Source organism: Nomascus leucogenys, chromosome 12 (assembly GCF_006542625.1).
Source record: "Nomascus leucogenys isolate Asia chromosome 12, Asia_NLE_v1, whole genome shotgun sequence".
Classification (NCBI taxonomy): domain Eukaryota; kingdom Metazoa; phylum Chordata; class Mammalia; order Primates; family Hylobatidae; genus Nomascus; species Nomascus leucogenys.
The window spans coordinates 64,725,059-64,869,237 of record NC_044392.1 but is presented as its reverse complement, the minus strand read 5'-3'; the positions used below and the strand labels follow the sequence as shown (position 1 = coordinate 64,869,237).

The window sequence follows — 144,179 nt, the reverse complement described above, 5'->3', positions numbered from 1 at the left end:
TGTGCCAGTTTTCAAAGGGAATGCTTCCAGTTTTTGCCCATTCAGTATGATATTGGCTATGGGTTTATCATAAATAGCTCTTATTATTTTGAGATACATCCCATCAATACCTAATTTGTTGAGAGTTTTTAGCATGAAGGGCTGTTGAATTTTGTCAAAGGCCTTTTCTGCATCTATTGAGATAATCATGTGGTTTTTGTCTTTGGTTCTGTTTATATGCTGGATTATGTTTATTGATTTGTGTATGTTGAACCAGCCTTGCATCCCAGGGATGAAGCCCATTCGGTCATGGTGGATAAGCTTTTTGATGTGCTGCTGGATTTGGTTTGCAAGTATTTTATTAAGGATTTTTGCATCAATGTTCATCAAGGATATTGGTGTAAAATTCTCTTTTTTTGTTGTGTCTCTGTCAGGCTTTGGTATCAAGATGATGCTGGCCTCATAAAATGAGATAGGGATGATTCCCTCTTTTTATATTGATTGGAATAGTTTCAGAAGGAATGGTACCAGCTCCTCCTTGTACCCCGGTAGAATTTGGCTGTGAATCTGTCTGGTCCTGGACTTTTTGTTGTTGGTAGGCTATTAATTATTGCCTCAATTTCAGAGCCTGTTAGTGGTCTATTCAGGGATTCAACTTCTTCCTGGTTTAGTCTTGGGAGGGTGTATCTGTCCAGGAATTTATCCATTTCTTCTAGATTTTCTAGTTTATTTGCATAGAGGTGTTTATAGTATTCTCTGATGGTAGTTTGTATTTCTGTGGGATCAGTGGTGATATCCCCTTTATCATTTTTTTTGTCTATTTGATTCTTCTCTCTTTTCTTATTAGTCTTGCTAGCAGTCTATCAATTTTGTTGATCTTTTAAAAAAAAAACCAGCTCCTGGATTCATTGATTTTTTGAAGGGTTTTTTGTGCCTCTATCTCCTTCAGTTCTGCTCTGATCTTAGTTATTTCTTGTCTTCTGCTAGCTTTTGAATTTGTTTCCTCTTGCTTCTCTAGTTCTTTTAATTGTGATGTTAGGGTGTTAATTTTAGATCTTTCCTGCTTTCTCTTGTGGGTATTTAGTGCTATAAATTTCCCTCTACACACTGCTTTAAATGTGTGCCAGAGATTCTGGTATATTTTGTCTTTGTTCTTATTGGTTTCAAAGAACATCTTTATTTTTGCCTTCATTTCATTATGTACCCAGTAGTCATTCAGGAGCAGGTTGTTCAGTTTCCATGTAGTTGAGCGGTTTTGAGTGAGTTTCTTAATCCCGAGTTCTAGTTTGATTGCACTGTGGTCTGAGAGACAGTTTGTTACAATTTCTGTTCTTTTACATTTGCTGAGGAGTGCTTTACTTCCAACTCTGTGATCAATTTTGGAATAAGTGTGACGTGGTGCTGAGAAGAATGTATATTCTGTTGATTTGGAGTGGAGAGTTCTGTAGATTTCTATTAGGTCCACTTGGTGCAGAGCTGAGTTCAATTCCTGGATATCCTTGTTAACTTTGTGTCTCATTGATCTGTCTAATGTTGACAGTGGGGTGTTAAAGTCTCCCATTATTATTGTGTGGGAGTCTAAGTCTCTTTCTAGGTCTCTAAGGACTTGCTTTATGAATTTGGGTGCTCCTGTATTGGATTCACATATGTTTAGGGTAGTTAGCTCTTCTTGTTGAATTCATCCCTTTACCATTATGTAATGGCCTTCTTTGTCTCTTTTGATATTTGTTGGTTTAAAGTCTGTTTTATCAGAGACTAGGATTGCAAGCCCTGCCTTTTTTGTTTTCTGTTTGCTTGGTAGATCTTCCTCCATCCCTTTATTTTGAGCCTATGTGTGTCTCTGCATGTGAGATGGGTCTCCTGAATACAGCACACTGATGGTTCTTGACTCTTTATCCAATTTGCTAGTCTGTGTCTTCTAATTGGAGCATTTAGCCCATTTACATTTAAGGTTAATATTGTTATGTGCGAATTTGATCCTGTCATTATGATGTTAGCTGGTTATTTTGCTCATTACTTGATGCAGTTTCTTCCTAGCATCGATGGTCTTTACAATTTGGCATGTTTTTGCAGTGGCTGGTACCAGTTGTTCCTTTCCATGTTTAGTGCTTTCTTCAGAAGCTCTTTTAGGGCAGGCCTGGTGGTGACAAAATCTCTCAGCATTTGTTTGTCTGTAAAGTATTTTATTTCTCCTTCACTTATGAAGCTTAGTTTGGCTGGATATGAAATTCTAGGTTGAAAATTTTCTTTAAGAATGTTGAATATTGGCCCCCACTCTCTTCTGGCTTGTAGAGTTTCTGCCAAGAGATCAGCTGTCTGATGGGCTTCCCTTTGTGGGCAACCCAACCTTTCTCTCTGGCTGCCCTTAACATTTTTTCTTTCATTTCAACTTTGGTGAATCTGACAATTATGTGTCTTGCAGTTGCTCTTCTCGAGGAGTATCTTTGTGGCGTTCTGTGTATTTCCTGAATTTGAACATTGGCCTGCCTTGCTAGATTGGGGAAGTTCTCCTGGATAATATCCTTCAGAGTGTTTTCCAACTTGGTTCCACTCTCTGGTCACTTTCAGATACACCAATCAGATGTAGATTTGGTCTTTTCACATAGTCCCATATTTCTTGGAGGCTTTGTTTGTTTCTTTTTACTCTTTTTTCTCTAAACTTCTCTTCTCACTTCATTTCATTCATTTGATCTTCAATCACTGATACTCTTTCTTCTAGTTGATCAAATCGGCTACTTAAGCTTGTGCATTCATCACATAGTTCTCATGCCATGTTTTTCAGCTCCATCAGGTCATTTAAGGACTTCTCTATGTTGACTATTCTAGTTAGCCATTCGTCTAATCTTTTTTCAAGGTTTTTAACTTCTTTGCAATGGGTTCAAACTTCCTCCTTTAGCTCAGAGTAGTTTGATCATTTGAAGCCTTCTTCTCTCAACTCATCAAAGTCATTCTCCGTCCAGCTATGTTCCGTTGCTGGCGAGGAGTTGCGTTCCTTTGGAGTGGGAGAGGCGCTCTGATTTTTAGAATTTTCAGCTTTTCTGCTCTGTTTTTTCCCCATCTTTGTGGTTTTATCTACCTTTAGTCTTTGATGATGGTGATGTACAGATGGAGTTTTGGTGTGGATGTCCTTTCTGTTTGTTAGTTTTCCTTCTAACTGTCAGGACCCTCAGCTGCAGGTCTGTTGGAGTTTGCTGGAGGTCCACTCCAGACCCTGTTTGCCTGGGTGTCAGGAGCGGAGGCTGCCGAACAGTGAATATTGCTGAACAGCAAATGTTGCTGCCTGATCATTCCTCTGGAAGTTTCGTCTCAGAGGGGTACCCGGCCATGTGAGGTGTCAGTCTGCCCCTACTGGGGGGTGCCTCCAAGTTAGGCTACTCGGGTTTCAGGGACCCATTTGATGAGGGGCAGTCTGTCCATTCTCAGATCTCAAACTCTTTGCTGGGAGAACCACTACTCACTTCAAAGCTGTCAGACAGGGACATTTAAGTCTGCAGAGGTTTCTGATGCCTTTTGTGCTGCTACGCCCTGCCCCCAGAGGTGGAGTCTACAAAGGCAGGCAGGCCTTCTTGAGCTGCAGTGGGCTCCACCCAGTTTGAGCTTCCTGGCCACTCTGTTTACCTACTCAAGCCTCAGCAACGGCGGGCACCCCCTCCCCCAGCCTCGCTGCTGCCTTGCAGATTGATCTCAGACTGCTCTGCTAGCAATGAGCAAGGCTTTGTGGGTGTGGGAGCCTCTGAGCCAGGCACGGGATATAATCTCCTGGTGTACCATTTGCTAAGACCGTTGGAAAAGTGCAGTATTAGGGTGAGAGTGACCCAATTTTCCAGGTGCCGTCCGTCACCGCTTCCCTTGGCTAGGAAAGGGTATTCCCTGACCCCTTGTGCTTCCTGGGTGAGGCGATGCCTCGCCCTGCTTCGGCTCACACTTGGTGAGCTGCACCCACTGTCCTGCCCCCACTGTCCGACAAGCCCCATTGAGATGAACCTGGCACCTCAGTTGGGAGTGCAGAAATCACCTGTCTTCTGCGTCGCTCACACTGGGAGCTGTAGACTGGAGCTGTTCCTATTCGGCCATCTTGGAACCACCCCCATATTATTCCTTTTTAAAAATAAAAGCCTTTATTCTTAACTAATTTTTTATTTGATAAATGTTTCAAAAACATGATGTTTTTTAAATTTATGTCTTATTTTTAACTAACAAAAATAATAATATACATTTATGGGGTACAATGTAATATTTTGAAATATGTATAATACACTGTGGTAAAATTAAATCAAGCTAATTAATATATCCATCACCTCATCTAGTAATCTTTTTTTTCTCCTGAGAACATTAAAAATCTACTCTTTTATCAATTGAAATGTATAATACATTAACTATGATCAATATGCTGTGCAATAGATCTCTAAAAGTTATTCCTACTGTCTAACTGGAACTTTGTATCCTTTCATCAACATTTCCCCTTTCCTCCTTCTCCCCCTCTCCACTAGCCCCCACCCATGCCCGCCTCTGTTAACCACCATTCTTGTAAAAAATTGATTGGCTTTAAACACGTGAGTTTATTTCTGAGCTTTTATCCTGTTTCAATAGTTAACATCTTTTTTTTTTTTTTTTGCCAGTACCATTCTGTATTTATTACAACAGCTTTATAATATATTTTGAAATCAAAGAGTGTTACGTCTCCAGCTTTTTTTCCCTCGAGATTACTTTGGCTATTTGGGGTTTTATCATTCTATGCACATTTTAAGATTATTTCTTCTATTTCTGTGACAAATGCCATTGGAATTTTGATAGGGATGATGTTAAATCTGTAGATTGCTTTAGGTAGTATGAACATTGTAACAATATTAATTCTTTCAATCCACAAACATAAAATATCTTTCCATCTATTTGTATCTTTTTCAATGACATCATCAATGTTTTACAGTTTTCAGTGTAGAGGTCTTTCACCTCCTTTATCAAATTTATTCCTAAGCATTTTGTAGCTATCATAATGGGATTGTTTTCTTGATTTCTTTTTCAAATATTTTATTGTTAGTGTATACAAACACTACTAATGTTTGAATGTTGATTTTGTATCCTGCAACTTTACTGAATTCATTTATAAACTTCATTTCTAACTTTTTGTTGGAGCCTTTAGGGTTTTCTATATACAAGGTCATGTCATTAGTAAACAGAGACAATTTCACTTCTTCCTTTCCTATTTGGGCACATTTTCTTTGTCTTGTCTAACAATTCTAGCTAGGTCTTCTAATACTATACATTGAATAGAGTGGGCATTTTTGTCTTGTTCCTGATCTTAGAGAAAAGTCTTCCAACTTTTTACAATTGGAGTGTAATGTAAGATGTGGCCTTATCATATATAGTCTTTATTCTGTTTGGGTATGTTTCTTCTTTTTTCTTCTCAGCATTTATTTTCAGTTCAAGGTGTACATGTGGTTTGTTTGTACATGCAGATTTGTTACATGGGTAAATTGCATTTCATGGGAATTTGGTGTACAGATAATTTTGTCACCCAGGTATTGACATCATACCCAATAGGTAGTTCTTCAGTCCTTACTCTCCTCCCAACCTTCACACTCAAGTAGGACCCAGTGTCTATTGTTCTCTTCTTTTTGCCCATGTGTGCTCAATGTTAAGCTCCCATTTATGAGTTAGAATATGTGATATTCAGTTTTCTGTTCCTGTGTTAACTTGCTTAGGATAATGGCCTCCCACTCCATCCATGTTGCTGCAAAGGACAAGATCTCATTATTTTTTATGACTGTGTAGTATTCCATAGTGTATATGTACCACATTTGCTTTATCCTATCTACAATTCGTGTGCATCTGGGTTGATTCTACATCTTTGCTATTGTGAATAGTGCTATTTAGTAAAGACACATATGTCTTTATGGTAGAATAATTTATATTCCTTTGGGTATATTCCCAGTAATGGGATTGCCGGGTCAAATGGTACTTCTATTTTAAGTTCTTTGAGAAATATCCAGACTACCTTCCACATTGGTTGACCCAATTTACTTTGTCATCAGCAATGTATAAGTATTCCCTTTTCTCTGTATACTTTGCCTGCTATTTTTTGACTTCTAATTAATAGCCATTTTGACTAGTGTGAGATGCTATCTCACTGTGCTTTTGATTTGCATTTCCCTAATGATTCATGATACTGAGCATTTTAAAATATGCTTATTGGCCACATGTATGTCTTCTTGTAAGAAGTGTCTGTCCATGTCCTTTTCTCACTTTTTAAATGAAGTTGTTTGTTTTTGGCTTCTTAAGTTCCTTATACATTCTGGATATTAGACCTTTGTCAGATGCATAGTTTGCAAATATTTTCTCCCATTCTGCAGGTTTTCTGTTTACTCTGTTAATAGTTTCTTTTGCTATGCAGAAGCTCTTTAGTTTAATTAGGTCCCCTTTATCAAATTTTGTTTTTGTTGTAATTGCTTTTGGGCTCTTTATCATGAAGTCTTTGCTAGGGCCTATTTCCAGAATGGTATTTCCTAGTTTTTCTTCTAGGGTTTCTATAGTTTTAGGATTTATATTTATGTCTTTAATCCATCCTGAGTTTATTTTTGTATATGGAGAAAGGTAGGGGAGAGATCCAATACTCTGCATATGGCTAGCCCATTATCCTAGCACCATTTATTGAATAGGAAGTCTGTTCACCACTGCTTGTTATTGTCAGTTTTGTTGAAGATCCAGTGATTGTAAGTGTCTGGCTTTATTTGTAGGTTCTTTGACCTGTTCCATGGGTCTACCTGTCTGTCTTTGTACTAGTGACATGTTATTTTTATTAAGTAGGCTAGCAGTATACTTTTAAAGTTGAGTAATGTGATTCCTCCACCTTTCTTTATTTTCCTTAGGATTGATTTGGCTATTCAGGCTTTTTTTGTTTCCATAAAAATTTCAAATAGTTTTTTTCTAATTCTGTGAAAAACATTGTTGGTAATTTGGTAGGAATAACAATGAATGTATAAGTTGCTTTGGGCAGTATGGCCATTTTAGCAATACAGATTCTTCCTGTTCATGAGCATGGAATGTTTTTCTATTGTGTCATCTCCGACTGCTTTCAACAGTGTTTTGTAATTCTCATTGTAGAGATCTTTCATTTTCCTGGTTAGCTGTATTCCTAAGTATTTTATTTATTTTGTGGCTAGGAAAATAATAATGTGAATAGGATTGCATTCTTGATTTGGATCTCAGCTTGGAAGTTACTGCTGCATAGGAATGCTAATAATTTTTATGCATTGATTTGTATCCTGAAACTTTACTGAAGTTGATTATCAGTATCTGGAGCCTTTGGGCAGAGACAATGGGGATTTTAGGTATAGAATTAAATTTGTGGAGATAGTTTCACATCCTCTCTTCACGTTTGGTTGCCTTTTATTTCCTTCTCTTTACTGGTTGTCTTGGCTAGCACTTCCACTACTATGTTGAATAGGAGTGGTGAGAGTGGTCATACTTATGTTGTTCCGCATCTCAAGGGAAATGCTTCCAGGTTTTGCTTATTCATTATGATACTGACTGTGTGTCTGTCATGAATGGCTCTTATTATTTTGAGGTGTATATCTCCAATGGTTAGTTTGTTAAGGGTTTTTATCCGGAAGGAATGTTGAGTTTTTATTTAAAAACTTTCGCTGTGTCTATTGAGATGATTAGGTGCTTTTTGTTTTTAGTTCCTTTTATGTGATTAGCTAAATTTTTGCTTTGTGTATGTTGAACAAACCTTGCATTCGAGGAATAATACTTAGTTGGTCATGGAAGATTAGCTAATAATGTGCTGCTGGATTTGATTTGCTTATAGTTTATTGAGGATTTTTGTTTCTATGTTCATCAGGGATATTGGCCTGCAGTTTTCCTTTTTATTGCGTCTCTGCCAGGTTTTGGTATCAGAATGATGCTGACCTTATAAAAGAGTTAGAGAGGAGTCCTTCCTCCTTGACTTTTTGCAATAGTTTCAGTAGAATTCATACCAGCTCTTCTTTATACATCTGGTAGAATTCAGCTGTGAATCTCTCTGGTCAGGGATTTTTCTCATTGGTAGGTTTTTTATTGCTGATTCAATTTCGGAACTTGTTATTGTTATGTTCAGGGTTTCAAAGTCTTCCTGGTTCAGTCTTTGGAGTTTGTAAGTTTATATGCAATCAGGAATTTATCCATTTCTTCTAGATTTTCTAGTTTGTGTGCATAGAAGTTTCTATAATAGTCTCTGAGGGTTTTTTTGTATTCTGTATGGTTGATGGTAATGTTTCCTTTGTCATTTCTGATAGTGTTTATTTAGATCCTCTCCCTTTTTTCCTATATTAGTCTAGCAAGTCATCTATTAACCTTATTCATTCATTCAAAGAAAAACCTCTGATTTTCTTGAGATTTTGTGTGGTGATATGGTTTGGCTCTGTGTCCCCACCCAAATCTCATCTCGAATTGTAATCCCCAAAATCCCCATGTGTCAAGGAAGGGACCTAGTAGGAGGTGATTGGATTATGGGGCCAGTTTCCTTCATGCTGTTCTCATGATAGTGAGTTCTCATGAGATCTGATTGTCTTATAAAGGGCTCCTCCCCCTTCATGCTTCTCTGTCTCCTGTCACCTTGTGAAGAAGATGTTGGCTTCCCCTTCTGCCATAATTGTAAGTTTCCTGAGGCCTCCCCAGCCATGTAGAACTGAGTCAACTAACTATCTTTCCTTTATAAATTAGTATCTCATAGAGGTTCTTTGAATTTCCTGAATTTGAGTGTCAACTTCTCTAGTGAGGGGGGATAATTTTTTGTAGGCAACATCCTCAAATATGTTTTCCAAGTTGCTTACTCTCTCTCCTTTTTCATTATGCCAATGAGTCATAGACTCAGCGTCCTTACATAATCCCATATTTATCAGAGGTTTTGTTCATTTAAAAAATTCTTTTATCTTTATTTTGTCTCACTCAGTTAATTCAATGAACAAGGCTTTGAGCTCTGAGATTCCTTTCTCAGCTTGGTCTATTCTGCTCTTAATACTTCTGATTGTTTATGAAATTCTTGTAGGGAGTTTTTCAGCTCTGTCAGATCAGTTTGGTTCCTTCTTAAAATGGCTATTTTGTTTTTAATCTATTAAATCATTTTTACTGCATTCTTTAGATGCTTTAGATTCAGTTTCAACTTTTCCTGAATCTCGATGGTCTTAATTGCAAGGCGGATTTGAATTCTACACTATTTCAGCCATTCCATTCTGGTTGAAAACCATTATTCAGGATCTACTATGATCATATGGAAGTAAGAATACATTCTGGCTTTTAGAGTTGTCAGAGTTCTTGTGCTCGTTCTTTCTCATCTGTGTGCAATAATGTTCCCTTAAGAGTGGTATAATTTGAGTATAGACAGTTGGCTTCATTTTTGCAGGTTTTTGGAGGCCTGGGGCTTTTTTTGTGGCTGAAGTCTTGTCCTTGCTTTCACAGGGGAGTAAATTCATAAAGTATTTTTGGTATTGAAGTTTGGGCTGTGATCCAGTAGATGGTGCTTAGTGCAATGGCCAGTGATAGGCTCTTATTCAGCCATATGAATCCTCTATATTTCCTCGCACTTGCAGCTGTGCTCCCTCTCCGTGCTTTAAGAGTTTGAGCTCCTTTCCACTTAAGTGCTGTTTACAGATCTTCACTTGGCACTCCCAGGGTGCACACCACAGCCCTGGAGAGTTCAGGCTTTTTATTCTCAACTCAGCTTGGAGGCAGCAGGTCCAGGCACCTTGGTAGTGGCAATGGCAGAAGGCCTTTCACTTGTCTCTTGGGGCTCCACCCCAGAGAAACGCAGAGCCATTGCCAGTCAGAATAATCAGCCCAGGGTGGGGTGTCTGCATATCAGGCCCAAGCTGGGAGGCCCTGCCTGGTGAAGGGCAAGGGGGACGGGGGAACATGGGGAAGATAGTATGTCCTCTTCTCCATAGGGCAGCAATGGCATGCTGGAGGTGTGAGTAAAGCACTCAGGCTCTTTGTTCCTTCCCCAGCCTGATGGTGGCAAGGGCATCCACTGCAGCAGCAGCTGCGACAGAGGGGCTGCTAGTTGCCTATGTGAACTCTATCTCAAAGAGACACAAAGCCACTGCCAATGGGAATGTTCAGTCAGGGATAAAATGGCTGTGCTGTGGGCCCAAGGCAGAGGCCCTGCCTGGTAAAGAGTAGGAAGTGGGGGCTTACAGGGTAGAAAGATTGGGTTCCTCTCTTTATGGCAGCTGTGGAGTGCTAGAGGTGCAAGCGAACATCAGAGGCTTTACTCTTTCTCCAGCCTGAGGATAAAAGGGGAAGTACTGCTGCAGCAGCAATGACAGAGATCCTGTGGGTTGTCTCTGGGATTTCTTACACAGAGGAGCAAAGAGCCCCTACTGACTGATCAGGATGGGGCAGGGCAATTGTCCTGTCTGGAGTCCCAGATCAGGAGGTCCTACCCAGTGAGAAGTAGCATGGTCAGGGAACCACATGGAAAACATTCTGATAGCTCTTCCTTAAGGCAGCTGCAGTGTGATATAGGCTGGTGATAGTTCTTTAAAAATGTTTTGGCTGGGTGCGGTGGTTCATGCCTATAATCCCAGCACTTTGGGAGGCCGAGGCGGGTGGATCACCTGAGGTCGGGAATTCAAAACCAGCCTGATCAACATGGTGAAACCCCATCTCTACTGAGAAAAAAAAAAACAAAACAAAATTAGCCAGGCGTGGTGGTGCATATCTGTAATCCCAGCTACTTGGGAGGCTGAGGCAGGAGAATCACTTGAACCCGGGAAGCAGAGGTTGTGGTGAGCCAAGATCATGCCACTGCTCTCCAGCCTGGCCAACAAGGGCAAAACTCCATCTCAAAAAAAAAATTTTTTATATTTAATTTTTGTGGCTATATATATATATATATATACAGACAGAGAGAATGTGTGTGTATATATATGTATATATGTGTATATATACATATATACGTATATATAAATACATATATACACATATACATATATATACACATATATATGTATATATATATATACACACACACACAACACACACACATATATGGGTTACATGAGCTATTTTGATACAGGCATACAATGTATAATAATCACATCACTCACATTCTGTGTTGTCTTTTCAACTTGCTGATCATTTCCTTTGTTTTACAGAAGCTTTTTAACTTGCTGTGATCTCATTTGTTCATTTTTGCTTTAGTTTTCTGTGCTTATGGGGTATTACTCAAAAAATCTTCACTCAATCCAATGTCCTGGGGAGTTTTTCCAATAATTTCTTTTAGTGGCTTCATAGTTTGAAGTGTTAAGATTTAAGGCTTCAATCAATTTTGATTTTTTATTCAAACTTTTTTTTTGGTCTTTTTTCTTTTGGTGGATATCAGGGTCTTCCTATGTTACCCAAGTAGGTCTTGAACTCCTGGGCTCAAGCTATCCTCCCACCTCTGACTACCTAAGTAGTGAAATTACAGGCATGAGAAACCACATTCAGCCTGATTTCTTTATATGGCAAAAAATAAGTGTCCAGTTTCTTTCTTTTACATATAGATATCCAGCTTTCCAAGCACCATTTATTGAAGAGACTGTCCTTTCACTAACACATGTGGCATCATTGTCAACAAATAAAAGTTCACCATAGATTTATTTCTGGGTTCTCTAGTCTGTTTCACAGTTCTATGTGACTGTTTTTATGCTATTGCTATGACGTTTTGATTACTATAACTCTGTAGTATAATTTGAAGTCAGGTAAAGTGATTCCTCAAGTTCTGGGGTATTTTGCTTAGTTTAGCTTTAGCTATTGTGAGTTTTTTGTGGTCCCATATACATTTTAAAACTTTTTTTTTCTATTTTCATGAAGAATGTCACTGGTATTTTTGATAGAAGTGGCATTGAATGTGTAGATTGCTTTGGGTAGTATGAACATTTTAACAATGTTGATTCTTTTAATTCATGAAAATGGAACATCTTTCCATTTTATTGTGTCCTCTTCAATTTCTTTCATCGATGTTTTATACTTTTTATTGTAGAAATCCTTCATTTCTTTGGCTAATCCCAGGTATTTAATTTTATTTACAGCTATTGTAAATCGGATTACTTATATTTTTCAGACTACTCACTATTGGCATATAGAAATGTTACTAATTTTTGTATGTTGATTTTGTAACCTGCAACTAAATTGAATTTAGTTTATCAGTTCTAATAGTGTTTTTGGTGCAGTCTTTAGTTTTTTCCACCCGTAAGATCATATCATCTGAAAACAAGGATAATTTCACTTCTTCTTTTCCATTTTGGATGCCCTTCATTTCTTTCTCTTGTCTGATTGCTCTAGTGAAGACTTCCAGTAATATCAATGTTGTATAACAGTGGTGAAAGTGGGCATTCTGGTGGTGTTCCAGATCTTAGAGAAAAGACTTTCAGTTTCCCCATTCAGCATGATATTAGCTGTGGGTCTGTTGTATATGGTCTTTATGTTCACCAGGAATATTGGCCTGTAGTTTTCTCTTTAAAAAAAAAATTGTGTCTTTGGTTTTGGAAACAGAGTAACAATGACATCATAGAATTAGTTTGGAAGTATTCCCTCCTCCTCTATTTTTCAGAATAGTTTGAGTAGGATTGGTATTAGTTCTTCTTCAAATATATGGAAGAATCCAGCAGTAAAGTCATCGGGTCCTGAGCTTTTCTTTACTGGGAAACTTTTTATTATAGCTTCAATCTCATTACTTGTTAATAATCTGTTCAGGTTTTGAATTTCTTCGTGGTTCAAACCTGGTGCATTGTATGTGTGTAGAAATTTATGCATTTCTTCTAGATTTTCCAATTAATTGCCACATAGTTGCTCATAGTAGCCACTAATGATTCTTTACATTTCTGTGTTATCAGTTGTAATGTCTCCCTTTTCATCTCTGATTTTATTTGGGTCTTGTCCCTTTTTTTCTAAGTTAATTTGTCTAGAGGTTTTTCAATTTTATTTTTTCCAATAGCTAACATTTTTTGTTGATTTTTTGTATAATTTTCCTCATTTCAATTTCATTTATTTCTGCTCTGATCTTTATTATTTCTTTTCTTCTACTAATTTTCACTTTGGTCCTCTCTTGGTTTTCTACTTCCTTAAGGTGCATTGTTTGGTTGTTTATTTGAAGTTTTTAAAAAAATATATAGGCACTTATAGCTATAAAGTTCCACTTAGTACTTCTTTTGCTGTATTCCATAAGTTTTGCTATGTTGTGTTGCATTATCATTTGTTTCAAGAAAGTTTTCAATGTTCTTCTTAATTTCATTGACCCAGGAATACATTGTTTAATTTCTATGTGTCTGTATATTTTCTGAAATGCCTCTTGTTATTTTTAGATTTATTCCACTATTGTCAGAGAAGACGCTTGATACTATTTCAACTTTCTGAATGTTTTGAGACTTGATCTGTGACCTAACATATGTTCAATCCCTGAAAATGACCCCTGTGCTGAGAAAAAAGTCTTCTGCAGCTGTTGAAAAAAATGTTCTGTACCTATATATCACGTCCATTTATTTTATAGTGCAGATTAATTCAGGTGTTTCTTTATTTTCTGTCTGGGTGCTCTAATGCTGAAAGTGAGGTGCTGAAGTCTTCAGCTACTATTTTATTAAGATCTATCTCTCTCTCATGGTCTCTAATAATGTTTGCTCTATATATCTGGGTGCTACAGTGTTGAGTGCATATATTTAGAACTGTTATATTCTCTTGCTGAATTGATCCCTTTATCATTACAGAATAACCCTGTCTCCTTTTATAGTTTTTGTCTTGAAATCTATTATTTCTACAAATACACAAAAAACTCTAATAACACAATAAAAAAACCTGTTTAAAAAATGGACGAAAGACCTGAAGAAGCAGCACATCAGAGAAAGTACACATAGTAGAAAAACCATCTGAAAAGATGCTTGACATCATGTGTCTTTAGGAAATGACAAATTAAAATGATGAGATTCCACTACTACTACACAACTATTAGAATAACCAAATCCAAAAATACTGACATCAAATACTGTGAGAATGTGGACCAACAAGAACTCCCATTCACTGTCGGTGGAAATGGAAAATGGTAGAGCCAATTTGGAAGACAGTTTAGCAGTTTCTTATAAAACTGAACACACTTTGACCATAACATTCAGCAATTGTGCTACTTGGTTTTTACCTAAAGGACTTGAAAACCATGTGCACATAAAAGCATCCACATGTATGTTTATAGCTGTTTTATTTATAATTGACAAATTTTGAAGGGTAACATGATGTCCTTCAGTAGATAAACGGGTGAACTCTAGTACATCCACACAATGAAATATTATTCATTTCTAAAGAGAGATGAGGAAGCAAGTCATGACATGAATAACCTTAAAAGCATATTACTAAGTGAGAGAACCTGATCTGAAAAGGCTACATACTGTATGATTCCAAATATAGGACATTCTGGAAAAGGCAAAATTATGGAGACAGTAAAAAATTGAGTGGTTGCCATGGTTTAGAGGAGAGGGAGAAATGAATAGACAGAGCAGATAATATTTAGGGCTGAAAAAGTATTCTCTATGTCAAGGGTCCCCAACCCACAGGCCACAAACTGGTACTGGTCCATGGCCTGTTAGGAACCAGGCCACAGGGCAAGGGGTGAGCTGCTGGGGAGTGAGCATTACTGTCTGAGCTCCACGCCCTGTCAGATCAGTGGTGGCATTAGATTCTCATAGGAGTGTGAATCTTATTGTGAACTGTGCATGTAAGGGATCTACACTGCGAGCTCCTAATGAAAATCTAATGCCTGATGATCAGAGATGGAACAGTTTCATCCTGAAACCATACCCCACCCTAGTCCGTGGAAAAATTGTCTTACAAAAAACCAGTCCCTGGTGCCAAAATGGTTAAGAACTGCTGCTCTATGGTACTATAATGATAGATACATGTCATGCATTTGTCAAACCCCACCGAATAAATACCAAGAGTGAAACCTAATGTAAACTATTGACTTTGGGTAATAAAGACGTGTCAGTGTAGGTTCATCAATTTTAACATAGGTATCATTCTGGTTAGAGGTGTTGATAAATAGTGGGGCAAGCTCTAAAGGTGTGAGGACAGGGAGTATATGGGAAATATCTGTACTTACTATTAATTTTGTTGTGAACCTATAACCACTCTAAGACATAAAATCTATTATTTTTTAAAAGCCAGTTAACAAGTGTTGGTGGGCACATGGAGATAACAGAACATTCACACACCACAGAATGTAAAACGGCCTAGCTGACTTGGAAAACAGTCTTACATTTCATCAAATAATTAATATAAGTTTACCATATGATCTAGTAGTCTCTCTCTTAGGTAAATACTTCAGAAAAATGAAAATGTATATCCACATAGAAACTTACACACAAATGTTTATAGTACTACTATTCATTATATCTAAAAAGTAGAAATAACCCACATGTCCCTGACGTGATGAATACATTTAAAAAAAAGTGGTATAACTTATAACCATGCAATTAATTATTCAGCCATAAAAAGGAAAGAAGTACTGATGCATACTACAGCATGGATAAACTTTGAAATATTACGCTAACGAAAAGAAGCCATTCAGAAAACACCATACACTATATGAATAAACTCATACAAAAGTCCAGAATAAATAAATCTAAAGACACAGAAAGTAAATTAATGGTTACATAAGGCTGAAGTGGAGGTAAAGGAAATGAGATGTAATTGTTAAAAGATACAGAATTACTTCCTCAGGCAATAAGGTGTTCTAAAATTGTAATTCCTCACATACTATCTCCAATATACATTTCATAATTACAAGACAGCCAGGTGTGGTGGCTCACATCTGTAATCCCAGCACTTTGGTAGGCCTAGGCGGGTGGATCACAAGGTCAGGAGTTCGAGACCAGCCTGGCCAACATAGTGAAACCCCCATCTCTATTAAAAATACAAAAAATTAGCCAGGCATGGTGGCAGGTGCCTGTAATCCCAGCTAATCGGGAGGCTGAGGCAGGAGAATAGCTTGAACCTGGGAGGCAGAGGTGCAGTGAGCCAAGATCGCACCATTGCACTCAAGCCCAGGCAAAAGTGTGAGACTCTGTCTCAAAAAAAAAGAAATTACAAGACATTCTGAGAAAGAAGACAATGTTACTAATAGTTCAGAAAAAAAAGACAATATAAACAGATACACAGTTGATAAAAATGTTGAAAACAGGAACGATAAAATAAATATTATAAACATAGTAAGAGAATAAGAGATGGATAACATGGATGAAATATGTAAAGACTGAATCAAGGTAAAGCTTAGACATATTAATTAATGTATTATGTCTACCTAAAATATTTAAAAGCAAGCTGTATCCTGAACATTTGGGCACATGTCAGGACCTCCTGAGGGTGTGTTACAGGTGAGACCTTAACCTTGCCAAAATAAACTTTCTAAATTGAATGAGACCTGTGTCAGATATTTTGGGCTCACATAATAAAGGTACACTTCAGACTGCGTAATTTATAAAGAAAATAGGTTTATTTGGCTCATGGTTCTGCAGGCTGTACAAGCCCATCTCACGTGCAAAGATGCAGATAGGCTCAAAATAAAGGGATAGAGGAAGACCTACCAAGCAAAGGGAAAGCAAAAACAAGCAGGCATTGCAATCCTAGTCTCTGATAAAACAGACTTTAAACCAACAAAGATCAAAAGAGACAAAGAAGGCCATTACATAATGGTAAAGGTATGAATTCAACGAGAAGAGCTAACTATCCTAAATATATATGCACCCAATACAGGAGCATCCAGATTCATAAAGCAAGTCCTTAGAGACCTACAAAGAGACTTAGACTCCCACACAATAATAATAGGAGACTTTAACACCCCACTATCAATACTAGACAGATCAAAGAGACAGAAATTTAACAAGGATATCCAGGACCTGAACTCAGCTCTGCAACAAGCAGACCTAATAGACATCTACAGAACTCTCCACCCCATATCAACAGAATGTACATTCTTCTCAGCACCACATCGCACTTATTCTATAATTGACCACATAATTGGAAGTAATGCAGTCCTCAGCAAATGTAAAAGAGCAGAAATCACAACAAACTGTCTCTCAGACCACAGTGCAATCAAATTAGAACTCAGGATTAAGAAACTCACTCAAAACTGCAGAACTACATGGAAACTGAACAACTTGCTCCTGAATGACTACTGGGTAAATAACGAAATGAAGGTAGAAATAAACATGTTCTTTGAAACCAGTAAGAACAAAGACACAACATACCAGAATCTCTGGAATACATTTTAACACTGCTTTAAAAGCAGTGTGTAGATGGCAATTTATAGCATTAAATACCCACAAGAGAAAGCAGGAAAGATCTAAAATCAACACCCTAACATCACAATTAAAAGAACTAGAGATGCAAGAGCAAACAAATTCAAAAGCTAGCAGAAGGCAATAAATAACTAAGGTCAGAGCAGAACTGAAAGACACAGAGACACAAAAAGCCCTTCAAAAAAATCAATGAATCCAGGAGCTGGTTTTTTTGAAAAGATCAACAAAATTGATAGACTGCTAGCAAGACTAATAAAGAAGAAAAAAAGAGAAGAATCAAATAGATGCAATAAAAAATGATAAAGGGGATATCACCACTGATCCCACAGAAATACAAACTACCATCAGAGAATACTATAAACACCTCTACACAAATAAACTAGAAAATCTAGAAGAAATGGATAAATTCCTGGACACATAACACTCTCCCAAGACTAAACCAGGAAGAAGTTGAATCTATGAATAGACCAATAACAGGCTCTGAAATTGAGGCAATAATTAATAGCCTAATAACCACAAAAAGTCCAGGACCAGATGGATTCACAGCCAAATTCTACCAGAGGTACAAAGACGAGCTGGTACCATTCCTTCTGAAATTATTCCAATCAATAGAAAAAGAGGGAATCATCTCTAACTCATTTATGAAGCCAACATCATCCTGATACCACAGCCTGGCAGAGACACAACAAAAAAAGAAAATTTTACACCAATATGCCTGATAAACATTGGTGCGAAAATCCTCAACAAAATACGGGCAAACCAAATCTAGCAGCACATCAAAAAGCTTATCCACCACGATCAAGTTGGCTTTATCCCTGGGATGCAAGGCTGGTTCAACATACGAAAATCAATAAATGTAATCCATCACATAAACAAAACCAATGACAAAAACGACATGATTATCTCAATAGACACAGAAAAGACCTTCCACAAAATTCAACAGCCCTTCATGCTAAAAACTCTCAATAAACTAGGTATTGATGGAATGTATCTCAAAATAATAACAGCTACTTATGACAAACCCACAGCCAATATCATACTGAATGGGCAAAAACTGGAAGCATTCCCTTTGAAAACTGGCACAAGACAAGGATGCCTTCTCTCACCACTCCTATTCAACATAGTGTTGGAAGTTGTGGCCAGGGCAATCAGGCAAGAGAAAGAAATAAAGGGTATTCAATTAGGGAATGAGGAAGTCAAATTGTCCCTGTTTGCAGATGACATGATTGTATATTTAGAAAACCCCATCATCTCAGCCCAAAATCTCCTTAAGCTGATAAGCAAATTCAGCAAAGTCTCAGGATACAAAATCAATGTGCAAAAATCACAAGTGTTCCTATACACCATTAACAGACAAACAGAGACCCAAATCATGAGTGAACTCGCATTCACAGTTGCTACAAAGAGAATAAAATACCTAGGAATCCAACTTACAAGGAATGTGAAGGACCCCCTCAAGGAGAACTACAAACCACTGCTCAGTGAAATACAAGAGGCTACAAACAAATGAAAGAATATTCCATGCTCCTGGATAGGAAGAATCAATATTGTGAAAATGGCCATACTGCCCAAAGTAATTTATAGATTCAATGCCATCTCCATCAAGCTACAAATGACTTTCTTCATAGAATTGGAAAAAACTACTTTAAAGTTCATACGGATCCAAAAAAGAGCCTGCATCACCAAGACAATCCTAAGCAAAAAGAACAAAGCTGGAAGCATCATGCTACCTGACTTCAAACTATACTAAAAGGCTATAGTAACCAAAACAGCATGGTACTGGTACCAAAACAGAGATATAGACGAATGGAACAGAACAGAGGCCTCAAAATAACACCACACACCTACAACCATCTGATCTTTGACAAACGTGACAAAAACAAGAAATGGAGAAGGGATTCCCTATTTAATAAATGGTGCTGGGAAAACTGGCTAGCCATATGTAGAAAGCTGAAACTGGATCCCTTCCTTACACCTTATACAAAAATGAATTCAAGATGGATTAAAGACTTAAATGTTAGACCTAAAACCATGAAAACCCTAGAAGAAAACCTAGGCAATACCATTCAGGACACAGGCATGTACAAGGACTTCATGACTAAAACACCAAAAGCAATGGCAACAAAAGCCAAAATTGACAAATGGGATCTAATTAAACTAAAGAGCTTCTGCATGGCAAAAGAAACTATCATCAGAGTGAACAGGCAACCTACAGAATGGGAAAAAATTTTTGCAATCTACCCATCTGACAAAGGGCTAATGCCCAGAATCTACAAAGAACTCAAACAAATTTACAAGAGGAAAACAAACAACCCCCACAAAAAGTGGGCAAAGGATATGAACAGACACTTCTCCAAACAAGACATCTATGCAGCAAACAGACACGTGAAAAAATGCTCATCATCACTGGTCATCAGAGAAATGCAAATCAAAACCACAGTGCAATACCATCTCACACCAGTTAGAATGGCAATCATTAAAAAGTCAGGAAACAACAGATGCTAGAGAAGATGTGGAGAAATTGAATGTTTTACACTGTTGGTGGGAGCGTAAATTGGTTCAACCATTTTGGAAGACAGTGTGGCGATTCCTCAAAGATCTAGAACTAGAATTACCATTTGACCTAGCAATCCCATTACTGGGTATATACCCGAAGGATTATAAATAATGCTACTATAAAGACACATGCACATGTATGTTTATTGCAGTGCTACTCAAAATAGCAAAGACTTTTAACCAACCCAAATGTGCATCGATGATAGGCTGGATTAAGAAAACATGGCACATATACACCATGGAATACTATGCAGCCATAAAAAAGGATGAGTTCATATCCTTTGCAGGGACATGGATGAAACTGGAAACCATCATTCTCAGCAAACCAAACACTGCATGTTGTCACTCATAGGTGGGAATTGAACAATGAGATCACTTGGATACAGGGCGGGGAACATCACACACCGGGGCCTTTCAGGGGCTGGGGGGCTGGGGGTGGGATAGCATTAGAAGAAATACCTAATGTAAATGATGAGTTGATGCTGCAGCAAATCAACATGGCACATGTATACCTATGTATCAAACCTGCATTTTGTGCACATGTACCCTAGAACTTAAAGTATGATTAACAACAAAAAAAAGAAAGGTGAAGGGGGAGCAGGCATGTCACATGTCAAGTGAGGGAGTAAGAGAGTTGAGAGGAAGGGCAAGTCTGCTTTTTACTTTTATTTATTTATTTTTTGAGACAGAGTCTCACTCTGTCACCCAGGCTGGAGTGCAGTGGCGCAATCTCGGCTCAGTGCAACCTCTGCCTCCTGGGTTCAAGCAATTCTCCTGCCTCAGCCTCCTGAGTAGCTGGGACTACAGGCAGGTGCCACCATGCCTGGCTAATTTTTTGTATTTTTTTTTTAGTAGAGATGGGGTTTCACCATGTTAGGCAGGATGGTCTGGATCTCCTGACCTCATGATCTGCTTGCCTTGGCCTCCCAAAGTGCTGGGATTACAGGTGTGAGCAACTATGCCCTACCGGGCAATACTCTTTTTAACAATCAGATCTTGTGGTAACTAATAGAGTGAGAACTCACAGATTACCACAAGGATGGAACCAAGGCATTCATGAGGGATCCACCCCCATGACCAAAACATCTCTCACTAGCTCCCACCTCCAACAATGGTGATTAAATTTCAACATGAGATTTGGAAGGGTCAAACATCCAAACTGTATCATTCCACCCCTGGCCTCCCCAAATCTCATGCCCTATTCACACTGCAAATTCACCCTGGGGGACTATTCTCAATAGTCCCCTGGTTTTAACTCATCCCAGCATCAACTCCAAAGTCCAAAGTCCAGTCTTATCTGAGACTCAAGGCAAGTTACTTCCACTTATGAGTCTGTAAAGTCAAAAACCAGTTATTTCAGTTATTTACTTCCAAGATACAATGGTAGTACAGGCATTGGGTAAACATTCCCATTCCAAAAGAGAGAAATTGGCCAAATAAAACTAGCAATAGGCCCCACAGAAGTCCCAAACCCAGCAGGGCAGACACTAAACCTTAAAGCTCTAATAAAATCCTTGACTCTATGTCCCAAATCAAGAGCACTCTGGTGCAAGGTGTGAGTTCCCAAAGCCTTGGGCAGCTCTGCCCCTGTGGCTTTACAGGGTGCAGCCCTTGTAGCTGCTGTCACCACAGGGTTGGAGTTGAGTGCCTTTAGCTTTTCCAGGCTCAGGATGCAAGCTGCCAGTGCTGGATCATTCTCAGGTCTAAAGGGCAGTGATCCTCTTCCCACAGCTTCACTAGGCAGTGCCCTGGTGGGTACTCTGTGTGCTGACTCCTTGGGGAAATGGAAATGTGGAATTGGAGCCCCCACACAGAGAAGCTGTGTAGAAACACAGTAGAGGCTCTCTTGCAGCAGGCTTCTGCCTGGGCATCCAGACTTTCCAATACATCCTCTGAAATCTAGGTGGAAGCTGCCAAGACTCCACCACTCTTGCGCATGCTTGCATTCTGCACCCCTGCAGATACCACCACATGGAAGCTGCCAAAGCATAAAATGTGTGCCCTCTGATGCAGCAGCCCAAGCTGTATCTGGGGCTGTATAGCTATCACTGGAGCTGGAGTGGCCTGGATTCAAGGAGCAGTGCCCTGAGGCTGCGCAGGGCAGCAGGGCGCTAGGCCTGGCCCCTGAAACTGTTCTTTTTTCATAGGCCTCTGGGCCTATGAAAGGAGCTGCCTGAAAGACTTCTGAAATGCCTTCAAGGCCCTTTTCCCACTGTCTTGAATGTTAGAATGTGGGTCCCTTTTAGTCATGCAAATCTCTCTAGTGAGTTCTTGCTCTGCAGCCACTTAGATTCTGAAAATACTCTTTCCTTCTCTAACACACAGCCGGACTGCAAACTTTCCAAATTTTTATGCTCTGCTTCCCTTTCAATTATAAGTTCCAACTTTAAATCATTCCTTCAGTCCCAGATCTGATCATAGGCTGTTGGAAGCAGCCACACTACTTCTTGCATGCTTCACGGCTTAGACATTTTTTCTGCCAGGTACCGTTGGTCATCACTCTTAAGTTCAATCTTCCACAAATTACTACAGCATGGACATAATGCCGCCAAGTTCTTGGCTAATGGGTAACAACAGTGACCTTCATTTCAGTTCCCAGTAAGTTCTTAATTTCCATCTGAGACCTCATCAGCATGGCCTTCACTTTCCATATTTCTATTAGCATTCTAGTTACATTTAACCAGTCTCTAAGAAATTCTAGACTTTCTCTCATTTTCCTGTCTTCTTCTGAGCCCTCCAAACTCTTCCAACCTCTGTCCATTACCCAGATCCAAAGCAGTTTCCACATTTTCAGGTATCTTTATAATAATGTCCCATGCTTTGGGACCAATTTTCCACATAAGTCCATTTTGGACTGCCAGGAAGAAACACCCAAGACTGGGTAATTTATAAAGAGGTATATTTGGCTCACAGTTCAGTAGGCTATACAAGTGCAGCACCAGCAACTGCTTCCTGTCAGGACCTCAAAAAGCTTCCACTAATGGTAGATGGTGATGGAAAAACACACATTTTACAGGGCAAGAGAGGGAGTAACAGGGTGAAGAAATGGTGCCAGGCTCTTTTTAACAATCAGATCCTCCACTACCACAACAATGGCACAAATCCATGCACAAGGGATCTTCCCCCATGGCCCAACACTTCCCACAAGGCCCCACCTCCACCACTGGGGAAGGTTATGATTCTACTTATATTACATTCTTGAAATGGCAAAGGACATGGAGGAAAAAAATAGTGTTTTCAAGTATGAATTTTATTGCATTTATGAAACAAGTTGTTCAAATATTCCATACTTTTTTGTCCACTTGACATATCATTAACTAATATTGAATCTATGTAAAGCAGCTCACTTTTCCAATCTGTTGTTCCATCTCAGGCAAGTGATGTTAAAAGTTTTGCTTATGTCCCATCTACTCAATAGAGTCCCTTTGTGTGAGACAAACCTTATGATCAGTTCATGACCAGAATCAGTGAATAACCCCCAGGGTACAAAATGGCAATTACAAGGTCACCCTCTTTCTGGAATTCCAATTGTTTCAAAATCCATTGTCTTGACAACTTTCCAATTTATTTAAAAACATAATTTTTGAAATTTTTATTTTTTAAGTTGTTGATGTGGGATCATTGGGCTCCCATGGTCTAAAAGATTATACTCAGAAGTGTAAGTTTATGATCTATGACACTGACATTTTTAAGAAATGGTGCCTGTTGTTTTGCAAAATATACCAAATTAAGAATTTTTCTGTTATCTCATGGCCATTTAACTTTTTTCTCTAACTTCAATATTTTTGGTAAAGTGAAATTTGGTATAGAGTGGTGGGAGAAACTATAGAAAAAGGAGCAGGCCTTCTGAAAGGTCAGAAGGCTCTGCATAGCTTTGGGGGAGAATAGCTGAAGGAAGCTGTTTTCTGACCCTGAGGCAGAGGGCAAGGAGTAGGTACAAGGGAGTGTAGGGGAATTTATCCTGATCAAGCTTGTTTACTTATAGTGACCAGGAAATGACCTGTGTGTGACATTTCCTGAAAGGGGAACAATAAACGTTAATTACCTGCAGGTTGTGTTGGCTTCAGGTTTTTGGCATTGTGCCTGCACTGAATAAAAGCAAACAGTGCCAGCTTCTCAGGGCTGCATTTTGACCACTTGAGCCATGCAGTCCCCTAGCTGCTTTTACACTGCATATCTGTGTCTGAGTACTCCTTTTAGTCTTTTTGATGTCACTGTTTAGGGCTATGAACTTTCCTCTTAGCACCACCTTTGCTGCATCCCAGAGGTTTTGACAGATTGTGTCATTACTGTTGTTCAGTTTGAAGAATTTTTTAATTTCCATCTTGATTTTTTCACCCAATGCTCATTCAGGAGCAGGTTATTTAATTTCCATGTATTTGCACGGTTTTGAAGCTTCCTTTTGGAGTTGATTTCCAGTTTTATTTCACTGTGGTCTGAGAGAGTGCTTGATATAATTTAAATTGTCTTAAATTTATTGAGACTCATTTTATGATCTACCATATGGTCTATCTTGAAGAAAGTTCCATGTGCTGTTGAATAGAATGTGTATTCTGTGGTTGTTGGATGAAATGTTCTGTATATATCTGTTTAGTCCATTTGTTCCAAGGTATAGTTTAAATCCATTTTTTCTTTATTGACTTTCTGTCTTAATGACCTGTCTAGTGCTGTCAGTGTTCCTATTATTGTTTTATAAATTGGGGAGTTCCACTGTCAGGTGCATATGTTTAGGATTGTGGTGTTTTCCTGTTGGACAAGGTCTTTTACCATTATATAATGTCCCTTTTTGTCTCTTTTAACTGCTGTTGCTTTAAAGTTTGCTTTGTCTAATAGAAGAATAGCTACCCCTGCTCACTTTTGGTGTCATTTTGCATGAAATGCTTTTTTCCATCCCTTTACTTTATGTGAGTCCTATCTGTTAGGTGAGTCTCCTGAAGGCAGCAGATAGTTGGTTGGTGAGTTCTTATCCATTCTGCAGTTCTGTACCTTTTAAATGGAGCATTTAGGCCATTTACATTCAATGTTAGTATTGAGATGTAAGGTACCATTGCATTCATTGTGCTATTTGTTGCCTGTGTACTTTGGTTTTTTTGTTTCTTGTTTTTGCTTTTTAACTTGTACTTTTGTTTTATAGGTCCCATGTGATTTATGCTTTAAAGAGGTGGTTCTGCTTTGATGAGTTTCCAGGATTTGTTTCAAGATTTAGTGCTCCTTTTAGCAGTTTTTGTAGTGGTGGCTTTGTAGTGGTGAGTTCTCTCAGCATTTGATTGTATGAAAAAGACTGTATCTTTCCTTCTTATATGATGCTTACTTTCGCTGGATACAAAATTCTTGGCTGATAATTGTTTTGTTTGAGGAGGCTGAAGGTAGAGCTCCAATCCCTTCTTGCTTGTAGGGTTTCTGCTTAGAAAACTGCTGTTAATCTGATAGGTTTTCCTTTATAAGTTACCTGGTGCGTCTGTCTCACAGCTCTTAAGATTCTTTCCTTCATCTTAACTTTGGACAATCTGATGACAATGTGCCTAGGTGGTGATTTTCCCAGGTGTTCTTTGTGTTTCTTATATTTAAATGTCTAGGTCTCTAGCAAGGTCAAGGATGGTTTCCTTGATTATTCCCCCAAATATGTTTTCCAAGCTTTTAGAATTCTCTCCTTCCTAAGGAACACTGATTATTCTTAGGTTTGCTTACTTAACATAATCCCAGACTTTTTGGAGGCTTTGTTCATTCATAATTTCTTTTTCTTCTTTGTCTTTGTTGAATTGGGTTAATTCGAAGACCTTGTCTTCAAGCTCTGAATTTATTTCTTCTACTTGTTCAATTGTATTGCTGAGACTTTCCAGAGCATTTTGCATTGCTATAAGTGTGTCCAATGTTTCCTGAATTTTTTATTATTCTTTAAGCTATTTCCTGGAATATTTCTCCATTCATCTCTTGTATCATTTTTTTAGACTCCCTTGCATTGGGCTCCGCCTTTCTCTGGTGCCTGGTCAGCTTAATAACCTCCTGAATTCTTTTTCAGGTAAATCATGGATTTATTCTTGGTTTGGATCAATTGCTGGCAAACTAGTGTGATTTTTGGGGGGTGTTAAAGAGGCTTGTTTTGTCATATTACCAGAGTTGGTTTTCTGGTTCCTTCTCATTTGGGTAGGCTGTCAGAGAGAAGGCCCAGGACTGAAGGCTGTTGTTCAGATTCTTTTGTCCCACAAGATGTTCCCGTGATGTAGCACTCTTCCCCTTTTCCTATGGATGTGGCTTCCTGTGAGCAGTACAGTGATTGTTGTCTCTTTTCTGGCTCTAGCCACCCAGCAAGTCTACCCAGCTCTGGGCTGGTACTAGGGGTTGTCCGCACAGAGTCCTGTGATGTGAACCATCTATGGATCGCTCAGCCATGGATACCAATGCCTGTTCCAGTGGAGGTGGCAGGGAGTGCAATGGACTCCATGAAGGTTCTTAGCTTGGTGGTTTAATGCTTTTTGTGCTGGTTGGCCTCCTGCCAGGAGGTGGTGCTTTCCAGAGAGCATCAGCTGTGGTAGTATGGAGAGGAACCCATGGTGGGTGGGGCCCTAGAACTCCCAAGGTTATATGACCTTTGTCTCCAGCTACCAAGGTAAGCAGGGGAGGACCATCAAGTTGGGGCAGGGTTAGGCGTGTCTGAGCTCAGACTCTCCTTAGGTGGGTCTTGTTGCAGCTGCTGTGGGGGATGGCAGTGAGGTTCCCAGGTCAATGGAGTTGTTTCCTAGGAGAATTATGGCTGCCTCTGCTGAGTCATCTAGCTTGTCAGGGAAGTGGGGGAAGACCAGCAGTCACAGGCCTCACCCAGCTTCCATGCAAACCAAAGGGCCAATCTCACTCCCACCATGCACCCCCTAACAGCCCCGAGTCTGTTACCAGGTGATAGGCAAGCCAGGCTTGAGAACTTGCTCCAGGCTACCTGCCTCCCAGTTGCAAAAGGGCTTGGTTCTTCCCCTGCCTGTGGAGTCTGCACACTGGATTCACACCCTCCCACTGAGTTCTGGCCAGGAAACTTCTCAAGCCATTCAAATTATTACAAAGTTCAGCTGGAAATTGCCTTCTCCCTGTGGAGCTTATCTCCACCACCTTGCCCCACTCCTCTGGGCACCCTCCTGATGGATTCCTGTGGTGCCAGGTAGGACTGGCCTTCTTGGGAACCTGGCAAGCTCCCAGGGCCTTTCTGCTGCTTCCTCTACCCCTGTATTTCGCTCAGCTCTCTAAGTTGACTCACCCCCAGGTTAAGGTAGGAAACTTCTGCAAACAGACCTTCACTTTCTCCAGTGGGGGTGTGTGTTCAGAAGAGGAGACTCTCCCTTTCCCACTTCCACAGTTGGGGCACTCACAAGATCTGGAGTATCTTATGGGTCTTGCAGGTGCAGTCTGCTTCCTTCAGAGGGTCTGTGGGTCCTCTCAGGATTGCTGGTTCATTGTCGCAGTCAATCTGGCGCTAAAATTCACAATGTGAGCCTCTGCACACTGTTCTGTCCATCCAAGTCAGAACTGCAATCTAGTCCTACCTCCTGTCTGCCACGATGACCTGCCTCTCCCTTGCGATTTTTAGATCCAAAAATGACTTCCTATATATTTGACATACAGATTTAAGTTGGCAATGTCTTCTTTTAGGCCTCTGACTGAATCGCTACTTTCATTACCTTCTACTTTCTACTATTTAAGTTAGGAAATCACTTTTGAGTCTTATTTTCCTCTCTTAATGATAATGTATCTCTTCTTCCATTATTTTAAAGAATTTTTCCTTGACATTGATTTTAGTAATTTTAGTATGCTGTAACTCAGTATGGTTGACTTTCATTGACATTACAACATTTTTTTGAATTTTGGGATTTCTTTCTTTGGTCTTGTATCATTCTTTAGCCAGTATTTCTTTAAGTACTGTTTTACCCTATTCTGTCTCCACCATCCTTCTTCACTCCACTGACAATAATATTTCTCATTATATCCAATGCATCTCTTATAATGCTTCATCTAAAATCATTTTTTGTCTCTCTGCAACTCCACCTAAATATTTTCCCCAACAAATCTTTCAGTTTACTACTACTCTTTCCTCTATGTCTAATGTGTTTTCAAATGGATACACTAGTTTCTTAATTTTAATTGCCAAATTTTACTTCTAGAATATCTATTTGATCCTTTGTACGACCTCAAGTTCTCTGCAAAACGATTTGTCAATCTTGTTATTTCATTTTAACATCCATGTTTATTAATTCCATTATTTGGGTTTCCTTGGGGTATAAAATGGTTTCTTGGGTAAGTCCTGTTTTCCCATATACTCAAGTGGTTGCCAGATATTTTATTATCAGATGTAATGCAAAAACTTATAGATCAACTCTAGATGACTTTATCTTCCACCAGAGATAATTTACTCATACTTCTGTTAGGCAGATGGGCTACAGAAACTAGAAATCCAGGAGTACATTGATTTATTCAAGAAATAATATCTGAAGTTGGAATTCATACTCTATGAAGAAATAATATACATCCACTTCAGCCTTACACTTGTTAGGAGTCCCAGCTGAAAGTTGGGCTTGTTTGCCAAAGTTTCATCTCCTTCCCAATCATTTCAACATTTGTAATTGTACTATGAGTCTCTTGAAAGTGGTGCATGGTTTTGCATCCTCTTAGCATCTGCTTTCAAAACTGGCATTGCCACAAGTTGAGAAAAAAGCCACATCAATGATAGGCTCACTTCTTTGGGCTTCATTAATTTGTAAAGGTTGGCCTCACGATTCACCAGTACCTGTGTAGCTCTTTGATGCCTTCTAAAAGACTTTTATATTTCAACACAAAGCTAATTAAAATAAAACTCACAAAAAAAGCATCTATCATAAGTAGAGTTACATTTTTTTTTACAATACAAAAATGTAAGCACTATCACAATCAAGAAGTAAAAGCAAGCCATAACTCCAAAAATTTCCTTTGCAGTCACTTTCCCCATTCCCAGGCACAAACAGTTTTACCTTGTATAATTACAGATATTTTTGCCTTTTCTAAAATATCATAGGAATGAAATTATATATATAATTTCCAGCTACATTCATTATGTTTTAAAATTTCATCTATGTTTTTAAAATTTCATTTTACTTTTTAATGTTTAATTCTTATGAATACTTTTGATATAAGCATACAATATGTTATAATCAAATTTGGGTGATTAGGATATCCACCACCCAAAACATTTATTTCTTTGTGCTGGGAACATTCCAAATCTTCTCTTACAGTTATTTAAAAATATACAATAAATTATTGCTAACTATTTCATCTTGTTGTGCTATCAAACACTAGAAATTATTCCTTTTAATTGTTCTTTTCTACCCATTAACTGACCTTTCTTCATTCAACCCTCCCCACTACTTCTCCTAGCCTCTGGTAACCACCATTCTATTCACTGCCTCCATGAAATCAGTTGTTTTAGCACCCACATGAGTGAGAACATGCAATATTTGTCTTTCTGTGCCTGGCTTATTTCACTTAACTTATCCTCATCGAGGCTCATCCCTATTGCTGCAAATAAGTTTTTTTTGTTTTGTGTTTTTCTTTTTCCAAGACCAGATCTCACTGTTGTCACACAGGTTAGGGTGAAGTGAGTTAATCATGGCTCACTGCAGCTTCGACCTCCTAGGCTCAAACAATTCTCCCACTTAAGCCTCCCAAATAGCTAGGACTACAAGAACATGCCACCATGCCCGACTAATAATTAACTTTTGGTAGACACAGGATCTCACTGTGTTGCCCAAGTTGGTCCTGAGCTCCTGGGGTCAAGTGATGCTCCCATCTCAGCCTCCCAAAATATTGAGATTACAGGAAAGAGTCACCAAGCCAGACCAATTTCATTCTTTTTAAGGCTGAATAATATCCCATTGTGTATATATACTGCCTTTTCTTTCTTCATTCATCCACTGATGGAACACACAGGTTGATTCTGTATCTTAGCTATTATGAATAGTGCTACAATTAACACAGTGGTGCGGATATCTCTTCGGTATGCTAATTTCCTTTCTTTCAAATATACACCCACCAGTAATATTGTTGGATAGTACAGTAGTTCTATTTTCAGTATTTTGAGGAAGCTTCATAGTATTTTCCATAGTGACTGTACTAATTTACATTTTCAACAGTGCATAAGCATTCCTCTTTCTCCACATTCTTGGCAGCATTTATTTTGTTTCTGATAAAAGCCATTTAACTAGGGTGAGGTGATAGCTTATGGTGGTTTTGATTTGCATGTCAAATCAAATTGATTTTATTTGATTTGATTATAAGTGATGTTGAGCATTCTTCATATATCTGTTGAAAATTTGTGTCTTCTTTTTACAAATGTCTATTGAAATCTTTTGCCTATTTTATATAGAAATATTTGTTTTTTATTGCTATTGAGTCATTTAAAATCCTTATATATTCTGGTTATTAATCCCTTTTTGGATGACTAGTTTTTAAATATTTCCTTCCATTCTGTAGGTTGTCTATTCATGTTGTTTCTTTCTGTGCAGTTTTTTAGCTTGATGTTATCCCATTTTTAAATTTTGGCTTTGGTTGCCTGTCAGGTCTTACTCAAGAAATCTTTGCCCAGACAAATGTTCTGAAACATTTGCCCAGTTTTCTTCTAGTAGTTTCATATCTTATGTTTAAGTACCATCCTTTCCCTAATGTATGGTCTTGGCTTGTTTGTCAAGAGCTGACTGTAAATGTATGAATTTATTTCTGGACTCTCTATTCTATTCTACAGGTTTATGTGTCTGTTTTTGTTTCAGTACTATGCTATTTTGTTCACTATAGCCTTGTAGTATATTTTGAGGTAACATAATGTGATACATCTGACTTTGTTACTTTGTTACATCTGACTTTTGTGACTTTTGTTCACGATTGCTTTGGCTATTCAGGTCTTCTGTGAGTCCGTACAAATTTAAGGATTGTTTTCCCACTATGAAGAATGACACTGGTTTCATTAAATCTGTTGATCACTTTGGTTAGTATAAACATTTTAACAATATTAATTCTTCTAATGCATGAACATGTGATATCCTTCAATTTTTTTGGTATCTGCTTCAATCTCTTTCATCAGTATTTTATAGTTTTCATTGTAAATACTGTTAACTTCCTTGGTTAAATTTATTCTGAAGTATTTAATTTTTTGGAGCTATTATAAATGGGACTGCTTCCTTAGTTTTTAAGATAGTTCTTTATTGAAATATAGAAATGCCATTACATTATTCACTGACATGCATGTTGATTCTGTATCCTGCAACTTTATTGAATTTATCAGTTCTAACAGATTTTTGTCAGAATCTTTATATTTTTCTGAAAATAACATCATCTGTGAATAATGAAAATTTAAGTCCTTTCTTTTTAATTCTGATGTCCTTTCTTTCTTCTCCCTCAATAATTACCCTGGCTAGAATTTCTGGTGTGATATTGAATACAATTGTTAAAAAGTGGGTATCTTGTCTTGTTCCAGATCTTGGAACAAAAGGCTTCCAATTTTTCCGTTTGTCAATATCATGCTGTGAGTTTCTCACACATGGCCTTTACTGTGTTTAAGTATGTTCCTTCTCTAGCCAGTTTGCTGTTTTTATCATGAAGGAATGTAGAATTACATCAAATGTTTTTTTTTTTTTTGGCATCTATTGACATGATCCATGGTTTTTGTCCTTGATAACGTTAATATGATATTGAATTTTATTGACTGGGCCAGGCGTGGTGGCTCACACCTGTAAGCCTAGCACTTTGGGAGGCCGAGGTGGGTGGATCAATTGGAGTCAGGAGTTTGAGACCAGCCTGGCCAACATGGTGAAACCCTGTCTCCACTAAAAATACAAAAATTGGCCAGGCATGGTGGCACATGCCTGTAATCCCAGCTGCTCAGGAGGCTGAGGCAGAATTGCTTGAACCCAGGAGGTGGAGGTTGCAGTGAACCGAGATCATACCACTCCACTCCAGCCTGTTCTTGCTTGTCTAGTTCTTCAAGGTATACCATTAGGTTATTTATTTGGAGTCTTTATTGATTTGGCACTTATTATTATAAATTTCCTTCTAGTACTGTTCTGCTGTATCCTCATACTTTTGGTATGTTGTGTTTCCATCATCATTGGTCTCAACAGATTTTTAAACTTCATTTAAAATTTCTTCACTGACCTATTGGTTGTTAGGAACATGTTTAATTTTGATGTATTTGTATAGTTTCCAACGTTTCTCTTGTTATTGTGTTCTAGTTTTATTCCAGTGTGGTCAGATACTTGATATTTTGATTTTTTAAAAATTTGTTAAGCTTTGTGTCATAACATATAGTTTATTCTGCAGAATTCTGCTTGTGCTGACGAGAATGTGTATTCTGCAGCTATTAGAAAAAATGTTCTAAAAATGTCTGCTAGTTCCATTAGGTCTAGAGTGTAGTTTAATTTTATTGTTTCTTTTTGTCCTAATGACATGTACATTGCTGAAAATGGGACACTGCAGTCACCTTTTATTATATTGCATTCTACCTCTCCGTTTAAACCAATTAATATGTTTTATATGTTTAATTACTCCAATAATGGTTGCATATATATTTACAGTTGCTCATTCCTCTTGCTAAATTGGTCACTTTATCATTACATTGATGTCTCTAATTTTTGGTTTTTGACTTCAGTATTTTGACAAAATACTGAAAATAGAACTACTATACTATCCAACAATATTACTGATGGGTGTATATTTGAAAGAAAGGAAATCAGCACACCGAAGAGATATCCGCACCACTGTGTTAATTGTAGCACCATTCATAATAGCTAAGATATAGAATCAACCCGTGTGTTCCATCAGTGGATGAATGAAGAAAGAAAAGAATTCAAAATTCTGACTTGACTGAGAATTTTGAATTCTCAGTCCAGAAGGTCAAAACCTATTTTATCTAAGTATAGTAGCTACTTCTGAGATTTTTGATTTCCTATTGCATGAAATCTTTTTCAATCCATTCACTTTCAGTCTATGTGTGTCCTTATAGATGCAGTTTCTAGCGGGCAGCATATACCTGGGTCTTTAAAAAAAATTCAGCCACTCCATTTCTTTCAAATGGAGAATTTAGTCCCTTTAGATTCAATTCTAATATTATTAGGAAAAATTTACACCTGCCATTTTGTTGCTTTCTGGTTGTTTTGTAAATCATTTCTTCCTTTCTTACTATCTTTTCTGTGTAAAAGTGATGTTGTCAAGTAGTATATTTTAATTCTTTGGCTTTGATATTAATGTATTATGAGTTTTTGCTTTGTGGTTGTAAGGCTTACAAAAAATATTTTATAATAAGTTACTTTAAATTGATTACACCTTAACTTTGGTCAGTACAAGGAAATACCAAAAAACTCTAAGCTCTAAGTTTATTACCCCTACTTTTAGACTTTTTGTTGTCTCTGTATCTTTTTATATTGCCTATTTCTTAAGCAATATTACTTTTGGTAGGTTTATGTTTTAGTTTTCATGCTAAACTTTCTAGCATCTTATACAGAATTACAGCATTAGAGTGCTCTGAATGTTGCGTGCTTAGATTTACCAGTGAGTTTTCCATCTTCAGATGATTTCTTGTTGCACATTAGAGCCCTTTTCTTTCAGAGTAAAAAAATCTTTAGGTTGTCTTGTAAGATAGGTCTAGTGGTGACAAATTTCTTTCAGCTTCTGTTTGTCTGGGAAAGTCGAGTTCTTTGTGTTTGAAGGATACCTTTGCTGGATACAGTATTCTCAGTGGAAGTTTTTTTGTTGTCCTTCAGCACTTTAAATATGTCTTCCCACTTCCTCCTGATTGATAAGTCTTCTGTTGAGAACTCTGCTTCCAGATGTATAGGAGCTCCCTTATACATTATTTACTTCTTTTCTCTTCCTGCTTTTAGGATCCCCTTTTTTGTCCCTGAAACAGAGTTTAACTATATGCCTTGTGGTATTCTTATTCAGGCTTAATTCTCTTGGTGTTCTCTGATCTTCTTGTATCTGAAGATTCGTATCTTTATCTAGGTTTGGAAAGTTCTCTATTATGTCTGAATAAACTTTCTACCCGAATTGCTTTCTCTATATTCCCTTTAAGACCAATAACTTGAATTTGCTTTTTGATGCTGTTTTCTACGTCTTATAAACATCTTTTTTCTTTTCCATTTTTCTCTCCTCTGTGTATTTTTAAATAGCCTGAGCTCATTAATTTTCTCTTCTGTTTGATCAATTCTGCTGTTGAGATATACAGGCATTTTTCTCATGGTCAATTGAATTTTTAGCTCCAAGATTTGTTTAGTTTTTGATAATTATTTCAAACTTTTTTACAGTTCTCTGAAAGAATCCTTATTTCCTTCTGTTTTATTGTAGTTTACTGAGTTTCCAAAAAAAAACCGTGTATATTGAATTCTTAGTCCGGAAGGTCACATATCTCTGTCACTCTAGGATTGATCACTGGTGCCTCATTTAGTACATTTGGCGAGGCCATATTTTCCTGGATGTCTGTGATGCTTTTGGACATTCCTAAATGTCTGCACATGCACTGCAGATTTATGTATTTATTCTAGTCTTCACAGTCTGACCTTGCTTATAACTCCTTTTTCAGAGGGCTCTCCAAGAGTTCAAAGTGGCTGTTAACTGCAGCCACTTCAGCAGTAGAGGGCACCCTAAACCTAAGTGTGCTGTGACACTTGCAGACTCCTAGCCCTAATGAATTTAGAAATGAGGGAGAACTCCTTGAGTTCCCAGAGAAATCCTTACTCTCTTCTGTCTTTCCTCCAAGCCAAATGAGTCCTTCTCCATGCCTGGCTTCTTGGTGTTGGGGGAGGGTTAATGCAAGCACTGTCAGGGCCACCAAAGCTGATACTGCATAACAACAAAGGTCCAGTCTGCCAGACCAGTACAGTACCTGGGTTTGTGCAAGGCCAACAGCTGCTACTGCCTGATTGCCACTGAATTTTATTCAAAACCCAAGGGTAATTTAGTCAAAGGAAGGTGAAGCATGGAGGGACTTGCGTCCCATCAGGGCAGTAGATTCTCTTCTGGCCTCAGATGAGTGTAGAAGCACCATCCAGCAGTAATGGTATGGAATTAGAAGCTTCAGGATTTCTGCCATTGCTTTATTTTACTGAGGCTGGGCTGTCACTCTCCTTCCCCAAAGCAGGAGTCTCTCTCCTGTGCTGCACTTCCTGGAGTTGGAGGATGGGTGATCCATGTACTCCCATGGTCACTGAAGCTGGTCCCTTGCTGAATCAAGCCAAAGTAAACAGCCTCTGAAAGCAGTACAGCACCAGGGCTTGCTCAAGAACTGCAGTTAACATGGCCTAGCTGTCAGAGAAATTTATCCAGGGCCTCAGGGAACTTTAGTCAGTTGGTGGCAAAGCAGACCAAGTCTTGGGTTCCTGCTACTGGGGTAGTGAATTCTCCTCTAGCCCAGGGCTATTTTAAGTGCTCCCTCCATGGGCATTGGTAGAATTTTGCCTGGTGCCGTTTCATTATTACAAGGCAGCACTGAGTTATTATGCAAAGTTCCACTCATGTCACTCTCCCCCAAGCACATTCTCTCTTCCTGCTATGCTGCCTGAGTCTCGGGAAGCAGTGTTACAGGCAATGTAAGAACATCCTTCCTACCTTCTTCAATGCATTTTTCCTCATTATTACGCTAAAACTATGATCCATCACCTCAATTATTGCTGGTGGGGTACTGGTGACCCCTCACTTGAATTTCTCGGTCTTATGAAGGTGCTTTCTTGCTTGGATAGTTGTTCAGTTTGACATTCCTGCAGGGTGAACAATTGCTAGAGGGTTCTATTTGGCCATCTTTCTCCACCTCACATCCATGTTTTTGCGTGTTATTTCTTTCCTTTTATTGATTAGCATTTGATTCCATGAATATAGCACAATGTATATATCCACTGTTTTTTTCTGGAACACTTATGTCCAGGTTGGGGTTATTATGAATAAGGCTATGAAATTTCAGGTACATGTCTTTGTGTGAATTTCTGTTTTCATTTCTCTTAGGTAAAAATGTATCCTATGGAATTGCAGTTAATTTAGTAATTCTAGATTTATAGTTTTTTTTAAAAAAAAAAACCCTGTCAATTTTTCAGAGTGACTCTATGACTTTACTAACCAGAAATGTATACAAATTCCAATTTCAAGTCATGTTTTTAAAAAAGACGATCAATTGACTATATGCATTTGTCTATTTCAGGACTCTATTGTGCTATTCGTTATTTGTCTATCTATGTTAATACTATATTATCTCTTTTACTGCAACATTATAATACATCTTGAAACCAGGTACAGTAAGTCCTCCACCTGTTTGAAGATTCCTTTGGCTATTCTAAATGCTCTTTGAATTTCCAGATTTTAGAAACAACTTGTCAATTTATTTAATATATACTGTTGGAATTTTGCTTGGGGTTACACTGGATTCATAAGCCACCAAGCAGAAATTGAAAATCCTAACAATATTGAGTCCTCCAATATATTTAGTGACATATCTTTCCATTTATTTAGGTATTGTAAGTTTCTTCTCATCAGTGTTTTGTAACCTGTAGTGTAAAGGTCTTACAGGTCTTACATGTGTGTCACTGAATGGTTCCTAAGTATACGGCTGTTTTATGCTATTGTAAATATGTTATGTTTCATTTTCCAATTATTCATTAATATAGAAATGCATATTATCAATTGTCAAATTACTTTTGTATATCTGTTGATAATAATCACATGGTTTTTCTCATTTTGCTATGTGGTGAATTATATTGCTGGGTTAAGCCTAACATATATACAACCTTTTACATTGCTAAATTATATTTGTTTTTATCTTAAGTATTTTTTGCATCCATATTCACATGAAATACTGATTTTTAAATTTCTTTTATTGTACTATTTTGTTAAGTTTTGTAGTGGAATTGATATGGTTTGGATTTGTGTCCATCCAAATCTCATGTTCAATTGTAATCCCCAGTGTTGGAGGCTGGTCCTGGTGGGAGGTGACTGGTTCACAGTGGTGGATCCTTCATGAATGGTTTAACATCATTCCTTTGGTGCCATTCTTGAGACAGAGTTCTCATGAGATCTGTTCGTTTAAGAGTGTGCAGCACATCCCTTCTCTCTTCCTCCTGCTCCAGCCATGTAACATGTAACTGTTTCCCCTCCACCTTCCACCAGGATTGTAAGTTTCCTGAAGCTTCTCCAGAAGCAGAAGCTGCTATGCTTCCTGTACAGCCTGCAGCATCAGGAGCCAATTAAACCCCTTTTCTTTATAAATTACCCAGTCTCAGTTATTTCTTTATAGCAATGTGAGAATGGATTAATACAGGGGTTATACTGGGCCTCATAAAACAAATTCAAAATTGTTTTGTTTTCTAATGTTTGAAAGAATCTCTGTAGAGTTTAATATTATCTCTAACCTACACATTTGATGTAATTCTCCATTGGAGCAATCAGGAGTTGGTGTTTTCTTTTTGGTAACATTTATGATTACCAATTCACTTTAATAAATATGGAGCTTTTTTCATATTTTGTATTCTGCATCATTTTTGACAAGTGTGTTTCAAAAGGCATTTGTCCATCTAAGTTATTCAATTATTGGCATAAAGTTGTTCATGCACTTATTATCTTTAATGTTAATAGGCTATAATGTCCTTTCTATTCTAAACATTATTAATTTGTGTTTCCTCTTTTTAATTTGATCAGTTTGTTTCCTAGGCTGCTATAACATCATAAACTAGATGGCTTGAAACGAGAGAAATTTATTCTCTCACAGTTGTGTAGACTAGAAGTCTGAAATCAAGCTTCCCTCTCAAGGCTCTAGAGAAGGGGTCTTCTTTGCCTCTTCCTTACTTCTGGTTGCAGGCAATCTTTGGCTTAAAGTTGGCATCACTCCAATGTCTGCCTTTATTTTCACATGGACTTTGTATCTCTGCCAAGGCCTTCTTAAAAGGAAACTAGTCATTGAATTTTGGGATACCCTAACGTAGTATGATTTCGTCATAACTAATTACATCTGCAAAGACCCTATTTTGAAATAAGGTCGCATCTGAAGTTTCAAGTGAACATGAATTTTGGAGGGATATTATTCAGCCCAGTATATGTCTTACCAGGTGTTTATCAATCTTATTTCAAAAAACTCACTTTTGACTGGATTTTGTGTTAATATCCATCAACTTTGAAAAAGTTCTTAGTAAATATCTCTTCAAATATTTGTTCTGTATCATTCTTTCAATCTTCCCTTTCTGAGACTCAATTACAAGGATGGTAAGCCATTTCACTTTCCTTCAAATTTCACACACTCTATAATTTTACTCCCTTTTTCTTTGCTTTTCCATTTGTATATTTTCAATTGCTTTGTCTTTATTTTTTCCTCTGTGTACTCTTAGATCATATTGATTTCTAGATTTCTGTGTTTTGTTGTTGTTTCCGTATTTCTGCTGAAATTCTCTATCTCTTCATGTATGTTTTCCACTTTGTTTTACTAGATCTTTAGGCACTTTTATTGTCATGATCACCCTCTGATAATGCAAACATATGGACAATTTCACTTTGCTTCTATTGACTGATTCCTCTCTGGATCAAACTTTTTTCTTCCTTTGCATGTCTTATAATTTTTAACTGTGTGCTGTATATTTTTTATAAAAGAACAGTAAGTATGAAAAGAAGTAATAGTTAACACCAGAAAACAGCATGCTCCTTTTGTTAGGTTCAGAGGATGACACTGAATTAATCTGATGTACAGTTGAGAGCAGTTGGGCTTTGTTGCAGCTGTAGTTTGATTCACTTCCTCCCTCCTTTCAATTATATATATAAAACTGTATTATATATATATGTGTTTTTTATATATATATATATATACACACACACACACACACACACACACATAAAAGAGACAAGGTCTCACTCTGTTGTCCAGACTGGAGTGCAGTGGTGTGATCACAGCCCTGGGTGAAGTGATCCTCCTGCCTCAGCCTCCCAGGCAGCTGGGTCAACATGCATACACCACCATGTCCTACTAATTTTTAGTATTTTTTTGTAAAGATGCAGGTCTTGCTATTTTGCCCAGGCTGGTCTCTAACTCCTGGCCTCAAGCGATCCTCCTGCCTTGGCTTCCCAAAGCACTGGAATTACAGGTATGAGCCACTGTGACTGGCCATTTCAAATATTTTGAGTGAACAAAGTTTCCTTTTAACAGAAATCTGGATATGAGCCCTGGCGAGATTCTAGCATTTCTGTTTTTTTGTTTTGTTTTGTTTGCTTTTCAGCTAAGCTGCCGGTTATTGAAAGAACAGATTTTTCTTTGCACTAATCACAATAGTATATTTTAGAATTTCTGGGGCATTTTACTTGTAATCTATTGATGTCCGTGGCTTTCTGTGCCTCAGGTGAACTCTCAGTCATATTATCATTCCCTTTGGAGGACACAGTTCTTAGACCATAATGCCTCAGAATGACTTTTCCTTTGTTTCAGGTCCGTTATTTTTCTTAGCTTCCCAATAAATGAGCACACCCTTTCTAAAATCAGCACACTGGTTGTTTAAAACCAAGAAATATTTTCAACACTAGACTTACAAGGGTACTAATAAGCCACTATTTACTGAACTTTCATTTTGCAGCAAGTCTCTACTGGACAATGAAAGATAAAAATTATCTTCCTCTTTCATAAATTCATTGAGCACTTAAAATATATGACATCTTACTATAAAATACAATATAATCTTAGTAACTTGGATGAACGAATATCAAGTTCCTAAATTATATTAGATTTCAGGTTTGATTTTCTAAAATCTTATTAAAAGTAGACTAGTTCAGGGTCCTTCTACCTCGTGATTCCACCTTTTTTTTTTTGAGACGGAGTCTTGCTCTGTCGCCCAGGCTGGAATGCAATGGGACGATAGTTCACTGTAACCTCCGCCTCCCGGGTTCAAGTGATTCTTCCACCTCAGTCTCCTGAGTAGCTGGGATTACAGGCACACGCCACCACGCCTGGCTAATTTTTGTATTTGTAGTACAGACAGGGTTTCACCATGTTGGCCAGACTGGTCTTGAATTCCTGACCTCAGGTGATCTGCCCACCTCACCCTACCAAAGTGCTGGGACTACAGGTGTGAGCCACCGTACCCGGCTGATTCCATCATCTCTTACAAGCTTGTAATCAATATACAGTTGGTACAAAGAAAAAAAACTGGGAGAAAGCATTATGAATTCTCAAAACCTTAATATAAAAATAGAAAATACATCCACTCCACTTTCTAAAATTCAGTTTTGCATCTACATCTAACTGCACATGAGGCTAGGAAATATAGTCTTGCGGTATACCCAGGACAAAAAGGAAACAGATTTTTCACTACCGGTTAACAGTATCTGCCAATTTTGTTAGCTTAAGACCTCTTACTTTAAAAGTTACATAATCAACTCAAAAATGTTGATGGAATTGAAGAGAAATGCCTTATCTGTTCAATCAAGCCACTGTATCTGACAATGGAGGCAAGGTATATTTTGATGGTGAGTATGATTGTCTTCTGTCACTTCAGCATTACAGTTAGGGATGAACACACATTCCAAATTCTCTTATAATCCCTTCACAAGCCTATAGCAGTGTCCCCTTATCAGTAGGGATATATTCCAAGACCTCCAGTGGATTATTTGAAACTACAGATAGTACTAAACCCTCTATATACTGTTTTTCCCTATACATACATATATACCTATGATAAAGTTTAATATATATATATCTCTATGATAAAGTTTAACACATATATTAGCCATAGTAAGACATGAACAACAATAATAAAATAGAACAATTATAATAATATGCCAGCATACTACTCTTGCGCTTTGGGGCATTAAATAAAATATGGGCTACTGGAACACAAGCACTGAGATACTGTAACAGTCCATCTGATAACTGAGATGGCTACAAAGTGACTAATGAATGGGTAGTGTCTACAGCACAGATATGCAGAAAAAAGAGATGATTTACATCCTGGGCAGGAGGGCAACAAGATTTCATCACACTACTCTGAAGAGCCTATAATTTGAAAATCATGAATTATTTATTTCTGAAATTATTATTTTCAGACCATGGTTGACTGCAAATAACTGAAAATGCAGAAAGCTAAGCCACAGATAATGCAAGCCAACTGTATTAACATTTTTAGCCTATGTTATTTCTAAGGGTAAAAGTTAACTAATGGGATTCAAATATTATGAAAGTATTTTTTTGTCTTGAAATTATTTAATATGTTGGTATGTATTGCTAAGCCTCGTGTTCTAGGAATGGACAAAGTCTATGTTTTTCCCTGAGCCACTTTCCCCATACAAATTTTATAATTTTATAAACTTTGACTCTGTCAATTTCCTTCTCCCCATACTATGATGCTTCATAACTTAAATAATAGTTTCCTTGATACGGGCATCAGGACTAAATGACATTTTGCAGGTGTGTTACACTGTGCTTTTCAAAGGCATGATACTTTTTTATGGTTTGTATCCAAATTATTTCTAGCAATGTCAGCATTTAGTCAATCAATGCTTATGGAAATGTCTCCCAGGTTTATTGCTGTTTAATACAGGCATAGTATTTTATTCCCTTTCTGTCTTATTAGTGCAGAAGACTTCAGAAATATTATTTAGTGATTCTTGCATCTAGCAACTAATTTATAATTGAGGTCTCCATCACATAAGCATTATTCCTTGAATTGCTCCAACTGACAGTTTAAATGTTTTCTCCCCACCTTTTCTTCTGGCCAGGGAACCATCTCTTCTAAAAAGATAAAAACCTGATTAATCTTCTTCAAAGATTATTCTGCAAACCAGTTCATCACTGGGCACTTTCCAAATGAGCATTTTTTCTCTTTTTAGTTTCAGCAGGGATCTGTAAACTATTCTTTACCTGTACATATAGAGATCCAAGGAGAAACAATCCAGTCATTTGCATAACCAGAAAAAATGAGAACACTGTTTTTGTAGATGCACGTATCACACTTATTTTGCATGTAGTTTAATTGGATTGCCAATTTTGTTCTTTAGAATTTGGGCTCTACAAAGGTTACATCCTATTAAAAAGGCTCAATATTTACCTGTTCAAGACTACTTTTATATATAATTATAACTGGCCGTAAACGAAAATCTAAGAAGCTCTTGACTACGGTTATGACTTTTCTTTGTTATTAATCATATCTGCTGTTATTCCCAAACTTCTCAATTTACATGAATACTAACCCTTGTTTTATGTAAAATATGACTAAAGTAAATTTACCTACAGGTGCCTCTCTCATTCATTGGTGATTAAAATCTCACACCAGAGACTAAACTTCATGAAACTACTGCAAGCATGTGTATGATAGACCAATTAGCTTAGTATCTGGCATTGTGGCCAGAAAAAAAAAAAATCGTTACCTACAAAATCTCTTGGGCAACACTTAAGCCATGAAAGAGCCCACATGAATCCAGGTCTACTTTCCTTTACAGGTAGATTCCAGAACAACAACAAAAAATGTAAGACTACAAGAAATGATTTAATATGATAAAACTCCCATTTCAAAACCCAGTTCTAAAGGATTTACTGACTAATGCTGATTATTTAGTCATGGAAAATGTCTCTCATAAAAGTGCTCCTAAAAAAACATGATCTACAATAATTTATAAAATGTGAGGGGCTGGGATGTGCAGACTGATTGGTGCACGTCAGGTTGTTTCTCTTAAATAAGGTATAAAAAACTATGATATCATAGTCTTTCAACTTTATTTTCTGCAATAAAAAAGTATAGGCATAGGTGTTTTTAATAGTCTTCTTGATGATACCCTTTAGAATAATCTATCAAATGGCTTCTTTCATGTTTCCTGATTATAAGCATTCATCAATGTTACTGTCAGCCTTGATTAAGTGGTTGAAAATTTCAGAGCAGAATAAGCAACTTCTGTGAACCTTTCCCCAATCCCTGAGAATCATAATTATTACAGAAATATTTTATCCTTTCATCAAATATCTCTGGAAAGTAGCCGTGTTCGTTCATTGTTAATAGGGCAAGGTGCAGTGTCATAGAGGGTTAATCCATGTAAATTGGCTTCCACCCGTAAAGAAATTTTCTGGAACAGAAAAGAAAATTATATATAGAAGTTTGCTCCTTAAAGAGAGATCACTCCTTCAATATGTTCTATAGGCTACCTTGTGATTATGAATGTAAATCAGTTCTAATGGTAGTGAGACAGCTGTTTTACTGTCAAAGGTATCCTCTTTGTACCAATTAAAATCTGGAAAAACCAAGCTTCTCTATTCATAAAGTTCCTTGTTTTTCTTTGGTTTCTACTAAGAATCAGTAAAACTAAATGTTGAGAATGACCTATGTAAAAGTATGCAGAATCGATAACAAATGTTATGTAAGAATTTCTGAAATTTATTTTATAGCCCCATTTTCAAGGCTAAATCTTGCTAGCAATACACTACTTCTTTAAACACAGAAACAATTTACCTGAAAAGTTACATCACATGTTTATGATACCAAATCATAAACAGTTAATTTTCAAAAAGGCTGGAGAGTTGCCTATGGAAAGTTCTCTTAGTCCACCTTCCTGGACTAAGAGAAGGAAGTCTGACTGAATAAATCTAATACTGTGCCTTCTTACCTGAAAATCACGAATGTAAGTCAGGAAAAAACCAAAGAAGGAAAATGACATAGACCATTCTGCTGCGGTAGTGATCATGTGAAGCACATAACCCTGAGTGATGGGAAAAAAAGAATAGTTTTGTGAAATTTCATTTAAATGATCTATATATTATGTTTCAAATAAAAAACACACAATTCTTGTAAAATAATGGAGCTTCTGAAAATCAACCCTTGACTTACCAGGCACATAATATCTCTAGAATTAAAGAGCCAGCATTAGGAAGTCCTCCTAAATGACACTCTATTTGTTTCACTGGGAGCGAATAAAATTTCCACTTAAATAGCTAAGATAGAACAGGATCATTTTTACTCTACAATCGAGAAATTACTATTGCCTTACCCAAAGCCATAAGACTCATAATATGCGACTAAGAAAAGTTTAACAATGCTCAGAATAAACTTAGTAAGTGCTGTGTTTATGATATTAAATAATATATGGGTTACAACTGGGAAAATCTAGTAAATTATTTCATTCATTCATTTTCACAAACACGCCCAATTTGGGGCTAATTCTTAAATAAAACACCACCAAGTGGTTTGTGAAAACAGATGAACTCATTTTATTCTTTAGTGTATGTTCCTCTTCCTCTATTCTCAGAGTCCAAGATGCTATATCTACATTCAGATATCCACTATATTGAAACCTAAATGCAGAGTCCATAATCAATTTCCAGATAACAGAAAGTGGGAGAAGATGTCTTTTCAATTCAGAAAACAAGTATTCAAAACGTAAATGATCTCGGTTGGCTATATTATATACTATACCCACATTTAGGGGAGTCAATTTCTCAGAAAACTCTTTTGCCATCACAATGCTCTTCATATTTTGACAGTATCTACAGATCACAGGTGATAGGAGAATATGGAAGGTTCTACATAAACCCTACCATATCATGAAAATAATTTTAATACAGAACTGATTATTCTACCAGAAGACTTTCATTGTTACTGATGAAATGAAAAACACATCAAGTTCAACCAAAATAACCATCTTTAATATAAAACTAAGTTTTATAGACTGTAAGTTCTTACTTTGTCCTCGGGGTTCCAATGGAGTTTCTGTTCTAAATCAGTCCCAAAATTGCCACTGTGCAAAATTGATGAGCAAGTCAGCACTATAAAAACATAAGTCAAGGAAGAATCTCAGAGAAAATCTCAGAGAACAAAAATCACTTTACAGTCTAAAAGGATTACTCACACATTTATTGCTAAGGTCTAAACCCATTTTCTTAAAGACTTAATGTTACACAGCAGTGGTACTGTAAAACTAAAAATGTGCTGCTCAGAGGGTCACAACAAAATGGTTCTCACAGTCAAACCCCACCTCTTTGTTCAGAAAATTAGCAGTTCTATCATAATCTTTAACTAGATAATGGTTCTCAGAGAGGGCATTTACTCATCCCTCATTTCTCTGAAGTGAGTATTATCAGGCTCAGTATTTTTGTTCCTAGCTCAATTACTGAGGCACTACGTACAATCTGAATTTCATATTTCAAATTCTTTAGTTTAGGATTGTGAACCTAAGAATCTCTCCTACAAAAAAAAAAAAAAAAAAAGAAAGACAAAAAGGCTTCTTACACTGCACCAATAGTGTTTACTTAAATCTTGTCATTCAATTCCTTTCCAAGTGTAGCCACATTGTACAGTGAAGGATACTGCTAAATGCACTTACTCCACACCAGACAACCAACAACAGTCTGATCCAGAAGACTTGTTTGCCATGGATTTTGGGCTGCATTTGGTAGGAAAGTATGGTCTGAACAAACATATATAATGAGCCCATACCAAAGGTAAGCACAGCTCCACTTACATGTGCAGCAAAAAGGGTTGTTTTCTGAGAGATAGAGAGAAGAAATATGTCAATAAAAGAAACTCAAAACACATTGGCAACACAACATTTAAAAGCACAACCCCGAGATTTCAATATGACATTCACTGAGTAGAGAAGTTTGGCCAATTCTACAAACAAATTGCTTTCTGAAGTAATTTTCTCTCATAATACTCAGCATAAACCTGAGGATTATAGTAACACCAAACTATTTCATACACCTCCACTGAAAATATAATAGCAATTATTCATTTATTTTTTTCTTCATTTAATATATTTACTTGGTGCCTATTAGATGCTAGGCACTGTTCTAAATCTTCAGATCCATTAGAGAACAAAACAGGCAAAAATCCAGCTCTGAGTTTAGTAAAGGTACATAAACAATAAATATAAACTTCAGAAATAAGGAAATTCCAGTGTGTCTGATGGTGAAAAGGGTCATAGGAAAAGCATAGTGCAATAAGAAAAGATTAGGATGGACTGCAGTGCTGGGAATAGGGAGTTTCCATTTAAATTCAATGTAACTGTAAATAAAATTTAAAGACTCAAGGAATTAAAACATTCTCCCTTGGCTCTAGCTTGATTGGTTATGTATAGTTACGCTGCCATAAGCCAAGGAACACTAAGGATTACTGGTAATCACCAGAAGCCAGGAACAGATTCTCCCTCTGAGCCTCCAATAAGATAATCAACCCTACCAACACCCTGATTTCAGACTTCTGGCCTCCTGAACTTTGACAGAATAAATTTCTATTCAGTCACCCAGTTGGATATTGTATTATGGCAGCACTAGAAAATTAATACAGATTTCTGCTTACTAAAATTTTACTACTCTCCTTTGATAAATTTCGTATGAAGAAAAAAAATCCTCTAAGTAGGTAGTGAAGACACTTACCATGTAGTTATTTTACTGAACAACATATACAAATTTGTTTTAAAAGAAATTCAATTTTTATTTTTTAAGTTAGATTTTTCGAATACCATCTTATAGCAATTATTAGGCATCTCTTTAAATGCAGGCAACCATAGCAATAAGAGAATTTTTTCCAATCCTCCATAGTCCCTTTAACCTCTCTCAATAAGTTACTAAATAATTAATGAAAGCATGTTTGTCCTAAGTACTAAGCTAGGTGCTGGAGATACAATGGTGAACATTTCTAAACCATTATGCTTATAATTAATAAAGAAATACATCAACTAAAAAATAAAAATAATAAATTTACAACCATGGATATAAAGGGCGTTATGGCCTACCAAACAGAGGAAACAGTATGTGAGAGGAAATTAAATAAGTCTGTCCTATTTAAGGAGCACAAAAAGGCTAGTGATATATACAATGGAGACATTAAGAAGGGGGACAATGCAAAATTAGGCTTGAAAGGTAGACATCAGCCAGATTATACAAGATCTTTGAGTTAGGCAGTTTGGTGGTTTAGCAAATTATTTTTTTCTCTCTTGATTGTATCTCTTTTCACATAATTTTTAAACCTGTAGAACTTTAAGCAAGGACACAGGAAAGCAAAATGAGATGTATATACGTTTCCAAAAGATCACTTTTACTGCAGTATGAAGAAATGATTCAAGGAATGTTAAGAGTGAATGCACAGGAACCATTGAGGAGGCTATGGCAGTAGTTCAGATGAGAGATGATGAAATCTAAACTAGTTGAGAAGAAGACAGTAAGGAGGGAAGTAAAGAGAAATGGAAAGAAGTGAATGTCTTCAAAAAATATTCAAGAAGTAAAACCAGTAAGTCCCGACTCCATTTAAAACACAGTGCTGGCTGGGCACGGTGGCTCAAGCCTGTAATCCCAGCACTTTGGGAGGCCGAGCTGGGCGGATCACGAGGTCAGGAGATCGAGACCATCCTGGCTAACACGGTGAAACCCCGCCTCTACTAAAAATACAAAAAATTAGCCGGGCGTGGTGGCGGGCGCCTGTAATCCCAGCTACTCGGGAGGCTGAGGCAGGAGAATGGCGTGAACCCAGGAGGCGGAGCTTGCAGTGAGCCGAGATCGCGCCACTGCACTCCAGCCTGGGGGACAGAGAAAGACTCCGTCTCAAAAAAAAAAAAAAAAAAAAAAAAACAAACAGCGTGCTAGCGTCTCTTCCAAGCCAATACCTGCAAGGGTAAACCATTTATAGACCTGGTTTTGTAAAATTTTTCCCATATAAATCACCTAGAGTTTGTCTCCATAAAAGAAAAGGGGGAAGTGGAGGAGGAAGCAGTGCACTAACCACTTTAATTAAGTAGTAAACGTTTACTTTGGAAAGGAAGGAGATCCTCATTACTATAGCGGTGAGTAAAAAAAAAAAAAAAAAAAAAGAAAGGAAAGAGAGTTGTTTGATATTTGGGTAATGCTACAAGGCCTGGTTATAAACAGGGCCCAGCAATAAAGCCGTCAGTGAAAGATGAAGAGGGCATCTAAAGTTGCATAAAGAGATGTTAACAAAAGAGAAAAAGTAATTTAATTCAAAATAAATTACACAGCCATAGGTACTCTTGTGGTGAAGGTAAATTAGAATAAAAGCTAAAAGCAAAACAATAAAGAAAGTATATAGGCTACCTTAAGTAATTGAGATAAAGGTGGAAAGGCAGCTTGTGTGGGTGCTATCAAGAACTGCTATTGGAATTTGCTGGGCTGTGTAAACGAATATTGGAGATTCATCTTTACCATAAAAGTGATGAGAAACATTGTTAAATTGACCAAGAGAGAGAATCACCATCCTCACACTGAAATTCTCCAAAACATTTTTTAATAATGAGCTACAGAAACTGATTAGGGAAGGCAGAACTCTATTTGTGGCACAGACAGCTAGCTAGTTGTCCACCCAAATTGTTGTTATCCTTTCATAGTATAAAGTGGCTTCTGGGAACTAATGTCCAGCAAAACTACATTTTCTCCAGGGTCCATTTTTTCTGACCTACGCACACCCGCTGCACCCCCTTATCTAGCAAACATGAATGTCAGTGGAATTACATGAGTTACTGTCAGGTGACAAAAATTATCTCCTTCACCAAACCCAGCTCAGGTTCCTCTGAACTCTCTTGTCAACTAGGTCCTGACTTCTGGATTGCCATGTTCATCTCTGCATTATCCAATTTTAGCAAGAATCTTGTTCAGTTTAGCCGTAATCATCCATTCTCAGTATCTGATCACCATAAATATATCACCTCTACCATCCCTCAAGTGATGTCTAATCACCCTGGCCTGCCTTCACCAAGAATCCTATTAGGTCAGTGCTATGGTTTTGACATTTGACCCCTCCAAATCTCAAGTTGCAATTTGATCCCCAGTGTTGGAAATGGGGCCTAATGGCAGGTGTCTGGGTCACAGGGGTGGATCCCTCATGAATAGATTGATGTGGGGGGTTGGCGGTGGTGAATGAGTTCTCACTCTATTCATTCCTGTGAGAGCTGGTTGTTAAAAAGAGACTAGCACCACCACCCCCTTGCTTCCTCCCTTGCCATGTGAGCTCTGCACACACCAGCTCCTGCTTTGCTTTCCATCATGTGTAAGCTTCTTGAAGTCCTTATCATAACCCGATGCTGGCATCATGCTTCTTGTACAACTTGCAGAACCATGAGCCAAATAAACTCCTTTTCTTATAAATTACCCTGCCTGAAGTATTATTTTATAGCAACACAAAACAAACCAAGGCAGTTTAACCACAATCCCTTCTTAACCCTTACGTTTCCAGCTTAGTAATTTTCCATCCACTAACCACTGCACCCTGCTCCACAGCTATGAATTCCCACTTTTACTTGTATTCAGAGTTGAGCCCAATGTTTCTTTCCTACTGCTCTCTCTGTGGAGAATTGAAAAATATTTGATAAAGGTTGACCACTACTTTAACATTAAGTATTTGACATTATTTTTTCCTGAGAAAAAGCTAGAAGACCTACAGTTCTTCCTTTCATTTCCTCATATACAAGGCAGGACACCTAGGAATGCAGGCAATCAATGAAAACATCCAAACAAGTAGATAAACTAGGTAAATGATTATAAATTGTTAGGCATATTAAAAACAAAACTTTTAAAATCTGTAATTGTGTCACTTCTAATTTATATCAATTTTGTTTCAGTAGTGAGTTGAAGTAATCTCCAACTAAGTAGTAATGAAGACTCTAATAATTGTCCTGTGGATCCTAAAAAAAGTTAAAATAATTTGTATTAGTTCAGACTTTTAAATATGAATTTTTCTAGTTGTGCAAGTAGCTATTTCTAATAGGGTCAGATAATTTAAAGGAAGTGATTTCTATTTTGTTAAGGTAAAGAAATAACAACAGCATGTAACTGAATGCTTCAGGTTTCCCTTTTAATATGTACATTTATGTACTTAAGGAAAATACCTATGCTGGGCTAAAACACAAACCTGGAAGTTTGCCACAATAGAAAGTCCTAAACAACTCAGTACTCCAAGTACAAGGCCAGCCTTGTTTAATTTGATGATAACGTTCTCTTCAGGGCTCAGAGCATGAACTTGCTTATAACGAACATAAATGGTAGCAATGCCTGGGAAAAGATAATCCAAAAAACAACAAAGTAATAAATAACCAAGAAATAAAGTTGCCAATGAAGAGTTCACAAAGGTCACTGCTATCCAGAATCACAGATTTTCCTTTTAAAATTAATCAGAGAGAATAAAAAGAAAAAAAAACCAAAAAACAAAATAGCTGTAGTTTTGTTTTTGCTTTTAAAAGACAGGGTCTCTCTATGTTGCACAGGCTGGACTCCAACTCCTGACCTCAAGGGATCCATTGGCCTCACTCTCCCAGAGAACTGGGACTGTAGGCACATACCTGTGTGCCTGGCTCATGCTGTGGATGTTGGAGAACCTTAAGGTTGTATTATGGAACTACTGATGCCTCCGGTGACTAAGCAAATCATTTGCCTTCCATAGGTCTCATATTTACAAACAGTTATATAAAACACAAAATATTTTTATGATTAGAATCAGAACTAGTTATAGAATATAGATAAAATGGGCGTAGGCAAAAAACCCAAAAGCTTATTTGTGTCACTCTCATATCATTTTATTTCAAATTACAACTAGGCTCAATAAGACACAGTAGACAATTACACAGGGGGAAAAGCCCACCTTACCATATTTATCGGTCAAGAACTAACTAAATCAAATTTTCCACAGCAGAAATATTGCCAGACAATTCAACAGTGTAGAAAGCATTAGAGATCTGCTTGTAGAGACATGTTTCTGAAGAGTTTGGTCATGAAATGAACTTCTTTAAGCTGAATTATCTTCCTGATTTCTATTTTTGTCCCAAGCAAATAATAAATACACAGAAGAATGCAAATATTTAAAACAATCACACTTGATGGAAAAATATTATGTGAGTAAACCATTAATAAAAATTTGGTTCAAAATAAACAGGGATATGAAATACTTCAGTAGCAACTCTATCCCTTTTAGCATTAGAATGTTGCTCAAAAATCAAAACATGCTTCCATCTTTATTCTCAAACATCTAAACTGTTTATCCCAAAGGAATTTAGTTAGGATTAGTTGTGGTCAGCTGCACCCACAACTCTTTGTTCCTTACTGGTTGCTTAAGAAGTCCACTACAGTCCTCAAGGAATATTTGGTTATACTAAACAACTTCCATTTGAATGAATAGCAGAATAATCCTACACATATTTTTTAAAGGTTTATTCCCGTAAGTCAGCATTTCTAGAAAAGTGTTTTTCTTTCAAAAGGGGTATAACTATGATCAATTATTTAGTGATAACATACTCTCAAGTATAACTAGAAAGTAAAACAAGTAACACTCCAGTGTTGAAAGAATAAAATACTGTAGCAATTTGGCTATTAAGTATCATTGTTAAAATCACTTTCATTACTTACATAAAACTGCCGCAATATTTAGCATTGCCCCAAATAAGCATTTTTCTGGAGCTACTGTACCAGTGTCACTGAAAGAAAAAAAGGAAGGTATGTGCATTTCTCACACTAGATAAACACATATATTTCTTCTAAGGGATAAGAATACCAGGAGTTACTTCAAACCTCTTATCTTTTATAAGTCCATGAGTTCAACTCATATCATTTTATACAGAGAACATGACAATTTGAGTTCACAAATATCTGCCTACTTCACCTTTTACTCACATCATTTTAAGATTATTTCTCTTCCACATAGTAGAAATCAATATATATTGATTTTTAAAAAGCTGTCCTTGGTATGTTAAGACTATGTTATTGACCTACCAGCATTCAGGCAGATGGATTTATCTGTCCCACCAGAATATTCCCTAAACACCACAGGCTTTTCACAACTCTGCCTTTTTGCACCTTTTATTGACTATGCCTGTATTCAATTAACACCTATTCACCTACTGATCAATTTTTAAAAGTACTATCAAGCACTTACCATGTGCCAGACACCATTTCAGAAACGGAAACACAGTGATTAAGTAAAACAGACAAAGCCCCTGCCCTCGCAGAGCTTACATTCAAGATAGTTTTGAGTCTCCTCCTCTCTATAACCTTGGATAACTCCTCTAGCAGATAGTGACTCACACAGCATGCTTTCTGAACTTCTATAAACTCACTTACCACACAGCATTGCAATGTATCCACTTGCATGCCTGTCTTTCAGGGCAGTATGCAACGCACCAGGGCAGATTAAAACCCCACCATTTACTTACTGCAGGACCTTAGGTTCATCCTTTTATCTCCCTAAAACTGTTCCCTTCATTTGCAAAATGGAGCTATTCATTCCCTCCCAGCTCATCATATCAGTATAAGGATGAAATGTAATGGTAATGCATGTTAAGTATCTAGCACAGTAGCAGGCTAATGGGAGATATCCATTAAATATTACTTCTTTCCCCTTCTTAAAACTACTACAAAGATTAAAAAGACAATGTCTTTGGCCTTGAATTGACACACTACAGGAAAGAGATAATCAGGGTCTCAACTAAGACAATGCAATGGGGATAAAAAAGAAATAGAAAGTTATAGCTGGTAAGAATCCATAACATTTAGTAAACATTTAGATTAGGGGTGTTAGGAAATGGAAAGTATTAAACATGAATTGTAAGGATTGCTCCTTCTAACTTTCCAATTCCATGAGTCTTTCTCTTAAAAAAAAAAAAAAATTTGCAGTGAAAATAGAGAAACAAAAAATGATGTATTTGTAAAGAAACAATTATAAAATAATAAAATTTATCTTTTACATATAAAAGATTTTGGTACTCTTTGACCATCTTCAGGAGGAGGGAATAAAGGGTTTTTTGTTCGTTCTACTTTTCAAATTTTCCACAATGTATATGTATTATTCTTAGAAAAATCCATAATTTTCATAGCTATACTTCAAATGATACATGTAAATTAACAAAGGCATGCATTTCCAAGATGGTTGGCTAAGAGTGTTCCTTCCTTTGGCTCAGGACAGAATGACACACACTGGCCTACAAATGAAAACAGCCATGCCCATCACCTCTTTATCATAGCACTTCATCTCAGTGGTCACAGCACCACCAAAAAATATCTGACCATCTAACATCAAAATATATGTTATCATTATTCTGTATGTTAAATATTGGCAAAGTTTAAATGTTTTTAGATTAAAAATATACATAGATGTTGTAATATTTCTTCTCTTACCCCAGTGGCTAGTCACTCCCTTGGGCATCCACTACTTGAACCAACTAAGAGAACACCTGAAGCACACATAGCAAAATTGCCTTTGAAGTGAAATTTACATTTGGTTATGTCCACTGAGGCTGTTAACAGCTAAAGCTTTTTTTTCTTTCCTTTTTTTTTTTTGAGACAGAGTCTCGCTCTGTTGCCCAGGCTAACAGCTAAACCTTTTGGATAGGATCTAGGAAATGAAAAGAATTTTGCAGACTTGCTAGTTTAACTTAATCATTTTGCAGATGAAGGAAATGAGCCTACAAGAAATAAAAATAAGTACTAGAGTTTAAATATGTATGTGAGAATGTTGGAGAAAGACCTCAGGGTAATACTAAGTTGATTAGCAGAAAAATTAAAAAGCAGAAGGGGCAGAACAGAAAAGGAAGTGTCTAGGGTGCTTTTTAAAGAAAATCACATGCAGTACCATCAAGGAAGTGAAACTCAGAAAAAGAACTAAGTTGCCTCTTATATTACAGTAGTCCCTTGGTATCTGTGGGGGACTGGTTCCAGGACCTCCATCAGATAACAAAACCTGGGGATGCTCAAGTCTCTTACATAAAATGGTGTAGTATTTGCGTATAACCTATGCACATCTTCCAATATGCTTTAAATCATCTCTAGATTACTTATAATATCTAATACACATCACTTCATTCCTGTGGATTCAATGAAGTACTTGTCACTTGGCAAACTCAAGTTTTGGAACTTGATGGAATTTCTTTCCCCAGAATATTTTCAATCTGTGGTTGATTGGATGTATAGAAGTGGAACCCATGAATATGGAGGGCTGGCTGTATTAAAATTTCTTCAAAACGAAAGCAGACAAGTTCTCAGATGGAGAAAAAAAATACCGTGAGAGACTCTCATGAATCTTAAATATGTACCTTCTGGAGTTACTAAAGAATGGTGTGGCTCCTTAGGCTACAAATTCCACTAGCAGAGTGGTAATTATTTATCAAATTATTTCTCTAATTGGAACCTTAAATTATAAAACATTTTTGGGCTTTGTAAATCTTCCCAAACTGCATCCAATTTGTTGATATCTTTTGTGCCACGCCATACCACTGCGGAAACAACATGTGGACAGTAATGCCCAGATCTTTTCTTGACATTTTTAAAAGATAAATTTAACCTTCCAATTTATCATTCTTTAAAAGATTACTATTTTCTGTGTTGGAAAGGTTATTTTCCTGAAGGTAAACAAATGAATAAATGAAACAACCACGACAGCAACAAAACAAAAAATATTACTCAACAATAGCAACAAAATTTGGCATCTCTGTGAAGAGACAGATGTTTCAAAAGCATCATATAGAGGCTGAATACTTTCAGGGGTGGACCTAACTATATTCCAGGTGAAATCATCTAGATTAAAACACTAGTAGTTGCTTAATCATATTTAATAACAACAATGTTTTAATAATTATGTTTTCTTCATCTCCCTGCCCTATGTAATTTATTTAACTTTTATAGAGAAGTTTAAGCCTCAATAGCTCAGAAACTATTCATATAATTATGATTTCCTCATATCCTTTTTGTGAATGCATAAATTGATGCAACACTTCTAAAGGTATGTTTGGAAATGTCAAATGAAAAATGTAGATGCCCTATTACCTATCTAGCAATCTCACTTCTAGAAATCTACCTCATATCAACATCAGTATGTAAAGTTATATGTAATGAAACCTTCATTATAGCACTGTTTGTAACAGCCAAAAAAAGGCAAGGAAGAATAAGTAAGCAATTTCTGTATCAACATCTCATCACTTTTTATAAACGAAACAAAATTAAAAACCCAAAAAAGTGAGCAAGAACGAGAAAAAAAAGAGAGTTTTGTACATACATGATAACAAGATAAACCAAACTCTGGAAGGAAATCTACCAAACTATGAATTGTCTCTAGGGTATAGAAACTGGAAGGTGTCAGGAAGGGATTTTTGCTTTTCATTTTTATAATCACTCTAGTATTGTTTAAAATTTGTTGTAATAATTACTTATTGCTATTGCAATTTTAAAAAAAGAGGGTTATTATAGCTTCTTGGCTTTTTGGCTAAGATCAAGTGTAAAAAAAGAGGATTATGAACATAGTATATGCAACAGACTACCCATTCTTCATTCGTTGTGAGATTTCAAAAATGTTACCGATGAATTTTGATACTTAATACGTCAAAAATATCTAGGCAGCATAAAGAGTAAGAGCCTAGCCTCTAGAGTTAAACTGTCCAGGTTTAATTCTTGGTTCCAACACTAACTGAGTTATTTGCCCATGAGCAAATAACTTGACCTCCCTGGACCTCATTTCCTTCTCTCTCAAATGAGGATCATAGTTTCTATCTTATCCAGTTGTTGTAAGGATTCAACTATTTAGGACATGAAGAATGCTTAGAAAATTACTTTCTATGAGGCCGGGCACAGTGGCTCATGCCTGTAATTCCAGCACTTTGGGAGGCCAACGTGGGCAGATCACAAGGTCAGAAGTTCAAGACTAGCCTGACCAACATGGTGAAACCCCATCTCTACTAAAAATACAAAAATTAGTCAGGTGTGGTGGTGTGCGCCTGTAACTCCAGTGACTCAGGAGGCTGAGGCAGGAGAATCGCTTGAACCTGGGAGGTGGAAGTTGCAGTGAGCCAAGACTGTGCCACTGCACTCCAGCCTGGGCGATAGAGTGAGATTCCATCTGAAAAAAAAAAAAAAATTTTTAGGCGCAGTGGCTCACGCCTGTTAATTCCAGCACTTTGGGAGGCTGAGGTGGGCGGATCACGAAGTCAGGAGTTCAAGACCAGCCTGACCAACATGGTGAAACCTCATCTCTACTAAAAATGCAAAAGAAAAAAAAAAAAATCAGCTGGGTGTAGTGGTGCATGCCTGTAATCCCAGCTACTCGGCAGGCTGAGGCAGAAGAATCGCTTGAACTCGGGAGGTGGAGGTTGCAGTGAGCTGAGATCGTGCCACTGCACTCCAGCCTGGGTGACAGAGCTAGACTCCATCTCCAAAAAAAAAAAAGAAAATTACTTCATACGCAGTAAGTATATCAAGACATGTTTGTCATTTCCATTATCTTTTCATATTATTATTATTGTTTGTAGCTTTTTTTTTAATTTTAAGGGGCGAATAATTCCAATTCTATATTCTGAAACAACTTAAAATACTTACTTAGAAAACAAGGCACTAAAGAGTCACAGTTCAAGAACCAGTTCACAAACTGAACCTTATTGGGCTGTCTCTACATTTCTCTATCACAAAGAAAAAGCCAAATTCAAGTTCCTTTTTATATTCCCTTTATTGTTGTAATGCCAATGTAAAATCTGATTTTTAAAAGGTTGACATTAAATGTTGGCTTCAATGTTAAAATAAGAATGAGACATAAAGAGTCTCCTATACAAAGAATACATTTCACTTACCTGATATAAGGTAAAGCCGGGTCTATATGGTGGAGTGTTACTGCAGTAATGTATGAAAATATGAAAGCAGCAGACGTCCAAATTACAAGGGCTGAAGGAAGGAAACTGAGGCCTTGCTGAAACCACCACATTTCAAACAGGTTTTCTGAAATAGAAAAAACATATTAGAAAAGATAATTCACAAGTTTCCTCATCCTACTTTAGCCATCCATGCCCACAGCCTTGTACTTACCTCCCCAAACTGTTTCACCTCTGAAATCATCCCTCATGCCATACCCCAACACTCGCTCTCCTTCCCTTTCTTAGCGCAACCAAGATTCACCCACTTGACAGAGCTAGAAACTTGCTTTCTTGTCCCAGCTTCCCATGGAAAGTACCAAGTACTGTTTATACTACCTCCTAAATTTATTTCAAATCTACCCTTTTTCTCCATCTTCACTGTCACTACTTTACCCAAACCACCATCATTTCTTAGTCGATTATTATAACTTCCTAAGGGGTACCTGTGGTATTGTGAAATACATATGTATTTGGTCTTCATCCCATTTCCTGGCAAAAAGCTCTTAAAACGCTTGGAATCTCCAGGGTAATAGGGGTGTCTTCTATATGCTAATAAGGCTTGCAGTCCATATAGTTTTAGGATAGGAGCTGGTCACAGGAAAGACCAAGGCATAATTAGAGGGTTGGACATTCAGTCCTCCATCCCCAATTCCCGGAAGGCAGAGAGAGAGGATGAAAGTTAAGTTGATCATGCCTATGTAATGAGGCATCCATAAAAACCCAAATGGACTGGGTTCAGAGAGCTTCTAGATAGCCAAACATGCGGAGGTTCCTGAAGGATGGCATACCCAGAGAGGGCGCAGAAGCTCCGTGCCCCTTTCCATATCCCTTGCCTTATGCATCTGGTAAATATAAGCATTTCCCTGAGTTCTGTGAGCCACTGTAGCAAATTAATCAAACACAAGGAGGGGGTAGTGAGAACCTTAGTTTATAGCCAGTCAGTTAGAAACATGGGTAAGACAACCCGGGCTTGTGATTGGTGTCAGAAGTTGGGAGGTAGTCTAGTGGGACTGAGCCCTCAACCAGTGCGATCTGATGCTATCTCTAGGTAGATACCATCAGAATTGAATTAGGGGACATCCAATTGGTGTTGGCTGGTGGAGAGAAATCGCCATACTTCTTGATGATCAGAGAAGTATTGTGTTGATTATTGAGTGAGAGAACAGGAAAAACACTTTGGTTGGTTTTTCTTCCTCTTTTTTTTTTTTTTTTTTTTTTTTTTGAGACAAGGCCTCACTCTGTTGCCCAGGCTGGAGTGCAGTGGTGCAATCACAGCTAACAGCAGCTTTGACCTCCCTGGCCCAAGTGATCCTCCCAACTCAGCCTCCCAAGTAGCTGGGACCACAAGTAACGCACCACCATGCCCAGCTAACTTTATTATTTGTAGAGATGAGGTCTCATTATGTTGCCCAGGCTGGTATCAAACTCCTGGACTCAAGAAATCCTCCCACTTCAGCCTCCCAAACTGCTGGAATTACAGGTATGAGCCACCCAGCCCAGCCTAGTTTTTCTATTATTACTCAATCCTCCTCCAGTCTTGACCAAACCAATCTAGACTCCACTCTAAAACCAAAGTAATCCTTCTAATTTCAAAATACCAATCTGATCTCCTTATTCTCCTACAATGGTTTCCCCTATACCCTTAGTCTTTGCTCCTTAACATGGTCCATTAGGTCTTTGCATCGTCTTGTCTTTACTTACCTTTTTTTTTTTTTTTGAGACAGCGTGTCACTGTGACACCCAGGCTGGACTGCAGTGGCACAATCGGATGGCTCGCTGCAACCTCAGCCTGCCAGGTTCAAGTACCAAGCCTCAGCCTCCTGAGTAGCTGGGATTACAGGCATCTGCCACCACGTCCGGCTAATCTTTATATTTTTAGTAGAGACGAGATTTCTCCAGGCTGGTCTCGAATTCCTGACCTCAAGTGATCCACCTGCCTTGGCCTCCCAAAGTGCTGGGATTATAGGTGTGAGCCACCATGCCTGGTCTGTCTTTACTTAACTTTCTATATTCACCTCTGGCCATGCTTGGTTCTCAATTCTTTGCTCTAGCTATCATTATCTCATCATTACAAAAGCAAACACCTAGCATTTACTATGCCTTAGCAGTGTTTACTAAACACCTTAAATACATGAAATAATGTACTTTCCTCAACAGAATTACAGAGGTTAAGACAATTGCCCAAGGTCATAGAGCTGGATGTGGTGGAGATAGGATTCAAACTCAAGCAATTTGATTCTAGTGCCCAATCAACTATGCCACACTGCCAGAGCATATTTCTTTCAGATCTTCAAATGTGTCCTGCTCTCTAGCACACCTTCAGACCTTCATGGTGACTAGAACACTACCTACCCAGTTAACTTTTATGTTTTTCAAGGCTCAATCTTTCCAGCTTCGGCTGAGTGTCCCTGCTTTGTTTTTAACAGCACCCTTTACTTCCCCAACCAGGGCACTCATTACATTTAACTTGCTTGTTTGGTTTTCTCTTCCTCACTAAACTTTAAGTTCTGTGAGAACAGGAAACAACTGTTCCGTTCACTATTATATTTCCAGCTCCTACATTGGGGCGGCAGGAGCGGGGGCGGAGACAGAGGGCCTAAATACACCCATACCCCACATCACCACTTTCTTCCTTGAATTCCAGATTAAGGATGTTGTTAAGTAATAATGAGTCAATAATGTGAATTAAGAAACATTGGTACAAATTCATACTTTTAATTTTTTAAATTTAATTTTTTAAAATATAGCTATACTTTTAAATTAGAATACTCCTGTGCATGTGAGAATAATTTCATGTTTGAAGGAGTATCTTCTCATATTTTTTTGATGACCTAAAGAAATTTAGTGTTTTCCATGAACTTTGTGAATACTTACAGCTTCCTCATCTGAGACTGACTCTCCAAAGAATGAAATCTCAGCCATTTTTGATTGGTATCTGTCATTTACTCTGGCTATCTGATTTGTTGCTAAATATATACATTTGCATTTCATAATCTTCTCTTTTCTCTTATTTTTTCCTTGTCAGTCCTTAACATCCCATCAATATCTTTTTTCTTCATCTATTCAGTTAATCATGACAAGTCCTTGCCAAAATCCTATTGGTGCTTTCCCCAGCATAGGTTTCCAGGACAAGAGCTCTTAATTTACATAATTTTGAATCATTTCTAAGATCTTTAATTTTTTCATTTTTCATCTCTTTAAATGTTAATTTGTTTCTGATCATTCCCATAAGTCCTTAGGAGTCTATGTCAGTTTAGCTGTCCCTTGCAGTTTTTGACTCTGAGCCTATATTGGACAATCTTAAAATCTGGGAGTATTCTAAAAGGCTTAACTAAGAGTGAGTCATTACAGAGAGGATCCTTATTTGTTTTTTCCAGACAGTATGGCACATTACCAACCCGGGCCAACTTTATGTTAATTTCTTGGCTTCTGGTTTTTTAGACCCTGTAGATATGTAAATTTGAACCTTGATTTTTTAATGATGGCCATTCTAACTGGTGTGAGATGGTATCTCACTGTGGTTTTGATTTGCATTTCTCTGATGGCCAGTGATGATGAGCATTTCTTCATGTGTTTTCTGGCTGCATAAATGTCTTCTTTTGAGAAGTGTTTGTTCATGTCCTCTGCCCACTTTTTGATGGGGTTGTTTGTTTTTTTCTTGTAAATTTGTTTGAGTTCATTGTAGATTCTGGATATTATCCCTTTGTCAGATGAACCTTGAATGAGTGATGGCAGACCCTCCAGTTTCAAGTTTTCAGGTGGTATCTTTATTCCCCCACCTGGAGCTGTGATGAAAATGAACAAATTTCTTTGTGATCTCCCTTTGCCAGGAGGGAGGTATTTTTCTGGCCCACCTATGACTGAGTGTGTAGACTTTTGTGGGTCCTGGCTGAATTTGGGGGAAGGTGCTTCTCCAATACCATGAGTTGTACAATTTCAAGTGGAAATACTTAAACTTTATTCTATGAAAACATCACCCCCTGAAACATAGGTACCATTTACACCAACTACCATGGAATGGCACCCATTGGAGCATGTGCCTGGGAGATTACAGGGATATGAATTCTATCTCTCTGCTTTGGGTAGAGAGCAGCCTGTCACCTGTCCCTGATTGTGCTCTACTTCTGCTATCAGCCAAATGCCCCCAAAGGAAACACACTGCTAGTATACTACTCTAGTTTCAGCTTTTTTTTTTTTAACTTTTTAGCCCTAGAGATTTCCCTGTCTTTCATAGAAGACCTGTCATGAATGAGCTAGTGTAATTTATTCAGCATTTAGGTGTATTGGTAAAAGGGATTTTCAAATATTTTGTCCACCTCATTACTAGTAGCAAAACCTCCTCCCCCTTTGTTTTACATGTCTAAATCCTTCCTTTTCTTCAAAAGCTCAAATGCTATCTTCCACAGATAACTTTACCTAAGCCCTTTGTATGTAGAAATAAGCACCCCTTTCTCTGAGAACACTTGATTTTCACATCTTTTAGAGCTCATTATCTTCTACAGTATGAAAATTGAGGACGGTGTCTTTAGGGAATAAGATCCTTCCACTTCTCTACCTAAGCATAGCAGAGGACCTTACCCATAGTAATCACTCAATTATTTGTTGAATGAACAGCCAAAGCAAAAATCCTTTTATTTCCCAAAACTATTCATGATTTTTCTATTTCAGTAAACAACATTACCATTTTTTTCAGGTTATGAGGATTCTAAGACTTCAGAGGAATCTTAGGTTCTCTCTTATAAAGTCCTCACATGCTGTCACAAAGTGATGGCAATTCTATTTCTACAAGTCATTTAAACCATTCTTCTTCCCAGTTCACACTGTAACCATGTGATACTGACTTTCAATTCTCTTGGCCTATCTGCTTTTTCCTTCCCCTTCACCCATTCCACCTGCATTACCTAATTAACATTCCTAAAGTATTCCTCTGCTCAAAACTTTTTTTTTAATAAAATTGTGTGAACTTCAGCAAGCTTCATAACTTCTCTGAACCAGTTTCTCCTTTGAAAAATGGAATAATGTGAGGCCGGGTGCGGTGGCTCAGGCCTATAATCCAGCACTTTGGGAGGCCGAGGCAGGTGGATCACGAGGTCAGGAGTTCTGAGACCAGCCTGGCCAGCATGGTGAAACCCCATCTCTACTAAAAATACAAAAATTAGCCAGGCATGGTGGCATGCGCCTGTAATCCCAGCTACTCAGGAGGCTGAAGTAGGAGAATGGAGGCTGAGGTAGGAGAATTGCTTGACCCTGGGAAGCAGAGGTTGCAATGAGCTGAGATTGTGCCACTGCACTCCAGCCTGGGCAACAGAGCGAGACTCCATCTCAAAACAAAAAACAAAAAAACAAAAAAAAAAAACAAAGAAAAATGGAATAATGTTATCAGCACATATTGTACCATCTGATATAGCAACCACTGCTACATGTAACTATTTAAATTAAAATCTCAATAGATTAAAATTAAATAAAATTTTTAATTCCTCAGTCACACTAGCCACATTTCAAATGCTCAAAAGCCACATGTCACCATCCTGGCCAACACGGTGAAACCCCATTTCTACTAAAAATACAAAAAATTAGCTGGGGGTGGTGGCAGGCGCCTGTAGTCTCAGCTACTTGGGAGGCTGGGGCAGAAGAATCACTTGAACCTGGGAGGTGGAGGTTGCAGTGAGCTAAGATCGTGCCACTGCACTCCAGTAAAAATTTAGAACATTTCCATGATTGGCCGGGCGTGGTGGCTCATGCCTGTAATCCCAGCACTTTGGGAGGCCAAGGCAGGCGGATCACGAAGTCAGGAGATTGAGACCGTCCTGGCTAATACGGTGAAACCCCGTCTCTACTAAAAATACAAAAAATTAGCCGGGCAAGGTGGCGGGTGCCTGTAGTCCCAGCTACTCGGGAGGCTGAGGCAGGAGAATGGCATGAACCCCAGGGGGCGGAGCCGAGATCGTGCTACTGCACTCCAACCTGGGCAACAGTGAGACTCCGTCTCAAAAAAAAAAAAAAAAAAAAAAAAAAGAACATTTCCATGATTGTGGAAAAGTTCTGTTGGACTGCACTGAGTAGTCTTTGTACAGCTTATACTTATAGCACAAGCAAAGAACCTAACAGATTGCTGGTGCATAATAAATGGTAGCTTTTAGTATTATCTGTTAAATAGTATAAAATAATACCTATTTCATAAAGGTTTATTCAAGGATTAAACACGTATTTTCAGAGATGATCAGTATGTACTTGTTCCTCTTATAATGTGAAAAATGAATTACCTGTTTCACAAGTTCACAAAATGTTAGTCTTCAGATCTGCTCATACCTGCACCTTTTGTAAATCCTAAAATCCACACAAAGAAAATAAGAAGTTTTTCTCTCAATCCACACAATTTTAAACATGTACAGTTTTAAGTCAACACGCCAATATTGTTCATGGGCAGAATACTAGGCTACAGCATTGTTAACAGGTTATTTTTCTTTGACGAGTTGACACTTTAGTTTTTTACAATGATGTTGTACTATCTGGAATTAAATAATGTTTTAATTCCAGGATAAAAATTTCCATACACATTCTCACATCCAACACCTTCACTATCTTAAAGAGGAAAAAAGAAATATCATTGAGTCTTCTCCTATAGAGACAACATGAGGAAAAAAATAATAGATTATTAAGCAAAATAAAGCAATTGCAAGTCCATGTGATCTAAAGAACACAGCTGTGAGATGAGATATCTCTAAACACAAGTCCTACCTTTACTACTACCCAACTCTATGATTTCAGGCAATTTACTTAGCTTCTGAGTTACAGTACTCAAAGAGTTGCTCCTTGGAGTGGAGTAGAATAAGCATACAATATAATAATGATAGCTGATTTATTAATTTTGTAGTCATAAGGCCACAGGTATGGAGTACAACTACTATGTATGAATTTTTTCTATGTATGAATTATCTTGGATTCGTATCTCCTTAGGCTTTGAGAGTCCTAGTTGTTTAAACTGACGATTTATAGAAGCAGGGCTTGAAATGGTTTACCAGTTTGAGAATGACAAAACTGAGGAATTTAAATGCATGGACTAGGTGAGGAAGACTAATTGTCAATGTGTTTTTGCGTTTGAAACCTGAAAGCATTGCTGAGTAATTGCCAAACAAAATTAGAATTTTAATGATTCATAATTCAAAAAACCTTTCATAATAATTGAGAGTATGCAGGAATAAATTTCACAGGGCAGTAAGCATGTTTATAAAAATGTTCTTGCAGGCTGGGCGCGGTGGCTCACGCCTGTAATCCCAGCACTTTGGGAGGCCCAGGCGGGCGGATCACGAGGTCAGGAGATTGAGACTATCCTGGCCAACATGGTGACACCCTGTCTCTACTAAAAATACAAAAATTAGCTGGGCGTGGTGGCGGGCGCCTGTAATCCCAGCTACTCAGGAGACTGAGGCAGGAGAATCGCTTGAACCCGGGAGGCAGAGGTTGCAGAGAGCCAAGGTCGTGCCACTGCACTCCAGCCTGGCAACAGAGCGAGACTCCATTAAAAAAAAAGAAAAGAAAAGAAAAAGTCTTGCATCTCTAACCTAACCTATCTTCTCTGCTTTCTTTGAAGTTCTATGAATCAAAACTGTGATTACAATTTTTTAACAAATATTTAAATACCCGTGGTAATAAAATGAATTCCTCACGCTGTCTTCGCCAAGTGGTGAATGCTAAGAAATAAGAAAGTAAATTCTGGAAGTTCCAAGTGAACGATCAGAAAGCCCTAAGCTGCTTTTAGAGATGCACAGAATCATCAGGCTCAAATCAAAATATAATTTAAAAATACTTACTTTTCTAAACTCTAACTTGGCCTCCTGACAAACATAATATTCTCCTAATGGTTAAATCCTAGAGTCTAGAAAATTAAGTTTTTTTATAAGCTGCATCAAATGTTACATTAAGAGAAATGAGGACAATCCGATAATGCAATGCAAAATACAGAGTTGCATTTGGTTATGATTTATAAATTAAAATTTGAGAGAACTGGAAAGATTATTTCTACAGTGTTTCTGTGTTTTTCAGATGTATCCTACTATAAAGCACGGTTGTGAAGATACCCAGGACCAGCAACTTCCTTTCTGTGTGGGACCCACCCGCTGCGATAGAATTGAGTGCAGAAGACTGAGCTTCGTGTAAACACAAGGTCACCAGGGATCATAATTTCAAACTCTCCCCTCCCCCTCGCTCCCTCCAGCCACCAAGGTATCTGAACCCAGAACTCACAACAGGAACGTGTACTCAACCGTAGCTTTTGTGGGAAAGGGGTGAAGATTCTTGGTAACTGCTTCAACAAACTAGAGGAATTAATTAGACCGTTGATTTTCTCCGGAGGCGCGAAGCACTAGGCCGTTTGAGGATCTCCGCTCCGCTTTGCCTGGGACCAGGAAAAGACGCGAGAGACGGAACTCGGCATCAGGCACTGCTTGGGGCAGGAGGAGAGTAGGGGAAACCAAGGAAGAGGACAGAACGGTAGGGCACGGGGAGCTGAGCCCAGCTGCACTCATCCCCGCCCACGGAAACCCCCGCAGTTCCCGCCCCAACCAGCCCCTCTGGCGCCTGGCATAAGGTAGCCTCCGGAGGCAGTGAGGGCCAGCAGGAGTCTCGCGCGCCTGCGACGCGGGTAAGGGGGCTCCAGGCTGCGCCCACTTCCCCGAGCTGCCAGATCCCACCCTCTGACGCACCCTTCTAGAGGGAGCGGGCTGCAAGCGCTGGGGCCTGTCCCTTCTCCCCTACTTCGGCTTACCTTACCAGACCGACTAGAGCTGGCCGATAGCGCCGAAGCCCGCCTGCTATAAGGAGACAGGGCTGGGCCATGGGGCGCGCTCCCGAGCAGACCGGCCGGCCCCCGGGGCGCGCTCACGGCCCCGAGGAGCGCGCCTGCGGCGCTGCTCGTTCAAATCTTGTTTCCCTTTACGGCAATCGCGAAAGTGTCGTGAACGTGCTGCCGCCGATCAGTCACCCAGTCGGCTGGAGTCGGAGGCGATATTTCTAGGGGTGTACTTGTTGGGGTCAGGGTAAGGCTGCGGGGCGCGGTCACCGGGCGTAAAGGATTTGAAGGGCGTTGTAGGGGCCCGTGGAGAGAGGACTGGATGCTCTGGGGCGGGTCATTAGGATATAGCTGTGTATGGACTCGCTCGAGGCGAACGCCGTCCTTCTTCCTAGCGCAGGGTGGCCTCGCGCGCGGGGTTGTGGGCAGGCGAGGGGCGACTGCCCCCTTTGCCCCTCTGTGGAGACATTGGGGTGGCGGAGCGCCGGCGCGGGAGCCGGGCGGGGGGGGTTGTGTGGGAGCCGAAGGTAGGGGTGGGAAGAACCGTGGAGGGCCCGTGCTGAGCGGGCCGAGGGCTGGGAGCGCTACCCGTGCGGAACGGACCTTGCCTGTCAGGTCCACACCCTCCTGCCCAAATGCTGGCAAGTCCACACACCGTGTGGCATCCTCTGCCGGGTTTGTCTCCCCTTAGGAATGCGGTGCTGATGTTTGTGGCTGGGACGCGCTGGTCGGCAACTTTTCTAGAAATTTCAGCCTATATTGATAAGCTGTGAGATTGCTAGCTGACGTTTATTTCAGCAGCATTCTTGCAAGGAGAAATAACCATAAGAGTTGCTGGTGTTTGCCAGTATTCCCAGAAGCACTGCATGAATGGGATCTTTAGCCATGTTTAACTTGTTTTCTCCAATTCAGTGCTTGGCATTTTGGTGTCATTTTTGCCATTTTGCATCATTAGTATTGAATATATAATTTTGCTTGAAGTCTTTTAGTTAATCAGTAAATCCATAGTATAACAGTAGGCAAATTCATAGTTGTCTTTCAACAAATGTTAGTGTCTTGTCTTGTATGTGGACAAAGAATAAAGATTTATTTCCTACTCGAACTATTAAGAATATGTCCAGTCCGTAGATGTTGAGTTGAACGACTTATAACACAAGTTAGGCTTTGGTAAGGGCATTTAGAGCATTACTAATTTAGAGCCATTGCCATTCACATAAAATTCGAGATTGAGGTTCTAAAAGCATTTAGTTGCCTCTTCATTTTGTGCTGAGAAAAACTAGTTAAAGCCCCCTGCACAACTTGTCTTTCCAACACATTTAAGAAATAAGTTAGGTCAATCTACCTTATATTAACACCAATTACGTTTTATTGCACAATTTGTTTTCTAGGCCTTAGATTTGTTTTTTAAGCTGGTTAAAGGTGCTGATGTTCTTTTTGAGGGTCATGCTGTGCTTATTTTTAAGGGGCTAGAAAAATAACCTATAAAATACCAAGCTTTTGCTGATTTTTATGTTGTGTGTGTGTTTTTTTAAGGGGAAAGAAAGTTGTTTCCTCTTTTAAGGAGTGCAAGATTTCACTTTAGCAAAACGCTAGATCTAAGTTGTGTTACACAGCCCTGTTTTTGCTTCCAAGTCTGCTGAAAAGGCTTTTGTTTTTGTAAACTTGCTCTATGTATCACTTGTTAAATAGTGCTGAACTTAATCCTGTGATCCTATTAGTTTTCTTTTTCTTTTTTTTTCCTTCCTTTCTTTCCTTGTTCTTTATAATTTGCCCTTCCTTTCTGCTAGTGTAGCCATGAGTATTTTTCTTTAGGTAGCCAATTACCTGTGAAAAGACTGTAAACATACTGCTGAATCAGTGCAGATCAAAACTTGGCACCCTTAGACATGGCGGGGATGGAAATTCTGGAATTTCACACAACAGGTTGTATATTGTGTAAGCTTACCTTATGCACTGCTCAGGAGTTAGAGATTTTTTTTTAATGTGATACTTGTCAGACATTCCCCATGCTAAAGTCCACACAGGAATAATGTAGCCCGTATGCCATTATCCTCAGCTGATATAGATGCAGCCGTTTTGCATGATAGACTTTTTTAGTAAAGGTATTAATTAAATATCTCTGATTATACTTTTTCTACCTTTGTTGACACATAAATATTTATGCTTGCACAAAGAAAATTCTTTGTCAGACCGTATGTGTTTTCCTAGTTCTCCTCTGGACTTACAAAACAGTTTGTTGATAGCATTCATAATTTAGATGTTTATGAGACCCCACCCTCCCCTTTTTGAGTTTCTTAAAGGTTTGGAATGTTATATTTCAGCCTTTCTGTTTCATCAGAGTCTGGAACCACTAAGTGTTTTTTAAACACTAGACGAATAATATTTGTTAATTGTTCAGTAAGTACTGATTACTTACTAGCAGGGTGTGGTGGCACATGCCCGTAATCCTAGCTATTCTGTGGCTGAGACACAAGAATCGCTTGAACCCAGGAGGAGGAGGTTGCAGTGAGCCAAGATCTGATATTGCCTCCAGCCTGTGCTACAGAGCGAGATCCTGTCTCACAAAATTAAATTAAATTAAAATAAGTATTGATTATCTACTTAGTGCTAAGTATGGTATGAGCTTGTGGGAAAAGAATGTTAACAAGACAGGCTTGGCCCATGCACTTGTGGAGTTTACAGAACAGTGTGGGGGAAAGACAAAAAAAAAAAAAAAAATCAAACAAAGTTCAAAGTGTGATGAGTGCTTTAAAGGGAGCAGCGCACTAGAGCCAGATTTTAACAGAGGAAGGGAGTTACTGATTACAAGTGAAAAGACTACAATAGCTGTAGGACTGTGACAGTATTATAGGACTTTGACAGTATTATTGTGAACTGACTTACAGCGTTACAGCTGATGGGAATTTTATACAGTTTAAAATATTCACTTTTACTATTATGATACATGAAAACGTATCCTCAGTTAACAAATAATTTTGGCTGTGTTCTAAAATTACAGGTTTCTTTATAAGCACATCAGTTGCTTTCCATTACATCCAAGTAAAATGACAACTCTGCGTTAATTCTCCAAACTTCATTTTATCCCATTCTTCCATCTGGTTTACTCCTATCCATCCATGGTGATCTCTCTTGTACCTGAGCAAGACAAACTCTTTACTATCTCAGGGCGTGTTCCATTTTCTTGGATTATTCTTCCTCCTCCCCTAAAACGTCTGGCTCCTTCTTTTCCTCTGAGCTTGGTATAGAAGCTACTTGAAGACTTCACACTGTTTGAAATGTGTACCCCCAGCTATTTTCTAGCTTAGCACTTTGTTTTCCTCATTGTGCCTATCACAGTGTGTAATTTTTTTATTTGCTTGTTTACTAGTTTTTATTTCTTTTCCCACTGGACATAGGAGCTGGGATCATGTCAGCCTCATTCACTGCGTTTATATGTTGGCTGAATGCACTGGGAACTTGTAATCTATTTTCTTATAACTGTTAAGACTGGGGCTAGGTTTCTAAGCTAGCCAGCAATAATTTTAATTTCTTACTTTTTTTTTTCTTTTTGTTACTTGTACTGTGGTAAGAAAAGGACATTTTCTGCTCATCCTTTTGGTCATAGGCCTGACTCCATATAAAAATTTCAGGTAACTTTTGGGTTTTTTTGTTTGTTTGTTTTTGAGACACGGTTTTGCTCTGTTGCCCAGGCTGGAGTACAGTGGCGTGATCATGGCTCACTGCAGCCTCAACCTCCAGGGCTCAAGCAATCCTCCCAACTCAGCCTCCCAAGTAGCTGGGACTGCACGACAGGCCAGCATGCTAAGCTAATTTTTTTTGTATAGATGTGGTTTTGCCATGTTTCCTAGGCTGGTCTTAAACTCCTGAGCTCAGGTGATCCACCTGCCTCAGCCTTCCAAAGTGCTGGGATTACAGGCAATGAGCCACCGTTCCCAACATAGAATAATTTTTTAATATTCTACCTCCTTTCTGTATTCCCATCCCACATCCGTTTTTCCATTCTCGCCACATTGTCCTGATCTTCCTATTGTAGCCACCTACCCTATGTGGCTCCAGTGAGATATGCTGGCTTTTCATTTGCTAAAATTCAGAAGTTCCTGTTTTTTCTGTAATGGTTTTCATGGTCATAGCCCCTGGATCTCAGATATGATGGAAGGAAGAGTAGAGATGAACCTGTGGTAGTGACTGCAAACTCTGTATCTATATGTATGTGTTGAAAGTAAAGTAGCCATCTGTAGGTCAGAGACTACATGTATCTGAATTTATATTTGCAGTGTTGTTGCTAATAGCTTCACAGAGACATTGTTGCTGCAATGTTGGCAAAGAAAGCCTTCAAAAACTCATTGCCTCTTTTCATGTATAAGTTTATACAGTGGCCAGATCCGGAAAGGTTTGTCAAAATGTAGATTTTTATAAAAGAGAAATAGAAGGTTTAAAAACAATCTAGATCGCAGAGGGGAAAAGCTGAGAGGGAAAGTATCAGTTTATCAACTAGTCCTGCCAAATGCTCAAACTTAAAACCATTAGGATCAGTTGCTTATAGCTATTTAGTGCCAAAAGCAGGCTAGCACTCATCTTTTTTTTCTTTTTTTTTTTTTTTACAGTAAGAGAATAGAATACTGCAACAGTAAAATACAAATGGAATTGACTAAATTTTTAATTCTCATTTCAAGTGGAATTCCGTAAGAGCTATCATTTACCAAATATGAAAATATATCATTGCTTGACTATAGAAAATTTGGCTACTGTGAAACTGAGTGTATTGGTGGTTATTGGTCTCTCATTTGATCTAAAGTGATCTTCTCACCAGTTATTTAATATTATATAAACATTACTTTAAAACAGTTTTAATCAGTACCTTTGTGATACAGTTGTGTGAAAGAATTCCTCAAAATGTAAGAAATTAGCTTTGATTTTTCTCCTTGATTTGAAATAATTTTTTTTTTTTTTTTTTTTTAAGACAGAGTCTCGCTTTGTCACTCAGGCTGGAATGCAGTGGTGCGATCTCGGCTCACTGCAACCTTCGCCTCCTGGGGTCAAGCAATTCTGCCTCAGCCTCCTGAGTAGCTGGGATTACAGGTGCCTGCCACCACGCCAGTCTAATTTTTGTATTTTTAGTAGAGACGGGGTTTCACCGTGTTGGCCAGGCTGGTCTCGAACTCCTGACCTCAGGTGATCCACCCGCCTCAGCCTCCCAAAGTGGCGTGAGCCACCGCGCCCTGCAAAATATTAAATATTTTTATTTTGGGGCATCTCAGTTGGTTAAATTGTGACACTGATGAGTCTCTTGAGATTTTTGAAAATTTATTTAAGGGCATTAACTTGACTATAATGACTATTTTCTAAACCAAATATTGAGGTACGTGATTGACAGAGGTTTTGGATGCCACCTTAGGTCATTAGTAACATTGAAATTTTGGAATTTGATATTTATAGGGCTATAGGAAAAAAGTCCTGTTCCATTGTGTTCATATGTCCATACCAGGCTGTGGGGTGAGTGTCCCCCTGGCTGGTACCTACTTGTCCATGTGGTTACTCATGAGCTGAGTGCCTACATTTCATGTTTTGTGGCATGTGACCCTGTGCCCCACTTCCCAGAATGCACATGTGGCCTGAGTTCATAGTCCTCTAGCCATGGCCCGGTCTCAGTTCAGTGCCTTCCATCCTGGGCAGCAGGAGCACCATGCTGCAGTCTACCACAGCTGCCTCTGGGCCTTGGCCTGGCTTCACTGCATTCCAGTGCTGCCTCCCCTCCACCCCAGACGGGGGAACCTGCCACTCTCAGGACCACCCTGCAAAGGCAGAATAAACCAGATCCTCTCACAGCAAAAAAAGTTAAAAGGGACAACTGACCATGTTTTGATAGTAGATCCATTGTCGAGATGTCCTGGACCCATACCATTTCTGGGACTTTGATACTGCTTTGTGGATCGTTTCCAACCAGAAGATCAAAGCATACCTTATGCCGCTAATCTTTTTGTTCTATTAAGATTCTTTCTTTTTTTTTTTAATCTTATGGTCTCTGTTCCTCCTCCTCCTCACTATGGTAAGTTTCTCACAAGGTTCTTTATTCATTTTTTTTTCTTTCAATGCTTAATCCCTTTGAGAACTTTTCTACTTTCTAGTTTTTAACCAGACTTTAGCTTTTAAGTTGATGACCTGAACTTTTCACTCTTACCAAAACTCCAGTTTTTTGATTTTGTCTAAAACATCTCTATGTATATATTACATCTCACATGTATATATTCCCTTCCTACCCTCATCCCTAGTTCCCTTTCACCCCCTACACCCGAAAAGCCAAAATATAACAAACTGATTTTCTTTTCCAGCTTGCCCTTTTGACAACAGTACCAGTAATCTCTAGCTGTTGACTCTTTTTATTCTGTTTCCTCACCTCTCATATCTAATTCTTAAGTACTTTCTGCTGAATCTTCCATCTAAATAGAAATTGCTTATAGATTTGACTGTCTTTCATATTTTCATTTTTACCATCCTACTATAGGCCCTCACCACTTCAAACCATTGAGATCACTGTACTTACTAATTTTTAATTGTTCTATTTTCTCCATTCTGATTCATCTTAAAAATACTCTTGTATTTCCTCATGCTACTTGATTACTTATAATTGTTATCTCTAATCTTTTCTAAATGAAATACAAATACTTCAGGGATTAAACTCAAGGTCCTTTATCAGCAGTCATCACTTAACCCACTTTTACTTTTTTTCCTTCTTCCTCAGTTCATCAGGACACTCTGCTAATTCATATATACTGTCTTAAAGTTAATTTTTTTCATTGTTGTTTATCTCCACCGAGAATACGGTCTATATTCGTTTTTACCAATAAGAAGTTTTGTCTTTTGGTTTAATTTAAACAGAAACCCTGTGTTTGTTTGAATCCTACTTGGTTTAGTTTAAAAAGAAACTATGTGTTTGTTTGAATGCTACTTACCAGCTGTGTGATTTGGACAAGTTAATTAGCCTCACTGAGCCTTAGTTTATTTTTCTGTAAAAATGGGGATAATTAATAGTCCTTGCCTTCTAGGGTGGTTACAAGGATTAAAGGAGTTAGTATATAAAATGTGCTTAAGTTTTGTAGTATGAAGGGCATGCCCAATAAATGTTAGCTATTACTATTAAATAAAAATCTAGTTTAAGACTCATTGAAGTCGTTCCTCTGATACTAATGCTAATTTGCTAGCCTTGGGACCTCAGTTTCCATGTATGTGTAATGATGAGATGATTTCTAACATTTGTTGCATTATAGAACTGAAAGCAGTGTGAGATCGAAAAAGAATATGAGCTTCAAAGTCAGACAGACTATCAGATAATAGGAAGCATACTACTATTAAAGTCTCTTACTATTTTTTACTTAAAGTTGAGGTTGTACACTTTCAATAAGAACTAGAACCAAAATCAGGTCCCTCCTTTTCTGGTCCTATTTGATACTTACTACTTTATTGACAATTTGATTTTTTGTTTCCTAATTTGTTAATATTGGCGTAAGATGTAAATAGTGGCCAACAAGTGTATTTTTTTAATTTTTATTTTATTTTTTTTTTTTTAGGTAAGCACCAGCCACAAAAACCTACAAAAGAAGGTAAATTACTGTCTTTAAATATTAAAAAAAAACAAGATCCATGAGTGGGCATCGATCAACAAGGAAAAGATGTGGAGATTCTCACCCGGAGTCCCCAGTGGGCTTCGGGTATATGAGTACTACAGGATGTGTATTAAATAAATTGTTTCAGTTACCAACACCACCATTGTCAAGACACCAACTAAAGCGGCTAGAAGAACACAGATATCAAAGTGCTGGACGGTCCCTGCTTGAGCCCTTAATGCAAGGGTATTGGGAATGGCTCGTTAGAAGAGTTCCCTCCTGGATTGCCCCAAATCTCATCACCATCATTGGACTGTCAATAAACATCTGTACAACTATTTTATTAGTCTTCTACTGCCCTACAGCTACAGAGCAGGTAAGAGTTTCTTAACAGATCTCAACATTGCTATATACCAAAAACATTGTAATTGAGATCATGGGGTCATTTTAACTAAAGATAAAGTAATCTGACAGCTATCTGTCAACAATTTTAAAATATCACACACACTGTGATAAAGCTTATAAGTACAACCTACACACTTGCTTATTGGAAACCAGAAGCAAACGGTAGACTATGATCCTAGTAGTTAAATTAATGTTAGCAGGGATTAACATGTAAAATGTTCCTTTTAAAGTCACTAAATCTCAATTTTTTACAAAAAAGTTTTTCATTTTTTTAAATGGTAGAATAAAGTCTTAGGAAAAAAAAGAAAAGTGAGAAAACTCTCTGGTATTTAGTATGGCATGACTATAAACTAGCCTTACCAAAAGGTTTTTTTTCCATTCTAGTGAGAAGTGTTAAATTTCCCTTCTCTCTTCCTTTAAACATGTATGCCTGATAGATTTCAGGTATATGGCTTATTATTCTAACAATTGTGGCAAAGGAAGTGTAAGAAAAAGTCAATATAATGTATTTCCTATTCCGTATCCTGCCCTGGCTACCATTAAGAAAGGATGCATGCTATTGCTTACAAAGACTCACACAGGCCTTCTCAGATCCAAGCCTCTCTTCTACTGTTACCCTCTATTACCCTCTGTACTCATTACTTGAAACCAAAACTAGAACTCTTTAGCAGAATAGATAAATTGATATTTATTTCTTTGGTTTTAAAATGTCCTTACCAAAACATGAACTAAGCTAGTTAGGTAGATGAAAGAATTACAAGCATTTGTTCTGCCTGTATTAGTTAGACTGGTCAGTTTCTGGTAATTCAAGACAGTAGAAGGTAATTCTAACTAAACATGTCAGAGTGATTCTGAGCTAAATGAGATGAATGGCCACAACATTCCTTACCTTGTTTTAAGCTTGAAGTAATTTTTTTTAAGTAATCTTCTCAGATTATTTGTCCTTTGAGATAAAATTACCACCATTCAACCCTCTATTTTCTGTTTTCATCAATTTGTCTGTTTCCATAGGTTAAATGAAAGCCATTAAAGTGAATGGCTATTGAGGGTCACAGTTACCCCTAGAACATGTGATTTCTGTCATTTTCCAGGTTTTCATTTCCCATCACCCTTAATTCCTCTTTTACTATTATAAATACAGTCCATACAGATTTTATAGATGTAAAATCAGGTTTCTCCTCTTTTTTTTTTTTTTTTTTTTTTTTTTTTGAGACAGGGTCTGCCTCTGTCACCCAGGCTGGAGTGCAGTGGCACTGTCTTGGCTCACGGCAATTTCCACCTCCGCGGGGTTTAAGCGATTCTCCTGCCTCAGCCTCCCAAGTAACTGGGATTACAGGCCCACACCACCACGCCTGGCTAATTTTTGTATTTGTAGTAGAGACAGGGTTTCACCTTGTTGGTCAGGCTGGTCTGGAACTCCTGACCTCAGGTTATCCACCAACCTTGGCCTCCCAAAGTGCTGGGATTACAGTGAGCAACCGCGCCCAGCTCCCCTCCTCTTTTTAACTCTCTTCCTGTTGCTCAGTTAGGATACTTAAAAAACACAAACCAGTACATTATTTAAATGTGTCCTTGGATTCTTTATTACATATCCTTTAAATTGTTTTACTTGGGGCTTATCTGAGAATTTGACTGCCACTCCCAGAAGGGTTTGGTCCAAATCACACACATCATTAGAGATATAGTAGAACAACAGGGAGGTGGGTTGATTCCAGTGGAAGACCTCCAGTACTAAACTAGTTCTAGGATGGGGATCAAGGAGTGAGAGCAGGTTCAAGGATAGTTCAGCCACTAATAGTCATTTACTGAACACCACAGAGTATATCAGGTAGTGTGTTCCCCTGTAATACTTTTTCTTGGCCTCTGTTCTTAAGTGATTTGGAATGTATGAATAACCCAAGAATTAGTTAAATCTTTAGGGAGACTTCCAGAATGGAAGCTATTCTTTTCATTAGTTGTGATGGTTCAGAATTGCTGCTAGGAGGAATCAATATGACTGAGCTGCTGCTTGTTGCTCTGCGAGGGAAGGTAATGTCCTACAGTGGAGATGCCTGGATGCATTTTTAGCTACAAGGTAGCTATCCTTATTAGGCTCAAAGCAGAATGCATTTAAATAGGCCTTGGTTGTTTTCTATGACAAGCTGTTAATCTCTGTGATCTTCAGTAAGATAAGTAAATTCTCTAAGTCACCCTCTTTAAATCTTATTTTGTGGTATGATGATCATACATTCAGGGTACCTAGCATATAATGTTCAAAATAGTAGATGGTTATTGTTTCATTGATCAAAAAGATTAGGTATATAATCTGTTCTTCCACAGCCCCCTTCCCATTCGTGATTTCCTCTAGTAATTCATAATATTTCCAGTTATAAATTCATCTAAGTCCTTATTTCTTTTATATTTTTCTTTATCATCATGTTGGAGTCAGAGAATTTCATAAATTTTATCACCCAGGGAAATTCTCTTTCATTATATCTCTGATTCTTTTGGGCCTTATGCCAGTGGATGATCATTAAGTTTCATGTCTACATGTATAGTATTACGAACTTCCCATATATTTTTTATGTTACTAATTTTTTAAAATGTATTAGAGTTTCAGACACCAATCTTTCTGGCAGAAAGGAAGGTCATTATTATAATAGTTTAAGCTCAGTTTGTTTCTTAGAAAAAGCAATCCTCCTAGTAGATAAGAAAATAAGTTAGCTTTTATTTTTCACATTCTTAGGGTAGAAATACAGACTTCTCTCTTTTTATATGGAGAGCCAAAATTTCCCTTTGATCTGTTCATTACTCAGTATTTAAACTTCATTAGCTAGTAGCTTTGATTTTAGTATCATAAGTTAATTTGGAATTTGTCTTGCAACTTGATATATGTTAATATACTTGTGTTCACATTGCCTCCGTCCACAAAAAGAGTTGGACTCTGTAAAATATTTGAAGAGATTTATTCTGAGCCAAATATGAGTGACTGTGGCCTGTGACACAGCCCTCAGGAGGTCCTGAGAACACGTGCCCAAGGTAGTCAGAGCACTGCTTGTTTGTTTTTTTTGTTTTTTTGAGACGGAGTCTTGCTCTGTTGCCAGGCTGGAGTGCAGTGGTGCAATCTCGGTTCACTGCAACCTCCACCTCCCTGGTTCAAGCGATTCTCCTGCCTCAGCCTCCCAAGTACAGGACTACAGGTGCACGCTGCCACGCCCAGCTGATTTTTGTATTTTTAGCAGAGACCAGATTTCAACATGTTGGCCAGAATGATCTCAATCTCTTGTTCTTGTAATCCACCCGCCTTGGCCTCCCAGAGTGCTGGGATTACAGGCGTGTGCCACCATACCCAGCCAGCTTGGTATTATACATTTTAGAGAGGCATGAGACATCAATCAAATACATTTAAGAAATACATTGGTTTGGTCCAGAAAGGCGGGACAACTCAGAGTGGAAGGGCTTCCAGGCTATAGTTGAATTTAAACATTTTCTGGCTAAGTTTGTCTAAAGATCTGGGATTGATAGAAAGGGAATGTTCAGGTTAAGATAAAGATTGTGGAGGCCAAAGTTCTTTTGAACTCTTATAGTGGCTGTCCTTAGAGACAATAGATGACAAAGTTTCCCTTTCAGATCTTAGTTAATCTCTTTAGGATTGGGACAGTCTGGAAGAAAAAGATCTAGCTATGTTAATAGAGGTTCTTTACAGATGCAAATTTTCCCCCACGAAGAACAGCTTTGCAGGGCCAATTCAAAATATGACCAAGAAACATGTTTTGGGGTAAAATATTTTGATTTTCTTCCTTGTCTTGTAATGTTATGCCAGAGTCAGGTTGGAAAGTAAATCAAGATATGTAGGATTAAATAAAACCCATCTGATGAGAATTTATCATTTGTAGGGCATGACTGCCCAGACCCCTTAGATACGAATTTGGGCAAGGTAAAAATCAACAGTTTAGTCCTCATCACATAAGACAGATAAAGGAAGTTGGTGTTAACCTGTATTATACCCATGAAAACCAGAAATGCCATTATTAAAAAGAGTTGTGTCAAATTTCAATATAACTTTTTGAAATATCATGAGTTGTTTAAACACTCATTTGTTTTTGTTTTTATATTGCTAGTTTTCATGCTTTTGATTCACCTAACTAAAAAATAACTTGTTAGATTTTTTTTTGGCATAGAAAAGTGAAAAGAAAATTAAAATGGCACATTGACCATAATTTCACTGCCCAGTTAACTTATGTTGACATTGAAAAGTGAAGGGGAAAAAAATTACATAGTTAGAAAAATTCAAAGAGTGGCATAAAACAAAAAGTAAAATCTTCCCCTTTTTATCTGCCTTTCCTTCCTACCCCTTACCCTAACCCCTCTCCTCAAATGTAATAAAGTTTAACAGTATTTTTGTCTGACAAATCACACCCTAAATTTTATTGAGTAGAAAAAGCAACATGTGGAACACACAGTACACCATTTAGAAATTGTTTAAAAGTATGCAAAATAAGTCATTACTGTTTAGGATTGCATATATATGTAATCAAGTCTAAAGGCAAACATGGGAATAATAAAGACTCAATTCAGGTTAGTGGGTACTTTTGGGGGAGATTGCATGATGAATTGGAGAGAGCTGTTCATGGAGCTCCAATTATGCTTTTTAAGCTGAGAGGTTTGTCAAGGGTGTTCATCAGATTTTTAAAACTTTTTGTATGTTTGAAATAGTAATAAAACTCGTATTGTACCCGCCCATATATATGCCCGCCAAAATCTTAGGAGTATTTTTTCCTTCTGGTTGACACATAATAATTATATATGAGATACAGTGTTATATTTTAAAACATATATACAGTGTATAATGATCAAATCAGGGTAATTATGTCTGTCACCTCGAACATTTATTTCTTTGTGTTAATATTCTAGATCTTCTCGCTTTTTGAAAATATGCAATGCATTATTGTTAGCTATATTCAGCCTACATTGCTGTAGAGCACTAGAACTTGCTCCTCCTACATAGCTGTAACTTTGCTTCTGTTAAACAACCTGTCCCTATCCTCCCCTCCTCCTTACCCGTCCCAGCCTCTTGTAACCACAATTCTTCCCTTTACTTCTATGAGCATTTTTTTTTTTTTTTTGGCTCCTGCATATGAGTAAGAACTTTCAGTATTTATCTTTCTGTGCTTGATTTATTTCACTTAACATGATGTCTTCCAGGCTCATCCATGTTGCTGGGAATAACAGGATTTCATTTTTCTTTATGGCTGAATAGTATTCTATTATGTATATTTACCACATTCTTTATTCATTCCTTTGTTAATAGATGTTTAAGTTGATTCTATATATTGGTTATTGTAAATAGTGCTGTAATAAACATGGGGGTACAGTTATCTCTTTGATATCCTGATTACCCTTCCTTTGGATCAATACCCAGTAGTAGGATTGCTGGATCATATGGTAATTCTTAGTTTCTTGAAAAATCTCCATACTGTTTTCCATAGTGGCTCCATTAATTTACATTCTTGCCATCAGTGTATTAGAAAGAGCTCCCTTTTCTCTGCATCCTTACCAGCATCTGTTAATTTTGTCTTTTTATAATAATCTTTGTAACTGGGGTAAGATAATATCTCATCGAAGTTTTGATTTGGAGTTCCCTGATGATTAATGATGTTGAGCATTTTTTCTTTATATTTGTTGGCATTTATATGTCTTTTTTGAGAAATATCTGTTCAGATCATTTGCTCATTTTTTGATTGGATGAGTCGCTTTTTAGCTGTTGAGTTGTTTGTATATTCTAGATAATATCCCTTGCCAGATGTATAATTTGCAAATACTTATTCCCGTTCCACAGGTTCACTCTTCACTCTATTGATTGATACGGAGAAGCTTTTTAGTTTGTTATAGTCTCATTTGTCTACTTTAGGTTTTGGTTTTGTTTTTGTTTTTGAGACAGAGTTTCACACTTGTTGCCCAGGCTGGAGTGCAATGATCTCAGCTCACTGCAACCTCCGCCTCCCAGGTTCAAGTGATTCTCCTGCCTCAACCTCCCAAGTAGCTGGGATTACAGGCATACACCGCCATACCTGGATAATTTTGTATTTTCAGTAGAGATGGGGTTGGTCAGCCTGACCTCAGATAATCCACCTGCCTCAGCCTACCAGAGTGCTTGGATTACAGGTGTGAGCCACTGCGCCCTGCTCTCTCTACTTTAGTTTTTCTTGCCTGTGCTTTTGAGATCTTAGCCATAAAATCTTTGCCTAGACCAATGTACTGAAGCATTTCCCCTGTGTTTTTTCTAGTAGTTTTATACTACTAGGTCTTACATTTATAAGTCTTTAATCCATTTGAGTTGATTTTTGAATATAGTGAGAGATAGGGGTCTAGTTTCATTTTTCTGCATGTGGATATTCAATTTTCCCAGCACCATTTATTTATCCTTTCCCCACTCTGTGTTCCTGGCATCTTTGTCAAAAATCAGTTGGCTGTAAATACATAGATTTATTTCTGGGTTCTCATTTCTTTGGGTCTGTATGTTCTTTTATACACCAATACCATGCTGTTTTGGTTACTATAGCTTTTTAGTGTATTTTGAAGTCAGGTAGTGTGATGCCTCCAGCTTTGTTCTTTTTGCTCTAGATTGCTTTGGTTATTCTCAGGTTTTTGTGATTCCATACACATTTTAGGATTTTTTTTCTATTTCTGTGAAGAATGTCATTGGTATTTTGATAGGGATTGCATTGAATCTGTAGATTGCTTTGGGTAGTATTGCCATTTTGACAATATTCATGGACATGGGATGACTTTTCATTTTGTGTGTATGTCCTCCTCAGTTTCTTTTATCAGTGCTTCGTAGTTTTCATTGTAGAGATCTTTCAACTCCTTGGTTAAATTTATTCCCAAGTATTTTATTTTATTTTATTTTATTTTATTTTATTTTATTTAGCTGTTGTTAATGGGGTTGCCTTCTTGATTTTTTTCCAGCTAGTTTGTTATTGGTGTATGGAAATGCTACTGATTTTTGTATGTTGATTTTGTATCTTGCATCTTTACTGAATTTAATAGTTCTATGCGTTTTTTGATGCAGTCTTTAAGTTTTCCCATATATAAGTTCATATCCTCTGCAAAGAGGGACAGTTTTGACTTCCTCTTTTCTAATGTGAATGCCCTTTGTTTCTTTCTTTTGTTTAATTACTCTGGCTGGGACTTCCAGTACTATGTTGAGTGCAGAAAGTGGGCATCCTTGTCTTGTTCTAGTTCTTAGAGGAAAAGCTTTGACCATTTCCCCGTTCGGTATGATGTTAGCTGTTGGTATGTCATATATGGTCCTTGTTGTGTTGAGGTATGTTTCTTGTATGCATAATTTGTGGTGACGTTTTATCTTGAAGAGATGTTGAATTTTATCAAATGCTTTTTCTGAGCCTATTGAGATGATCATAGGATCTTAGTTCTTCGTTCTGTTGATGTGATGTGTCACATTTATTGATTTGCATGTGTTGGACCATCCTTGCATCCCTGAGTTAAATCCTCCTTCATCATGTTGAATAATCTTTTTAATGCGCCATTGGATTTGGTTTGCTAGTAGTTTCTTGAGGATTTTTGTATCTGTGTTCATCAGTAATACTGGCTTGTAGTTTTCTTCTTTTATTGCATCCTTGTCTGGTTTTGATGTCAGGGTAATGCTGGTTTCGTAGAATGAATTAGGAAGAATTTTCTCTCCAGTATTTTGGAATGGTTTCAGAAGAATTGGTTTAGTTCTTTTAAAGTTTGGTAGAATTCAGCAGTAAAGGCATTTGGTGTCCTGGGTTTTTCTTTGTTGGAAAACTTTTTAATATTTATTCTATCTTGTTATTTGTTATTAGTCTGTTAAGGTTTTCTATTTCTTTTGGTTCAATCTTTATAGGTTATACGTGTCTAAAAGTGTATCTACTTCGTCTAGGTTTTCCAGTTTGTTGGCATATAGTTGTTCATGACAATCTCTAGTGATCTTTTATATTTCTATGGTATCAGTTGTAATGCCTCTTTTTTTGTGTCTGATTTTATTTATTTGAGTATTCTCTCTTTGTTTCTTCGTTAATCATAGCTAATGGTTGGTCAATCTTATTTCTTTTCAAAAAACCAACTTTTCATTTTATCATTTGTGTGTGTGTATGTGTGTGTATACACACAACATATATATGACACATGCCGTGTGTCATATATGTATATATACATATATATGATATATATATTCACGTTTTGGGGGGTTTTTTTTGAGATGGAGCTTTGCTTTTATTACCCGGGCTGGAGTGCAATGGCGTGATCTTGGCTCACTGCAACCTCCGCCTCACCTGGGAGGCGATTCTCCTGCCTCAGCCTCCCAAGTAGCTGGAATTACAGGCGTGCGCCACCATACCCGGCTAATTTTGTGTTTTTAGTAGAGATGGGGTTTCATCATGTTGACCATGCTGGTCTCAAACTCCCGACCTCAGGTGATCTGCCCGCCTTGGCCTCCCAAAGTGCTGGGATTACAGGCATGAGCCACCATGCCTGGCCAGATATTCATGTACATATATGCACACATGTGTGCACATATATATATATTCTACTTCATTTAGCTCTGATCTTTATTTCTTCTAATTTCGGATTTGATTTGTTCTTGCTTTTCTGGTTCTTTGAGGTGCATTATTATGTTGTTTATTTGAAATCTTTCTACTTTTCGGATGTGGGCATTTATTTTGCTTTATTCTTTCCTCTTAGTACTTCTTTTGCTGTATCTTGTAGTTTTGGTATTTTGTGCTTCTGTTTTTATTTTTTTCTCAAAAAATGGTTTACTTCTTAATTTCTTCATAGATTCATTGGTCATTCAGGAGCATGTTGGTTAATTTTCATGTATTTGTACAGTTTGCAAAGTTCCTCTTGTTATTGATTTCTAGTTTTATTCCATTGTAGTCTCAGAAGATACCTGAAATGACCCCAACACAAATATTTAAAAATTTGTTGAAACTTGTTTTGTAGCCTCACACATGGTTTGTCCTGGAGAATGTTTCATGTGCTGAAGAGAAGAATGTGTATTCTGCAGCTATGGAATGAAATGTTCTGTAAATGTCTGTTGGGTCCATTTGGTCTATAGTGCAGTGTAAGTTCAGTGTTACTTTGTTGGTTTTCTGTTTAAATCAGGGGTGTCTAATCTTTTGGCTTCCCTGAACCACATTGGAAGAAGAATTGTCTTGGGCCACACATAAAACACTAACGATAGCTGATGAGCGGGAAAAAAAAAAAATCTTATAATGTTTTAAGAAAGTTTACAAATTGATGTTGGGCTGCATTCAAAGCTGTCCTTGGCTGCATGCAGCCCACGTGCCACAGCTTGGACAAACTTAATTTAGGTGATCTGTCCAGTGCTGAAAGTGAGGTAACATTTAATAGTTTTTTTGATGTATCCTCCCAGAAAAAGAAAAAAATTACTCTTGTACTAGCATGTGTATATGTTTGTATGTATGTAAAATCTTCAGTTCTGTTTCAAAAGTTTAGTAAAACCATATGTTTCTTGGAATTTTTTACCTGAGTTGACTCACATAACATCTCTGCAAGATTTTACAAGTTGGTTAATTGCTACATTGTGATAAGATTATTTGTTTATGTCAATTCTTTCCCATACACTTATCAGGACATAATGAGTTCTGAATGATGCATGAGTTGCTTCATTCATTCAGTATCTCCCCCAGGGTCTTACGGCAACAGGGATCATATTTATTCCTGAATTAGGGTTTCTTCTTAAAATACCTCTGAGAAGTATAAAATAATGTGAACAAGGAAGAAGTATATAAATATTAGTGTATCATTGTGCAGATTCACAGGAAGAAAGGAAAATCCAAAGTCAAGAAAACTTTTTATGTCTGTGATTGTTATTTTACTATTTCCTAGGATTGTGTATATACTAGTTATCTTTGTTCCAGAGCAACATTTTACCCCATTAAAATCTTAAGCTTGGGCCCCAAGAAACTCCTAGATTTCTTGTCCCCTAAAGCAGAGGTATTCAGCAGAATTTTCTATGATGATGGGCATGTTCTATGTCTGTGAGGTTTAATATAGTAGCCATAGCTACATATGGCTATTGAGCATTCAAAATATACCTAGTGTAACTGAGGAACTGAATTTTTAATTTTATTTAATTTCAAACAGTCACAGATGACTGATGGCTGCTGTACAAGATAGCGCAGCTCTAGAGAGTTACTGGATTCCTTTAGGAGCAAGAAGGAGTAGACCCAAAGTCCAGAAGACAGAGTTCTTAGTCATACAGGATTAATTACTCAGTTCAGTGTGCTTGCATGTAAAGTATGGTTCCATAATCATATTTATTGCTTTTAGGGTTTATAACTCTGGCTTAGTGGAGGTATGTGCTAGCTCCTTTGGATAATCTCAGTGTCTTAAAAAACGGAACTCAAAAAAGGTTTATGAAAAGATCCTTACCTTTTAATAACTGGTACTAAATAGATCTCTATCAGAGAGAAACTCCTTTGCAGTACAGAATATACTGAATGTTATTTGCATCTCTGAGTGTTTAATATTCACAGTGTAACTTGATAACCAATATACAATAAACTACCTTGTGATTATAAAAAATATTTTATAGCCTGGGAAGGGGAAAATAATGAAAAGTGATACAATATACTCTTCCACATTCTTAAGGATAAATCATATAAGACCTCTTCTTTTTGAATATATATTTAAATTTAATACCAGGCCGGGTGTGTTGGCTCACGCCTGTAATCCCAACACTTTGGGAGGCCGAGGTGGGCGGATCACTTGAGGTCAAGAGTTTGAGACCAGCCTGACCAACATGGCAAAACCTTGTCTCTACTAAATAAAATAAAATAAAATAAAAAATTAGCCAGGCCTCATGGTACATGCCTATAATCCAGCTACTAGGGAGGGTGAAGCAGGAGAATCTCTTGAAGCCAGGAGGCAGAGGTTGCAGTAAGCCAAGACTGCACCACTGCACTCCCAGCCTGGGTGACAGAGCAAGACTCCATCTCAAATAAATTAATTAATTAATTAATTCAATACCAGCAGTTCAATTTCTGTTTGGGAAAAGAGAAGCTATTCCTTGAAAATGTGACTGTGGATTTGAAAAATAGTATTCTGAACACTCTATGCACTGGATATCATTTCCTAGTGTTATTTTATGGCCCATTGAAGAGATGTTTAAAAATGTTACAAACTCAAATAAATTTGGAAAATGGCAGCACATTATGCCCCCCTCTTGAATATTCACAGGATGTATTAGCAATATTAAGGACTAGAAGAAGTCCTGTAGTAAAGAAATCCGTTTAACATTGTTTAGTGTTTAACCCAGTGTTTCCCATATGAGGTTAGCGTGGAATTTTTCATGTGATACCTGCAAACATTTTGAAGGATACGATTTTGGAAAAAATTCAATAATTGACCCTTCTAATCTAAACATTGAGAAGAATCTTATGGAAGACACCTAGTCCAATCTCTTGGGATTTTTGTAATTTCCCTCATAAGTTGTTACCTAGCATCTGCTTGAACACCTCTAAAAGCAGGAAATTTAATTCTTTTACAATTCTAATTGTTTCAGTGAGTTCTTCATCATGTAGCACTTGGATCTTCTCTCCCATAGCTTCCAACTAGCTTTCCAACCTGCAGGTAAAAATATGTTAGTCAAACATGGTAACTGTGTTTCTGAATACTCTTGCCTTTCTTATTTTATTTCACAGGCACCTCTGTGGGCATATATTGCTTGTGCCTGTGGCCTTTTCATTTACCAGTCTTTGGATGCTATTGATGGGAAACAGGCAAGAAGAACCAATAGTAGTTCTCCTCTGGGAGAACTTTTTGATCATGGTTGTGATTCACTATCAACAGGTATTGTTGATTTTTTTAATGTTATTGATTATTAACAATGATTAAACCAATGTGCTAAGCAGTGTTAGAATACATGTTTAGTCATGAGAATAAGTAATTTTGTATTAAGTTTTAGTATTTCTCAAAAGACTATGAACCTAGTTAATATTTGTTCATTATTGGTAGTGTTAGGAAATTTAGAAATTACTTTCTGCTTGTTATTTTTAGCCCCAAATATTGTTTTGGCATCTTTTGTTTTTAAAAGCTTGGGGCATAATTGTCATCATCAAAACTCTTATGAACTAAATGAGAGTACAGTGGTGGGAGACTAGTTAGGTAATTTGTGGTCTTCATATATTTAAATGAATGTTATGTAGACATTCAGAATTATGTTAATGGACTTGGATTATAACTACGTCATAAGCTCAGAGAAAGACTATGACAAATTAGGAGTATCGTTAATATTGCATTGTGTACTGGAAATTTGCTAAGAGAGTACATTTTAGGTGCTTTTACCACAGGAGAAAAAAGGTAACTATGGGACATGATGGATAGGTTAATTTGCTTAACTATAGTAATCATTTATATATATGGCATGTTTTATACCTCATATACAATTTTTAAAAGAAACTACAGTGCTAGCAACAACTGAGTTACTCTGTTTCGATTATAAGTGATATCTCTTTATTTGCACTGTTTTGCAAGTTTTTAAAATAGTAGTTTATTATGTTTTTAGAGGGGAAAAAGATACTTAAAATCTAAATGACAGTGTTTTGACTAGTGTTTCTGACAGGAACTCATCCCTCCCCTCTTTTATTTTTGTTTTATTTAGTTTCTCAATTATTTTCTTGTTTGGCATGGCACTTAAAATATTTAAAAAGAAACAAACAAAAACCCCTTATAGTTTTACCTCTTGAATCCAGATTTACAAGTATAGGTGCATATCAAAATCATTGCTTTATTGTATCCCAACAGCAGCTTATTTAGTAGAGGAGGAGAAGCAACTAAGCTCATATAATTTTTTAAGAGTCAAATCAAGAAATACTCAAAACTTCTGTTGAATAAGTGGTAGTTGGCTGTCTTGAAAGGCAACAACCAGCTGACTGCAGGATGGCAGGATGGCAGGCTCCCTATTATTTATTTTAAATTGCAGTCATTTTTGCATTGTAGTTTGAGGTCTAGACTTTTATAGAAAGTCTTTTTCTATGTATGTCACCCATAGCAATATCTGTTTAAAAAAAAAAAAGACAGTTATCAATCTGAAGCAAGTAAGTCGGTCCATCTGGGGATTATATAGCCTCTTTGTTTTTCTTTTTTGGCTGTCTGCCTTGTAATGATTTGCTCATCATTAGTACTAGTGTCTCTAAGTCAGGAAAATACTCGAAGAAATGTTGAAGTATTTTAGTTGCCTTCAAGAACTTTGCTTCCATTAAGTGATTTGGTAAAAAAAAAAAAAAAAAAAAAAAAAAAAGAGAGAGATTGAAATTATGGGGTAAGAGATTATGTAACAGATTATATCCTACTTTTCTGTTACAATAGATAACTGAGAGAAGATTGTGCATTTACAGCATATCTTTTTGTCTCATCTAAAATCATTTCCAGCTCAGTTGTTTGCTATTCATATGATTTGGTTTTCATTGTGATCTTTCTTCTGCAGTTTTTGTGGTTCTTGGAACTTGTATTGCAGTGCAGCTGGGGACAAACCCTGATTGGATGTTTTTTTGTTGTTTTGCTGGGACATTTATGTTCTATTGTGCACACTGGCAAACGTATGTTTCTGGAACATTGCGATTTGGAATGTAAGTAATACTTAATGGTAATTTTTGTTTTCTCTTTCACATATGGAGAATGTTGCCTTATAAGTATTTGAGTATTAGAAATTGATCAAATCACTAAGTTAAATAAATTTAAAAATTTAAGCTTCATTATTATAGCTATTTCCTAATAGTCTCTGCATATGTCCCTCTATTATACTTTTTTAAAAGGAGATATCAGAACCTCCCAGCCAGTATTTTGAAAGCAATACAAAAAGCAGTAGCCCCTCATCTTTGTCTTTCCCACAGAAAAATTCACTTTTTTTCCCCACCATTATTTACCTTAATTCCATTTTTATTTTGACATATAAAAATGCATTTCCAGGAAAAAGAAGATGGTTTCTGAGAGCAGCGCCTTAATCCAATCTTAATTTTTAGTGTTTCTACTATTTTCAAAAATGGCAGAATTTATAATATCTGGATTTCACATAGTTTATGTTTCGTTGGTTATTATCTCACAGTTCACTTTCAATACCTATTTTGAAAGCTTATTTATCTGTCAGCCCTAGTGTATTCTCTTTCCCTTTCAAATAATACAGCACCAACCATATGGTGTGGGAACTGAAGGAAGGAAAGAAAATTAACCATGGATGTAGGAGAAGAGTAAATAGTGTTTTTAGAAGTGATTTGATATCACAGCTTTCTGTCTTCCAGTCTTTGAATTTCCCTCATGATGTTATCCTGTGATGAAGTATGTATATAGAGAACTGTAAACAACTCCATATGGTTGGATGATAAGATGCCTGCCTGTAGGGAGTGGCAGGAGATAAGGCTGGAGAAGATCCAGAAAATCAAGGTCCTGTGCTCTGCCAAGAAATATGAGCTTTTATCCTGAATCTGCATGGAACTTTTGCAGGACCTAAAGTGGGGAAATGACAAAAGTGCCTTTTAGAAAGATCATTCTGGTGGTAAGGCAGAGGGTAAATTGTAGTAGGCTGTGGCAGAAGCAAGGAGACCCGCTATAGGAAGCATCAGCATAATTAATGTGAATGATGAAGCATGCACTAACACAACAGCAGTGCTACTGCAGAGCAAGGAATAAATTTGAGAGAGACTTTAGAGGTAGAAACTATAGGACACAATGTATATTTGGATGTGGGGAATGAATGAGAGGGCAGAGACTGAAATGACTCCTAGTTCCCTTCCTTGGGTGGCTGGATGAAGGTAGAGAAAGGCACTACGGGAAAAGGAACCTATTTAAAGAGAGCAGTCTACCCAGAAATATATGTGAGGGATTTTAGACATCCAAATAAAATGAGAACAGGAGAAAACTTAGAGAGCAAGCTTAGAAAGAAGCCCATGAAATTTATTGAACAGCCAGAGTAGTAGGAGGCATACTGGAATATAAAGCCAGAAGGATGCATTTCACAAAAGAACATTGCTAAATCCTGCCAAGACTCAAAATGAGGACAGAAAAGTGTACATTGAATTTGGCAGTGTGAACTATTCATAGTAATTTCTGTGTAATGGTGGGATAGAAGCCAGACTGTAGGGGATAAGAAGTGAATGGAACAAATAAGTAGACTACTATTTATTTCACATTATATATGGTTACTTATAAAATATGTGACTGTGATGTGAAGGAGAGAAGCACTGGTTAGAGGAGAGAATATGGGCTCAAAGGAAGGAGGGTTTTGTATTTTTATGAGAAAATCTTGAGCATTCAGAAGAAATCTGCTAGAGAAGAGATTAAAGATACTGAATAAAAAGAGGGAATGATTTATAGAACAATAGCTAAAGATATAGGAACAAAGGAGTTCTAGGGTAAAAGGCAGAGGCATTAAATAGGAGGAAACTCTGCCACTGACACTAGAGTGCTTGCAAGGCTTGGGGTGGGGGGCGGGGGGAAACACTAGATATATTAAGATTAGTTTGAATTTAATATATGAACTTAGATTTTAGTATTACAAGGGATTGGTTTTAATTTGGGAAATTGTAGCCAATTTTCAGAATTCTACATTTGCATTAAAGCAGCACCAAATTTGTTTTTTAAATTAAAAGCAGGCTATAATGTTCATAGAAATGTGCTATGGCCAGGCACAGTGGCTTATGCCTTTAATTCCAGCATTCTGGGAGCCCGAGGAAGGAGGATCACTTGAGCCCAGGATTTCAAGACCAGCCTGAGCAATATAGACCAGGTCTCTACAAAAAATTTTTGTAAAAATTAGCCAAGCATGGTGGCGCATGCCTGTAGGAGGATCACTTGCGCCCTGGAAGCAGAGGTTGCAGTGAGCTGAGATCGCACTGCTGCACTCCATCCAGCCTGGCAACAGAGCAAGAACCTGTCTCAAAAAAAAAAAAAAAAGAAATGTAGGCTAAGTGCTCTACGCTAGGGAGCCATTTATCAAAATAACCATGTAATGGAGGCATATAGAATAAATAGAGATATACATATAGATACATAGAATCTATAGAATACATATAAATATCCCTAAAGACTTATTGAAGTTTGTATGCATGGAGGAGAAAGTCAAAATTTATTTTGCTTAATAAGGAGGGAACAAGGTCAGCTCCGAAATGTAGTTTGAGTAAAGAAAGTTTTTAAAATCACTTGCATTTTCTTACTCTTTTCTAGAAAAAAGTGAAAGCAGCTTTAAGTACCTTAGGAATCTTATTTTTAAAATGCTTATTTATTTGAATTGTTTTATTTTGATGTTTACATACATAAGTGAAAACAATGAGAATTTCTTTTTTATTTATAATTTAGGTTGTTATACTTTTAATAACTTCATAAAATAGAATGTTTGCCAGATAAGAATTTTTTGTTCCTTAGCCTCTTTAATATTACTGTTTTTAATTGCTATTAAGTTTGCTTATAGTATCTTGAACAAAAATAGTCACAGGATTTTAATTCATCTGTAACTAAATAATTCTCATTAAAGTCTAGCATTTTGAGAAAGCAGATATGCTTTGGATACATCTTCTCTGAAATTATGAGCTACGTCTTCCAGCAGTTTGCTCTGATCACAGCTAAAAGCTACCTTGCACAGAGAATATTAGTGCCTGTCATGTCTAGACAGACTCCTGTTCTCACAATTGCCCGTGCATTGAGCAAGTAGAGATCTGACAGAGATGACTAGCCTGGATATGAAAGACTGGGGAGGAAAATGGGATTAGAGGCTAGAATTTCTTGGGAGGATTGGATTGTAGAAGATAAATATGAATTGAAGCTCATTTTTGCAAAATACGCTTTAAGATATTTATGGATTATACTGAATGAGAGAGTTCACATTTTCTCCCTTAAGGCCTAAACTATCTATATTAGGATTTTTTTGGATTGTTTTGTTTTGTTTTGTTTTGTTTTGTTTTTGAGATGGACTCTTGCTCTGTTGCCCAGGCTGGAGTGTAGTGGCACAACCTCGGCTCACTGCAACCTCCGCCTCTCGGGGTTCAAGCAATTCTCCTGCCTCAGCCTCCTGAGTAGCTGGGACTATAGGTGCGTGCTGCCACCACGACCAGCTAGTTTTTTGCATTTTTAGTGGAGACGGGGTTTCACCATGTTAGCCGGGATGGTCTCGATCTCCTGACCTCGTGATCCGCCCACCTTGGCCTCCCAAAGTGCTGCGATTAGGTGTGAGCCACCGCACCCGGCCTATATTAGGTATTTTTAATTATATAACTTGTAGACATACATATAGAATCATTTCTATAAGTTAAATGCTTAGAAATCCTAATCAATCTTTAATAAAACTATACTTACATAAAACATCGGTCTTTTTTTTTTTTGAGACGGAGTTTCACTGTGTCACCCAGGCTGGAGTGCAGTGGTGCGATCTCGGCTCACTGCAACCTCCGCCTCTTGGGTTCACACCATTCTCCTGCCTCAGCCTCCGAGTAGCTGGGACTACAGGTGCCCGCCACCACTCCCGGCTAATTTTTTGTATTTTTAGTAGAGACGGGGTTTCACTGTGTTAGCCAGGATGGTCTCGATCTCCTGACCTCGTGATCCGCCCGCCTTGGCCTCCCAAAGTGCTGGGATTACAGGCGTGAGCCACCGTGCCCAGCCTAAAACATCGGTCTTAAAAAAAAAAATCTATGCTGTAAAGGCAGAACTCATTTAAATTATTTCAGGAGCAAAATACTCTTCAATTATTTTTTCCAAGTCAAAAAAATAATAAATTGAACTTGGGCCAATATATGTTGGCTCAAATGTTAATCTCTAAGTTATCTTTTATATATATCAGCTTGGGCAAGGCTCGTAACTTTCATGGGCCTCATTTCCTAATTTGTAAAATAAGCTTTAGATTAGATGATCTATAAGGTTCTTTCTGTTTATAAAGTCTGTGAGTCTACTAATTCTACACAGATATTATTACAAATGTACTTATTTATAATTACGGTAGGCAGAGTATTGATTTTCGCTTTTATTACATTTTTCAACTCATGCTTCTAAAGTTTCACATTTACATTAGCTAAAAACCCTGTCACCAAATGTTTATTTCCGTGTAAGTAAGTAGCTTCCCACTCTTTCTTTTCTATAGTTAAATGAAAAAAGTTAATAGGCTATGTATTCCACTAGGTGGTCTGACAAATTTAGTTCATCTTTTTGTCCAGGTAATTTTTAAAGAATAATTATTTGAAGACCTCTTGATAATAAAAAACTGTTGTTTGTTAATGTATAATCCACTTTCTATGGATTCAGAATTGGGAAACTTTCTAATCCCTGCATAGAATCTATTTATCTTTAAATGTCTAATACTTATCACATGAATTATTAAATACCAGAGGTTTTCCTTCCAGTTTCCAATTTCCCTGTGTAGGTTTTTTTCAGCAATGATTTGTTCATTTGGGCCTCAGCTCCGTTCGTTTAATTTTAGCAGTTGCCATAGATGATGTCCTAAAACAACCATTTGTATTAATGTAAAACCTAGATTGCAGTTTGGCTTCTCAGATCACCAGGTAAAATCATGGACATTTATCTATCTCATTAGCATTCCTCAGTTCTTAATTTTTATTTAAGTAGTTTTTATTTGAAGCCTAGTCTATACTGCTACTTTTTTGTGTGTTATTATCTGTGTTTCCAAACTTTTTAAGTGATTGAACTGGATGTTTTTCTTATTTTTATCACTAGTAAACTAATCCAATGTAGTGGAGTATTATAATGCTGGTGTGGAATTAGGGAAGAGAAAGAGGAAAAAAGAAAACTTCTGGACTAGAGATTATCAGGAAATAGGATAAGGAGATGGCCAATTTGATTTTTGCTCTAACCATATCCAAATAGAAGTTACTCTTGATTAGATTCTTTCCCACTTACCCTTTCCACATATATGCTAGTTTTTTTTGAGATAGCAGAGGTAGGAGTGTGGTGAGGCTTGGGACAGGGAAGAAGCATAAGATGGATTAGTGGTTTTTCAAAAGGTACATTGGGACTTCTAAGAAGAATTCCTATCTACAGGGAAGTCTAGATCAGTTCTGGTGCTAAAGGGATTTATGTCATAGTGTAATTATTTGGCAAGTAATATTCATCACTACTAGGTAATTAGAGTTGATTCTGTGTTTTTAGTATTAGTGTCTCCAGCTGCCTACTTAAAAGTCATTTTTTCAGTATATTACAGTTTTAATTTTTTTAACTTCTATCTTGATAAGAACTATGTATGTATGTATAAGGATAGTATAGTACTGTATAAATTGTATCATTCCATCTTTAGGTGTCTTTGTAAGAAGAATGCTACTTTTTAAATCTATTTTTGTTACCTGTGTTAGTAGGGCTCTTTAGCAAAAGTTCTGAGTAAAGTTATTTTGAAATGTTTGTTTCCTTATGCATAGATTCGATGTTACAGAGTCCCAGATCATAATTATAATATGCCAGCTTCTCACAGGAACCCTGGGGCCTTGGTTCTGGAACTTCACGGTAACTGCTAGAATATTCATGCTATCTGATGTACAATGGTGTGAACTCAGTAAAGACAGCACCTTTGTCATGCACAGAATAATTAAAACATGAGAAATCAAAAGTCTACCTGTTGGTATGTCACAAACAGGTTATTAGAAAACATAATTTTAATGTATAATATTAGGGCAATAAAAATCCACCCTATTAAATAAAATTTTTAAAAAGTGGTATTTCTGGTGATTTGATGCTAAAGTCAATTCCCCCGTTTGCCTATTGTGCCTGTTATTTTTATTCTATGTACTATTTTTTAAAACAAGTACCTTTCCACCAGTAAATAGAATTTTTTTTATATTTCTATTTTGAAAACAGAATAAAGCAAGCAGAGTTTTTCTTAGGTAAGGAAGTTGAGATGATTCTATATTAATGTAGGAAAGATTCTGCTTATTCTGTTAACTTCTTTAAGCAGTCTAGTACTAGTTCTGCTTGAGTTTACAGCAGTCTTTATGTTGTATAATATTTATGCTGGAAGCTATTTTTATTTCTGTTTGTTTTGCTTAATGTTTTTCACTCTTAGTTGTGCTTTTGAAACTAAATATCCGTAGCTTTTCATGTTACTATAGTCACTCCTTGAATACTTTCCTTTTTTGTTTTTCTTTTCAGTAAATACGTATTTCTCTAATGTACTGCTAAAAGTAATGTATCTTTTTCCTCTCTTTTTTTTCTTTTTTAATTGAGATAGAGTCTCATTTTGTCACCCAGGCAGGAGTGCAGTGGCACAGTCATAGCTCCCTGCAGCCTTGAAACTCCTGGGCTGAAGTGCTCCTCTCACCTCACCTTTCTGCAGCGTCACACCTGGCTAATTTTTAAATTTTTTTTTGTAGAGACAGGTCTTGCTGTGTTGCCTAGGATGGTCTTGAACTTCTGGCCTCAAGTAATCCTCCTGCCTCAGCCTTCCAAAGCACTAGAACTACAGGCATAAGCCACTGCATTCACCCTTCTTTCTTTTCTTATAACTGCAGTTTTGACCTTATGACTTTTAAAAACATTGTTAGGAAATGTTTTCCCAGTAAGATAGTCCAGAATCATTCACACTTTAGCATAAGAAAAAATAGGGCTTAGATTCAGTTTATTTGGCAGTTCAGAGAATGTTGGAGAACTGTTCAAATGAAAACCTGACAGATCATTATATCAATGCAAGGATTTATTAAGTTTCCAAGTTTCCTACATTAGGTCCCCTGCCCTGAAAAAAAAAGAATTGTAAACATTTTAATATTGCTTCAATAATACAGAAATAGTGAATTCCTTGTTGGCCAAGTTCTTTTGTTTTTTTTTGTTTTTTTTGTTTTTTTTTTGAGGCAGAGTCTCACTCTGTCACCCAGGCTGGAGTGCAGTGGAGCTATCTCAGCTCACTGCAAGCTCCGCTTCCCAGGTTCAGGCCATTCTCCTGCCTCAGCCTCCCGAGTAGCTGTGACTACAGGCGCCCACCACCATGCCCGGCTAATTTTTTGTATTTTTAGTAGAGACGGGGTTTCACCATGTTAGCCAGGGTGGTCTCGATCTCCTGACCTCGTGATCCACCCGCCTGGCTGAGTTCTGTCTGAAAAGTATATTTCAGTGTTGTAAATCCAGTTATTCAGTGGCAGTAATGATGGCTTTGAGGACAAATTCATATGGAGGGATATTCTGCATCTTTTTTCAAAATAACCTTGGAATGTGGAAAATACAGTTGTCCCTCCGTATCTGTGGGGAATTGGTTCCAAGATCTGCAAATACCAGAATCCAGGGATACTCAGGTTCCTGATATAAGGTGGTGTAGTACTTGCATAGAACCTATACACATCCTCCTGTATACTTTAAGTCATTCTACGTTACTTATACCTCACACAATGTAAATGCCAAGTAAATAGTTGTTATACTATAATGTTTAGGGAATAATGACAAGGAAAAAAAGTCTGTACGTGTTCAGTACAGACACAACTTTTAATATTTTTGATCTGTGGTTGGTGTAATTCCTGGATGCAGAACCCACAGATAGAGAGGGCCGACTGTACTAAGAAGTATATCGTTAGCCTCCCTTTACCCTTACACTGTCTTCTGGTACTTTCTCCAAAGACTTGCAGCTTTATGCTCATTGCAGTTGCCTAGATTTGTAGATTTATAATTTATGATAGCCCCTTTTTTATTATTGTTGATTATACTTAGCAAAGGTCTTTTCCACCAATGTTCTTAATGAAATTAACAGTCAGAATATTGACTGTATCTACTTTCACCTTGTTTGTCTATGATAACAAAGTACCCTATATCTACTTTCACCTTGTTTGTCTATGATAACAAAGTACCCTATATTTATAGAGCCCTTTCTATTAAAATTTTTCTAAAAACTAATGCATTTTAACATCATAAAAAAGTTTTAAAAATACTTTGTTTTCTGTGTATATACTGTCTTTTCTTTTACCAATTGCTAACTTGCAGAGATTTTCTTTTGCTTTTAATACTTATTGCTTAAACTGATTTGATAATTAAAATGAGATTGTCAAATATACTCTCTTTTTTTATGAAGTTTGCAAAAAACCTTCAGAAAGAATTGTCCTTAATAATTTGTTTCTAAGTAAATTTGATTTATTAGCATGTAAACTATCTATAAGCTATTTCCTGTTATATTCTAGCATTTTTGGTGAAATTGTATTAGAATCCAAAGAGTTTTAGCACTACATAGGAACAATACTCCAGTTTCTCTTCAAGGTTATTTTCTTTATAACCTTGGAAAAGTCACTTGACCTTTCTAAATGTTCTCATCTACAAAATGGTGATATTTCCTACCTCCTAGGGTGGTTGTCGCGATTAAAAGGGTGAAGAATGTAATGTGCTTACTGTAGTGCTAAGGATATAATAAGTCTTCATTATTGCTATATTAAGACCTGTTTTAGCTGACTCCCAATGGTTGGCAAATTTTGTATTGTGCCAGTTAGAGAGGAAGAAGAAGTTCATGATCCCTTTATTTAACTCAGAGATTGTGAGAGATTCTCCTTTCGGGTCTTATTGTTTTCAAAGGTGATAAAGATAGACTGCCCCTTAAATTTGAGACCTATACTCTATTTCTTTTTATATTAGAGGACTTGTTCTATTCTAGCCTTTGGCTATATTTTTCTCTTCTTACTCAGAGTTATTCAGTGGGCTTTTTCTTTTTAGTCTTCTCAGAAAGTCTGAAGATCCATATAGTCATTCATGTGGTAGGTAATGTATTTTTAATAATTAAGCTTATTTCAAAAATAGACTTGTCTTGCTGTCTGTTTTCCCAATTTATAACACTTGAATTAAAAATACTCCAAGTTATCTCTCAGTTGTATGGTTAATGTTATTAATACTAAGATTACCATGTCCAGTTTGTCCCTTATCAAGGGTAGAATGTAAAATATTCAAAGTCAGTATATTGAATTTTTAGGCTAATCTTTATTTCAGTCCACCAACAGTTCACCCCACCCATGGTATTTCTGGTAGAATCTATAATAAATGTCATGCTCTGGGTTATCCATAAGTTACCTAGAGCTTCAAATCCATTTACAGATAATTATAAACCTGGAGTTAATAGCTATCTAATCCTTGAGTAAGAATCTAGATGTCTTCAAATAGATGATTTTTTTAAACAAAGTGCTTCTCTTTAACAATAGCTAACAGGTCAAATTGTACAAATCGGGGATTCTTTGACATTGTGAATTTATCCCTAGTGCATATCCTATGTTAACCAAACTAATATAAACAATTGTGTTGCCAAACTACAACACAATAATATTTACTATTTATAGTTTAACAAAAATACTTACAAAATAACTGCAAGTATGTCTTTGAAAAGCATATATCACATGTGGAAGAACAATAGATTGTCTGTTTCTGCTTTTAGAGGGGAAAGACATTAAAAATTTGTGGGAAAGATGATTAATGTGCTTAGCTTTCATAGAATGCCATTTAAATCCCTTCACATCCCTCAATTAAAACTGAGTTCTGGAATTCAAACCAAATGCATTTGTCAGGCATCTCTCTGAACACTGATAAACAAAAATGGAAACTTTCAAAATAGAAATTTTTCTCATAGTTAGCTAACTTACTTTGGAGTTGTTCTACCCCCTTTTAAAAGCTATTTTGCACTTCTGATGTAATAACTGCCTTGATCAGGGAGTTTTCTAAGCTTTTTGTAGTGATGAAGACCTCCTGAGATAGTCACTCCAACTAAAGAGATGCTCTGTTCCCTCGTTTAAAAGTTTAAATTATTAATATTCATTTAGTATACTTTATTCTCTCTTAATCAGTAGACCATTAGGGTGTTGTAAGGAATGATTGGCGTAAAGTTTATTACAAGCGTTGAAGGTTATTTTGACCTCAGACTGTCAAATTTATAGCTTCCCCATCAGATGAATGGTTTGCTTCTTTTTATTTTTTGTGACAGCCATCAAAACAGTGTTTGTTTCTGGCTTGTCATAGTAATCTAAGTGTATCCTGATGAGAATATTCATTATGGGTTATCCCCAGTAATTGGGAGAATTCTTTTTTGTCTTTTGACGACCTATATTAAAATGAAGTAGAAATAGGAAATTATTATTTATTTATTTATTTTTTAGACGGAGTTTTGCTCTTGTTGCCCAGGCTGGAGTGCAATGGCGCAGTCTCAGCTCACCACAACCTCCGCCTACCTGGTTCAAGCGATTCTCCCGCCTCAGCCTCCTGAGTAGTTGGAATTACAGGCATGCGCCACCACACCTGGCTAATTTTGTATTTTTAGTAGAGATGGGGTTTCTCCATGTTGGTCAGGCTGGTCTCAAACTCCCTACCTCAGGTGATCCACCTGCCTCGGCCTCCCCAAAGTGCTGGAATTACAGGCGTGAGCCACCACGCCCAGCCAAGAAATTATTTTAAAGCAGCACCAGTCAAGATGTTCATGTACCTTCATAGATATAGAAAATTGTGGTTAGTATCATTTAATTTTGTCCCTCTACAACTTTAGGCTGTAGAAATCTAATGCGACACATAAGAAATTTGTTTACCCATATGTTTTGTTAAAAAATCACTGGTGTTTGGGTCCTCTTTGACCACATACCCCATGTGTCTTGAAGGGTTTTTTGGTTTTGTTTTTTGTTGTTTTTTTCTTGGTGTGGTAGTAGTGGTCAGTTTCTTTGTTTTGGTTTTGAGGAATAGTCCCAACACTTGGGAATATTACCACTGATGATTCTCCATTTTTAAAATAATAATAACAATAAAAAGGAAGTGATTACAGACATGCCAAATCCCTGCCCTTATATAATATTCTGTCCTCTAAATAACTGTGTATTTCCTGTATGGTCAAAAAGGTTAAAATGAGCCTCTTTCTAGTATGTGTTACAGTAAATTGAGCCCATACTGAGACTTCTTAGTGGAAAGGTGCAAGAATGGATTGTCACGTAACTAGCTGTCTTCTAAACAAAATCATAAACTCTTGTTTATCATTTCTACCACCTGTCCCTCTTAGCTTGCTTTAGTTCCCATTCCTGGGAATGACTTTGCACTGCATGCACCCTTTTTCATTGACAGTCAAGATTAGAACCACACTTCCAGGAGTGATGATAGGCAGTTCTCATGATTCAGAGCAGAAGATTCTCATCCTGGAGTTCAGAATATTCTTCTAAATCAGATAAGCAAATAAAAAATACTCTTAACTAACTACCAACTGGTAAGTAAGTTTCCTGGCCCTCTCTCCGTAACAGTAAGACATTATTCATCTAAATACAATGTCAGTATTAGAATGGTTAAGAAAATTCTGTCAAAAGTTTCAAATGACTATTCTATAAAACTTGCCCTAAGAATCCCAATTTGAGACTTTGTAAAGATCTTTTATGTTTCCTATTCTCTTTTATATTCATCCATGGTACAAAGATTAATTGCATGAGGTTCCCTCCATTTTTATTTTGTAATTCTATACTTCTGGCCCTTCCCCTTCCAAAAGGCTACTTCATATATCCAGCAAAATGTTCTAAGATGTCTACCCTCCTCCACCCAAGACAGAATCGATCATCTTTGACACCTACCTGCTTAGTCTCCTGAATCTGCTACTGAGTGTAATTCCCCTTATTGGCAACACCACTCACCAGGTCAGCTCTACAGATTCTTTTTAGCCTAATTCAGTCCATTTTTTTTTTTCAATGTGTATATCAAGATAACTACATCACTGTATGTTTGCAGCTAAATAAGCTTCTGTTTAAAAAACATTCTTGGGCAAACAAAGACCCATTTTTTTTAGTTGCAAGACATTAGTTTCAACCCAGTTATTTATCACAGCATGACAGCTTATGTATCTTAAACTCACATTACAGATTATCTGCTTTACATATTTTTAGAAATGGAGGCTCTGTTCTGTTCTGGGAATTGAATCCCTTTGCTGTTGTTGTCTACTTTTAGACTAATTACTTTTAATAGATAAATTATTCACTTTGTTGAAAAACTAGCATTATAAAAAGGTATACAGTGAGAAGTCTCCTCATTCTTATCTCCCAGCTCCCCAGTTTCTATACTGTACTCCCCAATAGGTAGCCACCACTCTTAGTTTGTAATGTATCTTTCCAGAAATTTGTTATGCAATTACTGGCAAAAATAAAAGTAGAATATTATTTGTCTCTTTTTTTACACAAAAAATAGCCTGTACACATTCTGCAACTTATTTTCACTTACTATATCTTTGCTACTTTTTATATCAGTACATAGAGAGCTGCCCTACTCTTTTTAAAAGCTGCAAAATATTCTATTTTAGGGAAGTACCATAATTTATGTAACTATTCCCTCTGAGGGAATTTTTTTAAATTATGCTATTATAAATTTATAATTCCATAGTGAATAACCTTGTACAAACATCACTTTGTGCAAGCATATCTGTAGCATAAGTTCTCAAAATAGAAGGCATTTGAATCCAGTAATCTAAGAATGATAATCTCAGAATTGTAGAAAGTGCTAGTTTACAGGAGGAAAGGAAAAACAGCATATGTTTTGCTTCTCAAATCTTTTTGCCCGTGTTCTTTTTTTCACACTTTCAGGCTTCTAATTTCTGCTGCCCTGTGTTGTGCATGAGGTTTGTCTCTTCTTGACTGTAAAATTATTTTCAGCAACCCCAAAGCTAATTCTTGGCTGCTTTCAGTATCTTCTTTGCAGAAGTCTTAGAGTAGTTAACCTAGTAAGAATAGGAATTTGAGAACCGGAGGAGATTTTTTTTTCACACCTATAAATGGCAGACATTAAATGAATATATCTAAAGAACAGTAAGTTTTACAAAGTCTCAGTGATTTATGTTACTTTAATTAAAGCACACCGTTTATTTCATCTGATACTACAAAGCACTTATTTCAAGATTTCATATTTTATAGCAGTGCAATGTAATCCTCTGCTTGATACTCAAAATTTAATACCTCCTCAATTTTTTTTTTTTTTTTGGTGGGAAAGGTTAACCTATGGTTTCAGCCCAACTTCAATGAGTCAGAAATTTCCTTTGGAAAGGAGGGGTTTTTATTGCTCTTTGAAATTCATCAAATTAAATTAAAAGGCTATGGATTTTATATGATTTTGCTCTTAACAAATTTTTGATGCCTCCTTTTCCCCTTTCCTCAATATTTGAGATTTTTTTTTCTATTGTGCATGATAGAGGAATGCTGCTAAGCTTGCAAGTAATTAACTTGAAATTGTTGTGACTAATTCTGCTCTTTTGGCTTTTTGTACCTAATCAGAATTGATGTGACTGAAGTGCAAATCTTCATAATAATCATGCATTTGCTGGCAGTGATTGGAGGACCACCTTTTTGGCAATCTATGGTAACTTTGTTCACATTGTGTATCCCATGTAATCCATGTTGTCTTTTGCTTGTGTTTTCTAATATGGAATAATCCAGTTAAAGGGTAATGTGTGAAATTATTTTTTTCTGAAAATGAAAAGTCATAGCAAACAGTAGAACACAACTTCTCTTTAGAGGATGGTAAATTTTACTACTTGGAGTTACGTAGAACGTTAGGACTATTCCAGGGCTATTATTTTTGAAGGCCATTGAGAATCTGAATTAGTATTGTCATCCCATTTTACAGATGAGGAAACAGCAGACAGTATAACAAGTTAACCAGTGACAAGATTAAATTAGACCTTTTATTCTCTTTCTTAACTACATGAGTCTACTAGTTTTTCTGTGATATACTTAAAGCTGAATAACAAATTTGAGATTGTAAGTTAACTCTGGTTCCAAAACAGGATAAATACCTGTTGAATGAAATCAGTGCCATGGAATTGTTTGAACGAGCTTGGACCTTGATTTCCAGGTCTACCTGAAATATAGTCACTCCTACAAACACAGATTCTTTTCCACAAACCTCTGAGGTAGAGAGTAAAATATGGGGGCCAAGAACACAAGCTCTGGAACCAGACTGTGTGCGTTTGACCCAGGCTCCATGGCCTACCGTGTGAACTTAATCTGTTGTGTAACTCTCTCTAGCTTAGTTTCCTCCTCTGTAAAATGAGGTCATTAGTATTACCTATCTCATAAAGTTATTTTATGCATTAAAGGAGTTAATATATTGTGTAAAGCACTTAGAATAATGCTTATCAAATAATAAGCACTCAAAAGTTGTTGCTGCTCTTACAGTTTTAATGTATTCTTTCAGATTGGGGTCGTCATAGTTTGTACTCCCCTGGTCATCAGTTAATTGCCGATTTCTACCATCACCCCTTCAGAATACAGTATTTATCATTCATTTGGTGAAATCTTAACACAGAAAAGATTTACTACACCTAAATTAATGTAATTCTTAAAAATCAGATTAATTTTAAAGTATAAGGGAAATTTACTGAGCAACATTTTTCCCTTACCTAACTCACTTTATGATGGAAAATTAGGTACTTGAGGAAGTGTAATTGATACACTACCCAAAGTATTTATTGCCAGAAATGATTTGTTAAGTATCTTTTTTTGGGAAGATGAATCTGTGAAGGGGGAGGACATGAAGGAATAAAAATAATCCACAGTCAACTGGGAAAATTCTGAAACTATTCAGTTATGTACATAATATCATTCATTTATGTATCTTAGATTTCACTATAGAGACCCTATTGGCTTTTGATACTAATGTGTAGGAAATACGAATTTTATTACTTTTGCTCTTTAGTAGACTAGTTCTTTTTTTTAATAACAGTTTTGCCTTATAGGAAGGAATTAATAGTTTTTGTTTTCCTGAAAGCAGATCATAAAGCCTAAAGCTTACCCCCACTCCTAAAGTTTTTATATCCCTTGACTATGTTGATTATTATTTTTATAACCCTCATATACCAAAATTTTCCCCCCAAAATTATTTGTAATATCTTGTACATAAAGTTTCAGCATACCAATATCCAAAAAGTGGGATTTCTGGCTTGATTATTGGAAAACAAGTCAGTGTTTGGTTTATACAGGGGAAGTATCCCTTGTCTGTAATTCTTGGGACCAGTATTTCAGATTTCAAATGTTTTCAAGTTCCACAATATTTGCATATACATGATGAAATATCTTGGTATCTTGAGATACCAAGTCCAAATATGAAATTTATTTTCATATACACTTTATACACATTGCCCGAAGGTAATTTTATACAATATTTTTAATAATTTTGTGGATGAAACAAAGTATGTGTATTGAACCATCAGAAAGCAAAAGTGTTACTATCTTAGCCACCCATGTGGATAGCGTGGTTTGGCATCAGTGTTACTCCTGACTCTGAATTTACATACTGCTGTTAAGCAGTCATTTTCTAATACTTATTTACACATAGATATATTTAGCAAAAAATAAGACATATCAGTGAAAAGATAATGTGGTCAGGGTAGTGAAGCAGCACAATAGCATCACCAGAATACCTGTATGTTATCACTGTTAACCAAAAAAGTATCTGCAGGCCTTTTTGACATTTTCAACAATATCTTTATACCACACAGCAGAGAATAAGCAAAAAACAAAAACAAAATTAAAAAGCAGCAATGCACTTAGTTCTTGGCCCCATGTCGGGCATTGGGGAGAACCTGTTGTTGGAATGTCCAGCCTGCACAATGCCATTTTATTACCCTTTGGGGGTGTACTTACGTGACAGGATATGGGTCTGTGCACAAAGATATATTGCAGCTATGAAGGGGGCTGCGAGGGTCGTTTTTCCCTTGCGGATGCTGAATAAACTTTTGTGCACCTACGTTTTGACCTCGACCTGTCACATAAGCTCAAGTGTGGAATTTTCCACTTGTGGCATCACATTGGCACTCAAGAAGTTTTGGGATTTGTAACATTTTAGATTTTGGATTTTCAGATTAGGGATGCTCAACCTGTGTGCCTAATTATTTGTTATAAATATGGAAATGCATAAAACATTGTAAATGAAGTTGTCTGTGCACGTTATATACATATCCTTATTTCATAGGTGATGCCTGGTAGTAAATTCCTTCAGGTATACTTTTTACCTTTTTCTATTATGATTTATACATATAATCTACACATGTACATAGTAGATAAAATTTTTTATTTTATAAAGATCAAATGTTTTGTCCTGTCTTGTAATTAATATAACCATCCTTTTTAAATTATATATTTTATCTGAGGAACTCTTAGATTCACATCTGAAATGGAGTTCCCAGACCCAGTAAACTAGCAGTCTAATTTCAGGATTCGTGAGGTGAGGTGGCAACAGGAAAACAGATTCTCCCCCTGCCCATTCATCCTACCGTTAGCGCTTTGGTCCTACTGTTAGCATCATTAAACTAAAAGGCAACAACCTGACTTCTCTGGTGATATATTTGAAGACTTAGTGAAATATTATGTTTTTTCTTTTTTAACAACTCCCAATACAGATTCCCATAATTGACCCCAGATCACTATATTATTTTTTTCTTTTTACTTAGCATTAAGGGTTCATTACTGAATGTGCTGTTTTGAATTGCATTCTGTTAATACAGGAACAAATACTACATACTGAGCTCTCACTTATTTGTGTGCCAAATGGAGAAAAGATATTTACTTAGGGTTCAGGTATGAAATTTACATCTCTTCTGAGATTGAGGCCAAAAAATGGAAATTGCCTTCCAAATCCTCATTAAGTTTGAAGGCTTTTACTGGCATTTAGAAAGTAAGTTTATGGTCAGAACAAATAAAAACAGTGCAGGTGTCTTCATAAGGCTGATTCCAGAAGATCAGCTGTTTTGTAAAGGTAAGTGATTTGCATCTATTACATATGGATTACCCATTCTTTGCCAAATTTTTTCCCCAAAGAGATGAATTTTTACCAAAGGTTATAGTTATTGTTGTTGTTGTTGTTTTCCTTTTTTTTTCCAAAGGAAAGAAATTGTCTTCATGCATAAAAGTCAGTGCTTGTTTTATACATTGCAAAAAACAAAAAACATATTTTTTGTTTGTTACTTCCCCAAAAGACATTCCTTTTAGAATGCCTTGGAACTATCTTCTATCATATCTCTCTTTAAAAAAAAACTAGAAGAATATCTTCTTACTTTGGAAGAGACTTAATATAATCAACTCATGGTTACTTTTACTGATGCTTGAGTCTTTTAAATGTGGTAATTGATCAAATTGTATTAAGCCATAAGGGACTTTCTGGAATTCAGTTAAGGCAACTAGGTGAGACTACTGCAGGTGAGGTTTCAGGACTCATTTGGTCAGACTGAAGACGTTCTATGTAGTATAAATTGATTATATCTCATTCTTGAACTACAAGACTTTAAAATGCCTTTACACTTAAATAATTCTGATAGGGTGATATTCCTTTGTAGACACTAATTATGTTAACATTTGCTGTATTTTGGTGGAATTCATTTACATTAAAATGATTTACAAACAGGCATTCCCACATTCTTTGAAGGAAAGTATCTAATCTCAAAATGATACTTTTTATTTCTGCTCTGATGTACAAAGCCTATAAGGACATTTTATCATGCTTATAAGAAAACTAGTCAAAGTTTACTAACTGATATTAGTCTGCATTAATACAAGCTATTGAACCAAAAAACATGACCTTTGTAATCTGGTAAAGATACTGATAATTTAAGATTTTCTTTTTCTATCTCGAACCTTTTTAAAAGTGAATTTCATTACATTGTTATTATTTGGATGCATACCTTCATGGTATGAGTCTGGAGAGTTTTTGCCTGGCTGTAGGACAGACACCATGACCCAAAGGAATTCTTATTCTTCCCAACTCTTAAAGACTTGAAACTTCAAGCAGACCTGACATAAAGATGTCTTTGGTATAGCTCTTTGGCTATTTCTAAAGAGTGGATGCACTTTGGCCACCTTTGATAAGTTCCAAGATGATGACAGAAAGAAAAAGGTTGGGAAAGACAGAATGTGCCTGTCCTTTTTGACTTGAGGGAAAGACAGAATGTGCCACCCTCCTTGATCTTAAGCGTGGGGTGAGAATGGCAACACTTTGTGTTTTTTATAAGTAGTGCCAATTTTTAAAGGATCACCTGGTGAGACTTGGGATTCCTTTGACTTGAGCTTTTCCTTCACTTTGCCTCATATTTTCTTGGTAGCTCACTTTCTTTTTCATTGCTAACGTGGGGGCTAGATGTTTCTTCATACTCTCCCAAAACAGGAGTTCTACATGGAAAGTAACAGAAAGGGAGAAGATTTTAATCGTCATTTAACAAATGTGTATTGAGCCACCTACAATAACCAGGGCTCTAGAGAGTGTACAAAATCAATTCAAACAAAATCCGATACTCAGGAGCTTATGTTTTGGTGTATATAGCTAACATGTGACAGAAGTGATGAAAACCTTAAGAATCTATGAGACTTTGGTGCTAGGTCAATAGCTTGCTTCCTTACTTTGTGGTCCAAGCCATGTACTAATTTTCCTGGCTTTTCTAATGTTTGTGTTTATTCTTCTTTCAAAGGGCAACAATTTTTATGATCCCAAAGCAATTTCACCAAATTTTAAATACAGTTATGACTCTCATTCAGTTCATTTATGACACAGATGACTATTATACAGAGATGGTACTCATTTAGTACCCTGGCCCTAATACAGGGCTGTCCCTGTAATAGAATAATGCTTTGCTTCTTTTGGAATCTGAGGGAAATATAGTGTTTTCCCTTTTGCCAGAGAGATCCTTTGTCTCTATGGAGTCAAAAGTGGGAGGGGTGGGAAGAGAAGCTGGGAACCAGGAAACTAGCCACAGTATTGAGTTTCAGCCAGGTGCATCAGATTGAGAATGCAATGTCCCTAGTTTATTGAACAAGAGCAGAAAAACCTCTTGGAGTTCAAAGCAACCATGGTGTTGATTTTCTCCTTTCTTGAAAACAAGTTTTGAACTTAGACTGTAGAGGCTGGAGATTTAGGGGGAGAAGATAACCATTTAGGATACTCCATAAAGTTTAGGACCTGACTTTTAGGTTGCTCTAGTTAATTTTAGAAAATTTAACACTGCTACAGTACAACTTAAACTTGAACATTTGATTTCAATTTTTTTTTTAGAGCAGCATTTTTGCAAGAGGTAACAGAGTTATCTAAACAAAGTGAGTTCTTGAGAGTTTTGAAGAAATAAAGTATCCAACCATTAAGATTTATGTCTTCCAGTCTTAACTGAGGATTTCTATATAGTAGGAAGTGCCACATTTGCTATTTGATTTTAAAAGTGTAGATAGATGACAGCTGTACAAAGTGTAAACAGCCCTAATTAAAATGCTTTCATTGTGACCAGGTATGGTGGCTCACACCTGTAATCCCTGCACTTTGGGAGGCTGAGGCTGGAAGATCACTTGACGTCAAGAGTTCGAGACCAGCCCGGCCAACATGGTGAAACCCTGTCTCTGCTAAAAATACAAAAATTAGCCAGGCATGGTGGCAGGCACCTGTAATCCCAGCTACTCAAAAGTCTGAGTCAGGAGAATCACTTCAACGTGGGAAGTGGGGTTTGCAGTAAACCAAGATCACACCGCTGCACTCCAGCCTGGGTGACAGAGGAAGACTCTGTCTCAATTAAAAAAAAAAAAAAATTTTTTTTTTTTTCATTGTAAGAACTCATGGCTTATTAAACCATCGGGGGCTTTTGGAATCTTGTTTCTATAATCATTTGTTTCTATTACTAGACTACATCATTTATTTTACCGTTGCTTTCTTTTCAGTCCATCTTGGACAAAATTTGAGACCAAAAAAGCTAAAGGGAGGGGTGCGAAAAAGAAGAGACTCTTAAATGATTTTTAAAATTCAGTACAAGTGTATTTCATTTTAAATGATGGATATTGTGTTTGCAAAAATGCATGACATCAATCCACTCTGTCCCCCATACTTCAGGTAAATAAACACATTTTCGGTATACTTTATGAATATATTATTCACTTTTCTGAAAAGTACATTTAAACTTCAAAATTTTGGATGCACAATAGTAGAATCTGTTTGAATGTACTTGACCTGTTTTTTCTCCTGCATGTGAATGCCTTCTTAGTTGCCTTCTGCTTTTACTAGCTGCCTGTATCCTAACAATTTAGAGTTGGGAACTCTTCTGAATAGAAATTTTGTCTTCCATTCTCTATACTCTGCAGATTTTTATATCTAGTTGCAACATTTCTATTATGCTTCATACTTCCTCACAACAATTATGAATGTTCTACAGATTTAGAGGTAGAATTCAAAAACATATACAAAGAAAAAGGCAAGGTGCACTCCTTTTATTAAAAGGCCAGAACACATCCTGTTTCACTGTTGCAAGACCACTGGGATGCATTAGGTGAACCTAACTTAGCTTGTGTCACAAGTCAATAAAGTTGAATCCGTTTTTTTTGTTTTTTTTAAGGTTGATGTCAGAAGTGAGATTAATTTCTAAATAGTCTCAACTCTTGAGACTTGCTATATTGCTTATAATGAAGAGGAAAAGGACACTTTCATTACTTTACATATTTATGTAATTGGAGGGAATGGAAAGTTTTTGGGAATATGAATCAAATATTAGACTGTTTTCTTAGTTTGTGTATGTTTTAATTGTTTTCTCTCTCTACCCATTAAAGATTCCAGTGCTGAATATTCAAATGAAAATTTTTCCTGCACTTTGTACTGTAGCAGGGACCATATTTTCCTGTACAAATTACTTCCGTGTAATCTTCACAGGTGGTGTTGGCAAAAATGGATCAACAATAGCAGTAAGTATGTCTTAAGATTTTCAACATTTGTTTACACTAGGACTTGGTTTTGTTGTCATTTTGTTTTTTATTTCAAATGTATAAAATCATTTGTTAATTTATAATTTATACTTAGCCTTTAAAGAAACTAATGTTCAAAACTTCAATTTTATATATACTTACCCGCATTTATGTGCTTTATATATTCATACTTTTATGTATACACACACACAAACACATTTATTCACATGTTTTTTAAAGTATGAGCTGCTTTGTAAAAATAAGCCTGGTCTCTTAAGTGAAATCCTCAGTTTGTGCCTAATCAATTTATGCTGCTACTTTTCATTGGCTCTTCTAGTTTGTGATTTATAGAAATTGCTGCCTATCAGCCACCATGAGGTTCCTGAAAGTTTGAGTTGAACTGTTCTGCAGCAGATCCATGTAGTATCTGATGAGTACTGAACACTGTTAACTCTTCTCTTCACTCTGTACAGGGAACAAGTGTCCTTTCTCCTTTTCTCCATATTGGATCAGTGATTACATTGGCTGCAATGATCTACAAGAAATCTGCAGTTCAGCTTTTTGAAAAGCATCCCTGTCTTTATATACTGACATTTGGTTTTGTGTCTGCTAAAATCACTAATAAGCTTGTGGTAAGCACCTGAGTTTTTATTTGTTGTGTTTTTCACTTTCATCTTATTTTGGTTTTATGGCTGTAGTTTTCATTCTGTAGCTTCGTAAATGGTCCTAGAGTTTGCCCTCCTCTAATCAGAATCTCTTGATATCAACATGGGAACTATTTTTACTCTTTTGTGAAGCTACAATTTGAAGTTACTGGAAGTTCTTGGAAAACATACAACTTTTCACCTTTTTATCCACTGTTTAATTTGATTGTTCAGTTTATCTACATTCTTCAGTCTCAATCTGGACACTCAAGGCTCCTTGTGAAAAGCATCTTTTATAGGATTAGTTGACATGATATATCCCTTTCTTTCTCAGACACATTTCATATTGTTGGGTTTTTAGTTTTGGGAATTCAACAGCTATTCCTAAATAATAATTGGAAGTTGATATCTGAGCACAATATGATTTACTATGTAGTTCACAATTGTCCTCTTATGAAAATGCCTACGTTATTCTGTTTTATTCATAGGTTGCACACATGACGAAAAGTGAAATGCATTTGCATGACACAGCATTCATAGGTCCGGCACTTTTGTTTCTGGACCAGTATTTTAACAGCTTTATTGATGAATATATTGTACTTTGGATTGCCCTGGTAGGTATTGTACTAAGTCTTATTTCATGGTTTGAGGGTTTGAAGGTTGCTTGTTTTCTTATTTTGATGAGCCAGTCATGAGAGTTGGTTCATAAATTGTAGTGATTTGGAATGTCAGAAATCCACATAAATGGGGCTGTGTAAGAGTTCTATGGCTTTGTATTTGAGCCTTTTATTTTTTGCATTAATCTTACTAGTCCTGCCTACATCAGGCAGGGCTCATAAATCGCAAATTTCTGACTGAGTAAAAAAGCATGAATCGGCATACTACACCCTGTGGGCCCATAGCCTGTTTTGGTAAATACAGTTTTATTGGAACACAGCTATGGCCATTCATTTATATATTGTCTGTGGCTGGTTTCATGCTACAATGGCAGAGTTAAGCAACTGTGACAAAGACAATAAGGCCCATAAAGCTTAAAATATTTGCCATCTGTCTCTCTAACAAAGAGTTTGTGTGTGAAGGAAAGATTGCAAGGAAATTGAATTATTTTATGGAATGGAAGGTGAATCTGTAGAGAGAACAGAGTCCACTCTTGGAGCTTAGGGAGAGCCTAAATGGGTGCTGAGAATGTCTCTTTTCTTTCCAGGTTTTCTCTTTCTTTGATTTGATCCGCTACTGTGTCAGTGTTTGCAATCAGATTGCGTCTCACCTGCACATACATGTCTTCAGAATCAAGGTCTCTACAGCTCATTCTAATCATCATTAATGATGTAATTGGTATTATATAGGAACACCATGTTTTCTGCAGGAAAGAATCTGAACATATTAAGGAGAATGGGGGTGGATAAGAACAAATATAATTTATAATAATCAGTGTTGTATAACTTTTATTCTTTATTGGTAACACTCCCTAACTATCCTGTGTGAGAATGGGAATTTCAAGTCCCATCTTGTAAATTGTATATGTTGTCATGCAGGGTTTGGGCCAAGAAAGCATGCAGAAAAAAATGCCATGTGATTGTAATTATCCTGGATTCAGAATAATATTGTGATGGGGAGCCAGATCCGCAGTGGTGGAGAGTTCTAATGTTGACTGTTTGCAGGCCAAAAGATGATTGCTTTATAATTTTAACAAATCATTGTCTTTTAGTAACATCCTTGTTTAGTGTCTTTTCAAGCTTTCTTTACTAAGGAATTCAGCTTGTGACACAGATACATCCCACTAGCTTGTGAGGTGGAACTAGTAATAAAGACCTTGAATTTGGATTGAAAGGTTTCCTATCTTTACATTGTTGGGGAAGTCCTTTTTTTTTTTTTTTTTAAAGTGCTCAAGAAATGATTCTCTCACAGGCTTGGGAAATCCTGTTAGCATGCAGAATAATGTGGTAACTTTGTCAATTTCTCATTTTATTTTTTTAAATAAATGTATGATCTGAAAGCCAACGTTTTCTCAGTTTTATTCAGTGGAAAGATAAACTAAGTTTTAATGTTATTTTTTTAAATTTAAGCAAAATTTATTTCTGTTCTTTAATAAATAAGAAAATTTGGTCCACTGCATTGTTGTGATGTGTCTTGTGACGTTTCTATTTTGTAGAAACTTTAAAAAGGAGAACTATGTTCATTTTTCCTGTCAGTGGTTTTTTTGTGTTGTAGTTGTCACCTATGTGATTATCAGTCAGTTAGAAGTCTCAAACCCTTCCCCTAAATTTTCAGCAAGTGCCTGGGCTTTTCTAAGGGATCACTTTGTACTCTCCTTTTCTGTCACTCTCCTATTTGGTATCTGTACTATCGTTTGAAATGGGAACCAGGTATGTTTCCATTTTATACAGATAATTCAGTTGCTTGAAGAAGAGGGACACAGGAGAAAAGATTTAAACTATTGGCTAAAATGAGGTATCTTATTATTGATTTTCATCTATATCTTGTCCCATAATCAAGGATAAACAGTAGCTACACTGTCTTGTATGGCAGCCAGAGTGCTGCTTGCTTGCACTTTTAATGATTCCATCAATATCATGCAGATTGAATTAGCAAGGAGAAGTAAACCTTTAATTTCTTTGCCAGACTATATTGAGAAATGAAAATCCGTCATTACCTTTCCTTGCTAGCAATTGTTCCAATATCTGGGATAAAGAAATACATACAGGAAAGTGTTAGGGCAGACCAAGTATTAAAAGCTAGGACAGAGCAGGACAAAGGATAATTCTACTTGAAAGTTACGTCAGTTGTGTTACTGACACATCGGGTATTATCTATAGTGGAAATCGAGGCCTGGAGAGGCTAAATGGCATGCCAGTGTCACTTGCTATTTTTCAGAACAAAAATTAGAATCCAGATCTGAATCCTGGTGCAGTGTTCTCTCCTATACTATATTGGGCTTTAGTGGGCTAAAGCTCTGAAGCAAGATGTTGAGGGCTAATTGAAATGTGTTTATTCTCCTAGATTCTTTTTCAGCATAGATGGAATCTGAAAAGCACTCAGATATTTAGTGTGTGCTTCCTTCAGCCCTAAATACAGCATTAGCATCAAATCAAAGGTACATTTGTAATAAACCTCAGCAAACCTTACCTGAAGAACCTTTTAAGAAAGTACGGATTTCCAGGTCCTATCACTAGAGATAATTTGGTATGTTTGTGATGAGGCATAAGAGGATATTTTCACAAGATTCTCAGGATTCCAGTTCCTGTTCTGAAACCTTTGGAGGTACAAGTATATTTAGGCACCACTGCCATAAACTACCAAAAAAAAATGTAATTCCTAGAAGCTGTGAAGAATAGTAGTGTAGCTAAGCATGGTGTGTAGACAGTGGGACATCTGCCACCTGCAGTAGGTCTGCACTCCCAAAAGCAAATTACATTGGCTTTAACTTCAGTATGCCCAGTTCCACCCTCCAGAAACTTTTGTGATCTTTGTATAGAATTTAGGAACTTCTGAGGGCCACAAATACACACATTAAAAAAGGTAGAATTTTTGAAGATAAGATTCTTCTAAAAAAGCTTCCCAATGCTTGAGTAGAAAGTATCAGTAGAGGTATCAAGGGAGGAGAGACTAGGTGACCACTAAACTCCTTCAGACTCTTAAAATTACGATTCTTTTCTCAAAGGGGAAGAACATCAGTGCAGAGATCCCTTCACATTTAGCTAAAGAATTGGACTGTGCTGCTCAAAACAAAGATCAATTGGAGGTAAGATGTCCAAGACTGAAGGTAAAGGACTAGTGCAAACTGAAAGTGATGGGGAAACAGACCTACTTATGGAAGCCATGTAGTGTTCTTCACAGGCTGCTGTTGACTGAAATTCCTATCCTGAAATTACTCTAGACTGAAGCTGCTTCCCTTCAGTGAGCAGCCTCTCCTCCCAGGATTCTGGAAAGCACACCTGACTCCAAACCAAGTACTTGGATGCCCTGTGTCCAGTGCTGCTGTTGCTTTTACCAGTATCTCTTACCCTTCCTGTTAGAAGTAGAGCTGCTGCCCCCCATGATTCTGTAACTCCAAACATATCCCCATGGCCAGGTCCTCCACTTGTAGTCCACTTGATTGTCATATTCATTGCCTTATTTTCCTCATTCTCCACCCATAGTAAAAGCCAAAGACACATATAAAAATAAGATTTTCCTCTTTACTCTCGTCCTTACATGTCCACAGACTTCATGTAGAGAGGCTGAGCCTTTGGACCACAAAGTGTGTTCTCTGTTGAAGATGTTATAATGATGGGAGAGGGCAGTTGCAGCAGCTTCTAACCAAGTGTCTACAACACATGTACTACTGTTTCCTACCTGTGTCACCTCTGCAAAAAATGGAGCTCTGAGCCCAGGTCTGTGAGCATGGTGTCAGAGCCCTCCAAAGTCCTGAGAAATCAATACCAGGGATCCAAATCTCAGACACCAGTTTGAAGCAATACCTGGATACCAAAACTCAGAGTGAGGTTATGGATTTTGGGGGCTGACAGTTTTGCTGATCCTGCCACACTGGCAGGGGCTGAAGTCCAGAAATGGTGTGTAGCTCTAGTCATTCTTATTCACCACAGCTCTTATTTCACAGTTTTTTCCCTTGGTTTCTTCTGTTTCTTCTGTTCCTCATATTCAAGTATTTTCTGCTGGAAATAGCCTGTGGGTTCAGATACAGGTGTTAGAGGCATCTGATCTGGTCAGGCAGATTATAATGAGCTCAGGAATAAGGATCAGAAATATCCTGTCTGCTCCCCATACTCCCATCCCTGCCAGGATGTCTCTAGCCTCACAGGCTTCTGGAGATCCAGACATTCAGTTTTGTCCAAAAAGGAGCCCATAAACAGAGGATACTTAGCAGGAATTAGCTCTAGACTAAAAGAGAGGAAAGGGCTCAGTCCTGTTGGCTAATGGGTAAACCAACTTCCACAAAATGGCAGCCCATTAGACATTTTCTTAGGTTTCAGGTTATGTCATTTCAACTCCACTAATAAAAGTCTACTTACAGTTATTTTGTGGGTTTCTAAAGAGAAGTATTCTTTCTTTCCCCTCCTTTTTATTCTAGAGGTAACCCTCTATGGGCTTAGACTGATGGGGACTGTTACTGTACCTGCAGGAGGATTCTTGCTCTTCTCGGCTTCCTGGATGAAAAGTGAGAAGAGCTGTGTCTTCACAAACTTCTTTACAAATCGGCGGTTAGTCTTGGAGGTCAGAGCCTTACAGAAGGATCTTTCTTGGAAGTGGCCTTGCCCATTTGCCTCCCGCTTGATATAGGAAGCATAATGGCCCACAGTCTTGACAAAGAACTGCACGAAAGGGCCTGAAACGTGCTCATTGATTTGTTCTGCAGCTGCAGGAGATATAAAGGCCATCTCAGAGGGTAGCAGAAGGATGAAATTACCCAAACTCACCTTCAAGAATGGCTTTCTTGCAGGCTGAAAGCTCCTGGGGAAAGCCATAGGGTAGGGTTCATAATTACTGACTGAAATGGGAATCTGGGTGTGGGTTCTCTGCCATTGCTTAGGAAGAATACAATCCCAAATTCAGACTTGCCCTAGGTTCTAGGCCTCTAGGGCTGCTCTAGGACTACTGAGTGAGTTCATTTTAGTTCTGGAAGGGAATGATTGAAAAGCATGCCCTTGCACTCCCTGGAGAGACCCAAAATAAGAGTAAGGACTTACTCTTTAACTCATTGATTCCCTGACCAAGAGAGTCTAAGATGTCATCCTGAAGCTTCGGTGGCAGGATGTCTTTTTCATCACCAACCTAGAAGAGGACAGAGCTCTGAGGTCAAGCAGTAAGGAAGTGTGGAGTGAAGGGGGATGGCAGAAAAGCATAAGGAGGGCATGAATTCTACACCCCCACTCCACCCACAAATAGCCACATAGGACAAAAACAACAGAAGCTGTTTCTTGGCCTTTAGTTTGACTCTAGACATTAGCAAGGGATCCTCTCCATCCCGGTGGTACTTGATTTATATCCCTTGCTTAAAAGGCACTGTCACTGATTGTCTTATAGTGAAGTCATCTGTGTTTGTGTCCATGGGCTCCTTGAGAGAGATGTGGTCTTTTTAGCACAGATTCTCTCTCAACAAAGAACTTAAATGTTTGTTTAAATAAGTGGAACATGGATGAAACTAGAGTGGTAGAGTTGGTGGTAGGCCTGCAGGGGATCTGAACCCAGACACTTACCGACATTAAGAAGGCTCCTTCACAAAGATTGACCAGCAGGACCTGAAATAAACATAGACTGGCTTTCTCTGGTCCTCTTTCTTCATAGACCTCCAGAGGATTTACCATCTTAATTTCTGCCTGTGGCTGTATCTTTCAGCCCAGGTAGCAACAAAATCAATATCTTCAGTTCTCATTTCCTGTCTAGCATTCTCCTTTCTCATCATTCCCCTCTGGAAATCTCAGTTCTCTTCCTGAGGAAAGGGTGTGGGTGTTTGTAGGAAGGGAGTAGGAGAAAGAGCTAAGGTAGAAGGGAAATACAAGATGGAGAAATCACAGCCGGTCACTCCATTAATAAAACATTGACTGCAGAAATTGCTTCTACATGGAGCATTTAGTACATTGCTCACATAGGTGCTTTACACGTTTGATCTCAAGCAACAGTCCCTTGAGGCAGATACCATCTCCATTTTGAAGATGAGAAAACAGACTCAAAGAAGCTGCCCGAGGTCATACTGTGCTGCTAATAAGAGAACCATTTTTTTTCCAAGCCTAGACTGATATTCTTGAGATTGCATTCCTCTCTCTACAATTCCCCTTCAACTCCCTGCTCTCTAGAACAGAGACCAACATCTTTTTATTTTTTTCATGCTTGCAACAACTTATGTACAATTTTCTATTAGAAAAACTCCTGCCTCTCGTGGTGGCTCATGCCTGTAATCCCAGCACTTTGGGAGGCCGAGGTGGGTGGATCACGAGGTCAGGAGATCAAGACCATCCTGGCTAACACGGTGAAACCCTGTCTCTACTAAAAATGCAAAAAAATTAGCCGGGTGTGGTGGCGGGCACCTGTAGTCCCAGCTACTCCAGAGGCTGAGGCAAGAGAATGGGGTGAACCTGGGAGGCAGAGCTTGCAGTGAGCCGAGATCGCGCCACTGCACTCCAGCCTGGGCGACAGAGCCAGACTCAGTCTCAAAAAAAAAAAAAAAAAAAAAAAAAACTTTGGGCCTTCCAGCAGGAAACAGCAAAGGAAGGAAATGAGCCCAGGGTCAACAGGAAGAGGAAAAGGAAAGATGTGAGGAGACCATGTGTCTACAGTCCTCAAGTGAGATAAGCACCGGGCTGGAACTTGGGAGACCTGAGTTTTAGCACTGGCTCCATCACTGCCCAGGGAGACTTCAGTCTAGACCAGAGATTACAAATAGGCATCCTGCTGGCTGATTCCAACCAGCAGATCTGTTTCTTTGATCCTCACAGTATTTTTAAATAATTGATTTGGTTTCCAATATTTAAACTGGACTATCTCACATAAAGTTTGGATTTGGGGCTTCTCCTGAAAAGTCAGGAGATCTAACACTGGGTACACATTTCTAAAGGACGACACTCGGATGGAACTGAGTAGCAGTTGCCTGCTTTAGGCAGGGCATGTTCCCACCAGTTTACCGTAATTTCCCAAATCATGTATTGGTCATTTAAATGCCTGCTGGGCCTCTCTTTTCCGTTTATGACCCTTGGTCTTGACAATAGAGAGAATGATCCCTCCATTGTCCCTTCTTCCAACTACAAGGAAAGAGAGAGTGGAAAGTATGCCAAAAAATAGAGCATGCACTGTAATTATCTATCATCAGGGGAGAAAAGTTGAACTAGTCCAGGCTTGAAACCACTTGTGTACATAGGCTCAGATGCCTTCATGAAGGGAAGACTGTTCCTTTGAGGGATTGGGAGGAGAGAGTGTGTATAAATAATTTGTTTTTCAAGATTGTTCCCAGAAATCTTTCCAGTATTTGGGCATATTATTGTCTGTGGAGTAATCCCTTACCAAAAGCCAGAGTCTGACTGGCCATCAGGAGAGGAGCCACGGCTTCCAGGGAGCTGGAGCTGCAGAGTCGAGAAGTTTCATAACTTCTGGGGTTGGGACATTTAAATGTTTATTGCTAAACATGGGGCTAATACTTTGTCCCAGTTAGTCACAAGGCTAAAGCTGGTTCAAAGGGCATGTGTACTCAGCAGTCCTAAGGAAGGATGAGGGGGCTGGTGGAGCAAAGAAGGGAAACACAGCCTTCTTCTTTACTTTGCAGCAATGGTTTCTATAGGAGGGGATTTGGTTTTATCTGTGCTAGGTTCCACTGTTGTCTATGTGGCCTTGGATAAGTCTCTGGAGCTCAGTTATCTCTTGGAGTGAGTCAATGGTTATGGCCAGGGCAGACATTCCCAAGTCCCTCTTCTGGCTTGAGATACAGTAACATACTATCTTTTGAAAGTCCCTACTGACAACTCTAAAGCACATGTTTTGAGTTATTTTTCCAACAGTGGGGATAGATTTATGCTTTTAATGCCTGTTTTCACAACTGAGTTCTCTGGTGTGTCTGGGGCACTGCCAAGATGTAAGAAGCTAACAAAATCAGAGGATTCAGACCTATATCCTCATTAGCCACCTTAGCTCTGAGCTACTCAGAAAGATGACTTGCTGCAAAAATCTGCATTTTTAAGACTCATAGTTTGCCAGAGGGCCATGTTAGCTCAATTCCAAGGAATTCAAATACATTCCAGTGGGGTGTGTGTTGTATAGACCAGCTGTGTCATCCATTTGGATGAGATGGGACATCCCGAAGACTGCTCATTAGGGCCAGCTGGCATAGAACAGTCTGCTCACCCCTGAATAAGCTATCCACTGCCCCTTATGCCTAAAGGGGAATCCTTCAGAAGGCAGCCTGCATTTATTGAGCATCACCCGTGTGTCGGGTGCCAGGTTAGGAGCTCTAGGCAGGTGGTTTCCCCCGGAATCCTTAGGAAGTGAACACTGTTATCCCCATTTTAGAGATGAGAAAGCTCAGGCTTAAAGAGGTAAGGAACTTGCCCCTAATCACACAGCTGTAAGCAGCAGAGCTGGGATCTGAATCCCACTCTACCTGGCTCCAAATCATGCACTCTTCTTGCCACATCATACCTCTTCCATAGGGCTGTCCATGACCTCTTGCTGGAAGCGCATTTGTACTCCAACCATGAATGGGGTGGGGCAGCAGACGGTGGCCAGAAGGCTCTCAGGGACAACAGGGATGTAGGTGTGCGCCCAGCTGAAGGGGTAGAGCAGTGCGGCAGCAGCATGGATGCACTGAGACAGGGTGCTGGGACAGAGCACAGAGGATGAGAGTCAGGGGGCCCCTGCACCACCATGCTACACACCCCTCATCGCCCACCACCAACAGCGGCTAGAGCAGTGCTGCCCATGCCCATGGCAGAAAGGCAAGTCTGGGGGCCATGCTGGTCACAGAGCTTGAACGTACATTGCTGGGAGGGAGGGACAGAAACTAGAGAGTCTGAGGCTTCAGTATCAAGTGGGGGCCTTGATTTGACCCTTCTTTTCCCAGTTAGTCTTCTCAACTTACTACTGGCCAAAAATAAAAGTGACTCTAAAGAGAAGAGGGAAGAAGAGTTGCTTTCATTCAAGGAGATAATTGATTGAGCCCCTAGCCTGTGCTCACAACTGTGAGCATACCTCACAGATGTGGATACCAGGAAGAGTAAGACACTGACCCTGCTTTTAAGGAATTCACACTGTGGTTAAGAGACAAACATGTAAACAAGCACTGGAGGCTCAGCCGAGAGGCAAAGCCTTTTTACCTCGCTATGTCTATCCACCCTCATCCCTAGCCTTTGCCCCCACACAGCCCCCTCTGGGCACACTCGAGGTTATTAAAGATTACCAGGTTGCTGCCTGAGTAGCTTGGGAAATTCCCAGGTTCTAGGAACCTCTGCCCAGCAATTCCTACACGGAAAGTCCCACAAAGGTGCCTCCTCAAGACTTTCCAGTGAAGCATTTCTCGTCACTCCTGCCCAAGTCACAACTTGGACCCTACTCCTCTCGCCACCACATACACACAGTCCCACTCTCTGTCTTCTCTTTTATCCCCTGGCTTTCATGGCTCTTCTTTACTCCAGCCAAATTGCCTCAAAGCCAAGGCCAATAAAAGCACAGATGCGGGAATCCTTGTTTCAGTTCTGGGTTTCAAGCTAGCACTTCCTGAGTTAGCAAAATTGAGTCTCTGAGAGGCTAGCTGACTGGAAGTCCCCTCCCTGTCCAAGCTTCAGGGAGCTGAAAAACTCAGTGTGGGAAGGAAGTGGGGAGTGGTAGGATTTCCCTGAAGAAAGTAAACGTCTGAGAGGTAAATCCTGCCAACCTCCACTTCCCAAACACTGATCTGAGGAGGAAAGGCAGAATCCCAGCTCTAGCCACACAGGAACTTCTGGTTTCCATTCAGGGCTGGGAGTGAAAGAGCTATTTCCAAAGCAAAAGATGATGCCACTCCCTTCAAGGATTACCTACAACTAGTTCCTTTTTGGTTATCACCCATTTTTACAGAATCTTCACCTCAGAGACCCCACTGCTTGCCCAAGTTTCCTTTCCTCTGAAACCCATGACATTCACCTGACCCTCTGACTTCTGTTGAGTCCCTAACATCCTTTTCTTCTTCCCTAAAAGATAAAAGCAGGGTTGTCAACCTAAAATTGAAAACCTAAAACTGGTTTTCTCCCTCCCCAGATATGAATAGAAAGAAGGTCCACCCCTACCCCTACTGTTTCATGACTTTTTTCTCTTTTTTTCTTTTTTTGAGACTGAGTCTGGCTCTGTCGCCCAGGCTGGAGTGCAGTGGTGCGATCTTGGCTCACTGCAAGCTCCGCCTCCCAGGTTCACCCCATTCTCCTGCCTCAGCCTCCCGAGTAGCTGGGACTACAGGTGCCCGCCACCACGCCCGGCTCATTTTTTGTATTTTTAGTAGAGATGGGGTTTCACCGTGTTAGCCAGGATGGTCTCGATCTCCTGACTTTGTAATCCACCTGCCTCAGCCTCCCAAAGTGCTGGGATTACAGGCGTGAGCCACCGCGCTCGGCCGATTTTTTTCGTTCTCCATTCTATTACATCTCCCCACGTCCTTCTCAGATCTGAAGCCCCTAAGAGGTAGAGACCATGGCACAATAGTACCCTGCTTCCACTACACACAGGGATATACTCAACTGTGAACTTAAGAACAACAGCTAGCACTCAGCAATATGTGGTCGGCAGGGTGTTAGGTACCTAATGTGCATTATTTCATTTAATCCTCACCACAACCTTATGAGGTAATCACAATCATTATTTCCATTTTCAAGAAGTTAACAAACTAACTTAATGGGAACCTCATAGCTAAAGGTAGAAGAACTGGATTTAAACCTCCTAATTCTGCTGATTTCAATCCCTGTGCTTTCAACCACTATATAATTCTGCATCCCCTTCAGGTGAAGGACCTTGTCCTGTTTGTATCTTCCCAATGCTTGGCATCTGGCAAACAGTTGACACACAATAAATGTTTGTTGAATGAGTATCTACCTCCTGCCCTGTTCTCCACCCTCCCTCAGCCTTGCAAGGGCAGAATCATGTCTGCATCCACCCTAACTGGTCCCACCTGGGCTGTCCCAGGAATCCTTCCTGTCCTTCCCCGAGCTAAGTTAGGAGTATTCCTCAGGCCCAGGCAGCAGTCCTGTGTGGAGGAAGAGGCAGTGGGAGTGGTTCAAAACAGCTGTTTCTCTTGGTTTAAAGAGCAAGGAGCTAGAAACAGGAGGGTGGGCGCATGGGCCCTACAGCCCATTTTCCTTGGATAACCTCCAGTCTGTTCCCTTGAACCCAGGGATGCTGGGCAGTTCAGGTGAGCCGTTCAGGGGCTGGGCCCACCTGAGACCTTCCGCCAGGAAGATGATTTTTCTCTCCAGCACGGCAGAGGCAAAGATCTGAAGTATCTGTTCAAAACTGAGACAGTGCAATAGAGAACTAAAATCCACATGTTCTAGGTGGGAGTCCAGGGGCCGTGTCAGTGAAATGAACTGTGGGGAAACCAGAGAGAGAGAAGGCGTCACTACACTGCAAGATCATGCAGACCCCGGAGTGCTGGGCCTCTACCAGCCTCTATTCCTTCTGCCCCCAGGAGTGAATCTGACCCTGTCTCTCTGTCCCTCTGCTAATTGGCTGGAGGACAGCACTGATGTGATGTTGAGTATGGCCCACAATGTCCTGCACCCTCCCTCACTCGCCTCCCTGAGCACACGCCCCTCTCTCACTGCACTTCACCACATAGGCTTCTGTTCCTTGAGCAATCCCATCTTTCCTGCCTGCAGCCTTCACAGTGAGGGCCCTCCTCCTGCACTGCTCTGCTCCCTTCATTCTTACCCTCTTTCAGGTCACAGAGGCCCCCCCTTGGCCATGTGATACTTTCCCATCTTCTTGTTATGTAGCACCCTGTTTTGTTTTTTTTTTCTTTCATCACAGTTACATACTTTCTAATTCAACATGCACTGGTGTGTTTATTTAACATCTATCCTCCCCACTGGACTTATAGCTCCAAAAGGTCAGGGACCACATTCATTTTGGTCACCACTGTATTCCCAGAAAATAGTATAGCTTGGCACACAGCAAGCATTCAGTACTTATTTTTTGAGAAAGTGAAAATTACTAGCCTCTCCCCTTATTTTCCTGTAGGGAAACCAAGGTTCAAAGGGGCACACAGACTATTCAGAGTTCCAGAGGTCAGGACTGGAATTCTTAGAACAGCGTTCTACCTGCTGCCTCAGTGTGCTTGGTGCCTTAAAGCAATAGCATCCCCCGTGCATGGGTGGAGACTCGGAGGTGGGGATGGATGATTAGAAATGGACAAATGGACGCTGTAAGGTAGAGACAGGACAAACAAAGGAGAGTGGAGTGGGGGTGGGGGCAAGTGGCAGTCTGGGGGCTGAGGGGAAAGTCCTTTATAGCACCAGAAGCCTCAACTTACATGGTTTATTTATTATAAATAAAAGTCTTGGTGGCTTGAGCAGTAACTAGGTGCTTGTGGGTATCAAGTTAGAAGGATCAGAAAATCTGGGTTTGATTTCAGCTTTGTCCATTCTAACCAAGTCCCAGTCCCCATCTGGCTCAGTTTCTCTGTACTTTAACCTGGTTAATGGAAGAACAGTGGTGAGAGGTGCCACAGATGCCTACCCTCTCCAGCTAGGGAAGGTCTCACCCATTTTGCTAACCCACCTCAGTGCCTGAGTCGGGGATGAAGCTCTTGAGAGTGACAGTCTTCCCAGGAGCGGGGAAGGCTGCCTCTCGGAGGCCCTGCATGAATGGGTAGATGACAGCCATGGAGATCTGATGTCTCTTCTCCACTTCATCCAGGATCTGCAGGGAAAAGAACCACGGGCGGCACGGCTCAAAGGGACACTACTGGGCAGGTGGAAGAGACTCTATTGCCCCTGAGCATCATAATGTTCTCATACTGGTTCAGCTGATCCTCATGTATTTTCTAGGGCCCTCCACGAACTGGTCCTCTCCCTCCCTGGCAGAGGCTGGGCTCATGCTAAATAATCTGCAGTTTATCTCCCACATAACACCTGCTTTTTTCCAGCTTCCTTTTTATTATCTCTCTACAAATCCATATTCTTCCCCTCTCCTAACACCAACATAAAAGCACCTCCCTGGAAAGTCATCCTGGAGTTAAACTCATCACCCATGATGGTACCATGTCCACTCATGCTGGTTGGAGCAGGAGGCTAGAAGCCTAAGCCTCTTGGTACCACTCTGTCCTCCAACTCCCACTGTAGATTCCCCAGGTCAGAGACTGCCTCCATCCCTGGGAGCACTGCACAAAGGAATGCTCTGCCCAAGCAAAAGCTGACAAAGTTTCCTCCCCTCCTCCTCCAAAGGTCCTGCTGGGGTCAGAGCATAATGAAGTCCTTTCTGGTCACCAATGGATGGCATGGCCCCCATGGATTCTGCTCAAATCCTGTCTCAGATGCACTGGCACTCAAATTAGCTCCAGCAGAAGTCCTGGGGACCTCAACTGTTCTTCTACCCTTGAAGGAGTCAGAGTGGGTCTTATAACTCCTTCATATTTGCTTAGTTCTCTGCCTTTTATAAAGAGTCTTCTCATATATCACCTCATTTAAGCCTCACACCACCCAGTGAGATAGGAAGGTGAGATTATTATATCCATTTGACGGATGAGGAAATTGAAACTCAGGGCAGAAGTTTCTTCCCCTTGTCCTACTTCAACTACTTTCTTACTTGGCTACAGTGGGAACAGTAGCTGTCTCTGCAAGGGGTCCAGTCCCCTAGATTCAATTTCCACTTTTCCCTTAAGTCAAGTGCATGCCTCTTTGCCTCAGTTTTCCCAAGTGTGCTTTAATGCTGACTCTGGCTATGGGAGAAGAGCTCCACTAAGGGCTTAGTTGCACAGGCAAGGTTGGCAGCCAGAGACAGCCTGGAATATGGGCAGGACAAACAGGCCCTGAGGAATCCTGTTCTATCCCTACCTTGGAGAACAAGCCGAAGCAGCCGATGCAGCTGATGATGCAGTACACTTTGGGAAGGCGAGGGCCAGGGCCGGTAGGCTGGGGAGGGACAGAGAGGCTCCTTCAGTGCTGCAGCCTCCCCAAGGGCTTCTCCCAACTGGGTATGAAGGAGCACAAGGCTGAGGGCTGGGGAGGGGGATTTATGGGGAATGGTGGGTGCAGCAGGGAGGTCAGAATGGCCACCAGTGTCAAAAGAAGAAATCCTTGAGAGTACTGGGTGAGTTGGTGGGCAAGCGCTGCCACCTTCAGTGTCAACACAATCTGGGATCAGCAAAGAGGGGTAGCAAGTGTGCCTTAGAGATGAAGAAATGGCTAAGGAGGAAAGCACTGTAAAGGTGACTTGGGGAATCCTCCTGAGACCTAAGATTTGAAACTAATTGTCCAAGTCCCAGCCTCTGCTCTGGGAGGCTCCAGGGGCCAAGGTAAGCAGGCCTGGATAGAGCAGGCAGGGAGAGGAGTCAGTTGGAGCATCTCACAAAGAGCAGAGTTATTGAAAGCCAGAGAGAGCACAGACCAGAGCCTGACCAGCAGGGGGAGAAGGGGCATCAGGTCTTCGTGCTTGTGGGACTGCAGAGGGAGCACTGGCATGGCAGCAGGTCCTGGGCTGTGCTTTTTCTACAACCAGTGCTGCCAATAAGCCTGACTTTTGCAGCTCAGGCTTGGGCAAGCCCAGCCGTGGAGGTGAGCACACTGCAGAAAGGAAGGGGCAGTTCTGAGCCGCACAGACCAAGAGGCGCCTGCAGTATCCAATCTTTCTGCTCCCATCCACATTGGTCAGAACGAAGGAGAAGGTCTCCCTAAGAAAGAGCAGACAAGGCTTGATTTGCATTGCTCACTGAATTCTAAAACAGCAAAGTGGTCAGCACTAAAGGGTGGAGAGGAAGGCAAAGGGGAGCTACTGATTAATCATAGGAGTAAGCGCTCACTGGTGTCAAGCCCTAAACACATCATCTCATCTAATTGTCAAAATAACCCTTTGAGGTAGGTTCAGTAATTATCCCCACTTTAAAGATGAAGCAACTGAGGCCAGAGGGTGCTTCTTATTCAAGGTCACTCAACTCATAAACAGTAAAGTCAAAGCTCAAGCAGTCAAATTCCAGGGCTCAGGCTAGAAGGGCCTTTGCTACATCATCTTCTTAGAGGCTAACTGCTTTCTGCTAAGTCCAGCTTGGGCCAGTAGCAGAGTTAAAAGCAGCAACTATTGCTTCTAGGACAGGTGGGAGAATCTGGCTCTTTGGACAGAAGTGACTGATCAAACTGATAGCTAATATCCTTGGCCTTGAGGGACCCCAGGCCAGATGTTTTCAAACGAATCAATTACACTCCCAGGCCGAAAATCAACAAATGACAGCAGTGAGGGAGGCTACAGGAGCCACAGAACTCACACGTTCCTTCTCCCCAAATCCAATACCCTTGCCCAGGCCTGAGCAATTACCTGGGATACTCGGTGAGTGATGCCCACTCATTCCCGTCTGGGAAGCAGAACAAGGGGATAGCTTTGAGCAGCCGCTCCTCCTCCTCCTGCTGACCCCGAAGCAGGTTCTCCCGCTATAAGGAAAAGGAAAAGACAAGTGGATGTGAAGCTGGGGGCAGAGATAGCAGGAGCTGGTGGGCTTCCTTTGAGGCTCTAAAGCAGTCTAGGGATAAGCTTCTCCACAAGCATAGGGGCGAAGGGTGCCTTTGCCCATGACTCTGCACAGTTTGCATTCTGGGTCCGGTTGGAACAACTCCAAAGCTGAAACAGCCCCTCCTGGGTCAACTCTACATAAGCTTGAGTTCGACCTCAGTATCGAGGTCTACATAGAAAGGGGACGGGGCCATGTTGAATATAGAAAGGCCCTGAAATGGCCCAGGCCCCTGGGAGGACAACATCAGAGACGCACCACATCAGAGAAGAGAAGCGGCCAGCTCAGTTGGCACACCTGCCAATGAGAAGGATTCCCACCCCTCTGTCTGGTGCAGGATCAGACAAGAAGGAATCTGATGCTTGGGCTCAGGCAGACGGCTGTGCCTGCCCACCAGTTACATGGCTGTCCCGCTCTTTCCTTCCCACACATCCCAGAGAGGGGATTCATTCTAGGAGTTCTGGCAGAAGGTAAGCTTCTCTACAGAGAAGGGTGACTGAAAATGGGATTTGGAAGACCTATGAGGTCCCCTAAAAGGCAAAATATCTAGCCTAGTTTCCCTGCTAGGAAGTCTAGGTCAGTTCCTCACAAAGAAGTTAGACCTAGTTTCTGTGGGTGATAACAGAGAACTGGGGCTGTGCTAAGAAGGAAATGGAGAGCAGCGAGCTCAGAGCTCAGGGCAGCTCCAGGCTCAAGCCCTGGTAGGGTAGGGAGAAGGAGGTGGAACCCCCACCCCTACCACCTTCCAAACACCCCAGTCCTCTGGCTGGCCCTGCCCCTCCTTCAGTCCTTACCTTGGGAAATTGGTAGGTGATTATAGGCTCGTAATCATCCTCTGAACGCTTCTTTTTGAGAGAAACCACAAGAAGGTATTCAAAGAAGTGCTGCGCCCCAGCAAAGTTGGGCAAAGAGTGCTCCTGGGCCCTTTCAGGTTCCTTTAAAGCTTCCCCCGAATTGTCCTGGGGCGGTCCTGAAACCAAGATATCAGAGCCCATTTAGTATAATCTCATTGATCCATTCCTGGAGTGGAGTCTGTGAGAATCCGGGTGACCTCCACACCTCGAGGCCGCCTTGCCAATGCTGAGATATCTGGATACTGGCCAGCACCACCAGTCACTCAGGATCAGGGCCAAATGGGCAGTTTCCACACCTGCCCTGGTAGACTTGAAACCATGGGAAGCCAAGCAGAGGAAAGAAACCACTGACACAGAAGCCACGGAAATGTGCTGGAGAGGCCACATGGAGGCCAAGGCCCCAGGGTACCACAGAGACTGCCTAACCTGTTGGGTGCTTCTGGCAGTCCTGGAACAATACGGCCTGAGAGTTTAGTTCATACTAAGTGAATAAGAACAGGCCCAAAGGGCATGTGACTGTGACCACACTAGCCCCACAGAGGGCATGACCAGCTCTTAAAAACCAGCAGAGGAAGCCTCCTGACCCAGTCACATGGGGAACCATGTGGAGGTCAAGATATAAAGGAAGAGGAGGAAGGAGCATTTCAAGGAAGAAGCAGTCCCACCTAAGAGGGTCACCCTGAAAACAAGGAAGTGGGCAGTCCAGTCCTGACCTGCTCGGAGTTGAAGCAGTCGGCGTCGGAAGAGCCCGAACACCCGGCCTACCACTTGTCCTTCCATCTCTGGGCCTTCAGGACAGAGCGGACTCCCCTCTCCCCTAACACAGACAGACTGGTGACAGAAAGCCTGAGAAAGGGGCTGCTTCAGTCTCCAGCCACAACTCTGTGAAGCCAAGCCACGCGCTGTTTTCCAGAGAGGGAACAGAAGTTTCCATCCTGTGCACCCAGTGGTTGAGCAAGAAGGATGTGACGGGACCCAGGAAGGCAGCAGAAGCCAGCACCAACACAGTCAGCATCCTGGCACTGCAGCGCAGATCTCAGCTCCTCCCAAGAGCCCCAGGGTGTGGCGATAGAAAAGGTCATGAGCAAACACCTCTGGCTGAAAGTAGCCAGAAAGGCCTGGCTACTTCTGGGCTAAGGGTTTTGAATCTGGGCTGCAGATTGTGCAGAGAGTTAATTTACAAACTTAGAACAGTGGACAATGCTTGATAGCATCAGACTGTGGGCACTAGAAACTGGCTGGTCTCAGGATAGGGATCCTATACCTCCAACACTTGGATTGCTGACCTTTCACTTCTCAACTTGGTCAACGGAAGTCAAAAACCCCAGCAAGGCCACCTGCTGAATTCTAGAACTTCCAGGACTTCCCGACCTAGAGCACATGGCCAAACACTCCCTGCAGCCAGGATGCCACTGCCCTCCCCTGATTAAGATAAATAGACTTGGCCTAATAATTATCCAAATAGATTAATTCTTCCAACAAAAGAAAGAGTTCTGGAAGTCAATACCCAATAGCCTTCTTTCCTGATGGTGCATTAGAGAGCAAAATCCGTCTTTAAGCTCAGAGTTCGTGATATTTTGGAAATAGCTACAATGGTGAATTTCACCCCCTGGAGAGTTCTGTCACTGGCACTTGTTCCAGGGTTCCAGCAGAGTCCCTCTTCTCAAATAGGAAGCACTGGCTCAGGAGACTGTCCCCAGTTTAAGATAGGGGACTGATTGTACCAGCAGCCTGAGGGTGATTCTGTGGCAGTGGAAAGCATCCGGGTGATCTCCACCCAACCCCCACGCCTGCTCAGCCTTCCTCCAGGTCAGGCCAGGTCAGCTGTTCTGCCCAAGCTACAGGCACAGCTGCTAGCCCACTGTTGTTTCTGGAGACTAGGTAAGAGAGAAGGAATAGCAAAAAATCACCTTAGATTCTCACAGAAACCCCTGAATGAATAAATACAGGGAAGGCTTTTGCCAGGAAGCTGCCTCAAAGGGAAAGCAGGGGGCAAAAGAGTTTGACGCCAGTGTTTGCCACCCCTGCTAAGATTAAGCATCCCCCTGGAAGAGAGTGGGGTGCTAGGAGAGGGAAAACAGCTGCTTTGCTCCTAAGAGCTCTAGACCTGGCTTCTGTGGGACTAGTAAAAGCCAGGACTCGTGGCCAAACTCATTTACAGTAAAGAAAGATGTTCAAATGCTGTAATGGGTGAGAAGAGCAAACCAGAACACTTGGAGCTGGCACCACACCTTACTTGCAAGCTGCACAGACTTGTTGCACAAGCCTTACCACCTGTCTGAGGAACAAGCATCTTCCTGATACAGATGGGGAAACTGAGGCATAAAGTAATTCAAAGGCTATTAAAATTGACAGGATTTGTTGGGAATGGGGATTAGGAAAGCTCCAAATGCCATGCTCCTGCCTTCTGGATGCATTTGACATCAAATATCCCACAGAGGTTTTCAAAGGACATTGAGAAACAGAATCTTACCACTGATCATTCCAGATTCTAATGAAATTATGCCTTTCCCTAAATCCTTTGGGCTGCGTTTTCAGATCATTTTCTTCTGCTTTATCAAGCAAGCCAAGAGAATAGCAAAATTAATAAATCATTGACAAAAGAAAGTAATTAGACTTTTGGGATGAGGCCCAAGAAATGCAGCAAAAGACTGTTGTCTCCCCTCTTTCAAAAGGTGTTATCCACAGGAGAGAAAAGCGTAAGAGAAAACTAACCTCCATCAAACTCATGTTTCATATAAGGCATCTCATTTAATCTCCAGTGCCCTAGAAAGGAATTATTATCCTGAGTTTTAGTTGAGGAGGGAGCCACCCTTTCTAGGGAAGTCAGGAAGCTGGTTACACTTGTTCCTCCACCAGAAAGCCTCTCCCACACACACCTGACTGAAGTCCCAGATCTGTCTAGAATATAGGTGAGGGGACCTCTGGAACCTTGATCTGGGAAGCTGGCCCATCCCTTGCAGCTCAGCTGCTCTCAACCCAGGACCACCACCACATCACTCCTTGTCACCAGGATACACACACACACACACACACACACACACACACACACACACACTCCCTCCTAATACACAACCGTCCTGGGGCCAGAAAGACAAAGGAGGAAGGGGGAGAATCCCCAGCAAGTGGAGGATGGTATGGAAGATGAAGAGGGCATATGCTCCTGGCCCTACAAGTGTTAGGCCTCAGTTCTTACAGTTCCTCAGTATCAGGAAGCTCCTCCAGGCACAATCAGGAAGTGCCTGGTGTTGGGGCAGGGGTGGGTGGGAACAACTGGAATGTCTCCTCTGGGCTGCAGGGGGCAGACCCCTTCCATTCACACAGATGTCCCAGGGTCTGGGAACACCAGGCCAGACCAGGCCAGTGCTCTCCAGAGAAGAGAGGATGTCAGCCTCATCCTGCCTTCTGCTCCCACCACTGCACCGTCCCAGGCCTCTGCCCCAAACTGTGGTCTCTGACCTCTCCCTGGTGGTGCAGACGGAATGGCCAGATATTGGAGATCTGTGTCTAGAGAGGACACTGCAAAGGGGGAAGGAGCAGGGTGTGGCAGGAGGAATGGCAACAGGAGGAAGAGCAGATCACTCAGAGGTCACTGCAGTTCAAAGAAGGGCGCACTGACCTCACTCCCTGAGGTCCCCCCAACTCTGGGGCTTGGGCTGAGAGAGGGGCTCACTTGGCCTCCTGGCGTGCCAGTGTTGGAAAAGGCAGGTTGTCTGGGAAGGGCCCCTGCTCTTTGCTCCTCAGACGGTAAGACCTCTGGGCAAAGTATCTAAGGGTCATGGCTGCTCAGCCATAGGACTGGCTAGTGGTAAGCCACACAAATATTTGCCGAATGAATGAATAAATGAATGAATTTCTAACTGCCCTCCTTCCAACCCCAGGGCTCTGCTAAGAAAGAAAAGAAGGTGCTTCTTTAAATTAGAAGTTGACTTCTAATTTAATCCCCATAATCCTGGACGAGGGAATTATGTCCATTTCACTGTTGCGGGGCTGAGGGAAAGGGAAGGGGTGCCCTGTCTGGGCGACACGCTGGAAAGCAGCAGCTGTGCAGGTTCTACCGCCGCTCCGCTGGAGGCCACACTCTGAAGGGCACCTGGCCGCGGGTGGGTGGGGGTGGTAACGTCATCGAGGAGACCTGTGTTTGTGGCCAGTGGCTATCCGAGGGGCAGGGGCAGGGGCGCTGGCTCCGAGGAACTGGGCAAAGGCCACGGAGGACTCCTAGGGCGGCGAGGTGGGACGGGGCGGCGGGCACGCCGGGAGCTGAGGCAGTGCCTCTGGGAGGACACCACAACCGGGGCGCTTTCAGGCACACTGCGGTTGCACCACAAGCTTCCTGGACGGAAGGACACGTGGCCCCGGGGCCCCGCAACGGCTTCCTCTGTCCTGCCACCTCCCCCTCGCCCCCGCAGGCCTGGCCTCGCTGTCCCCGCCCCCACCTGACCCTCTTCCCCTCTCCGCGCGCTCCCTCCCGCTCACCTGCCCCGCGCAGCCTCCTGAGTCCCCCTCCAACTGCTCCCGGATCTCGACGCCCCGTGCCGCCCTCCCCTGGGCCCCAGCCGCCAGCCCTAGCCCCGGCTCCCCGGTGCCCACGCCGTCCCCCCGCGCTCTCCCCGGCAGGCACTAACCCCCATGGCCGCGCTTCAGTCTCAGGCTGGCTCGAAGGCGACGGCCGAGCCCATCCATGGCCCCTCGAGTGCCCGGCTCCCGCTCCCAGCTCCGCGCTGGCCCCGCCCCCCTATCCTTGACCTCTGCGGGTCCGACACTTTCACTTTCACGCGGGGGGAGGCCTAGGGGACAGGTTCGGGGAGGCGCGGCGCACCTTCCGGACTCTGGCCCAACCCCCGGGCGCACCTGGGCGGGCCCGCTCTGCCCTCGCCCTGGGCAGGGCGGCGTGGGGTGGCAGAGGGCGCTCGACGCGCGTCCGGGACTGGGCGGCGCCACCTCGTTCCCACCCTCCGTGGGGCGCCCGGGGAGGCTTGACTTAGCGAACCCCCTGCAGTCCGCAAAAGCGCATGTCCTGGCTGAAATCACCGCGTTCCAGGTGGCTCCAAACGAATCCCAAAAGGGGCAGAGTTTTCAGTCCTCACACCTCTCCAATCCCTCCACCTCTCCCTTTGCAACTGCTTTAGCCCCTCGACCATCTCCAGGTCTCTTGCCCTACTCGTCCTCTCACTCTCGGGGTTCCTGAGGAGGAACTGGAGATGCGGATTAGGGACCTGACCCTGCTTTCCATTCAAACTTGGCCTTGAGCAGACCAGCAAAATGGGGGTAACCCCTGCCATTCCACAGAAATGTGAAAGTTCAGGAATAGAAAACTTTTTGTAGGTTGTTACATAATACAAATTTAAGGGACTGTTACTGTCATAATTGTTGCAGCTGTCCTCTCTCCCCTTCTAATCCTGAATTTCAATACAGCCTTTCCGCTCCTCCCTTTTCACATCTTCATTAACTTCCAAATACGTTCAGGCTTTAAACTTCAGGAATCAACCATGACATTGTGGGTCTGCTAAGCCCACTTCCTCCTGGGAGATCTGCCCTAGTTCCCCGCTCCCTCTCAGGACATTATCTGTAGGGCTGGGAAGTGCAGAGTCCATCTGGGGTTGCCTGGTTTACAAGGTTTTAGGGTCCGTTTCAGGAGGGGTAGGCAGAGGGAAGAAGGGACTCTGGCAGAAACACGTCTGGAATCTGTGGGCCTGACTCTCAGACATACAGCCCTCTTTCCTCTCCTCAGGCATGGCCTCCAGGTGACTCTCCAGTCACCATGGGAGAGCCAGAATTGGGCATCCAGCCCTAGTATTAACTGTCTAGTCTTAGCCCAGAGGTTCTAAAAGTTGACTTTACTCTGGCCGTATGCAATTTTGCACTTAATTACAGTCTGTTTCTGTTCCCTATTCTTTGTGTATTCCCGCACGCAAGTACACTTCCCTTCCCCAAGTACCTTTTCTGGGCTGAACCCATGTCTTATGCATCTCTGTGTAAGAACAGTCGTTGCTCATGATAAACTTGTCCAATTGATTGAATATTATTGTGCCTTAACTTCCCCAATCTATTTTGTGGTATTACCAACCAAACTAACTTCCTTTCTTTAAAAACAGATGAGGAAAACTGTGTACATGTGCACCGAAAAGATAAGTACAAGAATGTTCAAGGGAGTCTTATTTGAAACAGACTCACACTGGAAATAACCTCAAATGTGTATTAATAGTAAAGTGAGTGAATCGCAGTATATTCACATAATGAAGTACTACATAGCAGTAAAAATAAATAAACCACGGCTGCATGCAATAACATGGCTACATTGCACAAACATCGTGTTGAGAAAAGGAAGCCAGACACAAAAGAGTACATTATGTAAGAGTCCATTTGTATAAAGTTTAAAACAGGTGAAATTAATCTATGGTATGAGAGGTCAGGATGGTGTTACCTTTAGGGAGGAAGGAGGAAATAATGATTGGAAGAATACCATAGCATTTCTTTCTAGGATGCTGGTAATGTCCTATTTCTTAACCAGGTGGTAGATACATAGATGTATTCACTATGTGATCATTCTTCGCAGTGAACACTTAAGCACTTCTCTATATGTATATGAGACTTTAAAAAGATTTTTAAAGTATTCGTTAGGATGTTAGGGTGACATTAATGAAGGTAATGAAACAGGAAGAAGCTAGTTCAGAATAAAATTAGAAATTATTGGGATAGGAGGAAGTGGAGCTAACTAAGTATAATCTGCATTTTTGAGAAGTGTGGATAATAATAGGAACAAGTTAATTGATCCATAGCGGAAAATTTGGGTTTAAAGTGATGGGTTAAGATGGCAAAGATGAGAGCATATTATGGGTATAGCAATGAGAATTAGCAAAGGTAGACATTTAAAGTATAAGAAAGAGGGTGTGCAGATGGAACAGTGTCTGAGAGAAGAGGGAGGACGGGGCAATTAGAAGCTTAGGTAGAAGTCTGGCTTTAAATGGGAAAAGGAAACTTTTTTTTTTTGAGACAGAGTTTCCCTCTTATTGCCCAGGCTGGAGTGCAATGGCGCGATCTCGGCTCACTGCAAACTCCACCTCCCGGGTTCAAGCGATTCTCCTGCCTCAGCCTCCTGAGCAGCTGGGATTACAGGCGAGCGGCACCACACCCAGCTACTTTTGTATTTTTAGAAGAGATGGGGTTTCACCGTGTTGGTCAGGCTGGTCTCAAACTCCTGACCTCAGGTGATCTGCCTGCCTCAGCCTCCCAAGGTGCTGGGATTACAGGCATGAGTCACTGCATGTGGCCGGGAAAAGGAAACTTTATCTGAGGGGAAAAAAAGATGAAAATGGCTGTAGATGTTGATAAATGTGTAGATAAGGTAGCAAGAAGTTAAAGGATACCACAGGAGGCCTCAGTTTCTGCTAAGACAAAAGGTTCTTTTTCTTCTTGTAGCTGTCATCTTCCACTGTCCCCTGGGTCATTCTCCTAGTCTAGCTGTAGAGTGGAAGTGAACCACCCTAACCTTCCTTTTTTGAAGGTCTTGAAAGGAAGCACACTAATAAGCTGTGTTCAAGGAGGCAGTCAGTATGACATAACAGAATGAGCCTGGGCATCTGACACAGACGAACTTGAACCTGAACCCACTCTGCCTCTTGTTTGCCCCGTAGCCTTGGGTTAGGCATTGCACTGAGCCTCACTTTTCTGATATAATAAAATCACCTTGCAGGGCAGTTGTGAGGATTAGAAAGAATATATTTGTAATAAAAATTCCAAACTTCATACATACCTTTAATCCTCAAATCAATGTAGTCTCAGCTCCATTTCTTTTAATTGCAGAAAGTACTGTCTATTACCAGGCATGTATCTCCAGGAATTTCTGAGAAACCTCAAGAAACACACACTCCAAAGACCAATTCTGATATTCACTGGTCATTAGAGTCCATCATGGGAATTCAAACTATTACTTTCCCATCTACAATTATACCCATTTGTCTGAAGACATACTGCTATTGTTCTCCCCTGTGCCATTTTGCCCAACTTGGACAATGATTCTATCTTCAATTCCATGTAGAGATAGCTGAAGTTAGAAGAGGTTTTGTTAAGACTTAGTTGAAGGTTTGTTAAGACTTTGTTTTATGATAAGAGAAGCACGTTATAAAAGGAAAACTTAAACACAAAGTGTCACCACTCTTGGGGTCTGTATGAGGGTCCTCTTTGGAGTACTTCTCTCCCTACTCCTAGAGCTGCCCCCATCTTTCAGGAATCAGCTAACCTGACTCCAGTGGGAATGCCCTTGAACCCAGCCCTGTCTCAGTATTCGCATATTCAAGAATGACTGACAAGAGCAATGTTTATTACATTCACAGGGAAACACTGTCCCATACTTAGAACCTAATCTCATCTTTCGGCACAGAGACACCAGAACAACAACAACATCAAAGGCAACCCATATTTCCCCAAGAATAGGCCAATCAGTACAGAATGCCATCATCAATTGGCCTGCACAATTCCTCTTCCTTTGAGATGAACAAAAGCTCAAGTTGTCTCAAACTATGTATACTGCAAGCCATCTGAAGTCTTGGCTTCTCATCTCCTGTGAGAAATGAGTTGAATAACCTACACATCTTCCAGAAACAAGCAATGATATCCAGGATTAGGAAAGAACATCTGTATATTAGAAACAAAGATAGACTGTTACCACAAAGAGTTCCTGGAGTTAAAAAGTTCTCAGATCTCTCTCTCCTAGAAAGGGTCTCTGCTCTCTATTTGATAGCCAAAAATCTCCATGTATCCTCTTTCTTCCCATTCTTCTAAAGTGCTAAGATTTCAATCCCAACATTTTGTGTATGTTGATCCCTCTGCTTGGAATGTTCTTCCTCCCACTCCTCACTCTACTGACTTCTACTCATTCTTTATATCTTGCTTAAATGACCTTTTCTGAAAAGACTTCTTTGAGCACCTCCCCTTTCCATCTAAATCAGATCCTCCTGTTACAACCTCAATCATGCCGTTTCCTTAGGAGCATTTATAGCCATTTGAAGTTACATATATGTATTTCTGAGATTATTTGTTCAACTACTCTCTCCCTTTCTAGAGTCATCCCCAGGAGGCATGGGTCTTATCTCTTTTGCTTACTTCTGTGTCCCCATTGCCTAGCACAGTGCCAGGCATATATTAGATAAACAGTAAATGTGTGTTGAGTAAATAAATGTATGAATAGATGGGTAGTATGCAGAAAGCTTCTATCTCTAAGGAGAGAGAAAATTAATTTAAACATTTTTTTTATTTTCTAGGTTCTACTCAGGGCAAACACTTTGGGTGCCTGAGACTCATTTCCCCTTTTACCTTGCTGGATATATGGATATATGTGCTCAGAGGTGTTTCAGATGGTGGAATCTGATCATGGTAGTCCTGGTCTCCTTCCCCCAGGGTGATTCATGGTGGCCACGTGATCCAGGTGTGGCCAGTGAGAGGTAAGGAGGTATCTCATCTAGTAAGGGAGGCAAGAGGCAATCTCCTAGGGACTTCTGGGATAGGATTCTCCAGAAGTGATGCTGTTTCCCTGCCTCTGGGCATCACTGGATTTGGATATGATGACAGGAACTGGTGAGATGAAGCCAGCTTATGTAGCAGAACAGGGACAACAGGCTCTCAGGGTAATGGGGCAGGAGTCAGGGATGGCATGTCAGGCCTGAAGCTGCCTTCACTCTGCACTGCTTGTTACCTGAGGTAATAACTCTCCTTATGGTTTAACGCAGTGAGCCTTCTAAGTACATTTTACATGGCCTCTCAGTGCCACGTAATATACATACATGTAATATACAAATAAGATAAAAGTTTCACAAAACAATACCACCCCTACCATGTGCAAGGTATGCTGATATTTCTCCTTTTTCTTCCATTCTATTATTGTACTTTTAAAAACATCCTTGTTTGAGGCACCTTAAAATTATTTCACCCCCAAAACGTGTTGTGACCCACAGTTTAAAACATCTTTGGGTTTTCTGGTACTTTTTCTGCAGACTCTGAAGCCAGACTTTCTGAGTTGGTGTCTCAGCTCTGCCAGTTACTAGTTTGGTTACGTCAGGCAAGTTTCTTAACCTCTTTGTGATTCAGTTTTTTCATAATTGATAGACTAATAATGGCATCTACCTTACAGGGTTGTTTTAAGGATTTAATGAGCTAATATGTCTAAAGCACTTGGAATGGGAAGCCATTGGCAAGTCTGAACACATGACTTACATGATCCTACAAAGATGAGTAAGGCATGGTCCTTGTTCTCACAGAGTTTGCATTCTTGCAGGAATAATATAATGCAGAGATACTGGGATTAAGATAAGCACAGGGTAGTTCAAGATCATGACGGAGAAACACGCATTTTAGCCTAAGAAATCAAGTCTGATCTCCAGTAGGTAAGCCTGGGAGATAAAATCTCACTTACTTTTTTTGTTAACTAATAGACTAGTTTTAGATTTACAGAAAAATTGAGCAGAAAGTACAGAGAGTTTGCACATATCCCCTCACCCCACCCCCATATATAGTTTTCCCTATTATTAACATCTTGCATTAGTGTGAGACATTTGTTACAGTTGATAGACCAACATTGATCCACTATTAACTGAAGTCCATCATTTACATTAGGGTTCACTCTTTGCTTGTACATTCTATGGGTTTTGACAAGTGTACAATGACATGTATTCACCGTTACAGTATTATATGGAATAGTTTCATTGCCCTAAACATCCTCCGTGCTCCTCCTATTCACCCCTCCTTCCCCCTGTCCCACTCCCAAACACTGATCTTTCTACCATCTCCATAGTCTTGCCTTTTCCAGAATGTCATATAGTTGGAATCATACAGCATGTAGCCTTTTCATCATACAATATGAAGCCTTGCTTCTTTTAATTAGAAATATGTATTTACCTTTCAAAACCCTCTCTGAATGCAGAATACATTCATAAGCAAAAGAACAAAGAGTAATAATTTTTAGGTGTGTTTTCAGCACTGTTCAGGGGATTGAGCAGCCAATAGGTGTAACCAATTTCCTTAACAAGCATCTGCTTAATAAATATTTGTTGAACAAATGAATGAATGAATTCCCAGCATGATGACTACATTAGCAGATGGTCAATGCGTGCTTGTTGAATTGAACTCTAGACCTAACATTTTGATTGCATTTAGGGGGTTCCCAGTTCTCCTTGACCAGAAACTTACGAGGAACAGATAGTTCTCATGGCTTGGTCACTTTATATGTTTCAGGCACTATGCTAAGTATTTTACAAACATTAATTCAAATCAGCATTATCAATAATCTTTTGAGCTAGCTATTACTATTCCCACTTTATAGATGAAGAAACAAGCTCACAGATGTTAAGGAACTTGCCCAAAATCACACAGCAGGTAAAGTGAACTTATAATTCACACTCAGATGGAAACTTTATCCCCAGGAGCATCCTGATGAGCCCACCAGGACATGTCGTGGAGTCTTCCATGGAGCTGAGAAGCGGCCCAGCACTCCAAGCCTTCCATGAAGGTCTCAAATAGATATCCTATGAGACTACACTCAGGTCTGTCTGTGTACTGCTCCCAAAATGCCCTACCTTGCTTTCTACACTGAACAATGCCCCAAAGTGGTGGATTTTTTTTTTTTAATGGAAGCCAGAGGTTCATCATAATAGGTGTCATGGAAGTCCCCAGAGATGTAAATAACCCCCTAGAGATAAGGCTGACATATAAAAGTCTACGTCAGTGCTGGGGAAATGAGCACACCATTCACCACTATAGGAGAAAAGAAGGGGACCGAAGATCATGTAGGGCTTTGTAATTCATCAAAGATTCTTAGACATTTCTTTTTTTTTTTTTTTGAGACGGAGTCTTGCTCAGTCACCCAGGTTGTAGTGCCATGGTGCATCTCGGCTCACTGCAAGCTCCGCCTCCCGGGTTCACACCATTCTCCTGCCTCAGCCTCCTGAGTTGCTGGGACTACAGGCGCCCGCCACCCGCCCGGCTAATTTTTTGCATTTTTAGTAGAGACGGGGTTTCACCGTGGTCTTGATCTCCTGACCTCGTGATCCGCCCACCTCGGCCTCCCAAAGTGCTGGGATTACAGGCGTGAGCCACCGCGCCTGCCACCACGCCCGGCTAATTTTTTGTATTTTTGTAGTAGAGACGGGGTTTCACCATGTTAGCCAGGATGGTCTGGATTTCCTGACCTCATGATCCGCCCACCTCGGCCTCCCAAAGTGCTGGGATTACAGGCGTAAGCCACTGCACCTCGCCGATTCTTAGATATTTCTACCTACAACTAGAAATTTAAATTATCTCCAACACTCAAACTTCTGACAGAGAAGATTTATAAATCTAATAAGCAGAATCTTTGTAAGCATATAACTAAGTCTTGTAAGTCGAACATACCCACCCACTAAATGTGCTAAGCAGAGAGAGCATCATCAAAGCAGCATCATGAGGACAAATCAGTTTCCTTGAATGAACACAATTTACCAAAAGTATTGATCCCATTTTTATCTCTTTATTTTCTCTCTGCTTGCTCGTACAATTTCCCAGAACTACAGATTTTTCTCATCCAGATAAGTGAGACTTAAAAACTAGGTCAGTCACATGAGTACAGTAACTGACATTTCAGAATCAGGGTTTGGTCTGAGACTCTGGATGGGAAAGCAAGGCATTAGTTCCAAGTTCATTCTAGATGAGCCATGAGTTAATAAACTGAACACTTCTTGTAGGACTACAACTTCCTAATCATATACCTTTTCTTGCAATATAGTGCATCCTTTATTACCTTTTTGGCTTTTTTGAACAGTAACCTTTTATAACATTTTACCAAGATGTCTTTTTATAAATTTTTATTGAATAATTTGAATTAAAATTCTCTTGTCCTTACCTGAATTGCAATGAAATCTTTCTATTGCCCGCCTGGGTCCTACACCCTATTTGTTCCTCTGAACCTTTTGTGTTTATTAACCACTGCTCTGGCCATTTATTGACAGAAAGAATCTGGAATTTTAGAGTGTCAAGTTAGAAGGGACAGTATCAGAGGCATTCATTGCCCACCTGTCCAACCCCCGCCCCTGCCCCCACCGCTGTTCCTGCTAAGTGCTGGGAACTCTGCCTAGCAGTTTGAACAATGGGAAAATCCTGCCTTGAGAAAATATAAAGTCTGCCATTCCCTGGCATCCCTGGCTGGGGTGTGAAGGCTTGTGATTATACAGCCAGTTAGTGGCTATCAGGATCAGAATCCAGGAAATGTCTCTCCAAGCCCCTATCTTCAACCCAAGAAAGACAGCTGATGGATAACTGTTTTCTATTTTCACCCCCACCCCCCTTTTTTTTTGCTTGATGAGCAGAGATAGACAACAGAGAACAGTGAGCCCTTAGCTCAGTCCTGAAACTCAGAAATCAGAACACACTTGTTAACAGACTGATTAACACCACCAACTCCCACCTGTCCTGGTTGCCCTAATCACAAACCCCAAGAAGGAATGATGCCCACACCCCCACAGTTCTTTTCCTCTTCCCTCACCCCTGCACAACCCAGGAAGGTGCTCTGCTGGGCAACCACATCAGGCAGAAGGGCTGCCTGCTAAGTGACCATGGCATTTAAGGGAAGCCAAGAAAGTGATGTAAAGGCTTCAAAAGACAACTGCAGCAAGAAAGAAAGAAGGTCATGGTGGACAGGATCCTGGAGGGAAGAGAGACATGGTCAGGTGGAGAGGTTGGGGGTGGATTGCCATCACCCCACTATGTTGCCTACTTGATTCCCAGAAACAACTCTCTTTTCCTTCCCTTTGTGCTCCTGCAGAGAATACCATTTCATCTTACATCTTATTGTTAGTAGTGGCGAATCTGTACAGGTCTGCAGCAACCTCAATTCTTGCCTCCTCAGAAGAAAGATTTTGACTGAGGGGAATAAGGCAGAGAAAGAGACTGAAGCAAGTTTTAGAGCAGGAGTGAAAGTTTATTAAAAAGTATTAGAGCAGAAATGAAAGGAAGTAAACTACACTTGGAAGAGGGCCAAGCAGATGACTTGAGAGATTAAAGTGAATGGTTTGACTTTTGTCTTGGGGTTTTATATGTTGTCATGTTTCCGATGTCTTGTGTTACCGCTCCCCTGATTCTTCCTTCGGGGTGGGCTGTCCGCATAAGCAGTGGCCTGCCAGGACTTGGGAGGGGGCCGCGTGCACGGTGTGTTTACTGGAGTTGTGCACATGCTCACTTGAGGCGTTCTTCCCTTACCAGTTGAGTATTCCTAGAGGAAGGTCATATACCAGTTAAACTCTGCCATTTTGCCTTTTAGTGTGCGCGCTTGGGCCCACTCGCCCAACTCCTGAGATCTTATTAGGAAGCTGCCGATCACCAAATTTTGGTGTTTTCTATCTACTGGGAGATTGCCGTTCCCTGGTGCCAGCTGCGACCAATTATTATTTTAGAGCGATAGTTAACAACTGCCTGATCATCACCTCATGGTTACCTGGCATTCCTGGTTTTGGGGCCCATTCCTGCCCTGCTCATGTCTGCATAACTACCTACTGTAACATCATGTTTTATTTAAAGAGATGGATGCACAAAGTGTGTATATGTATAGGTGCCCACATGTCTATTTAACTGTATGTACTAAATTAACACCTGTCCCCAAACTGATTTCTGCTGAATAGAGCCAATCAAACATGGTTCCCTTGGTGAGCTTGCACTCTTGGAATTACATACCGACTAGGGGACAGGGCCAGCCTCAGCCCTGATGTTACAGTCTCACCAATGCACCACGAAGTAGCAGTCTCTCATTGTGAGTTATCACTTGGAGTTCTTTGTCTCACAACTAAGAGAATTAGGGAGAGTGAGCACAAAGGGTGAAGTTGGAGCAAAAGTTTAATAAGCGAAAGAAGAAAGCTCTTGGCTGAGGAGAGGGGACCCAGAAAAGGGTTACCATTTTTACAGTTGAATGCAAAGGCTTTTATAGGAGACCAGTAAGGGCTGGGGATCTCATTTGCATAGGTACGAATTTCTGGTAGCTCTACCTTGTTCTTCTAATGCACATGTGGGCCCTTAGCTTGAGTTACTCTGTATTGCTTTGTTCCCCTTACTGTGCATGTGTCAGGGGATGGAATTGTCCTTTGTGGGCATGTCTGGGCAAGCCACCTGTGTAGCCTTTCTTATCTGTGTGGCTGTGGGTATGTCTTAGGCAAGCCCCCCGGGCAAGTTCCTTTATCTGTGCCTGCAGCTTCATTTTTCAGGCTGTTCTTTTGTTTGAAAGAGAACCCACCCTAACTACCTGCCTGACCAGTTTCTTCCTTTCTCCTCCCTCACTAGGAGATGCTCTTATCAGACTTTCCTAAGTGTCAAAAAAAAAAAAAAAAAAAAAAGCCACAGCCTACTCCATCTTTTCTCCACTTCTTTGTTCACTTTTCATCTTACTCTAAGAAGTCTTTACGTAGCTATCATTTCCTGAGCGTCACACTGCTTGGTGCTGGGAATCAAACCACACAAACCTGAACTCAGTTCATAGGACATACCATCTGTAAACCAAAAATAAAATTCTAACACCCACGACCATCTGAATGGACCCCTTCTCTCAGCAAGTGTGTTCCAAGACTTACCTGAGGGACTGGTTCAGGCCATGATGGGGGGTGGAGTGTGGACATGCCTCATCGTACACGCCTCCCTCTCAGAACAGACTCTGAAAGTTTGATGAGAAACAGTTACAATCAAGTCTTTCTGAAGCCTGCTACCTGAAAGCTTCATCTGAATGATAAAACTTTGGTCTCCACAACCTCTTATTGTCACCCAGACATTCCTTTCTATTAATTCCAGGTCTTTAGATAATAACTCTTTCAACCAATTGTGAATCAGAAAAATTTTAAACCTGCCTATAACCTGGAAGCCCCCATTGCAATCCCCCCACTTCAAGTTGCTCCCCCTTTTCAGACCAAACCAAGTACATCTTACATGTATTTGATTGATGTCTCATGTCTCCTTAAAATGTGTAAAACTAGGCTTTGCCCTGATCACCTTGGGCACATGTTCTCAGGATCTCCTGAGGGCTGTGTCACAGGCCATTGGTCACTCATATTTGGTTCAGAATAAAGTCTCTTCAAATATTTTACAGAGTTTGACTTTTTTCCATTGACACATTTCAGCCCTTCAAGGAGTTTTCACAACCAACATAATTTGCAGGGCACTTGCAAAGACCGACAGATATTTTAGATACAAAAATCCTTTAAATAATTGGATTATTTGAGCTAAATTATTGCCATATACTCAAAAGGTAAAATAGAGCTCGCTAGTGTCCTTGCAACTGACAGGAAGCAGAATATAGTGGTAATCAGCACCCAGTGGGAAGCCTGAGAGATGTGAGTTCTGAGCAGACATCACGTTGTGGAGTTGTAGAGAATGTGAGAAACCATGGGTACCAAGTTCCCAGGGTGAATGGGGCTGTGCAATTACTGCTTCATTTTGCTTTTGCTTTCTCCCCCAGCGCTTCTCTCTCTGTCTCCCTCTCTCTCTCTCTCTCAAGACACAAAGGAAACCAAATGCAAATTGATAACTATTCTATAGGGCCCAGATACTAGTCTCTTTCTTCACAGGAAATTGAAAGTCTCAGTAAGTCTCTCCACAGAGGCCTGTTTGCAGGACGCCAGGGCCTAGGAGGTGGAGCTAAGTTTGTTTACCAGCTTATTCTGGTGATGGAGGTGGAACCATCCCACAACCAGAGGAAACTGTCTGGTTCCCCAAGGTCATTATGGGACTTCCTGCCAGGGCACCTGATGGAACAATTCATGACTGAGGTGGGCCCTCACCTTAAAATCTTTCCGTAGACAGAAGTGGGGGATGGGAGAATTTGTAAATGACCAACCAACCACCTCTCAGGTCAAATCTGAACTCCCTGGTGACTTGAGGGAGGTTTTGTGCAGAAAAAGCACCAGGCCTGCCAGGACTGCAATGCAGTCAGAAATTGCTGCATGTAAATCCTGGCCCTGCCATTTGAAAGTTGCTCAACTTGTTCCCTGTAAAATGGGGAGAGGCTATAATGTACACTATACCCTGGTGATAAGGGTTATGTAACTTCCTCTCCTATCCATTTTCATTTCTCCCCTTTCCTTTCCAGTTCCCAAGATCCCATTATCCTTCCTCTTACACTGACAGCCAAAATTTAAAATTCTGCTTGCTTTATTTTGCAGAGCAATTTAGTTTTCTTTGTTTCATTTTTTCCTTTCAAGACAAGATTCTGGGAGCCAATTTTTCGGAATTAAACAACCATACAAATGTTTTGCTAACACACACACACGTGCACACACACACACACGTGCACACACACACACACACACACGAGTCCCCGAAGAGGACTTCTGCCTCCAGCTTTAAAACATGTGCATTTTCTTTTCTCACTGTATTAGTTTTTCAGTCGATACTTCCCTTGTTTCTCCAGAGAACCTAAAATGAGCAAGATCACCAAGCCAGTCCACCATCCTCTACATGGACTTTGAGAGTCCCCAGAACACTATGCTTTTTATGGCCATTTGTATAATCTGAAATGGTGCCCCCTCCATGCCCTTCCCATGTCTTTCGATCAGCTTATTTGTAAAGTCTTCCATAATCATAGTGCCATTGTGCCGATATCTTATAAAAACATGTTTATTATATACACCTGCCAAACATGGGCAGCAGGTATTTTGCAATAAAAGTGAAAAAAGCAATCAACAGTTGAAATCGTTCATCACTAGCCCAACATCCTTCCTACCACATGCCCCTTCTTCTCTGCTAATAGAACCCCTATTTGCTTGGTACTGGTAGAAATCCTCTGACTTTAAAGAGAGGAGGCATCCTACCCTGGCCATAATGCATGAATTGTAATTCACCTGAACCACACATAGTAATTTCATTCTCTTATAATTGGTCATGTGACCCAATGAGCTATGAGGGGAAGTTTGCTGAATGTAGCGCCCAGGAAAGCTTTTGCTTTCTGGGCATAAAAGGACAAACTCAACTGGTAGGGTCCCTTTTGCCCCTCTGCCATTTCTTCTTTCCTGTAATACTGACATTATGCATGGAAGTACTGCAGCAATCTTGGAACCATGAAGCACAAGGAAAAGAACAAAGAAGCAATCTGTTAGACTATGGCTTAGCAGAAAGATAGCAAGAACCTGGGACAGATGACAACTTTGAGTAGCTGACCAGCCTTGGTCTAACCAGTTATGTGAAACAGCTAAGCTCTCATTTTTTTATGTCACTGTAGCTGGGTTTCCTGTTATATATACTTAAATGCAGTCCTAATAGGTACATAGTGCATGCTCTCAAAACTGGTTAAAGACTCATTATATACACCTTTGCATCAGTCTTGATTCCAAATCTAGTGCATGAGCAAATCCTGTCTGCTCTACCATCAAAAGTGTATCCCAGATTTCAACTGTTTAGTACTTCCCACCACCCCCACTGCCATTAACCTGGCTGAAGCCACCATCATCTCTCACTCATAATGCAGCGTTCTCTTAATGGGCCACTTGAGTGTACTCTTTTCTTCCTTCAGTCTTTTCTCAACATGGCAGCCAGAATGATTCCATTAAAATGTAAATCATATGGTATCATTTCTCTTATAAAAGCTCTCCAATGGTGCCCCTGTTACTCAGATTAGAAGCCAAGGTCCTTAAAATGGACTATGGGGCACCTACCTGATTGGGCTCCTCTCTGTTTTTTTC

At 39.3% G+C, this 144,179-nt stretch overlaps 3 protein-coding genes across 11 annotated transcripts; 1 reads left to right on the top strand and 2 right to left on the bottom strand.

The window, feature by feature from the left end:
• Positions 1 to 41,962: 41,962 nt before the first annotated feature.
• DRAM2 (DNA damage regulated autophagy modulator 2) lies at positions 41,963 to 65,373 on the bottom strand. Of its 7 annotated transcripts, none has more exons than XR_004032694.1 (10): positions 65,194 to 65,373; positions 64,674 to 64,824; positions 62,693 to 62,756; positions 56,370 to 56,514; positions 51,172 to 51,239; positions 49,685 to 49,824; positions 45,153 to 45,314; positions 44,513 to 44,595; positions 43,440 to 43,532; positions 41,963 to 42,902 (listed from the first exon to the last, which is right to left on the bottom strand). XR_004032694.1 is itself a non-coding variant. In XM_030824854.1 (10 exons), the coding sequence occupies exons 4-10, from the start codon at positions 56,498 to 56,500 to the stop codon at positions 42,795 to 42,797; spliced, it is 801 nt and encodes a 266-aa protein (XP_030680714.1). In that variant the 5' UTR covers positions 56,501 to 56,514; positions 62,693 to 62,756; positions 64,674 to 64,824; positions 65,194 to 65,373; the 3' UTR covers positions 41,963 to 42,794. The 7 variants fall into 7 exon arrangements, 6 of the variants coding, with proteins under 6 accessions (XP_030680714.1, XP_030680716.1, XP_030680715.1 ...); XM_030824854.1 differs by having other exon boundaries at positions 45,137 to 45,314; XM_030824856.1 differs by lacking the exon at positions 65,194 to 65,373 and adding an exon at positions 64,071 to 64,120 and having other exon boundaries at positions 45,137 to 45,314; positions 64,694 to 64,782.
• CEPT1 (choline/ethanolamine phosphotransferase 1) lies at positions 64,085 to 110,604 on the top strand. 2 transcript variants are annotated; one of them, XM_030824853.1, is made up of 9 exons: positions 64,085 to 64,919; positions 72,783 to 73,194; positions 84,911 to 85,058; positions 86,695 to 86,836; positions 100,421 to 100,505; positions 107,714 to 107,845; positions 108,319 to 108,477; positions 108,978 to 109,103; positions 109,694 to 110,604. In XM_030824853.1, exons 2-9 carry the CDS (start codon positions 72,856 to 72,858, stop codon positions 109,811 to 109,813), a joined length of 1,251 nt encoding a protein of 416 aa, XP_030680713.1. In that variant the 5' UTR covers positions 64,085 to 64,919; positions 72,783 to 72,855; the 3' UTR covers positions 109,814 to 110,604. The 2 variants fall into 2 exon arrangements, with proteins under 2 accessions (XP_030680713.1, XP_030680712.1); XM_030824852.1 differs by lacking the exon at positions 64,085 to 64,919 and adding an exon at positions 65,368 to 65,464.
• Positions 110,605 to 112,647: 2,043 nt separating this feature from the next.
• DENND2D (DENN domain containing 2D) lies at positions 112,648 to 130,367 on the bottom strand. Of its 2 annotated transcripts, none has more exons than XM_030824851.1 (12): positions 130,131 to 130,367; positions 125,446 to 125,621; positions 124,462 to 124,574; positions 123,754 to 123,823; positions 122,988 to 123,065; positions 121,714 to 121,854; positions 120,373 to 120,521; positions 117,613 to 117,790; positions 114,687 to 114,728; positions 114,177 to 114,261; positions 113,606 to 113,845; positions 112,648 to 113,155 (listed from the first exon to the last, which is right to left on the bottom strand). In XM_030824851.1, the coding sequence occupies exons 1-12, from the start codon at positions 130,186 to 130,188 to the stop codon at positions 113,079 to 113,081; spliced, it is 1,407 nt and encodes a 468-aa protein (XP_030680711.1). In that variant the 5' UTR covers positions 130,189 to 130,367; the 3' UTR covers positions 112,648 to 113,078. The 2 variants fall into 2 exon arrangements, with proteins under 2 accessions (XP_030680711.1, XP_030680710.1); XM_030824850.1 differs by lacking the exon at positions 130,131 to 130,367 and adding an exon at positions 126,219 to 126,479.
• Positions 130,368 to 144,179: the final 13,812 nt, after the last annotated feature.

Coding starts and splice junctions, on each gene's coding strand:
- DRAM2 (XM_030824854.1), bottom strand. CDS start 56,500: ATGTGGTGGTTTCAGCAAGGCCTCAGTTTCCTTCCTTCAGCCCTTGTA. Junction 51,240..56,369: donor CCGGCTTTACCTTATATCAG/GTAAGTGAAATG, acceptor TTTTTCTTTCAG/TGACACTGGTACAGTAGCTC. Junction 42,903..43,439: donor CTTACATTCGTGATTTTCAG/GTAAGAAGGCAC, acceptor TTTCTGTTCCAG/AAAATTTCTTTACGGGTGGA.
- CEPT1 (XM_030824853.1), top strand. CDS start 72,856: ATGAGTGGGCATCGATCAACAAGGAAAAGATGTGGAGATTCTCACCCG. Junction 73,195..84,910: donor GCCCTACAGCTACAGAGCAG/GTAAGAGTTTCT, acceptor TTTATTTCACAG/GCACCTCTGTGGGCATATAT. Junction 100,506..107,713: donor CACCTTTTTGGCAATCTATG/GTAACTTTGTTC, acceptor TACCCATTAAAG/ATTCCAGTGCTGAATATTCA.
- DENND2D (XM_030824850.1), bottom strand. CDS start 126,285: ATGGAAGGACAAGTGGTAGGCCGGGTGTTCGGGCTCTTCCGACGCCGA. Junction 123,066..123,753: donor GATACTGCAGGCGCCTCTTG/GTCTGTGCGGCT, acceptor GTCCCTCCCCAG/CCTACCGGCCCTGGCCCTCG. Junction 113,156..113,605: donor GAGCAAGAATCCTCCTGCAG/GTACAGTAACAG, acceptor CTGAACCCACAG/GCTATTTCCAGCAGAAAATA.